General features: G+C 37.7%; 2 protein-coding genes across 2 annotated transcripts; one reads left to right on the top strand and one right to left on the bottom strand.

The window, feature by feature from the left end:
• The first annotated feature begins 26791 nt into the window (after positions 1–26791).
• On the top strand, positions 26792–67467 carry klf7a (Kruppel like factor 7a). Its single transcript, XM_084390469.1, has 4 exons — positions 26792–27171; positions 50822–51434; positions 56776–56899; positions 61344–67467. The coding sequence occupies exons 1-4, from the start codon at positions 26983–26985 to the stop codon at positions 61393–61395; spliced, it is 978 nt and encodes a 325-aa protein (XP_084246595.1). The 5' UTR covers positions 26792–26982; the 3' UTR covers positions 61396–67467.
• A 14175-nt stretch (positions 67468–81642) lies between these two features.
• On the bottom strand, positions 81643–143868 carry hecw2b (HECT, C2 and WW domain containing E3 ubiquitin protein ligase 2b). The gene is made up of 30 exons (XM_084393511.1): positions 143366–143868; positions 119034–120822; positions 112594–112701; positions 110505–110599; positions 107219–107294; positions 106197–106366; positions 105728–105870; positions 105349–105449; positions 104241–104926; positions 103285–103582; positions 102400–102501; positions 102083–102233; positions 99661–99761; positions 99388–99512; positions 97574–97759; positions 95479–95613; positions 93087–93186; positions 92825–92921; positions 92660–92743; positions 91554–91663; positions 90102–90222; positions 89911–90024; positions 89540–89692; positions 89268–89366; positions 88484–88613; positions 88247–88393; positions 85907–86021; positions 85590–85675; positions 85401–85513; positions 81643–84475 (listed from the first exon to the last, which is right to left on the bottom strand). The coding sequence occupies exons 2-30, from the start codon at positions 119365–119367 to the stop codon at positions 84364–84366; spliced, it is 4392 nt and encodes a 1463-aa protein (XP_084249637.1). The 5' UTR covers positions 119368–120822; positions 143366–143868; the 3' UTR covers positions 81643–84363.
• Positions 143869–144179: the final 311 nt, after the last annotated feature.

Here is a 144179-nt window from a genome sequence, read left to right as displayed (position 1 = left end):
AGGCACAAATCAGCAGACTTGTCTTTAACATGGACAGCAGACTCAAGTCTCGCCAGATTGCCTCACCGCTCTCATTAAACATTCTGGGAAATCCAGGATAAGTAAGAAAAAAAAAAAAAACTAGACGCTCACAAACCCAGATTAGACGGGCTGCTTTTACATATCCTGCAGCTAACAGGAAGTACACCAAGCCAGCATGTACTGTCTGAATATAAAGAGCTTTAGCCTAATTGTCAAATGCTTGATTATTAACATTTCACATAGGCCTATTTAGTGCTGCTATGGGCCATTGTTCATGCTCAGGGTTAGGGGTTTGTTCAAATCTATTTCCCCTAAGTATTACAATTTTTGCAAGCAATGTGAATACAAATGGTTAAACTGTGCAGCTTGTTGAGGAGAGGTGTCCTGTTATTTTTATATGATAAAACAGATGAAAATCCCATGGAATTAAAGGAGGGACTCGTTAAGTAACATGTACCAGTACTGCAAAGCAATTAAACACAAGTCTAATTTAAAAAAAACTAACTAAGTGCCTGATGTTCACATAGTTTGTTTCAGACCTTTGATTTATAGCTGGGAGTTTAGCACAAACAAGCATCACTCAACATTTGCTTCAGAAAATATGAAAACCTATAATTTCCTTGAGCTGACTGGGGAAATAATAATCGACCAGGGCAGATCCTGTGGGCTTCGACTGGCTCAACATTCTTCCTTACGATTTTTAGGTAACTTTTTTAGGCTATTGCCCCAAACAACGCCCCCTGAGAATATTAAAGGCATTGCTAAACCTTACACCACACACAGAAAGTCTTTTAGAAGGCTTAAAGTATTTTGTTGCCATCTGAAAGGTTACAGGTCTATGGCTCCGTCGAGGCCGGTCTACAACATCTCGTAAAATAATTTCAGTGTTTAGAAGGGTAAACAAAACACACAAACCTTTTCCTTATTCAGACAAGCCGGAGAACACAAGGTGAACGCAGGTTCAGCGGTTCTACTGACACAATGTAATACCTTTCACATGCTGTTTACTTAAGCGGAGATTGCTGTCTGACTGTGGTAAGATCAGTCTCTATTAAAGGCACATCAGATGCGATCAGGTTATTGCAGTGCATGCTGAATGAGAAAGAGAATTCTGAGGAAAGAAGGATAATATGGTGAATCTGTTAGAGATGTCAGGTCAGTTCTATTGAGATTTTAAAAAACACAAGCTGGCTTTATTTAATTAGCAGAATTGCTTGCTTTGAGTCCTGTGCCATGGGCCAGATTTTGTGCAGGTATAAAGCAGGTGTTAACTTGATTACTAGTCATTAATCAGGTTTTTATGAGGATGTCACAACAGCAAACATGCTCTGATCCAGACACCTGTTTGTTATGACATGACCCTATCTCTCTCTATCTATCTATCTATCTATCTGTATTTTTGTTTTGTTTTTGAGTTAAAAATTCACACTATATATCTGCATTTATTTTCTTGTAAAATATCTGAATGTCCTTATTTTATTTTTATTTTTATTTTTTCTTGCTTTAACCAATTTTAGTAAGGGTTTAGTCTATGAATTAGTGTTTGCAGCGTCTCTAAATATCTATTCGTCTATCCAAGAAAGATCGATCTACCAATCCATACATCTAAGAAGTGATTGTTTACCATGGTTACATATCGACATGGTGATATTCACAAGCTGACCGTATAACAGATTTAAGACAGCTCTCTAAAACCGTTCGGACAGGGTGGCTCAGGCAAAGCAAGCCACCTGCATGTACATCTCTAATTCATGCCGAACAAACACTAAGCGTTATTAAAATAAGCCAGCACCTTCTTTAGAAGCAGATATTGAGTGAGCGGCTCTCACATGTGGCCCAAACTGAGCCATCTGTGAGGAGGCAGATTGGCCGGAGAGCATGACTGAGATGCCGCATCATCAATTAGAACTGCTGGGGTTGAGAGGGACATCACATACAATCCGGTGACAAGCACACATGAGCACACACATCTCTCTCTCAGCTTGTTTTCTAAAACCAAGTCATTTCATTATAAGTGTTAAGCTTGCTAAAACACAATACAGCAACAGCTATGATGCGAAATACCTAATCTAGCTATGAAGAATACATAATGAAGTATGAAGAAGCCTTTCAAGTCTTTTTATCCAAATATTCTGTAGTTACGCAATATGTCACGACTCTTAAAGGGGTGGTAAAATGCCCTTTTCACAAGATGTAAAATAAATATCTGATGTTCCCAGAGTGTGTATGTGAAGTTTTAGCTCAAAATACTCCATAAATATTTTTTATATAGCATGTTAAAGTTGTCACTTTTTGAGGGTGAGCAAAAAACGCACCGTTTTTGTGCCTGTTCCTTTTTTTAAATGCAAATGAGCTCCTGCTCCCGGCACAGGGGGCGGAGCTTCAAGAGCTCGTGTCCTTTTACCTCACACAACATTTCTGAATGGTTAGTAGATGAATTTATGTAGCTTATGCGTAGTATCTTCCAGTCATTGATTAGCATATTCTTTCTTGATAATCTATAAATCGTGTTCCAGGGGCGGGGTTTATGTAAATTATAGGGTTAGTGATGTCACTAACCCGGGAGGAAGCTCGTGTAGTCCCTGCCAGCCGTTTGTTGTAGTCCTTAAAAAGTAATTTCTTTAAAGGTGCATTGCGCAACTTTTCATGTTAAAAATACCCGTTTTCTAACCCATACATGCTTAAACAATTGCCTGATGGGCTGAATGAGCCCTTCTCTGATCACTGCGATTGCCTCTATAATCCTGTACAGTAAAATAAATAAGAGGGATTCGGGTCGGAATCTGAGACTGGGCGTGACGTCATGCGCGTTCACGGCACGCTCATATGTCTGGCAGGTTTGTGTATGCGCCGACGCCGCCATTCTCCGTAGAAAATGGATTCTAAGAGACCGGCTTGTAGTTCATTTCAAACACCAACGCAAACTCCACGTCAGATAAAAAAAAGAGAACGTTTGTCTAGTGCAACCAAAAGGTCCAAATTGGAGTCAGACAGGCGTCGGGGTAAGACGAGAGTAAACATAGGGAAGGCTTTCAACAAATGGAGAGATCTCCGGTCTGCTCTAGGGCTCAAACGGGATCCTCAGTTGGCTTTTTTCTTGATAAAAAGGTAAGATATATCCCATTCTCTAATGTCTGATACGGCCAATAATGACAATAAATGACGATCCATAAAATGTGTAATGCTTTAGCGTAAGCTAGATAAATGTACAATCGGAATAGGTTTTACTAACTTACCATTGTCAGTGATCAGGTTCAGAATGATTGTGATATAAAATGCTGATATATAAGTTAGATACTTAGACACAAATTTTGAGCAAATTACTGCTTAATTACGATGTATTGCTATTGGAATATGCTACTTAGCTGATCAATAAAACAGGCTAAACCCCCGCAAATCTTCGGCGGATTAAGTTAGCCTATTTGGCTTTTATGGTAACGTCATAGTGCCACTTGATTGTTTATTACCTTGAGACATTTGGGTGTACTTTGTTGACCGACTGTGTATGGTATGGTATCATGATTACTATTTTGAGCTTTTACAAAGTAATAACTTATATTGTTCATGAACGTGTTTCCATAATAATAGTCATAAGTGGATACAGTAAACACATAACACAGTTCAACATGGAGATAGATGGGAATAAAAAACGAAGTTTTCTACTACCCCCATTTTTTCCCTCACACATAAGTGTGTTATTTACTCAATTGCCTTTCCTTTCACATATTTTAAATTACTTGCAGATTTAAAACTTTATTACCTCTGAAGACATTATGATTGTAAACAAAAAATTTGTGCGGCTGATGCTCCTTGGGTTATGACCAGCTCGTGCTCGTGCAAGCGTGCGTGTGCGTGTGGTCCGTGAGCGTGCACACCTCTGGTTGCAGTTTCGCTTGCCGCCAGAGGGGGCGTAGTTCTGCGAAAACTCAGACTTTTGCGCAATGCACCTTTAAAAGCAAATATCTCCGTTTACACACTAACTAAAGTTAGAAAAGTGAAATCATATTCAACCACCCCTTTAAAAAAAATATGAAAAAGGTTTTGAACTATTTTCATGAAAAAAATAGCACATAGCTACAAAACTTGACAGAACAACGGTAAGAATAACACAGTCCATGCAGATCGATGAAATGAAGTAATCATTGTTCATACAGTCATTAGTGCTGTCCAGAAGCAGCGATGATGAAGGTATACCGGGCGGGATAGGGTGGGAGTCAATACTTCCTCATTGAAGTCTATCAGCCAGTCCTCATTTTCCGTACTCGCTACTCCCTCGTCCGCTGATGTAACGGGCTCACACTCCTGGTCAAACTCACGATGGAGGTCCACTTCCGGGTTGAGAGATTCTCCTCTGGCTCTGGCTGACACGTTGCTGCGGGTGGTATAGCTCTCTGTCTGCAGGTGGGGGGGCTCCGCAGCTCTGAGTCTGGCTGTGCTTTGGACCGGGGCAAGACACTCTCCAGAAACCTAATGACGGCATCTCTCCAGTTCAGATCAGTGGTGTCTGGGAGGTCAAAGCGATGGTCATAGTTTGACCCGATCCAGAACAATGACTTCAGGGTTCTCGTCGTCGAAGAGGCAGGTGATGGCGAGATATCAAAAAATTAAAAAATATATCAAAAAATCTTTTGAGCCACAACAGCATAATCCATTTAGAGGTCGGTTGTTCTGTAGCGCTAAACTCCATGCAAGACGAAGATGATTATAACATAACATAAGATTTATTAAAAACTCAGAATGTCAAGCCAACATGCAAGACAGCGTGTAAACACGAACAACAACCGTCAATGAACATTATGATATAAAGGATGCAAACAATACAAACAGGTAATTAATCCCTCAAAATAACTCATAATAAGGGTGACCATGGTAACAAAGGAGGAGCGGGAAAATGAACAAAGGAAAACAGGAACTGATTAAATACAAACTAAAAGTCCGCAAACTGAACATAATTGTGACAAACACCATAGAACTGTGTGGTATAATGATTTTTTTATATGTATATATATAATTAAGATATGCAGTTTATGGAAGAATAATAGATGGTAAAATGCTGCCAGAATCATTACATTTATCACAAACCTCAAGTGTAAAGGGTTTGTTTTAATATTACTATTATTATTACGCTTTTGTGTTTCAGAATTATTAAACAACTAGCCTACAATCACCTCTCGATCTCCCACTGGCTCATCTGATCATTCACTCATTTTCCTTCTTCCTCTGTTCCTCCTCGGTTTCCCTTTATCTCTCTTATTTTCTGTCTTCCTCCCTCCTTCTGTTTGATCATGTGGAGGGATTAATATCTGAGCTGAGGTGTTTTGGAGCTTATTTGAGTAAACAGAGTCCGCTGCTGAACGACAGTACCGGAAGAAAACAGATTGTGAGACTGATTAGATCAGCGCGGTTAGCCTGGCTAGTCATATTGCTGTTATTGTTTTGCTGGAAAAACATCATCACACAGTCATCTCTGCATCACGATGAGCTAAAGCCAAATCAACATTTAATAGTGACAAGTGATGAGTCTATCCTTTCAAAGCTGGGTTTGATTAAAAAGAGGGAGGATATTAAAAAAAGACCAAAACTAAGCATGACGTTGGAGACTTTTTAAAAAAGCATTTAAAGGTATGGTTAACCCAAAAATAAAGTGTGTGTCATAATTTATTAACCCTCATGTCATTCAAAACCTGCGTGACTTTCTTTCTTCTGTGAAATCAAAACTGTTCAAATCACCCTTTGCCATACATTTGCAATTGCACTAAAGAACTGAAGATTTCAAGCTTAATAAAGAAGAAGAAGAAAAGCACATAAAAGCATCATACGTGGTCCAGGTGCTGTATTTCAAGTCTGTTGTTGGATTATAGGTTTGTGTGAGAAACAGGCTAAGACAAGCCATTACTCACGGATAATCTTCCCCTTCAGTTGTGAAAAGATCATTGAATTAGTGAGTCAGGATCAGTCCAATTCGTTAACAAATCATTGTGGGAAACAAATCAACTGATTCATTGGAAAGATCAAACTCAAAAGAATCGGTGACATGAATCCATCTAATTTGTGAGCAAATAATTTTGTGAATCAAATCAACAGATCCAACTCAAAAGATTCAGTCAGTTGAACCTGAGCATTGAATCCAACAAATTATTGTGGGAATCAAATCAATGGATTCATCGGAAGGATCAACTCAAAAGATTCAGTCAGTTGAACCTGAGCATTGAATCCAACAAATTATTGTGGGAATCAAATCAATGGATTCATTGGAAAGATCAACTCAAAAGATTCAGTCAGCTGAACCTGAATGTTGAATCCATCCAATTTGTGAACAAATAATTTTGTGAATCAAATCAACTGAAAATCACTGAAAAAAATACCCACCCACCTCTAAAGAATGATTCGTTCACAAATTGGGCATTACTTCTTCTCTAATGATCAGATATCAAGATTTTCAGTGAATAATGCTTTCAATTTCAGTTTGTTTCTCACACAAAGTTATTGAATGGCTACAGAAGACTTGGAATATTCAATATTCGAACACTTTTATGATACTTTATGATGCTTTTGCATTCTCTTGAAAGTTGAGTTCTGCGGAAGATGGAAAGTCATACAGGTTTAGAATAAGTAAATAATGACAATATTTTCTTTTTTGGGTGAAATCTTCCTTTAACACAAACCTTTGACACCAGCCAGCGCTGCCCTCTGATGTTTAATATAATTCCGCAGACTGACTATAGCCCCTTATAAAATCTTGTTTCTGGTCAGGGAAGGTTTATTCAGCATCGGCTTTCCTTCAGTGTCATATTGCAGCTTGTATGTGTCTCTGACATGCTCTGCCTGGTTCACCACCAGAAGTGTCTTTTCATCCTTCAGTGCCTTCCAATTAAGTACACACACGCCGTGATTGGGCTGGCTGAGAAGAGCTGAGTGATAGAAAGTTTGTTGGTATGCGGCACCTCTAGCCGTGGCAACATCCCAATTTGCATATTATTCATCCTAAATAGTATGTGAGATTAGGATTAGTGTGTCTCAAATCATAGTATGATGAAAAGAGTATGCCAAAGGTGCCTCGATGGTATACAATTTCCAATGGATTTGTAGAGAGTGCATCCATGCATGATTTTGGGCTAATATTGCCTACAAATCACTGCGCTACAGAAGTTTGAGACAGTTCTCTTCCAACTTTTTTTTAGCTGTACAACAACCAGAAATGTGAGCTCAACACGGTTTTCTTTGTAATTATTTGTGAAATGTATTTTTCTGAGTAAAATCGTTTCGAAATGAATCCTACACCAATTCTTTTTCAAACTGGAATGAAGCTTTGTATATTTATTCAAGTTTTGTAGCATTGCATAATGTTGCGTGGAGCATTTATGGAATCTACACTGTGACCGATGCAACAAAATTGAATTGCTAATGATAAACATGACATGTGTAGACAACTTTGATGATGTTTGTCATGCCATGCAACATCATTAGCTTGCGGTTTAGATGGGACATTAGCATCTTAGTACTCCGGTGTTTGGTTCTATGCTAAACAAGGCAAGTTGTGTGTCGCAGAAAACGCACAGTCCACTCAAAGTGAATGCTGAGTAAAAAGAAGCTAAAGGAATTAGCAAGGTACACATTCTTGGCCCAAAATTGAAATCGACAAAGCAGAGTAGACACACTTGCATGTGTGTTGTCTTTCCACGCATTAGTGTAGCACGTTCCCACAGGCAAAGACAGTACCCTCATACTTTTGATTTCTCCAAGCACAGGCACTGAGCGCCAAAATACAGGCTTGAAAAGACAGATATTAATTACTCTAGCTCTTCACCTGCTCCCCATTGGTCCAAGCAGAAATAATCACCCTATTGCCGACACTACTTTCCCCGTAGCCATCAGGATCCGATGCAATCATAAGACAATCATGAGATCCCAGTCTAGCCATGCTAGAGGGAATAGCCACACATGACAGCTGTTGGTACATTTGAGATTTCCAATTTAACGTGTTCAGCAACAACGATAGCTCAGGTAGGACTGGGAGTAACTTACATTTTGTTCTCTAATTTTGTCAAACCTGATAGCTATTCAACTGCAGCAACTACAAATTTTATTGTATCCTGACAAAAAGCAATGACACCTCTTCTAGATCATTAAAAAGGAAACTGTATTGTGGGTTGTCTTTTGACATTTGTAAAAACTCTTGCTGACTTAATCTCATGCTGTCATATAGTTTGGATCTGAGTTGACATTTATGCAATGACTCAAATGAACAATGTTGTTGCAATGGCATCAAAGACAAGGTGGGTGCATAATGGTAATTAACCTATTTCTAAATTTTGATGCACTCATTTGAATTCTACCAAAATATGATACAAAGAAAGCATTAACATAAAAACATCTGTTCAAGTGTTAGAGCACAATATTACTGTAGATGGCTATATTAATATAAAAGTTGACACAAAATAATTTGTTCTCCCTCATGTTGCTTCATTCAAACCTGTATGACTTTCTTCCATGGAATAGAATGTTCACACTGTTTTCTTCTACACATAGACAGCATACAGAGACCAGGGGCTCTAAAAGGATTTAAAAAAAGATAAAACAAAGTATAGTTTCAGCCGTTTGAGAATATTCAGTATATATCATGATATTAAAGGGGGATTTTTCATTCATTTCAACCAGCCCTCATAGCCAATCATATTTAAAATATTAAGTGCACTTAATAAAACAACAAGGCACATTTTCTATAAGGTTTATCACTAAAAGAACACAATAAGATATATTTAATCAATTTCATGACAATAAAAATAAATAATACATAATAATAATAATAATAAATATTGTAGAACGTAACGTAGATTAAAAAAAAAAAAAACATTTTTCACAATATTCAAAATTTTGCTTCATTTCATATTTTGCCAACCAAATCCTCAAAAATGTGTGAATGTTTGCTTATTATTAATGTATGCTTATTAGAGTATCGCTATGTAAAAAATAAACACGGAAAATGTTCTGGTAATTTTCTACCATTATCCAGTAATTTTGTGGAAATTTTCGTTAACCCCAAAACAATACAGTGCAATGCATAATTCAAAATATAGGTAAGAAAACTGAAAAAAAATATATTTCAGTACAAATTTTTTTTTTTTTTTTTTGATATTTGTATTCCTCTCACATTTTGAGAATCAAAATGAATAGAATAGAATAGAATAGAATAGAATAGAATAGAATAGAATAGAATAGAATAGAATAGAATAGAATAGAATAGAATAGAAATTGAGTTTCCCATGCACTCTGTGCTAATAGCATTGATGTGCAGAGGAGTTTGAGCATTTTAATTCAGACACTTGAGTTTCCAGGATGCTGCCTTGGATCAGTTGACCATGTAGGCAGTATACAGTGAGGCAGCACACTGTATTTGGGAACAAAGCTTATATATTACTGTGGAAGATTCTGGGGAAACCTTGAAATTGCCTTCATGGGACACAGAGTTAAAGTGTCACATTGGGTGCGGCACACAGAGCAGAACAGCATTGATATTTTGTGACACTTTCATATCACATTGTTTTCTTTGTTGTTATGTTTTACTTGGTGTAGTTAATGTATTTTGGTTTTGTGCAGCATGGGGCTTGAGTATATTTTGTACCCTCATTCTAATGTCTAGAAACAGAACAAAATATCAAAGTAGTAAACCATATGACCTCAAGCTGTATCTATACACTACAGCTGTTTTGAGTATAGGGTTTAAATGGACAAAGGGGACAGTGTTGCCACAGTGGTTGTGGGTGTTTGAACAGGGTCAGAGGTCCTGACTGAGATTATCGGTCTTTGATGGTGCATTTTGTAAAGGGATTTTCCAGGAGAACATGTGTATGTTGGATCTAACCTACTTTAAGATCTTCCTATATCAGTAAAGCAATCTGGCTCTGGCCAGCAAGTGAACACACACACACACACACACACACACACATACACACGCACAGCAGTCCTTGGCAAAGTGCAATATTACCCTCTTCCCTAACTGCCTGCTTTGCTGCTCGGCTGTGATGTTACCGTTGGGGCCCATTGCTGCGTGATCAAAGCAAGGTTTTTGACAGCCTCCTCGGCATGTTAGTGCACACCCATGGAGTGCAACAGAGAGTAATGCATGAAACATTTGCATCGACTAAACGAGCTACTTGCACTACTCGGTCTCAGCTGGTCCCTCGGCGATCAACAGAAGTCCATTTGAGACCCGTGTTTATTAATTGTCCAAGCCCTCTTCCATTTGCCGCGTTTGCCTCCATGCATCAGATCAACACATTTGCGTGGGTCTTCGTGCCCCGTTGGTCTATCGAAACCATTACGCTCTGTCCTAAGCAACAGCTGCAGTGCATTTGTTATTCAACGCCATTGACACTTTGATGATGTGGCTTCACTTGACTGATTGAGGCCAATTGTTTGCTCTGCTAGGGCTTTTCTTTTCATTTATGAATATATTATTGTCATTTAGTCCTCTTTAATGAGTTTTAATTGCATTTTGTCTTTCAAAAGTCTTTTGGATGATGAAGATGGATTAAAAGTTTTTTTGGGGGGATGTGATTTATTGCCGTTTTTTCCGCAATATTATAGTATTTTAGGATTTCTGAATAGAATATGATTTTTGAATATATATATATATTTCCCTTACCTGCCAAAATCATAAGTCCGAATATTGTTCAAAAGTTTGGGGGTCATACATAAATAAATAAATAAATACTTTTATTCATCAAGGACGCATTAAATTGATCAAAAGTGACAGTAAAGACATTTAAATTGTTAAATTCTGTTTCATATAAATGCTGTTCTTTTGAACTTTGTATTTATCAAATAATCCTGACCCAATTTTATCACGGTTTCCACAAAAATATTAAGCAGGGCTTTCAAAATGTATATTTATAAGAAATGTCACAGCATATGAGAATGATTTCTGAAGGATCATGTGACACTGAAGACTAATGATGCTGAAAATTCAGCTTTGCATCACAGGAAAAAAATACATCTAAAAACATTTATTTTAATATTTCACAATATTACTGTTTGTATTGCTGTCTCGGTGAGCTTAAGAGACTTCTTTCAAAAACATTAAAAAACCTTACAGACCCAAACCTTTTGAAAACTTGTGTATAAATTTCATTTTTATACATTTTATTGAAAAGGGAGCTAACGTTTCCAGATAATATTGACTTGACACCATAAGCAACCATCCAGAACACCCTAGAAACTACCAAGAAGACCCTATTACCAACATGTTAACAATGGCAATTAATTTACACAGAACCCATATATAATCCCTAAACCTAACGCTACTTCTTTTCTGTCATTAATGCACTGGAATTTTCTTCTTCAGAAGTGCAAGCCTAGTCGTGAGTTTGTCACACATGTGCGTTAACTTTCATTATTGTTGGCGGTAAAATGAATTATAGTATATCTAGGGAAGGACAGTTGGGCCATATAAAGCATTTATGTCACATTCATGTCATGTATGATATTTGTTTATCTACTGCCCTCAAAGCACATTTTTGGAAGAGCAGCGCCGTCGCCTCTGTCAGGATGGGGCATAAATAAATAAATAAGCCCCCAGCTGTATGGAGAGCTGTGAGCAATCAGCCAGCTTCAAAAGCTCTAATAAAGAAAGTGGTGTCCCACGCCTTTTGCCTATTAATGGAATCTCTCCACCCCCAAGGCCAGCTCAATAGCACGCACACACACAGTACGCCCCGTCATTAGCCTCTATGGCCTAAGATAAACAGCACGCTTCGCCTCGGCCCATTACTCCCCGTCTAGTGCGGTGTCAGGCCCTAATGAACTCTGTCTCATGGGCCCCCTGATGCACATACAGCCAAGAAAGGTTATGAGCCCACCCAGCCAAAATTGGCCTTATGAAGGGACGTAATTACAGTGTCCCCGTAAAGCACTACTGCTCCATCAATACTGCATGAGCTCCACCGTGGGGGAAGGTACGGGCCCCGTGACAGAGATGATATGGGCCCTGAGGCAGAGAGAACTACCGCCCCCGTCGTTGAAGAAGGTATGATACCAAACGAGGGCACAGTGCAACTCGTATAGAGTATGAAACGCTGCATTTGACAGCTACCCGGAGAGCTTCCTGCGGTCCAGACAGGTGGAGGAGGATGTCGATGTCTAGATGATTCGGTGAGAGACGATCCCTGATGAACTATCTCAGGATGGGTCTAATTACTGCAAATGAGAACAGCGACGACTTCCTAGAGTGATTCCTGGTGAGCGGAGTGGCTGAGATATGATTTGACTAATTTCTTCCTCGTCTGCATTAAAATGAGCGACATAGGCCACGACCAATTAAAAACTTACTTAAGCTAGAACAATGACGTTATTCTAGAGCTGCTGTACAGCCAAAACAATCCGTGTTGCATTCATTTCCTATTGTCACTGTAAATCTGCTTTGGAACAATGTGTATTGTAAAAAGCGCTATATAAATGAAGGTGACTTGACTTGATATGCTCTGGAACGATAGTGGTCTCGCGGTTTGGGATCTGACACAAACACTGCAGGCTAGAAGAACACTGAGGGGCCGCTATGAACCATTTCCTGCCCAATCACCGTTTTGCCCTTCGGTAGGGCACTTACTGTCGGTTATCTCAGTAGGTCACATCTGCAATTGCACAGCAAACTTTTGTTAATCGACAGATAGAATGTTCAATGGAATGTTACCAGTCCAATACTTTTCTCATCTTTTACTCACATATCAAACTCGTGTGACTTTCTTTCTTCTGTGGAACGCAAACAATAGATATTTTCATAAATATTGGGGTTCAAACAACAATAGACCCCACTGACCCAACACAGACAATCACCCGTCATTCACTTCTATATTGTCGCATTCAAGTGCTTTGTTGTCTGAAAGAATATAGGAGAACACCAGGTTTATTCTTCCTATGTCTTGAGGAGATCTTATAGTCACAGTTTATATTAGGTGTCTTTAACTACTATGTACTGGCATCAAAAAATAAGTACAATGTGCTTTATATTGTGTTCATATTGTATTGCAAAACACTTTTGCTGCTATTGAGGTGTGATTGAAGGTTAGGGACAGGCTTGGTGGTATGGGAATGTTTAAGGGTGGGTTAAAGTGCAATGGAAGGGTCAACAGTGTAAATATGCAATAACAGAAATTAATTAATAAGCTGTAATAAAATGCAGGAATTTTGTTTAATATAAGTACAATCTAAAAGCATGTCTGTACACAATAAGTGCATTGTATCAAATGATTCATTTAAATGTTAGTACATAGTAGTTAAAGGAACACTCCACCGTTTTTTCATATTAAACTGTTATTCCCTTAACTAAGACGAGTTGATACATACCTCTCTCGTCTCTGGCGCGCGGCGACGCTTTGATAGCACTTAGCTTAGCCCAGTTCATTCATTAGGGACCAAACAGAGATGAAGCTAGAAGCTTCAGAGGATTTTTCAGGCGTGACTTTTTACTGCGCCGAGTCGAAGTGCTCCCAAGTGCTATTCCGCCATACATTATAGTTATCCTTTTTACCCGCTTAAGAAAAGCGCCACGTTTAATTTTGTGTCACCATACTTGGTCGTGTAACTACTCGTGTAACTGTATTTAAATAGGGAAAACGTGGAGGTGTTTGGTCGCTTCTAACTTCATCTCTGTTTGGTCCCTAATGAATGAACTGGGCTAAGCTAAGTGCTATCAAAGTGTCACCGCGCGCCAGAGCGATTGAGTGCACGCACTGAGACGAGAGAGATACTGTATGTATCAACTCGTCTTAGTTAAGGGAATAACATAGTTTAATATGAAAAAACGGTGGAGTGTTCCTTTAAAGATACCTAATATAAAGTGGGACCAAAGCCAAAATGTATTGAAGATAGTTAATTTTGAATAAAATGTAACTAATAAAATGCTAACGATTCTGTAATTTCGGTCAAATACAGGCTATTTTCGATGTGTATAAAACATATAATATGCTTCAAATGGATATTCAAATATGTAAATATGTACTACCTTAATAACAAGACAAGGTGGTGTAGCTGTTCTGGAAAAAATAATAATGAATAGCAGTCGCAGCTGCAATCGTTTCTCCTCGCCATGTTTATGGTCCGCCCAACTCAGAAATTTGGGTATTAAAATTATTTCTGACTAGGAAACTCGTATTTACAATAATTCAAATAGCACCATAATAACTGAGGGTAAATCATAAAATACAGCAAAACATAGAATAATCAGAGTTAACAGTGGCCCTGGGTAAACAATTTCAATCTGAAAAGCCCCAAAACTCTTTGCTTTGAGTTAAATTTTTGGTAACTTGTGGTTGTGGATAAAAAAGAAATAAAGTTTATCGAGGTGGGCTTAATAACTACTTGCAAATCCATATGGATGCACTAAAAGAAAGTACTGTATACCTTGATGACTCGTTCAAACAAAACCTTGCCATCAGCAGAACCTTTAAACCACACATACCCTATAAAAATATTCCCAGACTAATATTAAGCTTTTAAAGGAATCAATATAGGTAGCCTTTTTTTTTTGACCAGCGCAAGCAGAAAGTTTATATGAGGGGCGGAATTACAGACATTTCCTCCACATACTTGCACTGTCATCTACTACAACTGCTATGATTGCCTGCCTGGTTAAACCTATAGACTGTATATTCACATGTGTACCGCAGTTTCAATCCACAAGAGTCCTGAATTGTCTATGACAAATAGCCATCTATCCTTCTCTCTCATTTCTGGAGGTCATGGATTCTGAGGCTCTTCACTGTCCCAGAAGAATTTCATCCATATTCACCATCACAATTCTCCCTAATCTGAAATCTTAATAGAATTCCATGGCTGAGACACTCAAGGAACAGAGGTTATCTGGCTAACTGGAGGGTATACTTGAGAGATTTAGCCAAAAACACAGAAAGATCCGAAAAGCAAAACCCGAAGTCGAACATTACAGGCATTTAGGGTAAAAATATAAAGCAAATTATTTAAAAAAAAACATACATTTTTAACAGATAATTACTTGATGTAATAATTAGAAATGGAACGTTGGTTATTTCCATAATCTTAATTGAAAGTAGATAAATTATGAATTTGTTTATCACTATGCATATGCAATGAAATGCTATAATGAAAAATAACGAAAGCTAAAATTAAAAGTCCAGACTGCAGAAAGTAATTTAAAAGGGTAAAAGAATAGTTTTGCTAAAATACTGCAAGAGCGGGCATGCTATGACAAAAATGTTGTACCTATAAAAAAAAATGTATAATGTTTGAGAGCATATAAATAACATTTGCAGATGATCTGCATGAATGAGTGTGTATCGCATATCACATGACATGACACTAACAGATGCATGGTGGGGGGACAGCAGATGTTATTAAACGTTTAGCCGAAAAGACCTCACATTGTGCTGTTACAGTCATCTTCTGCATGATTCTTGGAATGTGTTTGGCTGAAGCCACATGAAGGTCAGGAGACCGGGATCAGACACGGAACATGTGATCTCGACGTTACTCCAGTCAACAACCAACTGACAGCAAGACTATTCTTACCCATCTTTTACTTCATTTTATTATTTAGATGAATAGCTAAAATTATATGTATAATTATATAAATATAAATATATACATATGCACTGTTTATGGTATAAACAAATTAATGAATAAATTATTTTTTTTACTATTATGTTATGTTATATTATGTTGCATTGTACTATTTTTTTTTTTTATCTTTATAAAAAGTTGCAATAGGCCTACCTATTGTTAAATGCCTGTCTGGTACCTGTAGACCTTGACACAAGTTTAATGGCCCCATCTACTTGTGGACAAGTGTAGCTTTTGGATTCTCTGGCTTTGTTGACCTCTGAGTGGACAAGTTATGATTTCCACCGGAGCCTGGGGGTAAAGACATAATTAAAAAAGAAGTTATTTCACAGAATCATAGCGCTGATGAAAACAGTGCCTGAGATGGTCTGCAGGGGCATGTTGTGTATTGATCGGAGAAACCTGTTATCAGTAGCTTCGCATGAACTGAGGGAGCTGAACGCTCACGATAAAGACTGTCTAGAGTCAGAGCAGATGTGTGTGCATGGCCTGAGCTGCTGGATAAAAGGATGAACAGACAATCTTTTTCCTCTTGGCTGGAGTGTAGCCTGTGTCGGAAAACCTTACTGCTCAGTCAATCAGTGAACACACAACATTTTTGTTTGACGGTACCTCATCAGGAAACTGCCTTCAGACTGACTTACAAGCTGCACTCTTAGAAAAACCGGTTGACTTGTGTTCTATATAGAATTGACTCAATTTTAAAAAAAAACTTTATGTCAAAAAAAAAATACTTATACTTAAAATAAGGATTACTACTTAATACTTGGATGTTTAACTTGTTTTTTTATAGCGAAAAAGTATAGAATTAAAAATGACAAATTTATTAATTAAAACTAGATCTATAAGATGATCCTATGATGGGAAGCCCTATAGGTTTCTTCTAATAGTGTACGATGATTCTGATCTAGAAAAACATTAGACGTACAATAAAGCGAATATCTTCTAAATAGCAATGCAACCAATTTTATGTTTTCTCATCAGCTCTATCAGATGCAATGTTTTTTTTTATTAATTTTTTTATGGGATATCACAGGCAGCGAAGCAGCCATTAAAAACACCGGATTTGGACGGACCTTGATGTCTTCTTGCCTCAATAGATTTCCTTGAGGAAGTTTCTGTACACTTTAGTCAGCATAAACAGTATTGAAGGTTCTAGGCCAAGTCTAACTTTCAAGATACGTTTTTATTCACTAAATTTATTCACTAAATCAGTGTTTCAACAGCTCAACAATCTGCAGTACAGCATCCTGAGCTGACAGTATGTCCACCCCTCACAGCCTCATTTTCATTTGCATCCAATTAAATAGCATCCATGCTGACTAAAGTCTCAAGGCTCTCTTCAAACCACACATATTCGATAATGCATGTTTGAGTGGCGGCTGGTGCTAAAAAATTTTGGGGGGGCACAACAAACTGAATTTTTAATTCAGGACTGAATGTAGGCTTATTGTTAAATAACAATTTAACAGTGATAATAATGTAGCTATCATTAGCCTAAAGTTTAGCTAAAACTTCAGCCGGTAGGGTTGGGAAATAGCCAATTGCCAAATAAATCTGAATTTAGGGGCTAAATGGCGATGTATAGTATAATCTGAGTATTTAATTATTATTTTTCTATTCGAATAAAAAAAAACTGTATTTAATTTTTTTTTTAAATATTTAATATCCTGATCGATATTGTCCTACAAACAATGTTTATATTGAAGGTTATAAAAACAAGTGTAACCTTGCTGTCTATCTGCAGTCTATCCAAAAAAGGGGTCAAATCACATTACATTCTAACAATGCAACATTACAATCTAAAAACAAAATAATGTTTTTTAAAGAAGTAGTTAAATTTACTAAACCAAAAAAAAAAGAAAAAAAAAAAGAAAAAGCTAATATCATAAAAATACACATGTAGGTTTGAAATTCTCTAGCACATTTATGTTCACCAACAACAACAAATATTCAACAACAAATGTTTTAGCTAAATATATTTATAACTTAGTGCTAATGTATATTTTAGTCAGAATAATTGCGCTCCTATTCTATTGCGCTCCGTCTGTTCGGCGCGCATGCACGCGGGGGCGCTCGTTCACGGAAGTATAGCTTGCCGAAAGCTCGCCCACTCATGACAGCAAACTGGACTTTCTAACATTTACAGATGGAGAATATGTCCGTGAAATGTAAGTTATGCACTGAGGAAATTATTGGATGTCACTTCAGCTTATGGCTAAATACTAATAGAGGTACATTTGTTTCCACCAATCGCTGCACAAGTTAAGGTTACGTATGATGACGAAAGCACGTTAGTGCGAGCCCTCCCGGAACCCATAGAGAATGCATTGCAGTGCCTGCAGTTCGAAAAAAAAAATCTTTGAATGTAAGTCTATGGGAAGACTCTGGGCGATTCTCAGCTAGAGTGAAATCGCCCAAAAAGAGGCGGTACTCCACAGAACGTGACTCGGCGCTGATTGGACTATATCCAGAGGCAGAACAACAGTGAGTGACTGCTAGCGTAACTCTGTGGTTGAATGAGATAGTGATTGAAAGTCCCTTTTACACTTTGGTGGTGCGTCGCCCGATCGCCCTAATGAAGAAACCGCCGCTGTATGATTCTTAAATTAAATCGAAATACAAAAGAGTATTTCATATATGAATATATATGAATATGCACTTAAAATAATAACTATTTTAGTTTTTACTTTTAGTTACTTCATTTTCATCCCCCTTTACAATGGTAATCATTTCAATAAACGCGTCCCTATACTATTAGTTTTGCTACTTTGGAATTCAAACGATGCAAATGGCTTTCATAATCTGTAGTTTTTATTTATTGTAGCGACAGCGGTTGCAAAAACCAAACAACTAATTGTATTACAGTAACAATAACTGTAGTAGATATGGTATTTTAGTGAAAACGTAATGTGATGCATATGGTGCTTGGTATACAGTAATGGTTTGGTACTTAAAGAGGCATATGTCACTCTCAGTTGATGAATGATTTGTGTAAAGACACCACCCTCCCCCTCTACACAAAGATACACACCAGTCAGTGAATGTCATTACCTGACAGCTGCTACACTGTGACCGTTGCCATGGTTTCCTGGTGAATGGCTCAAATCTGTGACCTCTGACTTCTCTTTTGTGCTCAGTCACTATGCAAACACCAACAATCAAACTCAGTCCACACACACACACACACACACACACACACAAACTGTTCATTGCTCATCTGAATTAATCTCTGCATTATGTCAGCATTACACAAAGCGGAGTTATAATTGCCTTCCTTCATTTCACATATCCAGCTCAAAAAGAGCTACAGTGGGTTCTGATCAATGCAGATTTGTCTTTATGTAGACTCCCACTAAGCAGTTTTTGATTCCTCTAAAGACTCCTTTTAGATGCTTGTTAAAGCTATTTAGCAAAAACTGACAACATACAGATCTAAAGGGAGCTTGATCAATGAAAATTATGCTCTTTCAAATGGCTTTTGACTTTATGCAGATGACTTATTTAAATATATTGACTTGCATACATTATCACAGAACTGGTGAGCGAATTGATCGCAACAACTGGGTGTCTGTTTGCATATTCGTTTGTTCCCAAAGTAAAGTTTCACTGCTGAGGTTTAGTATAGAGCAACAAATCAAACGTGGATTGCTAAGATTATTTGACTTGGGAAGAATTTGATTAAACTTTATTTTAAAAAGTTTACTTTGATTAAACTTTAATTTAACGTTAATTTTGACTTTAGTCTGGAGGCTTAGGTATCTTGGCATACCTGAGCGCAGTTTGGGACATTGTTAATGTGAGATTACTGGGGTATTTTTTCTTAAGAGGGAAAAACCTGAGAAGCAGGACGCTTAAAAGTCTTCATCTGCCACCTAGGAGAAACAATTAAGATATTGGGGAGATCTAATTTGTGATATTCCTTTTCTACGCATGCAATTATCATGTAAACCTTCAAAAAAAATCACTCTAATTACCTGAACTGCATTCATGAAATGACATCTAAAAAGTCCAGTCTCTCCTGAGCCCATTACAAAAACCACACAGACCAACAAAAGGCAAGCGTGATTATCAATATTCTCCACAGAGGCCACATTTGCATCCCTGTAACCTTTCAGAGGAAGGCAGGGAGGTCAGAGGAAATTTCCTGTCTGTGTGCCATTCTCTCTCATTTAATTGGCTTGAGAGGCTCTGCCCTTTGTGGTCCTGTCTGCATTTTCTCTTGTCTGCTTTCTGCTGTTTATTCCTCTCGCTTGGCATGAGAAGCACCAGCGCAGCATTAACTGCGAGAGCGAGCTGAGAGGGCGTTTTGTAGCATTCTGTTCTCTCCTCTTGAGCAACCGGAGCCGAGTCGACAGTAACGATATTTCCATTACTTGTTCTTCAAGATGAGTACCAGATTGAATATAATGATCAGAATCAAGCCTCAAAGGCTTAATATGCAAAAATAAAGGCCAAAGTGAAAATTATATCTGTGTCTATTCAACATTCAATACACGGCTAAAATACTCCAATAACCGTCCTTAAAACAAGCTAAATTCCCTTGAGAAGGCCAGAAACAATTAATGTCTGAGTCACTGAAAAGAATGAAAACGACAAATTCAACCAAGCCTCAAAGTATTATGACAAGCCAATAGAAAATGTTTGGTATTTGTCCCTCATATAATTTCTTACTTCAAAAAAGTCCTTTTTATATAGTTTTACTTAACACTTTTACTTACTTAAGATACTACATGTCTCAGTCGTATAGACACACATCAACCTCAACACTTAACACACAAACCTCAATAGTGATGAACTACAAACATTGTTATACACTCATGACGCAACAAAATGCTAAAAATTTACGAACACAATCAGCAACAACATAAAGACGAAACAAAAAGTCTAGAGGAAAAACAATAATCCTATAAACCATTCATGCCATCAATCAACAACATTGTTCAATATGAAGCAGTTTGCCCAGACGAATCGGGCACAACTTTTGGTGGAACATTGTTGATCTAATATGTTATGTAGATTCAAAATGTCTTTGTTCGTGGCTCAAAAAGTCCAGTATGAAATGTAAAAGCCTTTTTTTTTTTTTTTTTTTGCAATGTAAACATAGGATTTTTACCATGTATTCTCAAAAATTAAGAGCTACTGTATTCTGCAGCAAAGCATGCACCAAATTATGTTTTAAATAAAAATTATTATTTTTATCTTTAGTCATGTTCCATCATTAGCAGTTGATAAATTTAATTTCATGCACATAAATTCTTTTTGATTCTTGTGTCTTGTGCTGTGGCATTACATGAAACATGAAAAACTCCAAATATGCAGTTTGCTGCCATTAGCCTTTTCATGATGGTGTGGTGGATGGCATCTTTTCCATTATTAATGCCGTAATACCACTAACTGTCAGTAAATAGCTATGTCAGCAGTGAAACGAAATGGAGGAGAGTGGAGATTAATGTATTCGTCAGTGCCTCTGTGTGGTTACGGACATATTACGGCATTTGCCATAAAATCAGGGCAATATGACTGGACTTATTGTAGAGATAAGTCAGATGACAGGTTTTCTGAAGCAATGCGGTGACGGTAATTGGCTCTTCGGTTCAGATATCCTTTAAAGTCAGTGCAACTGCTTTAATATTAATGCAAAATCAACAGCGTGTTTTGGAAAAGAAAAGAGAACACTTTCAAAGATGTGCGGTGCACAGAAGGGTAAAAGCAGAATTTGTGTGAGGGCAATACAAGTTCACTTCTCGTTACTTTGGCGTAAGACACAAATCAAGTCAGATTGCAATTTAAAAACAAAAATTTTACATTTTCTGAAGAAAATATGAGTGCTACTTGACTGTGAAAAAGTTACCAACTTAATGCTAGTGTATAATGGATGTCAGGAGCCACAAGGTTTTTTTTTTTTTTGGAATAACATGTGCAATGAGACCAAAGTGCAATAAGAAAGAAAATCAGGTGCAAAGGGGCAACTTTAAAGGCATTGTTCACCCAAAAATTATAATTATGTCATCATTTACTCATTCTCATGTCGTTCCAAACCTGAATGACCATATGCACACAAAAGAAGATATTTAGAGAAATGGGGTCAAAACAACATTGGACCCCGGATTAAAGATATTTTAAAATGTCTTCTCTTGTGTTCTGCAGTCATATGTTTGGATCGACATGAATAAATGATGACATACTTTTTTTATTTTTTGATGAACTATACATTTAACCAGTGTTCCCCAACCCTGTTGCTAGAGGCACACCAAAGCTTCGTTCGAAATCGAATACTTCCTTACTATGCGTAAAAACAGAACGTCAACAGATTAGAATGGGGGGGGGACGCCGCTGGCAAAACCAGCAATGCAAGTTTGAGAGGTGGCGTCCCGACAAATCTTGCGAGAATCACGACTTGCTTTACGGCACGACATCACATACATCAACAAAATATGAAGCAGCCTTTATGGAAGACACAAGCACGCATTTCAGACGTGAATCATGGCAGAGTCGACGAAGAAAACAAAGAAAGCGCGGTCGGAAGAGTGCAGAGACGGCTCTGCGTGAGTGGTATTTACAGAGGTGTCAAGTAACGAAGTACTTCGTTACCTTACTTAAGTAGAAATTTGGGGTATCTATACTTTACTGGAGTAATTATTTTTCAGACGACTTTTTACTTCTACTCCTTACATTTTTACGCAATTATCTGTACTTTCTACTCCTTACATTTTAAAAATAGCCTCGTTACTCCTATTTAATTTCGGCTTGTTTTTTATTCCGGCTTGTCGTCGTTAAAAAAAAATAATAATTGGCCAATTACACAAAGGTTTAGATCTGAGTCCCGCCTCCTGAATACACATCGCTAAACTGATTGGCGTTGTGGTGTCTTTCTAACTTGTGAGAGGCTGTAGTCACATTTGGTTGTGCGAAGCGCCAAAACTCCTCCGAAGGAAACCTAGATGCGGTAGCGAAGGAGAAATCGGGGCAAATCACATCACATATTGATTCACACAGAGAGAGAGAGAGAGAGAGAGAGAATTAATTGCATTTTTTTCCCTTACATTACTTTTACTTTTATACTTTAAGTAGTTTTGAAACAAGTACTTTTATACTTTTACTTGAGTAAAAAGCTTGAGTTGATACTTCAACTTCTACAGAAGTCTTTTTAAACCCTAGTATCTATACTTCTACCTGAGTAATGAATGTGAATACTTTTGACACCTCTGGGTATTTACGACAGTAACGTTACATACAAGTACTCCACAGTGACTCTAGGGGTCGCTGTTTGAGAAAAACGGAACCTACATAGTGTGCCTTTAAAAAAACAGTAGGTGAAAATTACGTGGATGACCTTCTACTTCCGTCGTGATTCTGAAGTACACTACGATAGACACTTTACCAGTGAAGCGGAGCAACTGACACTGCAGGTCACATGACAGTAACAACATGGCGGATGTAGTACTTCAGAATTTCATTCATACTATCCAAATTTATACAATACAGAACGGTCATGAATAAAATTCAAATTCAAATGTAGTACCTACTCATTACGTGATTTCGGACAGCAACACAACACATTTTCAAACTCTTTCTAATCAAACACACCTGATCGAACTCATCAGCTCATTAATAGAGACTCCAAGATCAGAAATATATGGATCAGATAATGCCAGGTACACACTGCACGATTTTAGCCACGAATTTCACTCGCCGACAGTTTTGTGGAAAGAGCAGACAAATCGGCGCTCTTTCCCGTGAATGACAATCCCGTAGTGTGTATGATCAAAGACGCGATCTGTGAGAAGCGCTGATGTGTCGCCGATGCCACGGAAACATTTAGCATGCTAAATATCTGGGACCTGTCTGTAACTCAGAGTCATGCAGTGTGAAATGTGTTTTGACTGGAAATTACATTGGCGATGACAACAGCCAATGAGAGAGCAAGATACATAGTCATAAACCTGCAACAGAACATCAGTAAGCATGGCTTCTGCAAGCAACCATTCTCTGCCTCATTTATGTATTTATTTGTTCGCTGCAAACAGACAACTTTGATCACAAGCTTCTTCTCATTTTAACAAGAAGAAATCCTGTCTCATCTTACGGTATTTCCTGTATCAATTCTCGTGTTTTTGGTTGTGAAAACGTCATTTGCAGACCATACAGAGTTGTTGACGATTCTTCCTATTGAAATGTAATGTGTGACCCACTGTCGCGTAATGTGACACAACAGCAACTAAAGGGAACCCCAGACAGGGGGTTGTGAGAGAAGTCATGTTGTGAGAGAAGAACAGTGATCCGACAACTTTTAAAACCGTGCAGTGTTTACCCAGTAAGAAGGGAGACATCTAAAATGTGCACTGTTGGTTGGGAAACACTGCATTTAACTCTTAGGGTTAGTTTCTTGAAATCCCTAATGCCAATATAGCTGTATTATAGGTGGAATGGAAAACACATTTGGTGTTTGTTTGTGTGTATAAGTTAGAGATAGAAAGAGAGAAAGAGAGAGAGAGAGAGAGAGAGAGAGAGGCTAACGTGTCAAATGGATAAATGTCAGTGGGCGCTTCATCGACAGCATGGCCCTCCCCTCCCTGTTGAAATGCCATGTGTAAATCGTAGTTCCAGGGCCGACAGCCAGTCTCCCAGAGCAGAATAATGAGATTACAGCACTCGCTGCCACTGTGGACGCACAGGGGTGGGCTGGGGAGGCACACATAAACCTGGCTTACACAAAGAGAGCAAATCAGCTACATTTCACACACGCTGGAAGAAAAGCTTTACACTGAGGCAGATTACAATTACCTCACTTTCTCACTTTCCAGCTGTCTTTCACTCTTCAAGTCTTATCTCTACAGTCTCTCACTCAAATTAAACAAACTGTCTCCAAAACACTAATTTCCACCTATTTGCATAACATGCAGTTAACATGCACAGCTGATTTAGCAGGGACAGACTGTGCTTATTAGTTAACACACACTCTTATGTACTAATGAAAGGGGTCAATATGTCATCACTCTCTCATTTGCTAACAAAAATACATTAAAAACACAATTTATTCAAAAATGATGAAAACATCTCTTCAAAGATGATGACTAGTTACTGAATTAATTTTTATTCATTTGTGTATTTATACAGTAGCTGGTGTAACTTGCTTGAGAACATAAAAGAGTATGATTAAAAGACTGAAGAAAAAAGCACATTTAAAAGTTTTTTTTTTTTTTTAAACATGCAGGAAGCAATTTCTTTATGTTGAAAAAATGATGCTGTGTCAAAGTCTCTTAAAAGTATCAGATTAATTGACCATTTTATGATATTTACGGTTCAGGTTGCCAAATGTCAAAGGGTACAACCCCAAGACAACTTCAAAAATGCATAATATTTGTAAAAAATGTATGTTCAGGAAATAAATTAAAATAATTACTTAATGGTTACTTGACACTGTTATAGCTATTTATTCTTAATACAACTTTTGTTGAAAATTTTATTAAACACGAAGAAAAAAAAAATTTGTTACATGCATTTTTAGCTAAGTTTTTCCCCATTCTTATTTGTCAGCATCCCTTGCAGTCTTATATTCTTAAGATGTTTTAAAATTATTTAATTCATTAGAAAAGCAACTCTGTGAAGCACCAAAACACTGATCTGAACAACCTATCAAGAAACATCTTTTATAATCTCCAAAGAACCATTCGCCAATTCACCTCCATGTAGGTCAGTCACATCCATAAGTGAGAGGACGTTCATGACTGCTAAAACCTCAAGACTTCACTTTTGATGGAACAATCCCCCTATCCTCCAGCCTTCTGTTCTAATAACACAGAGGAAAATCCCAGCGTCTCAGACCATCTTGGATGAAAACTGCTATAGAGGAGAGAAACAGATTCGTTCTTTATACCTCCTCTGTCTCCAGAGTGTTTTTTAAGGTCACTCGTAAGATTCACCGGTGAAGTCATGAATTCATTCATACCTCATTCCACAGAGCAGGTACCAGATGAAAGAAATAACACATGCTCACCAAGAGCCAAAGCATCATCTGGTGAAGAATATGAATAATTCAAATCAAATGAGCCATAACAACTAAAGCCTATTGCATGATTTTCCCCCCGCTTTTCTTTCCAGCTGAAGTGAAAGAGCGAACAGATTTGGTCAAGATTTTCCTTTCAGAGCCTCTCATAGTTTATAGGTTCCACTTATCTAATTACATGCATGACACAAGGTCAGGGATGTTGTGAGATGGCTGTGAAGTACTTATAGTTCAAAGAGGTACTCAAGCTTATATGCCATCTGATTTCCATGTAAATAACACGCGAGTTAAGCTGCACATAGCAAATCAAAAGTCAGGGTTACAGAGTGCGATAGATAGATAGATAGATAGATAGATAGATAGATAGATAGATAGATAGATAGATAGATAGATAGATAGATAGATAGATAGATAGATAGATAAAAGACAGACAGCACTTACAAAAAAGTATAATAGCTATTCTTTAAAGTACCTACTGTACGAGCAACATGTAAATATAAATAGGTAGGAATAAAAAGTGTCATGTAAAGGCTTTACCTGGAGAGATTTTTAAAAGCAAATGAGTTCATATTGAGCTATTTATCTATCTGGCAGAACTCTGAGTCTGCAGCCGCTTTAACTCTTATTGTAGGCTACCTTATTGTAGGTGTAGGCTACTTGTGTCCAATTGTGCGCTTCATTTCATTTTGATTCAAGTAAATCATATTAAATATCACGGATCTCAAAACAACTTCTTTTACTGAGACAGCAACAGTGACGACCGTTTTTAACTGTGCGATTGCTCTCACTGTTTATGTTAGCATAATCTTTGTTTTAACGTCTGGAGCGTCAAGTGTTTTTAAATGTGTATTTTTTTCACCACTTCAGTGTGTTGAACAGACCTGAATCGCTACGTTGATGCTCTCTGGAAGCTCTTGCTTCGAATGAGGCTCGAACGCTGATTCGTATGTTATATAGCGTTCTAAATATAGCTCGTCTTTCAAAGGCATGTATGTTGTGAGTGGCAATTCGGAAAACGAATCAGAGGTCCAGAACAGCATCGAACTCCTCCCACTGTCCGAGTTTAGCTCCGCCTTTCTGAATCGCCACCAAAGTTTTCGTCCCTTTTTTCCTTATATGGTTACGCACGAAGTTGATTGACAGATAAGCACGCCCCCCTGATTCGCGGCCATCCGCAGACGGTACGGTGGCTCCCCACACTGACTGACACAGTAACCTGTGAGCTACTGTGCTCCTGCAGCTCACATTCCAGAAACATTGTGAGGAAAGCAAACAAACCTGGATGGATGGATCCTTTACTATTAAATATATTTTAGTGTCCATAGTGAACTGAAACGTTTCGGATTTCGTGACTGATCTGAATGTTTCAGTCGCTCGCGCTGAAGCGAACGCGGATTCCTCGCGCTGAGAATCAAAGTCTCTCAAACGCACCGTTTAGCTGCACAAACATGGATGTTCTGGCCAATTACAGTATTTTTCAAGAACTTCAACTTGTTCATGACACTGGCTACTTCTCCGCGATGCCGTCTCTGGAGGAAAACTGGCAGCAGGTGAATTGCTTTTATCTCTGTCTTTGCAATTTATCCAACTTTTTGCGCTTGTCAGTGCGCTCTTGCGTGCACGCGCAACTTATACATACGCGACAAACAGTATTTATTGCATTTTGCATAATTGCAACTCTGCGTAAGGTGTCTTTAGTATTGCATATGCATTTTAAAATACCACGTGGTTGAAATAATTTGATGCTTTCATGCAACACAGCTTACTTCTTGCGACCTAGTGCAATGTAGCAAAACATGCTGGGAAATTAAGATCTGAATAATACAAACAGAGACTCTTTGAATAATAGATCTACATCTGTCCTATCAGTGTTTTTTCAGTTCCCTTGGCACTGCACAGACTCTCGACTCTACTGCATTATATATAAATGCATGCGCGTGATTGACTCATAATGTGTCTGGCTGTTAAACGTGCATGACAGACGTATATAGTGCGCATATCTATGAAACTGTGTAGAATCTTATGTAGAATCTACTCATTTTCATGCAAATGCCACTTTTTCCCATTCACGAGGACGGAGCCATGCGGCGCGTGGACAAAGCACACTGGCATCCACATGGACGTTGGTTTATTCACTCGTGCATTCACAACGATTTGAGATTTATGAAATCCATTTAGGGAACAGAATTGGTTTGCACCGTGCACATGTGAGTAATGACTGTGGCGCGTCGCGAGCGCATGGATGGAGGCATGCTTTGCGCAGAGTTGAGCTCTCCGCAGTGCTGAAGGGGCAAAGCATGGTCCATCCATTGATGCCGGTGCATTGCTTTCTCAACGTGCATTGATTTTTAGATTGCTCGGCCATTTTTATTAACCTTTGGGTTGTGATTGCATTTTTCTCAATATGATGCATCTAATGCTGGCTGCTTTGGCACCATTGTTTATCGGTTGGTTTATTTGGTCATTATGCCTCTAACCTTGAGTTTTGATAGATGGTCATGCAGTATTGGTCATTTTAAAAATGGATCACACTACATGCTTATATGCAGGTTTGCATACAATTTCATGTAGTGACAATTCACATGCAAATGCATGTAGTTAAATATAAGTGAACTACAGAGAAGCTAATGGGGATAAAATCGTAGAATGGTAACCAGTTACAGAAACTACAATATATGCACTTTATGTAAATTTGAACCTAAAATCTTGATGTTGAAGAAGAAAAGTTCATAGATATGAATAGAGTGGTAGTAGGACTAGTAAGTATGCATGTAGGAGTTGGGGAGCCAGTGTTTGTCTTTGCTATTGACTTTCAATGGTTTATATGAATAAGAAATGCTCAAAGACTGACATTTGACCTCAATATAGCTCCTGTGCCCTTGGTGCTCTGTAGTGCTAAGTGATCCTAAAGGCCAGACTTCCTCCAAAGCAGCGAATATTGCTCACAAACCATGTAATCCCTAGTAAGTGGAAAGAAATAGGCCAGAACAGTAGAGACCTTCTTCCAAGCTTTGATAGGCCTACAAGACTACTTATTCTCTAGACGTTGCAGCTTTTCACCTCAGGTTATTCTTCTGGTTGTGCTTAAAATTGATTAAATGTGGATGGCGATGATGTGCGTTGTCTTTAGAAAGACTGTGTAAAAACACCCTGACTTTAGTTGAGCAAAATGTCAGTCAGCATATTGACACGTTGCACTCAAAGACCTCAGAGGCCATTTCAGGTCATAAATATGATATTACAAGAAAAATACAATTCAATTTTTAATACGCGTCTCAAGTATCCTGCTATGTCAGGGGAGGACCTATTGAAAAGTGATAAGGAGGGATTGTGTAGTTGCAAAATTCAATATAGAACAAAAGATCCTTGCCTGAAGCTCCTCCATCAACCATCACATGCCCTATAGCCATGACAGAGGATATCCAAAATACCTCACCTTGAAGAGACTCTCAGTGTGACTCACCTACTCCTGTGGAGAAGGGTATCTGCAAAATTGGAACAGGGAATGGTATGGCGTCTGTCCCCGTCGAAACTGAATGACCATTCTGGAACTCATGGGATACATTGGCACATCAGACTATTCTGGAGTGCTTTTGTCTCATGGCATCTATTTTGGGACTTAGGGGAACTTGAAATGTCTTTTATCCTCTTCGCTTTCATTTCAACTGTCTGATATTTTTAGGCTTGGTTTTCAAATCTTTGCTTGCAGCTGCAATAACATGTTGTGGTGGGGACCAAGGAAAAGCATGCCTTTATGAGATGTTTCCCTCTATTTAACCACAATAATAAGTATTAGAGATGGATGATATGACCAGAGTCTTGTATTACAATATCAGTGATTTTTCATCATTTATACTATCTGTTTTAAAATATTAGTTTCACTGTTTTGAGTCGTTTACTTTTAACTTTTTGTACTGGTGATATGCTGTATCACATGAGCAAGAGTGCGGTTGTTTCCACAAAAACAGCATTTTGCAAGTGTAATATTGCTTTTATACAACAGTTCAATAAATTAGAATTTAATCATGAGGAATTTTTTCTTTTTTTTTTGCTCTGCCAATGAAAAGTCACTGCAGAAACGTTGCAAGGCACAGTAGTGGCATTACTGAATGATTCACTGTTTTTGAACAAATCTGTTAAGTGACTCATTCATGAAGACGATCACTTGTTTTGCTCCTGAATGAATCAGAGTTTTTAAACAAATCAGAAGTATGATTTAAAGACTTGTTTCACTCCTGAGTGAAACTAAGTTTTTTTACAGATTGGTTGAATGAAAGATTCCTTGACTCACTCATAGTCACTTGTCGTCATGTCACCAACTGGCGAATTGACGTAACCTACATAAAGAGTCACTGAAAAATCCCACGATTAATACAAAAATGAATACGACAGCTAATGCAATTACTTTTTATTCTTTTTTTATTTATTTATTTTACCAGTGAACTATTGAATTAAACACTTCACAAATGAACGGTACATTTAATTGTATTGTTTTCTTTTTGTTTGGAAACCGATGAATGCAAACCAAAAGATTATGCTTTTTTTATGAATAATTTTTGGCATCAGTGCAAAAAATGAAAAACAGCTCATTCAAAACAGTGAGTATTAATTGCTCCATTTTGTCCCACTTTGTATTTTACTAATCATGTAATGTTATAAAATTATGGCACTTGACTCAGATCTAATAAGTAGCATTTGCTTTATGAGATTAAGAAAAAATCTTAATTGATGTAGATGTCAAAAATAGCACTTTTCCCACAGCATGAGGTTTCAGTCATTTAATGGTGCTATAGTTAATAGTGCTTCCCTGCTGTTCTTACATGGTTTGTCATATGGCAAGCATGGGAACTAGCATTAGAATTATGACTGACAAGCACAAAAAGAAAACTGCACTTGTAGATCTTTGAAACGTTTTTACTACATTTAATTTGCATGCTAATACCATACAGTGAGGATGTTTGATCCCTTCTTTATAAGAGATTCTTAATCAGGATGTGGTTAAGGAAATGTTTTTGTACTTTTGCATCTTTGCGCGCTCGGATCCACCAGACGTTTTTTCTCTTGCAGCCTCAGGCCAGGGCAAACTCTGTAACTGATACTGTAATGACTCTCCAAAGAGCCTAATGCACTGTGCTAAGGCAGCACATTGTGTGTTTCACAGTGTCAACTACTTACAGGAACGCTCCTCTAAAGTCATTACGTTGCTTTCTTGACTAAATGCCCCAAGGAAAAGTCTAAGAATAAACCAACCCTTTTTAACCCACACCTCCCATCTCGCCAAACCTCGATGCAAAGCCACGAAGATAAACAACCCAAAAAAAAAACATGCCACATTTCACGTTCCCCCTTTGAAATCTATCCTATGTCACAGCCCCATGTCCCGAGCTGCAGAACGGCTCCTGTAGTCGCATGCTTATGAGGATTGACAGGAGGCATTGAGCAAAAGTGCCAAGCGTGCATATTCCGTGCTGCAGTCTCTGCCACTCCGAAACCCCGGCTGCTCAGAAGCCGAAAGAAATAGATACCCAAAAAAGACCAAATCTACTCTTCCATTCTTGGGTGCTTTGAAACTCAGTTTTGCACTCCATAGAAGCGTCTTCAACCAAAGCTTGGGCCAGTCCAGGCAGAGACCTCGAGCTCTCGCTTATCCACCGCCTTGTTTAGGCCCGTGGATCCGAGCGGATTCCCATTACCGTAGGCGATGACTGCTGAAATGTGTGTTATGTAATTCTCTCAGCGCCACAGCTGCCTTCTTACAGCGTGCAAGTCGGGCCGCCGGAGAGAGCCAAACCCAGCCACATCACTGTGAAATCTTAAAGAGGTTTCCGGATCACACGGCTCCGCGGGCCACGTCTTCATGCTGGGAGACAGACCATATGGATCATTTAGTAAAATACACAGAGTTTTTCCTCTTAAGAATAATTTATGGACTCGTTGTTTAGTGCTCGCCTCAAGTGAGAATTATAAGAAAATGAGACGGGCTGTCCTGGCTGACTAAAACGTTACACAAAAAGGACTTTTTAGAGTGCATGCACATCCACCGTATGTTATTGAGACGCCATTAGCCATCATAACCGCTTATTTCAAACCAATATGCATCAGTAAATGAGTCCATTCGCACCCTTTAGTGATTCCATTCACACTTTTTCGCTTGATTGCAATGCCATGAGATTGAGTCCTCTACATTATCAGATGTGCTGGCTCATATTAACTACATCACAGTCCTCATTTATCATCGAAACCAGCGACAGATTTTTGGATAACACGCCGTGTAATGGAGCTGAAATGATCTGGTTGCTTGAGATAACATCAGTGCACTGATCCCATTGCTACTGACAAGCATCAGTAATTGAAAATGACAAAGCGATAGTGCTCTCCATCGCATGAGTCAATTCTGGGAGTTATTGCAATATAGTTGTCATGCATGGCGCATGGCTACTGCTCTGAGACACTCGACTCGAGCGAGAAACGGGCCTTATGATAGGTGAAGCATCTTTAAATATGCAGAGATATCATTAGCGGCTCTGCCGAGATCCCTCGCTGTACCTCTGACAGGTTCACTTCTGCGGGTGGATTTCAGGTGTAAAAAAACAGAGCCTTGTTTCATCAGTAGTCTTGGCTCCCACAAAGCAGACATATGGCGCTTTCTCAAGATTACTTATGAATGTGGTTGCATTCGGCTCTTGCATGACACGCTCGCCAGTTTCTAATAATTCACTGATTATGCAGCGCTTGTCATAAATAGTACTCGGTAGGCGGTTTTGCAAGCTTGTGACGTCAATATTGTTTTAACATTTACATTTAACTTTGTTTTTGAGGCAGGACCCCAAAAAAAAACTACAGGAATGCAAGGGTGTCAACATGACCCGAATTGGGTTCAGTGGTTTTCATCAAAGTGAGTGCATGCTGTTTTTAAACTTATTTTCAGAAATTAAATAATTTAATTTTGATTATACCCAGATTTGATTATACCCAAATTTATTTTTATTACTAACATGTAAAAAAAATATTATTATTATTAATCGATTTTTTTTATATTTTTTATATACTTTTATACTTTTTATGAGCCTATTGCCAACTAACATTCAGAAGTTTGAATTCATTTGATCCAAAATACAGTAAAATCAGCAATATTGTGAAATATTATTGCAATTTAAAATAACTTTTCTCCATTTGAATAGATTTTAAAATGTAATTTATTCTTGTGATGCAAAGCTGAATTTTCAGCAGTCACTACTCCAGTCTTCATGCTCCCCTTTATGCATTGTAGGGTGATGGGGCAGTTGAATTGGGCTGGATTCAGACTCTCATTGCATCACGACTCGAGTGTTGTCCTGTAACCCGTAGGCCACGGCTCCACCATCACCAGTGACATTTGTGTCAGAGCATCTAATACTTTCCCCCTTCATTTGCGTCACAAACCCACATTCGCTTGTTTATGTTGTCGCATATGACTCTTAACTCTTAACAATGACACTGCCGAGCTCAAGTGCAACTGTCAGGGTCACACTGTAACAATACTCAAGCTGACCCCTAGCAATCCAATTAGACTCCTGCACTACAGCAGTGAGTAGGCAACCCACTCTAGGCACTGAGATCATTAATCTGACTGGGGCCAGATGATTGCCCATGATGGCTGCCACATTGAAGGGTGATGAAAAGGTTAGCGTCTGATGAAAGAGGAGACGGGAGATGGTGCACTCATTTGTCGAAGGCCTCTGGAGTAAGTGTCAGCACCCAGAGCTGCGGAGCGAGGGAAAAGGAGTGAAGTGGAGCATCTTTATGTATGAGTCCCCGATCCTAGCGCAGACGTGAGACACAGCGATGGCACTCAAGGCTTTGATTAACAGGCCGAGTAGAACTGAGCTCTTTTTTCACTCTTGCGCACAGCTTGACAGCGATTTTCCCTTCATTTAAGATAGAATGTAAAACTTTTACAAGGCGGTGCAGGGCAGGGAATGAACTGGCAATAACGTGCATAAGAAATGCAAATAGTCTCACTTTCATGTGGAAAGTTTCAGGAAGATTGGTCTTTTCATGGCATCAAATGGAATCAAATTTACCTATTTACTATACACTATGGTTCAAATGTTTGGGGTCATTACTACATAATGTAAATAATGTATCACGGTTTTTAACACTGATAACAAGAAAAATGTTTCTCGAGCATCAAATCAGCATATTGGAATGATTTCTGAAGGATCATGTGACACTGAAGACTGGAGTAATGATGCTGAAAATTCAGCTTTGCGTGTTTTAAAATATACTAAGATTAAAAAGTTATTTTATATATTTCACAATATTACTGTTTTACTGTATTTTTGTTCAAATAAATGCAGCCTTGGTGAGCTTTTATGCAAAAAAAAAAAAAATATATATATATATATATACTTCTTTCAAAAATATAAAAATCTTACCGGTCCCAAACTTTTGAACGGTATAGTGTGCATTCTTGCAAGTGCTTGTCTTAAATCTTGAAGAACTTGGTTGGAATTTCATTCATTGCAGAATTAAAATGGGTTGTGAACAATTTTTGTTGGCCTTAAAGAAATGTGTACATTTTAAATAAGTCAAAATGTGTCAGTGTTATTAAAGGGATAGTTCACTCTGATGTCATTTTTTTTCCTACAGAACTCAAGATATTGTTGTTATTTTTTCCCCAACGTTCTTTAAAATATCCTATTTTGAAAAAAAAAATGGTGTTTCACAAAAGAAAGTCATACAGGTTTTGAATGACATAAGGGTGAGCAAATGACTACCAGAATTTACTTCCTTTTTTTTTTTTTTTTGGTGAACTGTCACTTTAAATAACACATTTTGCGTAACTACATCCTGAAAAGAACTCAAATTTCAGAGTGATATCATGACCTCTTGCTCTGTCCCAGCTAAAACAGTCACTCATTTTTAATTATGTTATGTTTGCCATTGACAGCAGGATTATTAAAGAACGTGTTGCTAAGGAACCACGGTTTGTTACAGCTATTGCACTTGTTTGTTTTGGCGTCGTCCTCCTCATCGGTCATTGTATGCATGGAATCTCACAGCCAGCGTCTCCTGCGATACCTCCAGAGAAAGTCTTCCAACAGACCTTGAGAGATACAATGAAGGACAATGTTCTCTCTGTAAACATCCCATCGCTTTTCTTCTCTTTTTTCATCTGAAGCCATCAATCACCGCCAGCAACATTTCAGCCTCAAAATGGGTCATGAAACTTAAAGCGACAAGAGGCGTTGTTTATCAAGGTTTATGCAAGCTTCAATCAATCACCCCGTCTATTGCTGCGTGGAGTTGAGCGCAATTCTGCAGAGGAGAGAAATTCAGCTTTTTGTATCTAATGGATTGATTCATTGAATCATTTATGCAACAAAAAAAACATGCATTGTGCAATCAATAGAATAATGAGACATTTGCACATTATAAAGTGCAGTTTTGTGATGCTTTTTTGGAAAAGCATGTTTGAAAGCCCCATCATGCTGTATGCATGCACCACGCACGTGTGAATTTGTGCATGCGTGTGAGTGTCAGATGTGGGATTTCTCCATGAAACATTGCTGAGCTCAGCACTTCTATTGCCTCAGTGTCTGTGCGTGTGCATATGTGACTTACTCAGCCGTGGCATATATGCAAAGCCAGCTGTATTTCCATATGCTCCAAGTTACCGTTGTCTGAGGTCCACATGACCTGGCTTGGCTCCAGTACTGGCCTGCGTTGTAACACCTGGATACAGCAATACCCAGTTCTCACCACCCCATCCCTTCTGCTGAAGCAGGCAAACACATTCTTTCTTTCTGACTGCTTTGCAGTTGCTGCTCACTGGAGGAAGTGAAAGGAGGGCTGGCAAAGCACTGTCCAAATTTGGATGTACATCAGTTAAGCTGAATTGGTTTGTGTCAAGATTGCACAACATAGCAGTGTGTTTTGTATCTTTGTTATACGCCTTCAAAAGAAACCTTCAAGAGGCAATGGTTATTAATATTTCAAGCCAAGTAAATCAATAATGTTTGTAGCCTGTTTTGTTGTCTGCTAGCTGAAAATCCTTAGTTTGATCACTTTTTAGTGTAAAAAAAAAACAATGCCTGTCAATAGAATAAAATAATCCTGATTATCTCAAGTCAATATAAAGCAGAATATATATATATATATAAAATTTAAGTAATTGATGTTTTAATATAATGTTTATTTTGGCAACTCTAAAAATTTTGTTCTTTTTGTTCTGTTTTTTTTTTATTTTTATTTTTTTATTGATATTAGTTTCATTTTTATATTTGCTTTCTAAAAGGTTTGACTTTTTTCTAAAAGGAGGATATTCTCTACACAACTGTTTTGAAACAATTAAACTTATTTTTAATGCACTTTATAAATGGAAAAAAAGAATTGAACTTAACATCTGTGCACTAGTATATTTTCATACAGCACCTTTCCAAAACACAGGTTACATACACTGAATTAATCAATCAAAAACTAATCTAGATTAGTATTTATCCAGCATTGGCATTCTTCACAAATTATGTTTTATAAACTCTTTTAAATTCTTTTTCATAGAAGAAGCAGAGAGCATCAAATCCCCTAATTCTTCTTTAGTACAGCCTGTACACACTTACCAGTTCTCGTGGCATAAGGAGGTTTGTCTTTGTTTTAGCATGGGAGAGCTATTTGGGTCGGAAGTTATTTTGGGATGCATTGCTAGAAATACCTGTGGGAGTGAGTAATAGTTGAAATGAGACCATCTTTAAGTTGGTTTGTGTAGTCATTTACATATGTTTAGAGCCTGTGCCATGTTCATTTGAAATCAAACGTTGTTGTTGTTGTTGTTATTCTTTCATTTATTTCTGTGTTTGAACATGCAGATATCTTTAAAAGCGTTATACGTCAAAACACACAGTATCTATTTCTCCTGCTCTCTTTAAAGGCTTTTGTGCTCAGGGCTTTTTGGTATTTAATTATCTACTTCTAATTAATCCAATTATGAGTCATTTGAATCACAGCAGATGTGGGTCCGCAAACTCAAGCAGGTGTGAAAAGATCGTCCTCCCCGACTCAAATCCCAAGGTTTCGCTTTCACTCTTGGCTCGGACTCTCATATTCATTCCGTGGAGGTTGAAACAGTACCCACGTGCCTCGAGAACAATAGGCTAGAGTTGCCATCCGAAAGCATGACTCACTGTCCTCTATTAACTGGCATGTTAATCGCATACAGGAACAGAGAACGGTCAGCATGAGTAAACGGGTCCAAGAGTGGGAGTTTCGAAATGTCTGGAATCCATCTTGCATCCTCAGTCCACTCTGAAGACAATGCAAAACTTGGCTGTAAATTATTTGCGATAACTCAAAATGGCCACAGTAAGTAGGCTATAGCGGCTCTGCCTTAATGGACTGAACTCAATGAACTCACCATGGAAAGGAAGGCGGGGGCTGTCGCACTTCCCTGAGATGGAGGGAATATGAAAACGGCAGCTCTGCGCTTCCTTGAGGTGTGCGTCCGCTTGCGGTTGGCTCAGCGGATTTGTTTTTTTTATGCCATTGCATGTGCGTGTGTGTGTGTGTCAACGGTAGTGAGTTTAACTACGACAACACTTCCACCCTGTAGGCGGTGTGTGATAGATCAAAATAATGTTATACTGAGGATAAAGGTGGTAAGGTATATAAGTATGAAGATGCTCTCATTGATGCTTTGAAAACAGAAAACGTTTTAATGTCAAGGATGTCAGTAGATTTAGACATTTGATAGATTTGTGTTAATCAGCTGATCTCAGATTGCCCTAAATATGGCGAGTTTCACTAGAAATTACACATCTGGATCACTGCACGCAGGATTATGCCTAAGTTCAATTAGGATATTTAAGTAGCTTTTATAAATGTGCCTTAGAGTAAAACTTTACTGGTGTGCATCTTGAGACAAAACAATGACACTGACATATTTTAAGATATGTCAGTGCAAGTTGCTTACAGTTAAAACAGCTCAAACATGCATTTTAGTCTGGGACTAGCTTAAGACTTGTAGATACCGTGGTATTAAGAACATGTTCAAATCCCACAAGGCCAGTTGTAGAGTCTAGCGTAAGAAAATGGTTGGGAATGTCAGACACAAAGTGCAATATTACATACAATTTACATATCAATATAAAACATTTGCCATGTTCACACGTTAAATACTGTTAGCCTAATTTAATTTTAAAAAAGGCATGTGGATGTGTGAAATCACCTATTCAATGTTTATAACTTGCATGCAAGCACACCACCAAAGAATTTTGCGCAATCACCACATTACACCCCAAAAATCCTGTGTCTTTTGGTCAGAAACTGGCCAAAACTAAAAGCTGCATCGGATTCATCCGAGCCGCACTGGGAATTTCCCCACACCAGGCCTGTTGCACTGTGTCGAATGTGCGCTGCATAACAACACAATGGCTCGCTGTAGAGGGATGTTCACTGCCAGCTTACCCAACCTGAGCCCTTTGATCCTGCCCTTTGTAATGCAAATCAAAAGGAGGAGAGAGTAGGACACCAGGGAGAATCTTCATGATGGTACCATGGTTCATGCTGATGTGTGCAGTTGTCAATTTCTCACTTGAAATTTGGACTACACAGTTAATACGAATGGGTTTGAGAAGCGTACTGACTTGCAGGTAAGATATGTAGATCTCTGGTGTACAATCATTTATTTATTTTTACGGGTATTTTGCCTTTATGGGACAAGTGTTAGAAATGATACGATCAGAAAATGACTAGTGGTTGACCAATTTGACCATATTTAATGAGAAGGCGGCCTAGAAGCCGTACGATGCTGATAAAACGCAACTTGATGTCAAATGAGAGAAAATGACTTGAGTCAAATCAAATACTTTTTTTGTACTCTGAAAAAAATTGGTGTAGGGTTTATTACTCTGAAACAATTTTCACTCAGAAATTGCAAGGAAATTTCACAAATAAATGCAAGAAACACTTAATTAAGTAGAAAGACTCATATATTCTTGTGAAACATACTTTTTTTATTGACAACCCCGAAAAATATTTTTTTACAGTGTATTAAAAGCATGAAAAAGTATTATTACCTTCTTTTTTTTTCCTTTTTTTTTCCGTAATACTTTATAAAAAATAATGACATTTTGTTTGGCCACCTCTCCATAGACGTTAAAAAGTGTGTACATGTTTTTCGAGAATAATTTTTTTATTTATATTTAATGTATTTATTGAAATTATTTCATTTGGTAGTGAAATTGCATTGATGGAACCATTAAGGAACCAGAATTATTAGGAGAAATTTGAATTTTTCTTAATATTTCCCATCCCTAATAATAACCACATGCAAAACGCACTGCACTACATGCCGTCTCCGATCATAGAATGCAGTTCAAGAAAATTGGGTGGAAACGTGATGTTGTTTACATTGTTAAAGCGGAGACTTGTGGTCATAGATCGACACATCAAGTATTCTGAAAAATATTTCCATTTAGCTCATTAAGCAATGTCGTTGTATGTGTTTTTTTTATTTTTTTTACCCATTATCCCTATTTTCCTCCATGCTTTAATGCTTTTGTCTTTGTGGCTCTCATTATGAGGATTAGGCCCGCTGCCTCGTGCCACAACAGGTCGCCCCATCCTCAGGGCAGACACCCGCCCCTTGTATGGTAACAAGCTGTTAACCCTCAGTTAAAATGAGCAACACCCCCTTCACTCCCCCACTATCAATGGATTCACGCTGGGACTTAATGCTCTATGAGTGCTTTAATGAAAATTGGTGGATCTTGAAAAGATTAGCTAGCATTGCCAGACTGCGGCCCGTAAGCAACCCGTAAACACATAAACAACCAAATCCTGTTAAAGCTAGATAGTGGATCCCGTACCGCGCTCTGGCATTGTCGCTCGGATTATCTCTGGCACCCCGTCCTTTATTTTCCTTTAAGAAGCATCGCTGCATGGTTCAAGCATTCAAATCAATGAAAAATATATTGGATTGACTTTTCGAGGCACCACCGCTAATGTTTGTCCTTTTGTAAATCCTGATTTAGCCCTCGCACAATTTTTGTGGATTAATACGACGTGCTGATATCAAGGCGCCTACTCCCTTTTAGCTTCCACTCAAATCGTTGCAAGGGAAAATGTCAACACTAATTCATATTCAAATGAACTCCCTCTGACAATTAGAGTAACAAAGGCCTTGACGCATAGAGCGAATGTGGAGAGAACAGTGGCGAGGTGCTAGGTTGCGGAGCGCACAAAGCGCTATTGCACGCCTGACATAGTTTTGCTGATGAAGCGTCTGACTGGGGCTCTGTACCCATGCAGTGACCTCTAACCTGGGGGTTTTAACAAGCACTATTGGCACTATTACTGTATTGTGCTGAACTGCCTGAAACAATGGAAAGTCGCTAACTCTGACTTGGTATCATAGAAATCAGCTGATCTTGCAGTCAGAGTTATCAACAGCTCATTGCACAAAGTGGACCACGACTAAACAGAGACTTCACAAACAAGTGACTCTTATGAACCGATTCCCAAATCACAGAGGCTGCATACGAAAACTTGACTTGTCGCCTCGCTGCCTTATCGGGCAGTGATTTTGTAGGCAGTGTTTGAGCACAAAGGCGCCTCTGAGGCAGATTTCTGAGGCAGTGCAACGGTTTAATGATCTACAGCAAAACAGAGTGAGCTTTGGTGATAACTAATCAAGTATTTAATTACTACAATAGTCATTTCTCGCTAGAAATTACATCAGAAGTGGAAACCTTTGGTCAAATACGTACATTTACACACAATCAGACCACCATCTGCAACTTTCAGACACCATCTTTATTTTTTAACTCAACTGTCACCGAATGGAAAGCACAGGATTGTGGGATATCAAAGACAGCGAAGGATACATCTATGCTGCCTTCAAAAATCCATCGGATGAAGGTATCTCAGGAGACGGGAAGGGAAAAAGCATTGGATTCGGACGTGCCTTGATTCCTTCCTGCCTTGGAGTGCATCCTCCGAAGGCAGCATCTTTAAAATGTTGGACGCAGCCCAAGTCACAGTCTCAAATGACTCGGAGCGGGTTCTTAGTAGTGAATCAGAAACATGTGACCAATGTAGTCTGATTCATGAACAAGTGATTCTTATGAGCCAGTTCTTTTTAGTGAATCAGAAACACAGCACTACCAGTGTAGTCTGATTCTTGGACAAAACGCATCCATTAGAACATCAAAATGAACATTTATACATTTATATTCATATTTTTATGTGGTATTCGTATATAAGTTATGTTAGATGTGAAATTATAAATATTATTATATTATTAAAGTTTAATTATTTACAAGTGTGTGTATGTATATATATATATATATATATATATAGTATTTGTACAGTGTATTAGAACTATATTTATATTTATATATATATATATATATATAATTTAAATTTTTATTATTTATATTTTTAAAAAGTATATGCTGTTGGAAAAACAACACGCTGTAGTAAACACTGGTTTAGCTTGCAGTAGTCACATTATACACAGGACAGGGCACATTCTTTGCAAGTGCTTCCTTCCTCCCACAGTAAAACTAGCTTTAAATGGTCTAGTGCTGATTGATCCACACACATCAGAAGGCTGGTTTATTGCTAATTACATTGCCTTTCCCCCTTAAGTGCGAGCATAAGATTAGCGCTACAGCTCAGGAGGGACAGGAACACTCGGAGCGCTTCATTTGCCTCCGGCTTGTAAAAATGTGCCAGCATGCTTTGTGTGAGAGTGTGATTTCTTAATTGGCGTTATGTCATATCTGCTATATTGCCGGCGACCGGTTTATCAGGCCCAAAATGCACGCTACTCTGTACCTTTAGCACCTTTAAACGAGCTGCGGCAAGCATCTCTACTAAAACTTGGAACTGAAAATATTCTGTTTGCGAAGGTACCTTGATAAGCACTTGCATAATTAAGCCATTATCTTCCTGCTCCTGTTATATGTGATGGCGCCGTTTGCTATGTTTGGAAAAGGACAGGTCCATATATCAACAAGGAGATGACAAACCATTACATCTTTAGTGGAGGCCATTGTTTTGTTCCTCACTGCACACGCTCCTATTAATGCTTATGTCAACAGGGCTCTTCAGGATCCATTTCACGAGTGCCAGCTTTGCCTTTATGGTTACTTAAAGGTGTCAGGAGGCATTAGCCTACATTCAGCTAACGGCCGCACTCCGATAATGTGTCGCACACTTTAGATCAATGTCATTTCTTTGAAAATGTCAGCTAGGATGCTTAGAAACTACTCTGGGTAATATATATATGTTTCTTGTTAATTTGAGGTTTACATTGACAAGCAAGACAAGAAACATACTCGAGTACACAAATGCAGAGCCTTGGCTAACACATCTGCACCCAGTTTACCAGACAAGGTTTAAGCCTAGTCCCAGACTAAAAAGCTTTTTTTAACTGAAAACAACTTGCACTGGCATATCTTAAAAAAAAACAGCTGCCATTGTTTTGTACTCAACCAGTAACGTGTACACCACTAAGGCATGTTTATAAAAGCTACTGAAATGTCCTAATTGAACTAAGGCCTAATCCCGACTCAATCTAAGCCCTGTCTGTGAAACCAGGCCTAAAAGTGCCGAGTCTTATCTTGCATGCATTAGTGGTGGTATAGCTATAGCAATTTCTGTTTCAAAGTTGCTGTAAATGGTGTTACTGCACACATGACCCTCTCTTCTACAATCAACAACCTAAATACTTTGATTTAATGGAAAAGAAAATAATGGAGAGTGCCGCCGTGGATCAATTGGATTGAGATCTGGGGAATTTGGAGGCCAGAACAAAAACTTGAACTCTTCATCATGTTCCTCAAGCCATTCCTGAACAATGTGTGCAGTTTGGCAGGGTGCATTATTCTGCTGAAAGAGGCCACTAGGGAACACCATTGTCATGAAGGGGTGTACCTGCTCTGGTCGGTGGCACGTGTCAAATTTGCATCCACATGAATGGCCAGGCTTAGGGTTTCCCAAAAGACCATTGCTCAGAGCGTCACACTTCCTCCACTAGCTTGTCATTGTCCCACAGTGCATTCTGATGCGATTACTTCCCTAGGTAAATGGCGCACAACGTCTGTTGGCTCGGACCAGACGGGATAGCCTTCATTGCCCTCGTGCATCGATTATCCTTGGGCGCCCAACACCCTGTCGCCGGTTTGTGCTTTGTCCCTCCTCGAACCACTGTTGGTAAATTCTCACCACTGCTGACCGGGAACAACCCACAAACCTTGCCGTTTCAGAGATACTCTGACCCAGTCACCTTGCCATAACAATTTTACCCTTGTCAAAGTCGGTCAGATCTTTATTCCTGCCTATTTCTCCTGCATCCAACACATTGATTATGAGAACTGGTTGTTTGCTTACTGTCTAATCTACTTAGACTTTAATATGTGGCATTGTTTGGAGATGATCAACGATATTCACTTCACCTCTGACCGGTCATAATGTTTTAGCTCATCAATGTGTATTATATTCTTCCTCAAACAGAGCAACGGCAAGGTCATGGGTTCAATTCTCAGGGAATGCAAGGACTGATAGAAATGTGTACTTTGAATTCAATGTAAGTTGCTTTGGATAAAAAAGACTTGCTAAAATGCATCCATGAAAAATATTATAAAAACACAATAACAATGAATTTGAGATTGTTTCAGGCCTGAATCTGTTTACGTTTAGTATCATGGTCATGTAAATGCTTTTAACCCACTATAAAGTCTTCTTAGCAGTTTGAGCCCAAGTCGTCTGGGTCTTGCATCTCGCCGGTCGTGTATGCCCGAGACGGTGTGAACGTGTGTGTCTGCAAGCTTCCTGCAGATGAGATGTAGGTTATTTTTAGGCTCTGCCTGGCGAGGCTGTAAATGGAAGGCAGGGCAAGTTTTGAGGGCCACTGTTGATGAGATCACACATGGCCCCATCATTCCCCCCGTCCTATCGATCGACCGCGGCCTGAAGGGGGATTGTGTCTCAGGGTGCCGCCAGCTGGCCAGTCCCTTCCTGAATCAAAGCACTGGCAGGTGGTCATTTGTGGTCCCCTCTCCCCTTAGCCCAAGCATTACATTACAGATCAATGACTGATCAGAGAACAGGCTGGATGAGTTTCACTTCTAAGCCCATCCGTCAGGGGGGTGTCATTGGCGTAAGTGGATAGCTGCAGTCGGTGTATATCTAACAGTGCCTGGTCTTTAAAAAGCCTTTTGGAAGGGTTTCTTTGTTATGTCAGATGGCTAATCAGCTTGCATGTGTTTTGCCAGCAGTACATCAGACAGTTGGTATGGTCAGAATGGCAAGAAATACTATTTGCATTAATCATTTTTTAGCATTTGCAGTGAGGAATGACGTATGCCTTTGGAATATTTGTATTCTTTTGAAAAAAAGTCTCTTCTGTTCACCAAGGCTGCATTTTTATTTGATGAAAAAATGCAGTAATAATATTGCGAAATATTTATTACGATTTAAAATAACTTTCTATTGTAATATATTTTAAAATATAATGGCAAAGGCGGAATTTTCAGCATCATTACTCCAGTCTTTAGTGTCACATGATCCTTCAGAAATCATTCTTTTAAATTCTAAATTCTGGAAAAAAATTGGTGGAAACCATGCTACCATTCAAAAGTTTGGGTTAAGGGGTAAAAAAAAAAAAAACGGTTCATGTTTATTCAGCTAGGCTCTTTAAATTATTCAAAGGTGAGAGTAAAGAAATTCATAATGTTACGTTTCAAATAAATGCTGCAACTTTATTAATCAAATAATCCTGAAAATATATATATATAAAAAAATATCAAGCGGCGAAGAACACTATAAAAATATCACGCGGCAAAGAACACATTAATGATAAATAATTTCAGTGTTACAGTTTTTACTGTGTTTTTGATCAAATAAATGCAGCCTTATTAAATACAATTTTGATCAAATAAAAGACAGTCACTGTATTTTTGAATGTTTTTGAATTAATAGTTTGAGGAAATGACTCGATTTAATCTTAAACAGTAATGTGTCGCCACCTACTGGTTTAACCTTTAGAAATCTATAAGTGAATAGAATGGTGCAGGTTTGACGTCAGAACCCGGAAGTCTAATTTGGCCTGTGGTAAACATAACTTGACTGTACTTTGACGATTTGTTCTACACAACGTAAATTACACACACCCATAGTGAAAAGCGACAATTATGAAGCAGTTATGTTATTTTGAAGTAAAGTATCGTCAAGTTATGTTTACCACAGGCTTTATTTTACTCATAAACCCCATTATAAATCCCCATAGGAAAATCTTGAAGGAACCAGCGGCAAAGTCATACCTGCACCACTTCAATACTGTATCCCATACAGAAGTGAATTGACCAGTATCAAGTGCTTTTTTCTTTTCATCAGACTGCCAAACACAGTTCATGAGACAATGTCACATTCTGCAGTCTGAAATGTCGCTCTTTGTCTTTTTAGAGTGTTAGTTCACCCAACGGAGGTCAATATGGAAACATCACGTATCCCGAGCAGCAAAACGATCCTTCTTTTCTTGAAATTGAAAATGCAGTTATCCAGCCGCTGAGAAACAATTATTTTCTGCAAGCACATTTTCCCTTTTCAGACCTTTTGACAAATGTAATAGGACAGCATTCAACAACCTGACCTGACAAATAACCCCAGTTCCCCTGTTTTCGGAGAGCCGGTTGCCTCTCCGCCGCCGCCGGCCTTTAGCTGGGGACAGCTGATGCTAAATCATCTCCCAAAAATTAATAGAGCATTTCTCTGTCAACTTGCTTAACAGCTGTTTGCATTTGGTCTGGATATCGTAGTGCTTCTCTTCCACGGGCTCCTCATTCATTTTTATAACCAGCTTGTTTTATTAGCTCTGTCTGCTTGAGGGAGGCAGTGCTTGGATGTTAATTGGCGCGCCGCATGGCGGTGTCCCCGCTGAGCGTCATGGTGCGAGGGGAAGATTGTATGAGGGTATCTCCGACTCCTTTCTCAAATCAGATTATCCTATATTAAACTTAATATAGTGCAAGCGATAGCCGGTCTTATATTGCGCTCACCCGTTGCTCGGCTTATGCCAGATATATGGTGGCGTTGTGATGGTTTCGATGGCTAGAGGGTGTGCTGAGATGCAAGAGGAAGTGACATGTTGTCACAGGTGCACAGATGCAGAAAAGATAATTGCACAGCGGGTTGGACTATGAGAGACAGACGTGTCAACATCGCTGCCATAACACCCGATCGCGAGCCAGGTTCGTCATTTTACAGATGATAGATCGCCGCCAAACCCGCGGCGAGGAACGGGTCACAAATCGGCTCCGATGGACAGGCTTCCAAAAAAAGGCACCTACGTGACTGACAGCGAAGGGCCTTGTGTTTCTCGCTCTCGCATCCTCAGCTGCGCTCGCTGCGGGGCACGTCACCGATGACTCACTTTATCAGTTCCAACCTCTCGATGTTTGACAGTCGCTCATTCCACGACGTGGTGCGAGATGCCGGCAGGAGGGCTTCACTCGCTCGGTTTCTGCACCCAGTGACATTTTGTGTACTATTTTTGTATACTAATATCCTAACTAGGCACAGCAAGTTGTGCGTTGTAAAGCAAACGCTGAAACAAATCACAGGCGATCAAAAGGTATTTGGAGCAATCAGGTTTCTTAGGAAGAAAGGGTTTCTTTGGGTTTAGATGGTGTGTGTGTATGTGTGTTTATGTGGTGATGTTTTTGTCATTAGTAGTGGTTGTCACTAGGGATGTTCATTCTGACTGCTTAAATACTCAAAATCAATCAGCTGAGGGTAGAACGATAGAGTTTTGCCTGAGCTATTTTTAAATTGCCTGTCAATGTACATATGCATCAGAACAACGTTTTTTTACCATTGCATCACATCTTGCCATTTTTATAAGCATCTTGTGCTTTCAATGTAGCATTTTTAAGACAGCATGTCAAGTGGAAATGGAACTCAGGCGTCTGAGACATGTTTATGGCTGTCTAGTGTTTTGTTGCTTGTTTTCTTTTTTTTACCGAAGAATGTGTGGAGCAATTCTAACCAACTGGGCCAACAAATTAAAATTTAGTTGTGAGAAAGAATAGAATTACTCAAGGCTGTGAGTTATTGACTCATGTGACAGAACTAAATCTTATCTGATTCTCAAATGTTTTTAATAGAGAACTTGTACACTTTTCTTTTGCATTTTTCCCCTCCAATATTCCCCAAATGTTTTAATTTATTATAAAAACATCCCCTTATTATTATTATTATTATTATTATTGTTATTATATTGTTAATAATCATAAAAATATTAATATTTATAATTGTTGTTTTTGTTATTTTGTTATTTTATCAATTATGTTATTTATTTTAATTATTATTATAATTATAATTATTATTATTATTATTAATTATATGAATTATATAGGCTACTACTAACATGTTATTAATACTATTCATAATAATATTAATATTTACAATAATAATAATAATTATTATTATTATATGAATGTACTACTACTACTAATAATAATAATAATATTATTATTATTATTATTATTATTATATTCATAATATTCATATTTATAATTTTTGTTATTATATTGATGTTATTATTATTATTATTATTAATAATAATAATAATAATTTGTGATTAATAATATTTATAATAACAATAATCATCAAAAAATGTATCCAAGTAATAACTGTTGACTGTATAAAATGACCAGGTTGTGTGTATCTGCTATTGCACAACTGCTTTGAATGAATCTCATCCAATTTGGACAAAACATTGTTTTTAGGAAGTTTATGTGATGGTGTTTTATCGAATTGTTTTGTGCAGATGAAAACTATGGCTGGCACTCTATCAGTGCATACTAATTCACACACATCAGCCTGATGAATATCAAATAGCTTGGCATTCTGACTGCAATGAAACGCCAGGAAGTCGACGACTGACCTTGACTTGGGACTTGAGGTTTGTTTTATGTCACAGTCTCTCACAGATCAAATGTGACCCACACAGGGACTACAACACGAAATTCAAGCCATCTGTTATCCAACTGAGCGACGCTCTGCCTTTTTATTGCCTATTTTATGGCAAAACTGGGGCGTCGAGTTGCGATCAGTTTTGATTAAACATCCAAATTGTCTGAGATTCGCAAATCCGCCGAGTTGCTTTTACGGCGTCGGTTGGCATCCAGTCTGCCGCACCACTAAATCACACGGCCCAAAGCGACCCAGGCGGCACTGGACGCATTGAATTTGCTGCCATTTTAAGTAACAATATCCCCTGAATGTCACTTCCTCAGGGCCTGCGGGAGGAGGGGCGAGGAGGAAAGTGGCGAGACGGAGAAAAGCCAAAGAGCGATAAGAAAAAAAAAACATGCTCTCCTCGACTCCCAAACGCCTCACCTTCAAAATGTTCCTGGCTCTTTTTCCCCGACACACACATGCACACGTCTGCCCTTTCTCAGGCGAACTCCCCTCGAACCCAGCGTGCCCGTGTTCCTGTCATACGTGTGACGGTTCGACAGCATGCAGGCATGACACGCCAGACCACCAGAGCCCTACAGCACGTTAGAAAATCAATCCCTCCCGTGTCGGCGTGCTTCCAAAGGGCCCGTACAGAGCGGACCGCTGCCGGCCTGCTGAGTTCAGGCTTTTAAATGTCATTGGTTGATCTTGGAAACATGCACAGAGATGCACGCACCCATCAGCGCTTTCACTGAACGGAGACGGTATCTTTACTGCTTCATTTAAGTGACTAATTACCCATCAGTTCAGGGCGCAGCGAGAAACCCTGTGTGTTTTCGGCGAAGAGAAAACAGCAGATTTTTTGAGATGCAAATATTTGTTTTGAGTGAAATGATTCCTTTTAGCAGATTGCTCTGAGATGGTTCTGTGAAGATCTGTATCTTCTAGCTATAGCGGTTTCTGTCCTGTTTAGATATTCCGGGTGACGTCTCGGTCTCGGGTAATATCAGTTCAGCTATGCTCTGTTTACCTGACTTCTGAAACCCTGGAGTTCAGCGCAGACATTAAAATGCTTTTAACGCTGAGGGGAAGAAAAAAAAAAACGGCAGACGCTCCTTTCGTAAAATGACAAGCAAACAATATCGCCTAGCAACAGAGGCTGCGCTGAGCCACCGTCATGTTTGATGCCAGAGATTCAAGCGAGACATTTATAGCTGGAGGCCAGTTTGTCTGAGATGATAGGTTACTGTTCTTTATCATTTTGTAAAAGGTTTGGGTCATGTTATGAGAAACATTTCAGAAAATAAAAGCTTGACACTATTGCTCCCGCTCAAATAGCTCGCTGTGCAAAAAAAAAATATTTTAAAGGAGAAATATTATACTCTTTGCAGCATTTTATTATTTCCAATATTCAAAGAAATTTGTTTTATTTATTTACAAATTATGATTATTATTGTAACTTAGAATTGCATCACTATTTCCCAGACTCCAACTTTATTTCTAATATTCACAATTAATTTATTCATTTGTTTGGAATTATTAGTAAGGTTTTTTTTTTTTTTTTTTTTTTTTTACAAAACTATTTCATTATATTCAAAAAATATGAATGTTTTAATTTTTTGTTTGATTGTTTGTTGGAATTAAATCATTAGTAAGATTTGTTTTTAAATTAAGTATTGCAAGGCCATTTACAAACCTCTGAATTTTTGTCAAATAAAACTATTAATTGATTTATTTACAAATTAGTATTATTATTGTAACTTATTATTATTGTAACTTAGTATTCTATCACCATTTCCCAGCCTCCAACTTTATTATTTCTAATATTCACAATTTTTTATTATTTTTTTTTATTTAATTATTAGTTTAAAGTTTAATTATTATTTTTTATTTTTTTTTGTATTGCATGACAATTTTCCTGCTTCCAACTTTATTATTTCTAATATTCACGAAAAAAAAATATATATATATGTGTATATATATATATATATATATATTAATTTACTTATTATTTTTGTTGGTTGGTTGGTTGGTCGGATTTAAATAATTAGTTTTATTTTTAAGTATTTTATGACCATTTTCTAGATTCCAACTGTTTTTGCTACGACACCTTTAAAACATACATAAATGTAATGCTGAAATGCTAAAAATATATCATACGGTCATAAAAGACTGCATGTTAGTTGATGATGCACAGTCTGACGTGGGCTTTACCCGATTGTCATATCATATTTGTGTTATTTAATCTCAAAACATAGTAAAAACTGTTGTCCGTTATATGGCCGCTTGAAACATCTTAAGGGAGTTGTAGTGGCTTACGAGTTACCTTTGAATCATATTGTGTTGACGTTGATTTTTTGCGCACAATTCTTTAGTCTGAAGTATAAAACCCTTCCAAAATGAAAGAATCCAAGTCTGATGGCTCTTTCTATCGCTCTCTCTTTCTCTCTCCTTCTGTTTGAAGAGCCATTTTGCTCCACATAAAGCGCTCTAACAAGCAATTCAGGCCAGGTCTGTTTCTTCAGCTCCAGTCTAGCCTGTGTAATCAATCACAGTGTAACCATCTATTCCTGAAGACCTGCTGAAGCAAATGATATGCAGTAGCAGTCTCAGTACCCAGTTAACGGTCCAGAAAGGGGTTAGTCTGAGTCTGAAAGAAAAAGAGAAAATCACATTACTGTACATGCAGCGCTAATGAGGTAGATTAACCTGAATGATTTTATCTTTCATTTACTTGCTTAAGGTGATTAATTGGTACAAACAAAGCGTAAAAAAAAGAATTGGCCTATCTGGTGTCATGTAGCAATTGCATTTTAATGTATCTCAGGAAGATCAAGATAAAATGCTTTCAGTATTAAAGACATATTACTAGTGTCCTAAAGCATGACTATGATGAAGAGGCCTAATTGGCACACATTCTTATGTAATCTAAAGCTTTTACAAATGATTTATGTAAACAAATGTTGCTTTTTTTTATGTTTTTTACAGAAAAGTGGACAATTTATGCAAGAGTATAGTTGATCCCATTGTGTGCATTTTTATAATTTCTTATTTTAGGAATAGTTATTTAGTATAAACTCTAACAGTTTACATCTAAACAGTGTCCACTCGTACGTTATGGAGGAATCTACATCCTAACTAAAGCACATGCTGATTTCACGCTATATCATGATGTGTGGGTGTGATTCTGTGTACAAGAAAGGAAAATCATTTAAAGTGTTCAGGTCGATAAAATGCCTAAATCTCTTTCCACAGACATGCTTGGAGTTGGAGCGCTATCTGCAGACAGAACCCAAACGGCTGTCTGACCTTTTCGACGAAGAACTGGATGGCCTCCTCACCCCCTCCTTCATGAAGGAAGACGGTGATGAAGACCTGTTAGACCCCCTCCTTCCCAGCCTTAACAACCCGCCTAGTCCTCCTCCTCCTCACCTCACTCCACGCAAAGAAACCATCTCCACCACTTCCTCTCCTGTGACCTCTCCAGACATCACCTTAGGGGTCAACGCAGCCCAGCTGAACGCTGTAACCTCCCTAACACCTCCCTCATCCCCAGAACTGGGCCGTCACTTAGTCAAACCCACCCACACACTTAGTGCCTCGCCCGACGGGACTCTCACGCTCAAGCTGGTGGCCCGAAAGGTGGGCTTGAGCTCCGCCAAGCTGGTGACGGCTCACCCGGTGCCGCTTTCTCCCCAGCATGGCAGCAGTGGCGCACAGAGCGACGGGGAACAGGGCGGCACCTTCACCATGGGAGCTGGCGAGATGGCAGAGAACAAGAAGAGGGTCCATCGCTGCCAGTTCAACGGGTGTCGGAAAGTCTACACCAAGAGTTCACATCTGAAGGCACATCAGAGGACACATACAGGTAAGCGTGTATATTTGTGTATTTATATGTATGATTTATTCTGTTGATATTTTCCCATTTTTCAGTGACTCTTTCTACAGAAGTTGGTCTTTGAACGAGTCAATGAATCATTCACTCAACTGACTCGTTCAAAAACACTGATTCATTCATGAATGATACAAGTTTCTGTATATATCGAGGGTCGGCATGCTATGGCACGTGTGCCAACATTAGCACGCGGAGGGATAATCGCTGTCACATGACAATAGCTAAAAAGGTGTGTATATAAATGTTTCAGAACTTGCATATGGACGCACATTTTGAGGCAATCTTTCCTCAGTCACAGCCTGTTTTGTTAAGTTAGGTGCTATAAATACTATAAGTGTGATATTTTAGTTATTTTGATGATTTAAATTATTGTGATATTTTAATCCAACAATCCATTCATCTGACCTGAGGTGCACGCTTCTGTGATTATACCTCCCTCGTTTCCGACCACTTGTGTATATGAGTGAGTCATTGAATCATTCATTAAACCGATTTGTTCAGAAACACTGTTTTTATGAGTGAGTCATTGAATCATTCATTAAACCGATTTGTTCAGAAACACTGTATTTATGAGTGAGTCATTGAATCATTCATTAAACCGATTTTTCCAGAAACACTGTATTTATGAGTGAGTCATTGAATCATTCATTACACCGATTTGTTCAGAAACACTGTATTTATGAGTGAGTCATTGAATCATTCATTCAACTGATTTGTTCAGAAACACTGTATTTATGAGTGAGTCATTGAATCATTCATTAAACCGATTTTTTCAGAAACACTGTATTTATGAGTGAGTCATTGAATCATTCATTAAACCGATTTTTTTCAGAAACACTGTATTTATGAGTGAGTCATTGAATCATTCATTAAACCGATTTTTTCAGAAACACTGTATTTATGAGTGAGTCATTGAATCATTCATTCAACTGATTTGTTCAGAAACAATGTATTTATGAGTGAGTCATTGAATCATTCATTAAACCGATTTGTTCAGAAACACTGTATTTATGAGTGAGTCATTGAATCATTCATTAAACCGATTTTTTCAGAAACACTGTATTTATGAGCGAGTCATTGGAATCATCATTGTTTGAACTGATTTGTTTTGAAACACAGATTCATTCAGGGACAATACAAGTGACTGTATTTAAGAGTCATTAAATCATTCATTCTACCAATAATATATTTCTATAGTATTTTCAACTACAAAGTCCTTAAAATAATAATAGTAATTTATATTATAATTATGATGAATAATGTTGTATTATAATTATAGTTATGTTAATGAGGTAGACTTAAGGCAGGGACCCAAGACACATCATACCATAGCAACCACATAGCAACAGCCTGGCATCATGGCAGTGTCATGGCATCATTTGTATCATATAGTGGTTAATTTAAATAAGTGTTAAGTTTATTTACAGTTTTAAATAAACACTTAGCCTGCTCTTACAGCAGTGGCATGCTATATATTTAGAAATATTCAGTCAGTTCCACCACATTTATCATTAATTTTCATATTTTGCGCTATCAATCTTATTTTACACAATAAGCGACAAGCTGATGTAATTAATGGTGCTTCGTCGTCGCCATGGCAGCGTGCCTGTCCAGCCCCCTCGGCTGCAAATATTTTCTCAAGGTTGCGACAGTACTTCCTCAGCAGATTCGAATGGTGCAGGAAACGGCCATAATTCTCTGTCTCTTCGATCTCAATCCAAAAGCACTCAGACTGCTGTCCCAAAGCTGTCCGCAGAGTGAATAACTGCCTCATGATGGATGGACCGGGTGGAATGAGACGTACTCGCCTGTATATTTCCCTACGTCTGCTGCGCGCCTGTTAACACACCAGGGCAAATCCCTAAGTCTTGAAACCAGAACATGCCACATGTTAATGGCTCCCTTCTGATGTATTAGAAAGTATTTCAGACGTACACATTATGGCATGAGGATTGAGAGTAAAGAATGCACAAGAATACCAGGACGCCTTGTCCGGGACCAAAAAGGACAAAAAAAGCACTATAAAAGTATTTCATATGACGTGTGAACTTTTCAAGTTTCTGAAGTCATAAAGTAGCTTTAAGCAACTATTCTCTGAAAATCTTGCCCTTCACTGTAGCTCTTAAAGGGATAGTTCAGCCAAAAATGAAAATTCTGTCATTAATTACTCGTTTCAAACTTTTGTTCGTCTTCAGAATACAAATGAAGATCTTTTTTATAAAATGTTTCTGTCCCTCCATTGACAGCTACGCAACTACCACTTTGACGCTTCAAAAGATCATCAAAAGATCGTAAAGCTAATCCATATGAATTGAGCGGTTTAGTCCAAATTTTCTGAAGAGACTCAATCACTTTATATGATGAACAGATTTAATTTGGATTAAACCGCTCAATTCATATGGATTAGTTTTACGATCTCTTTATGAACTTTTTGAAGCGCCAAAGTGGTAGTTGCGTAGGCTGTCAATGGAGGGACAGAAAGCTCTCAGATTTCATCGAAAATATCTTCATTTGTTTTCCGAAGATGAACAAAAGTCTTACGGGTTTGGAACGACATGAGGGTGAGTAATTAATGACAGAATTAAAACATTTTGGGTGAACTATCCCTTTAAAAGTAATTTGTTCATGGTCAAACTTGTTTGTCTCATAACCAAAAGCAACATACTGTAAATATGCTGGAACACAAATAATATTTAAGAGCTATGGCAGAGAGGGACATTTTATCAAATCTGCTGATGGAAAAAGAATATATAATATAATATAATATTGGTGTGTAGACGCTTTTATTTAAAAACAGGACAAAGATACTGATATATATATACCGTTTTCATTCCAAGCAATTTTTGTATTGCATTTGTCTAGAAAAAAAAGGAAAAAAAAAGATGTCAAATCTGATTTTTTCTTATTTTGGCAGAGAAGTCAGTGTTTAAACTGTCCTGTTAATTGCTTATCGCAACAATGCAAATTTGAATTAGTCTTTTACTAAAATTGCATTATTCATTAGCTGTAATCTTTCTGAGCACTTTCTGCATTGCATTTGTCCAACAAATACAATGAAGTGTATGAGCTGTGTTAAAATCTGATGCCAAAACAAATCGTCAACTCCTTTGCAATTAGCGAAATCCTATTTTGGAGGCGTTATTACTTGGACAATTTCTGTGATTGAGATTTGTAGAGAAGCGAAGGCGGCGTGAATTGAAATGACATTGCCCTCTGGAGCGTTTTATAAAAGGCGTTTGGAAGCTAGATAAGACCGGCTTTTCAGGGAGACACAGAGAGGTGAAGAGAGGAAAGTGGCAGCACTCGTTTCCACTTTGTCTCTGCGTTCCATTATAACAAAGTCGGAAAAAAGTTGGAAGAGCATTGAAAATGGCTTTGTGCTTGCTGCCAAAGTGAACTCCACAGATCATAATGAGTCTTTCTGTCTCCAGTTTAACTTGGAAAATGTAATTAAGCTAGACTCCGGCACCTGTAAGGGTGCTCAGAGAGAGAAAAAGTGTGTGTGTGTGAGAGAGGAAAGGTTGTGTGATGGGGGTGGGGAGTTGCCAGGCAACTGGTGTGTCTCTGAACGGGACTCTATAATTGGGAACGATTCTCGGGTCTCGGCGCTGGTTTCAGCTTACACCGCTAGCCTCGTCCGTGCACTTCTATTCCCACGAGGATGCGTGCACGCGCTCACTCGCACATACGCACCTATATCCTCGTCTACATACATGTATCATGTAACACTCCGGTTGCCAGGCAACTGCTTCCTCCCCTGCCAGTATGAGCCGTAATTGGCTGGTGGCACAGAGGGACAGACGATGCCAGATCGAGCCGGCTCCACTGCTGCCTCCTACGTTACGCTCCTGACCGGTTGCTAGGCGACAAACTCCAGCATCCATGCCTCCCTGACTTCTAATTGGCTGGTGCTGCGGTCGTAGCGGGCGCAGGTCTAAACCTGTCCTGCTTAATGTGGCTAGCTCGTGATTGTGTGTGAAAGGGTTTTCAATTTAGTGCTCAAATTCCGATCTAAATATAACTTGTTGTTTTTACAGCTCAGAATGAAAGTGTGACCGTCATGGAAGGAAGTCGAAATGGCATTCAGAGCCTATTTTACTTGCATGTATTGGGATCTATTTCAGAGTAACACAGTTTGTTAAATGAAAATAATGTTGGGTGGAAAAAATATTGTCATCCATGTGAAAATTGGACAGTCAATACCAGAACTTTCTCAAATTAGGTAGTTGCTTGCAAAAAAATTGCTTGCAAATTAAAATAGATTTGAAAATAAATAAATAAATTAGCTTAAAAATATATATATATATAAATTTTAAAATAGATTTTGTCATTTTAATAATAATAAATAATAATAAACGTTTAAAATATATAAATAGGCTTTTTAAAATAAATAAATAAATAGGTTTGAAAAATAAATATAAATAAAATATACAGTTAACATTACTAAATTTAATAATAAAAACACATGTGCACACACCAAATAAATAAACTTTGAAAATAAACAAATGGGCTTTTAAAATAATAAATAAATTGGCTTTTTAAAAATAAATGAATGAATTTTTAAAATGCATAAATATTTTTTAAATAAATAGAAATTGAAAGATGTTTGCTTTTTTACTTCATTTCAGTTTTCTATTAAGATAGTAAGCAGAATCTATTTAGATTTAATGTTTTAGTTAATGCTGATCTAATGACTAGTTAAATTTATGAGCTCTCTTCGCATGGAAATCTGACTTATTTCCTCGTCAAGCCATTGATATGAATCCACAGTCTTGTTTCAGAAGATTTGTGGATATGGCAAACAGTGGAGACAGGGCCAGCTGGTTGACAGTAAATATGAGGTTCCTCCCCATTACCCATCATTACTACTCCAATTAACACCTCTCCCAGAGATCCAAATAAACTCTGCCTGCCCCCCATTTCATACGTTACGTTCAGCAGCGCTAATGAACAAGCTTCGAGACACCATACGAACCGCAGCACTCCTGCAAGGCGGCTGCCATCCACAACGGAAAACATACAACATCAAAAATGGGAACGCAGTCTCTCACATCTGTTAAACGCAGCAAAGATCCCATTGGAAACTCATCGAGTGCGAGTTCATTTGCCCCGACAGCTGTGCGCCCTAATGACGATCATGTATTTCATAAACTCCAATTGTGTCAACACTCTTTCGATAGGCTAATCAACTTAAAACAAATGAATTAGACGGCTGGCTGGACCGAGTCGTTGAATTCAAGGCCCCTTGAGGAAGAAAGTGCATTTTTAATCAGGTGTGTGTGTGTGTGTGCATCTGTTTGTGTGTCCGTACCAGGGGAGAAGCCGTACAAGTGCTCATGGGAAGGCTGTGAATGGCGGTTCGCGAGAAGCGACGAGTTGACGAGGCACTACCGCAAACACACTGGCGCCAAGCCTTTCAAGTGCAATCACTGCGACAGGTGAGACGTGTGTGATACCTACACATACTAGCTACGTGTCACAGTGTTAGTTGACATGTCAAGCAGTAATACACTCCATATTATTTTCATCATTTCTATTTTAAACCTTTTTCATTCTTGTATTGTTTTCATATCTGCAATTTCATTAATACTGTCTAAAATGTACACTGTAAGACAATTTAATGGTAACCAGCACCTAAAATATAGTTTCCCCATATATATATTAATGCAAATTATTAAATAAAAGAAAAAAAATACTATTTTGTAATTGTATTAATAAAAACACATTAAGAATTATATATTAATTTAAAAAAATCAATTTTTAATTTTCATGAAATACACACAAAAAAATAAATACATAAATTATAAAAGACTATTTTGTCATTTTAACAATAAAAAGAATTAGCCTCATTTAATTCTTTCAAAGCCTCATTTAGTTCTAGCACCTTGTATTCATTTTGGGAATTCTTGGTCAGCATTTTTTATAACCTGGTATGTTTTTTTTTTTCAACATTTTTTTAATGGCAAAATCTAACACAGGTGTCCTGGGTATACAAATGTGATGAATAGTCTGAAATATTTTCATTTTCAAATATCTATCTAGAGATGCTCCACCTGTCACCTGTGCTGGTAGATGCAGCTTTATGATTAAAAACATCTGCTGTTCAGACAATGGTTTCTCTATGTTCACCAGATCTCAGAAATAAGCTTTCAAATTGAACATAGTGAGTGACAAACAGAGTTCCCCAACTACATTTACTCACAGAAGCTACTTCAAAACTGGTACTGTAACTGACAAGCTACAAGCTAAACACTCTCCTAAAATGTTTTCTATCTTTATTTATTATGTAGCATTGGGAAGTCCAATTCATTCTATTAAAGGCAGGGTAGGAGATTTGTTCCAGAAACATTCTTGTTATACTGGTTGAAAGTCACCCTGATAGAAATCCCATAGTTAAGTGGTCCAAATGTATTTACATGTGTGTGTGTGTGAGTATATATACTGTATATATATATCGTATGTGGAAGGCGTAGGGCCATAAAATGTTCATTCAATCATAGCATTCGGTCTGAATGCAATGATACAATATTTTACCTGCCTTTCAACATATGTATTTCCATACCTCCGCACACCTGCTCGCGCAGACATCACACGTCATCAGTGTGTTTCATGCAGAGTTAGACAGACGTCAGTCACAGAGCACCGCAAACGAAACAGCAGCCGCCTTTAACAGTTCCTCCTGATCCAAAACAACCAGCTTATGCTGCGTTCACGCCATAACTACTGTAAATTGGAAGAGATGAAAACCCGTGACGTTATACTCGGAGCGGTTCGCGACTCGAATTTATGCATTTCAATGGCAGCACTATCAACACCGAAATGAATCTGCAGCAATCAGGTGGTACAGGTCAGTGCTCTATGTTCATTATTATTGTAATGTTATGTGCTTTGAGACATGAGGTAGTTTAACGCCGTCTCTCGTCTACAAATAAAATGAAGTTAAAGTTATTATATTATCAGTATTATAAAATCTTTAGTCGTAAATGTAGCCATGAACAGCAATATTTCAATATTTTGCGACAAAAATGATTCGGGATATTTCCCACAAAAGCTGCAATCCATGCAAATGCATGGTGGTACACTATAAATGTTCCAACATAATTTACATGGAAGGACATTTAGTTTGTAAAACATCAAGTATGCATTTCCATTTGAGTACAAAGCTAAGCACGTAGTTCTGTGCTTTCTTTCAGAACATTTTCAATTTGGGCGCAGTGCCTGCGAGACATTTGCCTCCTGGTATTGACCAAGAGCTTCCACCTCTGAAGTGAATCTTAACTCATCTTCGCTTTGATGTATAAATAGGTTCTTCATGCTTGTTAGACTTGCGTATCTCACTTTGAGCTCAGCTCCGCCCTCTCTTGTCATCCTGGCTGCTCGTACACCTTGGGGAATCCATTCTGCTGTTGTCAAGGGAGCCCCGGATTACCATTATAAAGATGGAGTTGACGGGAACAGTGGAGAACAGCATGTGGAGGAGCTCCCTGTCTCGTCTGAACAGTAAATACAGTATAGCGAGACGCTAGACCTGTAGCCGTGGCCCTCGGGCCTCTTCTTAATCCGTCCCGACTGTGTCCGGACCCCCTGTCAGGACAGTGGGGTGGGGGTGTGAGAGGGAGAGGGTAGAGGTACACCAGCTGGTTTGGTGCCTCCTGGCAGTGGCTTGATCTGCCATCTGTCCGACCCTGCCAAAAACACACCCATTGATTTCCCAATTCGTGTTCCTCCCCTTGCTTGTTCCAGGACAGGTGAGACTTAGCATGAAAGCATATGTCTTAGGGATGGGTCAAGATGCTCCAACAATCAACTAGTCAAATTTATCTAGATTCACCTTTGCATATAGCAATTGCCTAACAACACTGAAATCAACTTAACAGCGTCCTAGAAACAACCCAAAACACCCTGGCAACTGCCTACACTACAAAAAATTAAAAACATTAAGTATTTGTTTGTTTTTTTAATCTGCGTGCAAAAACTTGCAAAAGAAAAATGAAGTAAATTTCTCATATGGAATTAAGTCAAATCTACTTAACTAAGTTAAGTAAAATTAACAAAGAAAAGAAGTAACTGTAACTTGGCCAGTTGAAGATACTTTGCAATATACTCTGTTTTAAGTACATTTTACGTAAACAATATAGCACTGAATTAAGCCATGCTTAGAACATCTACAGTAAGTAAATAATATAGTAGATGTAGACAACATTTCTACATAATAGAAATAATATGGTGCCTACCCGAACATAGAGACCTCAATTGGTAACACAATACACATATTTATTGTGTATGAATGTGTCATTTTGAGAACAAAATTAACACAAAACAGCAAGTTACTAAACCTAACAACAAAAGCAATGATAAAACAGTGGAAATACAGCTGGAAAACAATGAAAAATGCAACCTTGTTCATTATTAATGACCCAGTGCATGATGGAAACACCAGTATCAGAAAGTTGAGTAGGTTTTACTTAATTTTTATAAAGTTGATGTTTAATTTCTACAAGCTTAAATTTAGTACTAATATAGAACTTACTTTTTTTTTGTTTTTTTATTATTCTTGCCTGAACTAACCTATTCAGATAGAAATTACATTAGTTTTTTCTATAGTATTTACTAGTGATGGGGACGAGACCGCCTATGCCGAGTCCGAGTCAAGACCGAGTCTTTGAAGGGTCGAGTCCGAGTCGAGACCGAGTCCGTTGGTTTTCAAATTCAGTCGAGTCCGAGTCAAGACCGAGTCTTTGAAGGGTCGAGTCCGAGTCGAGACCGAGTCTTTGAAGGGTCGAGTCCGAGTCGAGACCGAGTCCGTTGGTTAACATGGGAGGATTTGAACTTGAAACACGGAGTGTACTGACGCCTTTCCGTGGTTAAAACAACATTGCTTCTTATGTTTGTTCATGTTTATTTGAGGCTATAAATTAACTAGAAGGAAGAGATGATCGGTTCACGAGCAGCTTTAACTGATTCTCTACAGCGATCTGTCACTACACATTTAAGAGCCACAAAACGGTATTTATTGTTTAAATTTCTTTTAAAAAATGACCAAGTTTGAAAGGCGAGACTTTGTTTAATATGTTTAATATCAAAAGTAACCGAAAAGTAACCTGGTCTGTCCTGTCTGTCAGCGTGTTGTCAGTCTCCTCTCTGCCCCGCAATGTATTTTTCACTGCGTGAGAACATGGTGTGGCGTGAGTCAGAACGGTGTAGCTTGTCGGACATAGCGACAGTAACTAAGGGGGGCGGGTCTTTGCGAACAGTCAATTAAAATTTTCTAGTGGTATGTATTCTAGTGGACTAGTGATGGGACGAGACCGCCTATGCCGAGTCCGAGTCAAGACCGAGTCTTTGAAGGGTCGAGTCCGAGTCAAGACCGAGTCTTTGTAAGAACAAGTCCGAGTCGAGTCCGAGAAAGCAGAAATCGGTCTCGAGACCGGACTCGAGTCCGAGACCGGACTCGAGTACTACATCACTAGTATTTACTTCACCACATAATCATTTTTATCAGTTTTGCCACAACACGCACCACTCTTGTACACAAAATGTACATGTCTAGTTATTATTATTTATACATTTAATTAGACATTAGGCATACGTATAGGCATACTTATTCATACAGTGTTATACAGAATTATTCACAAGAATATTGAGGTAAAATTATTTTAACACATTTAGTATTGGAACAACCACAAAAAGTTCTTACTTTTCTCACCCATCTGTTTTATATCTGCCAGCAGATAATATTGAGACGGCGCCAATACAATCAAACCCACATTGTGTTTCAGGCCAAATGGAATATTGATAGAAGATCCAAGAAGATCAGATTTCAGGTCACACGGGTTTCCTAATAGTTTTTTTTTTTCTTTCTTTCTTTCTTTTCTCCTTTAGGTGTTTCTCTCGATCCGATCACTTGGCACTGCACATGAAGAGGCACATCTGAGGAGGAGGAGGAAGAGGCGGAGGTGGCAAAATGGCGAGGTGAAGGAAGAGACAGAGAGAAGGTAGAGGGAGAGAAAGAGAGGGATTATGGGCAGGAGCCAGATACCACTCAAGCCGTTCGCTCATCCCACCAGACAGAGGGACCCCCGTGAGGGACTGATAGAGGGCCACGATCGATCGATTAGACCAGCTCTTGAGCTTTGGTCGGCGAGATGCGATTCACTTCTGAAAAGTCAGAGGTCTACAGATCTGAGAAGGTGGTACGACAGCTTATGTCACTCAAAGACAATGTGCTTAAGTAGGTATTTGCGAAATAATCAGAACATCAATGACTCGATTTAGTTACTACTATTATTGCGTTCCTTCGTCTCCGAGATCCGTTTAATGTTTTAGTCAATGTTATTCAAAGTATGTCTAACGCATATTGTCACAAACTGACGAAAGCTACCAATGCACCTGATTTGATTTACTGCACCGTGCGGGACGTGTCCTGAATGCTTCTCCTGGAGAACCTTTGGAGAATATCATAGTGATAGGACGTCAATCCAAGGAGATGGATTTTTTTTTTTTTTTTCATTTTGAGCAAGGATTATCTTTCTGCTTTGATCCCGCCAAGCCACAGCCAAGATCTAAAGTGGAACGTCCATCCGGAGAAATCTGGATTTCAAAGGTGAGAGGCGACCAAGTGGAATCAGCCATCACTCAAATGTGAATCTGACTGAGGGCAGTGGAGGAAACTCTCTTACCTTCTTCATAGACAGACAAATCTCTCTCTTTCACGTCCCTTCCTGCCAACCAACAGCTGCGCAGCGACACTTTGAGACTTTTTATAAAAGAAAAAAAAAAATTAAGGAAGAGATCTTTTTGAATGATGACTATGTTATATAATTCAGAAGACTTCTTTTTTTTTTTTGCTTTTCTCCTGTGGATGTGTACAAAATATAAAAATAAAAATAAATAAAAATGGACCAAAAAAACTGCCATATGCACAAGAATAGTGGATTCTGCACTGGCACAGACCCCATCTGAGGTGGACTTGATTTCTATAGAAAACAAACTTTTAGTGGCGAAAAAAGAAGAGCAATGTTGTTGTTGCACACGTTTTGAGCATTCCTCAACATTATTTATGACCCATGAAACATTATCCCATAAACTCGGGTTCCTTTGGGATTTCTAGGACTAGCATGAAATGAGAAAAGCACCATGGTTTATCTGCGGACTTCACAACATAATAATGACTTCCATCATTCAAGGCGGAGATTTGCGATCACAAAGTTTCGGTTTTTTGTAAATGCATCACAGTAACTGGACAGACATTTCCAACCAATTATTTTAGTTCGGACAGATGGAAGCATCATAAGAAACATGCATGTTGTGTGTTTCGCTGGTCCTGCAGGTGACATCTTCATGTTTAAACTTTGTTTTTTTCTAACATTACATATCTGTCTGCCTTGCGTTCCTGGTAAAAAAAAAAAAAAAAAAAATGTCTGTACAGTGTGAAAACCGTATAGTTAAAGTGAGGTTTAAATTACAACGTACAATCAAGTGTGGGATGGAAAGTGTTCCTGAATGTAAAGCTGTTTGATTGTGGACGGCCCTGCACTTATGCAATCATTCAGACCACTGAAAGGCCTGATCTGCTGAAGATAGATCCCACTGTGGCTCATGCATAAAGGCTTGTTGATGAGGGAATAACTCGCATAAAGTGAAAAATCTATCATTTACTCACCCTCATGTCTTTCCAAACCTGTATGGCTTTCTTTCTTCAAGGGAACGGAAAAGAAGAATGTCCATAGCGCTCCTTTTTTTCTTTTCTTTTTTTCTACAATAAAAAACAGGAATGGGGAGCTGTCAAGCTAAAACAACAACAACACAAAGCACCATAAAAATGGTCAATGTGACTATATTTCAAGACTTCAATGTCTAAAACAGAGCAAAATTTAACCCGTTATTCACAACAATCTTCCTTTCTGCAGTAGCTCTTGAATCTCATCCTCACTTCCAGATATTCAAACAGTTACAAGACATGCGAAAACCATTGACTTCAAAACTGTTACAACGTATCTTCATGCATACATTTTGCATGAAAATCTTTCAAAGCTATAATAGCATATGTAATATTTCAGATTTTCTTGGAATATAAATCATATGGTACAGAGCCCCGCACATCACATGGACATATATATATATATATATATATTCTGGTTTTATTCAATCATGGCCACAATTTACTAATTCGTTCATTTGTTTTAGTTAAATCGTGGCCATGAATTAAGAATTCGTTCTCACAATTTAATTTGTTCCCTCGTTTTCGTAAATTGTGGCCACGTTGAACTAATTCGTTCACTCGTTTTGATGTAACTAAAACAAGGGAACTAATTATTACAATGTGGACACGATTTAGTAAAACGAGGAAACAAATTATTATATTGTGTGCACAATTTACTTAAAACAAGGGAGCGAATTAGTAATACGTGCTGACGCATTAGTAAATTGTGGGATTGAATAGCTCATTCGTGGCCACATTATTACCTAGTTCTGGCATGAAACTCTAGATGGCGCAGGCTGATAGGTCTAACTCATTTGGTAGAGTTCAAGTCATCATCTACATAGCGCAGCTGATTGGTTGTTGTTGCATCAGCGGCCAATGAGCTGCAGCTCAACATTCAAAAGTGTTGCTGTTATCAGTCTGGAGCGTGCTTTCAGAAACCCTCCACCTGTATAGATCTGCTATGGGGGTTAATTCATGTATGTACATGTGCAGCAGCAGAAGTATGTCTTACATGCTCACAGCAATGTCTGTGAGTGCATTGGCAGAAGCAAGTATCGGTACTTGCTCTGCAGAAGCAGCGGCGTAGCAGATCTATTCCCCCAAGACCAAATACATTAACTTTGCCATATCCGTTACCATGCCAATCTCTATTACCATACCAATCTCCCGAGAGTTGTCATGACAGCATAAGTTTTTTCCTGCATGCCATGTGCAGGGCTCCGTTACTGACTTCCTTTGGTCTTTTTTTGTTTGTTTTTTGGAGCAGCATAATTGACATTAATAATTAATATTTAACATTCTGCTAAAAGAAAGTCATACAGGTTTGGACCCGACATGAGGTTGAGTGAATGATTTTTCATTCGAATTTTTGTGCGAACTATCCCTTTTCCCCCAAATCCTGTCATAGTGGTTCTGTGCGCATTGTGGTGTAAACAACATGTGTATGATCAGACTCAGAGGCCCAGATGTGAAGATGTATAAAATGAGCGCAACAAACCTAGATTTATTTTTAACTATTGCATACTGTATATAAACATCAAGATGCTCATATTGATGCTTTGGCTTGGTCAAAGATTTCTAAACCCTGAACAGAATCAATTGAATTTTAAAGAGATAAACATTTGCATAGTCTTTTTTTTTATTGCTTAAGACAAGTTTTAACCATATTTATAGATAAAAAAAGAAACTAAAAAAACATCTGGTTCATTTCACCCCAAAATAGGTGATGGACAAGGATATTCATGTCTTGTTCGAGCCGTCTGGTCACCTGTCAGTTCTTTCCTCTCACTCACTTGTCTAACACAGACCAACAGGGAGGCACGTGTGACAGAACGGCAGTATGGGTAATGAGAGGGGAATTGGGCTCTCCCAGCACTGGCTGCCCCCTCAATGGGGCGGAACGGAGTAGGACCGCACTGGGGGTCACACGCCACACTTGTGCTGACCGGGAGATCTTATCGCAGCCGCCCGACACAGTCAATTTCACCATGTAGCCGGGTGTCAGCTTACCTCCCTCCCTGGCCACATTAGCTCCATGAAAAATAACAAAGACACAAGGTCACTGGATTCCAGAGCTGAGCCGCTCGCATCCAGTGCCCTCAAGAGACCATCGCACACGACGGGTTCTGACTAAAATCTAGTGCAAGACACTTGCGTTTCAGAGAGGGTTTAAGACCACAATCTGAAATGTTACAATTTATCTTCTAAATTTGTATTTCAGAAAATTCACGAGTATGGGCTATGCAAAAATTGTTTTGATACATTTTTCGAAGGGAGTTTTTGGCGAGAAGGATAAACGCATATGAGAAAGTGAATATCACAAAACCTGTCAAAAACATGCTTGGATCATATTTCACCTCAAAAACCAAAATAAATAAGAAATCATATTTGTGATACAGAATCACTCCATTGTGATACATTACCGGACAAAAGTTCGGATTTTTTTAAACGATCATATTTTTATTATAAAAAAAAAACGATATCTCAATCAACAAAAAAACAACAACCTATGTTATATTTTAAATGTAATTTATTCCTGTAATGGCAAAGCTGCATTTTTAGCATCATTACTCCAGTCCTCAGTGTCACGTGACCTTCAGAAATCATTCTAATATGAAAACTTTTAATAATTTGACAACTTTAAATTGTAATAATATTTCACAATATTACTATTTTAGAGTATTTTTGTTCAAATAAAATGCAGCCTTGGTGACACTTCTTTCTTAATCCTGACTTTTTTCCAATTTATTTCCCCTAAATAATATTAGTTATCCGTCATGTTACTGTGCAGTATGTTGTACTGCTGTCATGATGATTTTTATGTTTTTTTTAAATCATTTTGTTCATGGGAAGTTGGATATAAAATGTGTTTAATTATCATGAAAATGTCACAAATCTTAATTTGAGGGTGTAATATGACCTGGGCGTTTCTTTTCGGGTTTTGTGAGGATTCACAAGCGTACCTTAATACCTGCTAATGGATACAAACAGTGTTCTGTCACAAGTCTTGTGCTAAACTTCGCATTGAGCTTGTCCAGTTATTGACATATGATGTTTACTAGTAGTTTTCCTTGTGGACTTCTGACCATTTGTTCACTTTAAGTGCACCTTTCCCTTAAAATCCTTCTTTAACACCCTCCAGCAGGACCAATTAGGGATGTTACCTTGGCAAAAGCTAACTAATGAGTTTGTCTAAATGGCCCCGAGAAGCCCCACAGAGAAGCTTGTTGTGTGCTTTTTTGGGGCTTGTTTCATGTGCACCGTCTTTTCTCGAGTGTGTATAAACCTTGTATGTTACCCACTTAAACAGCTTTTAAATCGCACAGACAACTTACTGACCTTTTTGCTGTGGGATAATGCAATTATTTGTAATTACCGATGCACACTTACAGGTACATTTTTACATTCTTCAATGTAAAACTTACATCTTAAAGTTCTGGCACGAGACACTACTACACATGCAGGGAACACTAAATTAGGAGTTTGAATGCATTTCATATCTCGTGAAACTATGATTAGTCTGTTTTAGAGGTCTGTACATTGTTTTTGGATTGTCTGTACATTCATGTTAGCAGCTGATCTCCATTCGCTCATTGTCTTTTTCTTTTCCGTACCCTTCTATTGCTCAAAACGCTGTGCTAAAAGCTTCCAAATGGATGGTATGAAGCTGATAGAGTGATTTCCAATGTTTGTTGCACTCGTAGTGTAGTTTTCCGGTTAAAGGCTTTTTTTCCACACTTCCTGCTGTAAATGAAATCCGTTCCGATCCCTCTGCTTTTTGCAGGCATTTCATGCTTTCCTCTTCGCTTCTATTTATGCCGTTTTTTATTTTTATTTTTTGTTTTATTTGCTGTAAAAAGTGTTTGCATATATTATTTGTATTATATGATGTTAGTATGACAATGTTCTTTATTAAGGAAAAAGGAAAAGAGTTTATTTTTGTTACTGGTTTGTTTCATAATTCTTTTTTAAATTGGTATTGTAATATATCTATGCAAGAACTGTTAAGTGAAGCATTTTTATTTAAGAATGTCATTATGTGTAATAAATGGTAGAATCTTATTGATATTGTAGTCTGCTTTTTTTTTTTTTTTTTTTTTTTGCCTTTTCTAAATGTCCCAAAGTTAAAGTTAGAAGGTCTTGGTTCTATAGAACACCCAGTCTATTTCATAAAGGAATGTAAAGTGTATTGCTGATGGAATTTCTATCCTAATTTAAACCACAAATACTAAAACAAACCTCTAACAATCCACTAAGAATCAAATCAAATACTGCTGGCTGCATATTTTCAGGTCCAGAATTTCACTTTATCCAATAGAAATTAGGATTGGTTCGTAATGTTGGATTTACAACTTGGAAGCTTACATGGAAATCCACATAGACGCACCTGACTATAGTCTCAACTGAGATTAATGTACACAATTAATGATAAATCTTCACTTTTAAACAATACAATGGCATCATTGATGAGTTTACTGAGAATTATGGTGATTAACTTGTTTAGCAAAAGTTGGATGTGCATGTAAAATGCAGTACATTACCTTGATGATATTCATACACCTGCAAATCAAATGCTAGCATTGTTTCTTCGACACAATGAAACACGATATGGTCAGCAGTGGATAGACATCAAGCATGAATATCCTGCATAAACCCTAATGCTCAAAATAATTAACTGGTTTGAGTGGTGTAAACTTAAATGAGTTCAATCAAATTAACTTGTATGAGTATTTAGAACTTTCTTTTTCTTTTGAGTTCACAAAACTGACACATTTTAAGTGATCAGAATTGTTCAATTGAACTGAAACTGAGCTGGGATTTCTATTTCCCAGCATGCTTTGCCATCACACCTGAAAGGAAAAGTAAATGCTCAAATCAAGTGTTATATGATGTGTTTTTTTTGGCAAGATTAATGGTGTTAGTTAATTAGTGGTGCGTAATGTTTTGCTATATGCTAATTTAGAAGAGTTTCTGTTATGTTGGGTTTTTGGGGTGTTTCTATCATGGTGACGAGTGGGGCATGAGCTTGGTTTGAGAACAGGTATATGCTGAATGTTCTATATTGCTGTGCTCATTCAGCAATAACTATGCTATGCTAACGCTATCACAGTTACCAATTAGCTAGTTAAATCAAATATTTTAAGTTAATTGCAATTAAAATGCATGAGTACAAAATAAATAAACTGCCAGTTCTGCATACTTAAAAAAACAAAAACAAACTTATCCGGGTTTACAGTGCAACTTTTGTACACACACACACACACACACATATATGCAGTGGATCGAACTTGTTGGTCCTGCACATCCCACAGTTCAACTGGATAATTAAGATGTGGGGAATTTGGGGGCCAGGGCAACACCTTGAACTCTTCATCATATTCCTCAAGCCATTCCTGATTCTCCTGTTGAAAGAGGCCACTTCCACCAGGGAACACCATTGTCATGAATCATGTTCTGCAACAACGTTGCAACACAGTGCATCTTGGTGCCATCACTCCCCCAGGTAAATGGCACACACGTACACGGCCATCCACGTGATGCAAAAGAAAATGAGACCCTTCTTCCACTGCTCCAAGATCCAGGTCAGACACTCGCGTGCCCATTGTAGACCTTAATATGTGGCCTTGTTTGGAGATGATCAACGATGTTCACTTCACCTGACTGGTCATAATGTTTTGATTCATATACATATATATAAGAGAATATATATGAGAATGAGATTGTTTTGCTGTGGTTTAAAATGAGCTTAGTGAATATAATGCTCCTATCCAATGGTTTTGGATTCTGGACTTGGATTTCGACTCAATCCACAATTCACACTACATTAGAAATGATCAAAACATTCATAGTTGGAATCATTTGCAAAATCATTTCCCAGATTGTTGTGCATCGGCAGAGAGAAAGAAAAGCAAAAATCTTTTGAGTTACTTGCGCAGTCTCTTGCACTTACTAAACTAATGGCTTCCTTGTAGCTATTTGATTCTTAATTACAACCCGAAGATGCTCATGAATATATGTATGTCTCTTTTTCTCTGTCTCTCCATCTATGCCTCACTATCTCTCCCCATCTGTCTCCATCTGTTTCTGCTACTGTAGTGTAGCCTCTCTCCATCTCTCTCTCTCTCTCTGTATTTCCCCTCACTCTCTGTGTTGCAAATTTGGAGCGTTGATAACCAAGTTGATGATTTCGCTTCCATTTATTAAGCCTTTGCCCATGACAAACAGATAAAGGGGTAATTCAATAACTAATGGATAATTAGGGTGCAATTACGTACAAGAAAATGGCCTTGCACAGTGTATTAATTCTGCAAATGTATTCGGTATGGGTTATTCCCAAAAGGTTCCTCATCTATAACTAATGTACATAATTGAAACGGGCACCCTCATCTTACGATTCATTCGCTTGTATCTGTCTGACTTATTGCCTATCATTTTACAATTATACTGACATGATGGTTCATGTCTAGAGTGCTTTGGGGACTGGGAATCCATTTGCAATACAGAAAAATCTCTGAATATGACATTCCTTTCACTTAAAGGGTGAATCACGCGAAGATTACGTCCAGGTCATATTTCACCCCAAAATCAAGAGAAAGAGAATAATAAATCATATTTTGCTTTGTGAAAATTAAGACTATGTTAGGAGGACCATTACAGCATTCGATTCATTAAGCACATTTTAAATCCCAGTTCTCATTACCATAGTGCAAAACAATCTCATTCTCATTACTATAAGAAATAAACTGGAAAGAAAAGATTTAAAGGCGGCATGAAACGGAGGTTGTGATAGTCTTTTCTTCTCTATTGTGATTCATATCCGATTGAAACGGCTTCTCAGACAAGAAAATAAAATGAAGACTTGATTTTGTCTATTGGGAATTCATTGGATGGTTGTGGTTTGCTATTGGTCGATCTCATTTGAGTGACAGGTTGTCCCGCCCACACGCCAGTAAACACATCATCAGAGAAAAGAAGAGATGTCGCTGCATGTTGCATACAATATATAATAATTCATGGTAATGAGAATTTGCTTTATTTTCATGAAGATCATGCCACAAAATTGCATATAAAATATATGTTTATGTATAACCAGGGCAAAATAGCAACAGGTCGGATGTAAAAGATTTACTCAGCACTGCCTTGGCTTAGTCAGCTCCCGGCCTCAGAACCAGGAGCAGAGCGTGTATATGAATGGAAGCGCTCACATTCTGCTTTTGGCTTGGATTCTGCCTATTTGCTTTAAACAAAGACAGTCCCAGGAGAAATATTTCCTAGAAGCAGGGGGAGAGGGGGTTGGAGGATGTGTAAGGGGAGAAAATGACAGAGGAGAGCAGCTCTGGGGCTTTACTGGGGGATGCGCTGGTAAAAGACAGTGACTGGAGAGATAACATGAGACAACCCTGTCGAGGAGTTTGCTTTTAATGTAATCTGAAGATGTTTGATTTGAGACGCTTGGGCTCTGTTTAATTCATTCATGTCTTGTAATATGCACTTAAAAATGTTGGTGCTTTAAAAAAAACAGTTTATCACTTTATTTACAAAATATGAATCTCAAATGCGCATTCACTCAACAATATCTGCTCTCACACCAACACAACACACATGCGGGCGTGGTGCTCTCGTGACATGAGATTAATATCATGTAAATAAAGTAGTAAAAAATAAGATTTGTGCAAACAAAGCACTTTACTACCTTCCTGGGGCTTGAAAGTGGTAGTTGCGTAGGCTGTCAATGGAGCATTCAGATTTCATGAAAAAGATCTTCATTTGTGGTCTGAAGATGAACGAAAGTCTTACAGGTTTGGAACGACATGAGGGTGGGTGAGTAATTAATGACAGAATTTTCATTTTTGGGGGAACTATCCCTTTAATCCCACGGTAGTTATTTCTTACCGAATGCTCACAATATGCTGGCTGAGAGGGGGTAGGGATTCATAACCACTGCTTTGATCATCACACATACATAAAAACATACCCCACGCTGACTGCATAGACTAAACACACAGCCCTTCAACCCCAAGGTCTTCTGAGGACTGCTCTGTGATTCAGTGCGCTCCTGCACATAGCCTACATATAAAGTACCAATACCTCCCACCGCTGTCTTCATGAACTGCCCTAGACTGTCACTACCCCTTGATCCTGCTTTAAAATTCATCACGATCAAATGTCAGCACTCACACACTCACAGAGAAATACACACATTGCCCTATATCTGCACTGACCTGTTCTCCGATTTCACTTCTCATCATATCACACATATACAGGGGTGGTGTAATGCTTTTAGCATAGAGGAAATCTGACCTCACGATGAAACAAGCATCCATGAATGCATTACTACATGTTTCGGGCACCAACCTATATGACAAAAAGGGTTCGTTCACCCAAAAATGACTGTCATTAATTACCCACCCTCATGTCGTTCCAAACCCGCAAGACCTTCGTTCAAATGAAGGTATTTTTCATGAAATCTGAGAGCTTTCTGTCCCTCCATTGACAGCTACCCAACCACCACTTTCAAGCCCCAGAAAGGTAGTGAAGACTTTGTTTAAAATAGTCCATGTGACTACAGTGGTTCAACGTTAATGTTATAAAGTGTCGAGAATACTTTTTGTGCGCAAACCCCCAGAAAAGGTATTGGAAACAAGTGCACAAAAAAGTATTCCCGTCGCTTCATAACATTAAGGTTGAACCACTGAAGTCACATGGAATATTTTAATGATGTCTTTACTACCTTTCATGGGTCTTGAAAGTGGTAGTTGTGTTGCTGTCTGTGGAGCGACAGAAAGCTCTCGGATTTCATCAAATATACCTTAATTTGTGGTCCAAAGATGAACGAAGGTCTTACGGGTTTGGAACGACATGAGGGTGAGTATTTAATGATTTTTTTTTTTTTTTTGGGTGAACAACGAACACAGCGTGAGCCGTGATGTGCGATCCATGACCAAATGACTCATATGGAGCTTTTAACGAGTCAGTTACCAGATTCACGAAACGCACACTTGAGTTGGCCATTATATGCTTGTTCACGCCATGTCCTAACTACCGTGGTCTCGGTATGACAACACGTGACTTTCTATTTGGAGCTGTTCATATTCTTTAGACATGCGTTTTTAAGGCAACACTATTTAGGCAACGCCTTATGAATCTGCAGCGGTCATGTAGTACAAGTGGGAGCTCTCCGAAAATTTCCATCTTAGGAGCTGTAATTACGATTCTCGTAATCTCGCACTACGGTAGGCTAATTACATATGGCGTGAACGCATCTAAATTCAGCGTAGACAGTAAAAGAAATGGACACAGCGACCCCATTGGATTCAATGGAGAAAAGTGAAGTCAATTAGAAGCACTCACTTCCTGATGGCTGAGCGTACTGCGCAGAAACTGAGCTTGACGACGTAGATGTGACGTGAGCAACCCGTCTGTCTTCTAGTAGCTGTGCCGAGAGAAATCTGAATCATTCCCTTCCGAAACTTGCAGAGACAGAGAGTGTGATTAGGAGGTGTCCATGAGCTAGGAGCAGGAGCAACTTAATAACTAAGTATTCTGATGAATTATTTTGTCATTTTGCCTCCACGTCCCCCCGATTGCCAGCGAGCTTCTCCTCCTGTCCATACGGTAATTCTCTACTGTGCGACAGAGAGTCGCGTGGTTATGACGCAATCGTTAGCCTATTTTTACAAAAACTGCTTCTACGGGGCCATAACGTAAGATACAAGGTAATGGAGCCTTTTATACATTTCCGTGTTTCTTTAGAAATAAATAATGGACAAATGGAGTCTTTAAACGCCTCAGATGTAAAGTTATTCGCTGTCAAAGTGACGCCAAAATGAATGGGAGTCAATGGAATGCTAACAGCAGGTGGGGGTCCGCTAATCAATGGCGGCCCCCAGGGAAGCTTCAGTTTTTTCTGAAAGATTACCCCCTTTCCCTCACTGAACCACGAGTCATTTGTGGGTTACTTTTGATTCGAGGTGAACCGGAAGCAGGATTGTGACATCTAAGGCTACGTTTACACAACATCGATGTACTAAAAATGGAAAAGTCGTCCTTTGTGTTTTTCACATACAGACGACAATGTTGTCAAAACGGTCCTCGTTCACACGGATCCACGTAAACGACTAAAAACGCTGTATTACACTGTAGCCTATATGTCTTCATGGAGACGATAACGGTATAGTTTTCAAAAACTATAAACAAAAACGAACAATTTTCAAACGTTTTCAAAAGTTTGCATTTTCAGGCCCCAAAAACTCAGTTTCTGTGTAAATGAACGGTATAAAAAGTTTTCTGTTTTTAGTTAAAATCAGTGTCATGTAAATCTGTAATCTTTGTCATCTGTATTCTCAAGAATCAAGTATTCTTAAAATTTCTCAAATATTTGATTCATTATATTTTAAGTAATTTTAAGTAAATCCAATTGTCCAATACACATGCCACAATCAGGATCATTTGAGCAACAGCAGCATCAACTTGGAACTATTTTATTCAAAATACAACTAGAAAAAAAATCTATGTAGGCATATATCGGCCTACAGGTAATAATATAGGTAGGCCTGTCTAATAAAAAATACTATAAAATGTCCCTTCATCACAGCACATGCTCACTGCAACAGTGACTGTTGTTATAAAGGAAACAAGTTTTCCCTGAAGAGCTTTGCAACAACCAGTTTATCAAGCAATTTGTGGACTAAAAAAGGCTTCTAAATGCTTCATTTTAGCAGCCAATTGTTTCTTTTCAGAGTCTGCAGACCTTGAAATTAATTGAAGTAGTTAAATTTGTCATACAGTAACTCCTCATCACAATGTGTTTTCAACATTTGCCATGGGTTTTATAATCTATATTGGGTTTTTAGTATCATATTTTATAATCTATAGTATATTGTGCTAACAGTCTCCAAAATGTATTTTCAGTTTTTTTTTGTTTGCCATTTTACTCAAATTTAGGGTGTGTTTACAACTGGCATGTTTGGTTTGATTAAAACGAACCCTGGTGCGATTGCTCTAAGTGTGAACGCTGGCATCCGAACCCTGGTGCCACCAAACAAGTGGACCGAGACGCTGAAAAAGTGGGTCTCAGTCCGCTTCCAAACGAACTCTGGTGCGGTTTGAATGAAATATGAACCAAAGACATGTAAACAAACCAAAAACGGGACATTATATGTCACAAGATGTGACTCTAAAAAGAACAGAATGCTTTTTTTCTCGTCATAGTCGTGATGTTTCCCATCACAGTTCGGTACAGGCATCAGAACCGCATCTCCTCGCTGCAGATCTTTGTTTGTGTGTGTGATGGAGGGATTCCTGACGCTGTTTTGACTCCTTTACGCATTTTATAAGCTCTTCAAGAGTTCTCATCTGGTCAAAATACCATCATATGTAGCTTCGCACATACAACAAGAGCATTTAGCCCAGAACACAGCATCGTTTCAGGTGTTCGGTAAGTTCCGTCACCAGATATACGCAATAAAAGCCGACCAATCAGGTTGTGAACATATCCCTATGCCTTAAGGTTCAGTATATTTCGGTTCGGTGTTAAAATGCCAATGTGAACGCTAAGCGATCCAGGACTAAATGTTTTGTGGGGGGGTTTCCCGTCCGGACCAAACCAAGCGAACCGAACTACAAGTGCGAACACACCCTTAGATCTAACCTCAAAATGATTTGAGGTAGGAAAATTTGTCATACACTCCTCAACTCTCTCAGCGTTTCATATTTTGAAAGCTGCGTGAAAAGAAGCGAGGTGATGTGGGATGAAAGAGTGCCATCAATCAAACAGTAGAGTGAAGTCTCTCTCTCTCTCATGTAAAAACCCGACATGTTTGACCTTCACTTTCGCTGGCTGTGTTTGCCGCACGCTGACAGCATATAATCAGTGGAGCGTTTTGTCCTGGCAGTCGTATGAGTACAGTCAATGTTTAATTTATACCAACAGCCTGAATAACGTTGGCACTAGTAGCTTTGTGCCATAGCTCTCAGCTCTTTTTCCCTCTCTTTTTTTGTCAGATTGTTGTTTTCTAATGGGGTCTGACAGTCCGTATCAAGTCTGTTTAAACCTTAATTCACCCAGGCACCAAGACAAAGGGGTGAATTCTTCTCCAGCCTAATTGAATTAGTCCTTTAACTGAGAAACTCAGTGTGATTGGAATAAAATATAGGCCTATTCTTCATATACACCACATTTTTCAGGTGTCAACTACTTGTCCGACCAAGCATACATATAGAATTTGACTGTTTGGTTTCCCATTCTTTCTTTGACGTGGATATTCACGATTATGAAGCATCAAACTCTGAGAAACTTCACCACGTGTAAACGCTGTGAGATTTAGCTCCTGCCTCTTGGTAATACCAAAACAAGCTCCTTTGGAAATGCTTGGATGTCTTCAGTCGAGCGTTAAGGGTGCGTTTTCAAAGCGGGAGAAGAATCTGGAAGCTTCAGAGGTCTTAATGCAGCGGGACAGCCCTTACAAACCCTATTGGCAGAGAAACAGCAGAATCATTGAGAGCTGTCAGGTATCTGGCAGGCAGCTGGCAGTGGTTACGGGACATTATTGTCACATTTGGCAGTGTTTATAAGCCTGCCAAGTTAGAAATAGAGTTCAGCGTCTCCGCTTATCTTGCTCCTCGCTACAGCTTTATTATAAACAAGCCTGGCGTGGTTGAGAGGGTTTACTACGGTACTCGAATTTACCGCCCTCAGTGAATTCATACCTCATTCATTCGATTCTCTTACACAAGAGCACAATTCAGTCGTGTTGTTTCATTACTGTCACATGAATACTAAAGGAACACTTTGACTGTAACTAAAGTATTAGATTTGTGTTTTTTGCATGGTGACCATGATTTAACTGTATTTGTACTGGATAAAAACAGAGATTACCATGGTTAGCTAGTTTTTTTTTTTTTTTTTTTTTACTTGTTATAAAAAACACTATTAATATTCAGACATTTAGAAATAACTAAACCATGGTAGTACTATGGTACAATGATGGTATCATATTTGATAATGCACCATACATTTTTACCATTTCCATGTGCCACATTGTATTTACATTGCACAGTAAATTTGTATACAAAGAAAATGCTCTTGAAACCAAATGTCAGATTTTAATTTATCGTGACAAAGGTTATCTTATTAGTTATTGCTATAGTTAACCATTAAATAACATTAATTCATTACTTGAAATAAAATAAACATTAACTGAAAAAAAATAGATACATATTTTTTCAGTTAATGTTTATTTTCATGAATCATGAATGAATATTTCTGTAATGTTAATAAAATACCTTTAGGTATATAAAACTGTATAAAAAACAAACTTTTTTTTTTTTTTCAGAAGTTTTTGGGCGTTCATTTACACGACAACGGTATTGGGACCCTGAAAACGCAACCTTTTGAAAACGGGTTTCAAAGTGCACGTTTTTCGTCTCCGTGTAAACCACAAAAACGCAAATTTGTGAAAAATGGTGACTTCATGCGCATGACGTGTTCAGTCTATAGACCGTATGCGCCTGAGAATCAAGCACGCAGCCATCTAATTTTGTGATCGAACTTTGTATATTTCTATGGCATCGCTGTCGAAGAGTAATTAGCTGGTGAAGTGGATTTACTCACTGTAGAGTTAGCAAAAGTTATCATGAGCATTGTAATGTTTGAAGCAGATGTCATAACAAATGCCAGGAAGATTTCAAAACGAGCGGTTCGTTCATAAATCCGTAAAGACCGGAAGACTGAACACAACAAACGAAGCGCTGAAAAATGGCCAGGGCTACACAAGGTCTATATGGACATGAAACATACATAAATAAAGTCTAAAGTAAGCAATAATGTGACACTGTGAGACAGAGTTGTTTTACTTCGAGGTGGAAAACGCGAGGCTGAGGCTTCCATAGATATAAGTTGAGTTGATGTATTGAACACGAGCTGTGAAAACAGAAAAAAAAAAAACATTTTGACAGTGTTTTCGACTCGATCTCAGCTGGTCGATGAAGCTTTTCGGCTCTTTCTCTAAATTCTCAATAGTCCTTGAAAGAGACGCCAGAAAGTCAAGAGTGTCAGCGGCGAGCTAAATAGACATCTCATTAGACACACTAATGCATTCTTTTGTGTTGTGCTGCAAATCAAAAAGCCCCCAAAATATTTCCAATTATTGGAAATGTGTCAAGCTGACCTGTTGTAATTAACACTTAATCATCATGGCTGGATTCAGAAAAAAGCTCCTCATTAGTCAACACCTGTCTCCAGAGATCCAAACCCGCCGCTTTGCTCACGAGAGACGCACTTCACACTGAGCTTTCATTCAAATCAGCCTCCATTTGACTAAACAAAAGATGCATTACTTTTATCATGGTGTCACATGGTGTTTTAAATTCCCTGAACTTCTCTGTACATGCAAAGAATTTTGTCGTGGTTTATTATTGGCACTGACTAAAATTTTGCATGAACAAAATCACAATAAAACTGTTCAATTATTAATAATAATGTTTGTCCATGCAATTGCACATGTAATATTTGTACTGTGTTTGTTTCTCAGCTACTATAGTACAGATCATAAAATGCACATTTACATACATGCACACTAACTATAAAAGCATTCATTTGTCTGTGGTCCCACTAGAGGAAGTGCTGTTTTCTTTCTGTCCTCTGCTCCTCTCTTTCTCTCGGGCCATGCATAATGCAAGATAGTCTTTCCATTCCACTTCCTCCTGCCATGCCTGTAAAAATAGACCCATGGAGGACCACGCTGTTCCTGCTTCACTATTTTATCATGCATACTCCTGTCCTCCACAAGCAACCAATCACATCAGAGCTATACGTCAACTTCACGACAGATGTGTTTTGTAAATGTGTGATGATAAGGTGTCTGGTGAGCTGTGGCTGCTAAATTGTCACGTGGAGAAATTGATGTCCGTCTGTTTCCACGGTTCACATTTAGTGGGTATTTTTCAGAGAAACGTTTATCCATGTCAAGATAAATCTCATGATTGAATAGATATGTAAGCATGCAACATCTATTTGGGAAGGAGTGACAAGGAATATTCAAGATTCAAGGCGTTTATCGTCACCACTGTGAAAAGTGATATTGGCAAGGAGAACGATTCGAGATGTTTTGTTGGTTCTGGAGCACCACATTAAAGGGATGAAAATTCTGTCATCATTTACTCACCTTTATGTTGTTCCCAACCTCCAGACAGTTGACGGTAGCCATAGACTTCCATTGTTAAATAGAGTAGAAAATACTAAGTCAATGGCTACCGTCAACTGTCTGGTTACCAACATTCTTCAAAATATCTTTTGTGTATGGTTAGGATTTGGAACAACATGAAGGTGAGTAAATCATTTAAGGTGCACTGTCCCTTTAAACAACCACAAGCATGAGCTACTATTAAAACGGAAAGGAATGATCATGTTATTGAAGCACTAAGATAAACCATAACTATAATCCTAATCCTAAAATCTAACTGGTTAATAAAATGTTATTAGACCAATAAAGTTGTTGATACAAGATCACGTTCTACGTCTTCCACACTGTAGCCTACTATTGCATTTACATACTTCAAACAGTGGCATTACCATGGCAACTGTAAAAACAAACATGGTATTCCCCTTACAAACCCTCAAAAGGTATCATGGTAGCCTACAGTGATGGTGTCATGGTAATACTGTGCTACTTTGTCTAGGCATGGTACTAAAATAATGTTTAACAATAGTAGTCTACATATCCAAAATGCTATGGAACTTCTTGGTAGGCTGCTTTTTTTTTGTAATGTATTGGTTACCACATTTAATACTATGGTATTTGATACTTGTACTAGGTACAAGATACCTACAGCTAAACAATGTAAGGCCCTCTAGTGGTTAAAACAAATAAGAGCTACTTTTCTCTGTTCGGTAATGACGTGACACATGGCAGAATGCCATGATGCATTTTACCGCGAAATCCGTCCCGAAGCTATAAATAGAAATCATTATTATAGGTTTATAAAAGTATATCTGGGTAAGGCAAAGAGAATAGTTTAGATGATGTTCTTTGCACTCTCATTAGTAAGGTTGCTATTTTTTTTATTTATTTTTTTATGTTATAGGCCTCCTTGTCCAGAGTATTACATTGTCACTCGTATACTACTGTACGATGGTACTACCACAGTTTTTTTTAACATGTACCACAGTATACCACCATGTAGGCTATTCTTTGGAGAAAATACTCATAGTACATAGAATTTTAGTGCCATAGTATTACAGTAGGCTTTAGTAACAGTATAGTATTTGATACTGCCATTGTACTCATTTGCAAGGCATCCATAAATATAGTAATACCACAGTACCTTCTGGTCGTTTAATGTTAATACATTGTGCAAGTATGACAAGATCTAGTTTGACTTTAACCACCATAGGCATTTAAAAATAAATTTTCACTTTGAGCTGAAGTTGAACAATTTAGGTTTTTCAATGGCTGATTTTTTTTTTTAAATATACATTTGATCCTCTTCAATATCTTGATTTTCAATAACTCGATTTCTCATTTCCTCAACCCAGGGGAAGATGCCATATGCACATTCTTCTCGTGACCAAAATGATTCGCAGGGAATCTTTCAAAGGCACTATGAGCTTTTTTTACTCCCTCAAGGTCAATAACTCAATATGTCCGTGTGTCCGTGCATGTGCATCTGTATGTGCACATTTGTGAGATATTGAAGTGCGCGGAATGACAAGTCAAAAAAAAAAAGCCATTATTGTGAATTGTTGCTCACACATCTGATGCATCAATACCAGTGATTGCATTTACTATTTTGCATTTAGTATTTTGTAAAAATTTGTAAAAAAGGAAAGAAAAGAGTAACCTTCCTGATTTATTATTATATATCGGATGAGTTTATCACATCCCATGGGAGCGTACACACCAGCTGTTACAGCAGGGTCACCCCCACTCACTTTACACACACACACACACACACACACACACAGACACACAAACACGTTGTTTTTTCATGTTTTATGGGGACTAGACCATTTTTATACTGTACAAACTGTATATTCTGTCTCCTTGCACTAACCCTACCCATCATAGAAAACTTTCTGCATTTTTACATTTTACATCAAAAAACATAACTTAGTATGATTTATAAGCTGTTTTCCTCATGGGGACCAAAAAATGTCCCAAAAGGACAAGGATTTCAGATATCGCCATCTTTGTGGGGATATTTTGGCCCCATAATGTAGGGTTTACCAGGCCACACACACACACACACACACACACACACACACAAACAGTGCATGGTCCATGTCACACTAAAAGCACAAGGGTTTATGGGTAGTGTCAGCAAAGCACTACTGAACAGATAAAACAGCTGAAATAGGTTTCTAAGGGACCCTGAAAATACTGCCTCATTGAACAGAGGCGGTGGTGGGCCTGGAGTTCACACAACCGGCAATCAAGGCCTGTGTGATTTCTTTCTTGCACCCCGCATCAACACACTCGTTCATGCAGCAAAGACGCGCATCTCTCCCAGATGTGGATGTGTGCGCTTTACAGTGGAAGGTGATAATTAGCATCTATTTTCATTCTTCTAACTGACTGCCATATTGTCAGACTGACTGAAATCTGACATTATTGTGCATCTTTTGTGCCGTGTATTATGACACGGTTCTGAGGTCTCTCCGTAAGATTCAGAGGTTAATAAACATATCAGATTAGATGGACATTTGACAGTCTCTAATGATGTTTTGGTGGGAGAGCCTCTGAAAGTAAACCTTAAATGTGGTCTGCCATCTGCTGTTCACAAATAGACATGCATGCATTATGTTGAGAGATGTGTTATGAATTTATAGATCTGAAAGAATAAGGTTCATGCTGCATTTACTTTTAAAATTGTTAAAAGTTGTTTTGTTTTCATGAATATTTTAGCATGGCTGCTGTATGCGTTTAATTCCAGTTTGCCTTTCTGCAAGAAAAACTCTATAAATGGAAACAAGTTACAATTATTTATCATAGACCATAAGGCAGATGCAAGAACCATATTCAGTGCATTTAATATTTAAATGGTTCATGTTCAAACATGTCAGTGGTCACAACTGTGGGAAAACAAAAAAAATGCCTTGCGTTGATTTGTTTGATTAATTAGCTGATTCAAAAACTTAGATAACAAAACTTTGAAATTCTCCTTTTCTCACAATTGCCTGTTATTATATTTTTAAGACCAACTGAGCCATTTTTCCCACACTGTTGTTTTACCTTACATATAAATGTCATCTTAGCTAGGAAAAGGCTGACAGAATTTTCCAAATGAATAAATAAAATAAAATGCATGTAAATAAAAGGCATAACATTTTTATATGGTTTATACTTTGGTTTCAGTTCGACTAAAATAATCGCATTTGACTGAAAACATTACTGTATATGCTATCAAAAACTCAAAATGCAAAACGACACAAACAGAAATACCCCACCGAAATATGAAATGAAGACTCTGAGTCATTTTCCGTGAGACAAACAGCTTTATACAATCATCTTTGCTGAAACAAAACAGAAAAACCCATGTGGAGCTCTGAAAGCTGTTATCCAATCAACAGTCACCCATTTCAGAGCACGTGAACGGTGCAAAATTGAAGTTGTACAGAAAGTCAAAAGCAGCAGCAGCTTTCTTGTAATGAACACCAGCAGATCTCGGTCTGACGCCTCTGGTCTTCAGAAAGGCAGGGGAGCGTTCACACTTGGCAGAATCGGTTGGATTAAAACAAACTCTGGTGCGATTGCTCAGTTAATGCGATTCAGTTGTATAAATGTGTGAACACTGCCATCCGAACCTTGGTGCGGACCAAAGACATGCAACCCTAAAAAGGACAGAATGCTCGAGGATACCCGTTTTTTTTTCTCCTCATATGATCTATGTTGCCCATCACAGTTCGGTACAGGCATCAGAACCGTGTCTCCTCACAGCAGATATTTGTGTGTGGAGTTCCTGGCACCGTTTTGACCACTAAAATACCACTATGACACATTCAACGAACGCATTATCCCAGCACACAGCATCGCTTTGGATGTTTGGTAAGTTTCGTCACAAAATATAGGCTACATCATAAAAGCTGTGACGTTATCCTTACGCCTTTCGTTTTGAACCTTTAGGTTCAGTGTTAAAACGACAGTGAAGCGAACCAGGACTAAATGTAAAATTTAGTTTTTTGGTTCGGACCAAAACAAACCAATAGAACCGAACTACAAGTGTGAACACCCTTAAGGGAACAGTTCGCCGAAAAATCATTCACTCACCCTCAAGTCTTAACCCACATGATGTTCGCTGGACTTTTCTACACTCCCAGGCTTCAATAACGTTCACTCTATGGAGAATAGCGGCCTGGACAATCTGCAAAATCAAAATTCCGCAAAAATAAAAAGACATACAGGTTTGGAAAGACATGAGGGTGAATAAAAGACAGAAATTACATTTTTGGCTGAACTATTCCTTTAAATCGCCTGATAAACCAAACATATTAGACGTACTGCATCCGCATCAGCAATGCATTTTCATCTTCTTGTTTATGAAGATAAAGCAAAAAGCATAAAGCAAAAAGCATAAATGTGGACACATTTTATAACTCTTTTATATTTAGGTTTTAAACAGCCAGTGTAAAACAGCATTGTGAAAAAACTACTCTATCTAAAAAGTTAAATTGGGAGGAAAAATTGGGTGATTAAAAAGATATGCCTTTTAATATTTTTTTAAATACATTTTCTCTTTTTTTTTTTAAATGGACAAAAGAATGGTTGGGACAGTCTACGGCAGCCCTAAACCTTTGGTACATTCAGCACAAATATCAGCACGGCACTGCAAAAGCCTTAATACAAAAAACAAAGATCTATCTGGTTTGTATTAATGACCTAGCCAGCCAAAATAGAGTCGACAAAGAGGATATGCTTGTATTTTTCTTCTGTTGCTATTCCAAAATTTGATGGACCTCATAAAGCCCCATGGCAGTTTCAACTACACTAGTTTTCCCTGGAAGCGATATTAATTTCTTGCACAAAATTCAGGTTATACAAAACATTCAGAACTAGAGTACAATCCAGCGTTCCTCAGCCACGGCAGTGTTTCATAAAAGGCTGGGTTGAGTTAACGCGAACGGAAAGGTCTGGAATGTATTGATATGTTTTTTTTTTTTTTGTGGGCTTGATAATCCAGTTTCAAATCATACAAGAAAACACAGTCAGACTTGAGAACAGAGTAAAAAAAAAAAATGGAAAAGGGGGAAAAAAACACATTAAGAAAGCTGCGTTCACATCAGCAAACATTCAAGTCCTCTATATGAGGGTGTGAAAATAATAATAAATAAGCCATTTTGAAATAGTTTGGATCATAACGCAAATAGGGTCCGTTTTAATTTCACGTTGACTTATTTAGTGGGTATATGTGACCATTTTCTTTCAAAAGGTCATCAGAAATAAATCTGAGGACAACAGAAAGGCCAGGGTTGGATTATAAGGTCATAAAATCATCTATTGTTCGTTTTTTTATCATTTGCACTTAGTGCTCACATTCATGATGATGATGATGTGCGTCTGATAGTGCACTTTAGTGTAACATGCCCTTTGAAAACGTCGCGTGTAAAAGTATATGCACAACCAGATTCGTTCAAAAGTGTCACAAATCTGCTGGACAGAAAACATAATGAGACGGACTCGTGTGTAAATGTGACGAAAAGAAGAGAGAACACGCATTTCGATTGAATATACAAGGCGGCGCTGTCGTGCGTGATAGTGCTTGAGGCGATCTGAGACGTCTGAAAAAGCTCACAACACAACATTTGTTCATTTACGCTGCATTGTGATGCTTCGTAAAAAGTCTTTTTACAGATAAAAAGAGTGAGAATATCAAAGTCCTTTGGGTTTGTTTTGTTCCTCATTTTAATCCGCCAGGAAGTAACTCAGCTTTGCATTTTGGCTGGTCACGTCGTCCTCCTCCTCAATGCATCCAGGGCCAACAGACGAAAATAATCACGTTTGCGTCTGAGAAACATTCAGAGAACACGTGATTGGTTGTTTTCTGGTCTGTTCGGCTCATTTCCGAGGAAGTAAGTTTAAGTGATGCGGTGTACAAAATATACGTCTAAGTGCTTCTGGTGTCTGTTTAAACGGTTACTTCCTTTGCTCTTCTAGACGTGTTGAGGAAATGTATCTGATCAGCTCAAAGTGCAAAGGTCAACATTCACTCCAAACCGAAAGTGCTGGTCTCCTCCACTGCCGTCAGCATCTTCTCGTACAGCATGGAGAAGGAGGGATACGGGGGCAGATCCAGACGATTGAAACATGTGTGAGCCCTGCAAAGACAAATAAAGAGTCACCTTTCATTTTCTGACCATATATACATTTCCATCCACACAATTTTTATGTGACTGTATTATGAATTGCCAGATTGTGCCATCTTGTGGATCACATTAGCAATGACATCTGTGGCAAAAAAAAAAACATCTGGGTAGATTGTTGTAAATTGTAAACTCTAAAACAATTCTAACCTAAATTTTTGCTTTGAATTGGCAATTAATGTTAGATGGATTTAACAAAATATTTAATTCTAGTAGAAGCTTAATAATTTGTTTTGAGTTTCATATTTAAACATTGGACACATCAGGCTTTTATTTATTGTTTTTCTGAAATACGTCAAAGATTTTGTTCAGTGATCAGCATATGAGAATGATTTCTGAAGGATCATGTGACACTGAAGACTGGAGTAATTTCAGCTTTAATCACAGGAATAAATTAAATTTTAAGATATAGAAAACAGTTATTTTAAATCATAATAATATTTTACAATATTACTGTTTTTACTGTATTTTTGATTAAATAAATGCTGCCTTGGTTTAGCATAAGAGACTTCTTTCAAAAATATTAAATATCTTACTGATCCCAAACCATATTTATTGGTTATATTTTATTTTACATATTTACCATGTATATAACACTATATATTTATAAAAAAGACCACTAAATGTATTTTAGTAAAATGCATATATTAATTTGATTTAATTATTGCATTTCATTTTTTTTTTATAGTGGGCATAATACATAATGAAATGCATTACGATGATGACTGAAGTTAAACAAATTAATTTAGCAGAGTTTATAGACGGCCTTTAAACTGACAGACGGACTAGATATGATTTCATGGGGTCTTAAAGGCTTCTGAAATGCATCTCAAACGTTCATATACAGGATCTTGCGTCGAGAGGCAGAAAGAGTCATCACCTGGGCAGAGACGTGATTTTCCCCCATTTCTCTACACAGAAGCGGCGAGGTCCGTTGCTGCCCCTGAGGGAGGCAAAGCCTTCGTACGGGATACTGGACGTCCCGGTCACGAACTGAGACAACAGAGACATTTCAGACAATTGTACACCGTCTTATAAAAAGAGCTCACATTTCTCTTCCAACACTCACCTGGAGCAATCTGAGTCTCTGCTCATTGTTGAATCGCTCCACTGCCGCCCAGAACCAGCGAATCACGATGTGGTTGTCATGGTAACCTGGAGGAAAAACCAATAAACTTGTTCCAATAAACTCAAAATGTGACCTGTGTGGATGACAAACACTGTGAAAGCCCACAGTCTACCATGCGGATAAAATTTCACCCATAAATCAGAAACTTCACACATCTTGATAGCACGATCTTCCTATGTTTTCCCACAGTTTTGGACACATCATCAACTCAGTCATCATTTATTACTGCTGTAGTGAACCTGTCAGCGTGTTGTTACCTCCTCTGTACTCTGTGTTGTTCCTCCAGTCTCCCAGATCAATCTCTGCGGTTCCTGCGATCACCAGCTCCAGCTCGCGCGCATCGAACACCGACACCAGCCGCGCGTCCACAACCTGCATCAGTCACATCAGTCATACAGATCACGAAACATCTGCTGCACATCTGCTTTATCAAATATGACGGGAAGTTCAAGATCTGCTGAAACACTGGCATTGGGTAAAGGCCTGTTCGCACAAAGGACGATAGCTATAAAAATATAGCTCTAAAAATCCTTCTAAATATAAAAGAATAGCAGAATCTATAACCATAACTATAGAACTATAATGATAACAGTACAGTGAAGCAATATCGCTTGATTCACTTTCAGAATGATTTTTTTCCAGCTGATAAATGATAAAAATGTTGACAGCCAATCAGAATCCATCCTGCTTTAAAGAGCTTGAGCATTATGAGTAAACTCAGAATAAACAGGATGATATCTGATGTGGACGCTAATATAGTTACTGTTATAGTTATCATTCTTGGCGTGATGGGGCATTAAGACTAGAGTAAATGGGTCATTGTACAGTTGCACCTGAAGATTCAGAGATGAAACTCATCAATCATACATTAAACCTACTGAGCTATATTAATTAATTCATCATTTCTCATTTCATTCAAGGACACACTAAATAATTTAGGATTTTAAAAATAAATCTTCATTCCTCATTGGCCGACTTGTTCTAATTTAAGGTAACAAAAACATTAACAGCAGAACTGATGAATTTTAGAATTAAGAGAGAAAAATCTATATAAGAAGAGTTTTTTTTTTTATACGAAAATTACTTTTTCATATATTTTCATATATTTTGAAATATATTTCTGTACCTGCTCTTTTAAGTTGATTTTCATAATGGGAGGAGGCATTATAATCATATAATGACTAGGCTAACTGAAGAAATGAATGAAAAGCTAACATAATTTGACTAACAACACTGACATTTAAAATTTGACCATTTAAAAATCACGAGGTTTTTAATATTATATTAATATTATGACATAATATGTGGATATGATGTGGTCATGACTATAAGCTTTAGCATCAAGATTTAATGTAGTCGTAACGCTTATATTAAAGACCGCGTGAACCGGAAGTTGCAAACGACTTTTCTCCAGTGCTGTGACGTATTTCCCAGTGAAAAGGAATATTGAACAGAGGGCAGGGTTTTCCTCTAGCGCTCCTCCTCTCCATCTCTCACTCATAGCAGACTAACGGTTTGAGGGGAGTGGTTAAGCGTTTCCCAAACCAAGCCGTCAAACCTACGTCATCAGCCATTCCAGACCGGAAGTAACTTTTCAGACTTTGATTAAAGATTACGACGGCAAACAATTTTTTCCTGTGTATTAACTTGCACGGATTAATTGTTCACCACAAGACTAGTAATATGCGCTCACAAAGTAAATAGGGTCAATTTTGATTTTATGCCGACTTTAAAATAGTATATAATAGTTTATTTAATATTAATTATCATTTTTAAATGTAGCATTATTAAATAATATTAACTAACAATATTTAATACATTTAACTTTTTAACATATTGCCAAATTTTATATTATTAAATTATATTAACTAACAATATTTAATCAATTTATCTCTTAACATATTGCCAGTTATGTTAAAGAAAGAGGGACATAATATGTGATTTTATGAAATATGTTTTATTAATGTTTTTTAACTAAGGCTTTTATGCTCACCAAAGCTGCATTTATTTGGTTAATAATACAGTAAAACCAGTAATATTGTGAAATAACATGTAATAATTTCTATTTTAATATATCTTAAAATGTCATTTCTTCCATTATCATTCCTCCACTCTTCAGTGTCACATGATCCTTCAGGATTCATTGCAATATGCTGATATGCTGCTCAAGAAGCATTTTCTATTATAACGTTAAATGCAGATATATTTTTGAGGAAACCTTGATTTAAAAAAAAATCAGGATTTTTTGATGAATAGAAAATTCAAAACAACAATTTGAACTTTTTGTAACAATTTAAGTCTTGATCAAATTAATGCTGAATAAAAGCATTCATTTATTTAAACTAAATATTTTTTTACTGACCCCAAACTACTGAACGGTAATGTACTAGCAAGACTTCTTGCTATATTTAAGTGAGCGCAAGCATTTGCAACCGAAATTGTACAATGACCCATTTCTATGAAACAGAAATTCAATAAAAGCGCATTCTGGAAAATCTCAGGGCAACTCTACATGGCAGGAGTGGCATGTTTATGTCATGTTCTTAAATAACGATCAGTGAGGGAAAGCATCCGGAGTGTTGATTCGATTTCAGTACCTCATAAAATCCTCGCACGAGACTCTCCGTCTGTTGGACGACACCACGCTCTATACGCCACTTCACCATGCGCTCGATGTACTCCTTCTTATTCTTCTCTGACACAGGGATATTGGCACCGCCAGTCTTCAGCTCACGCTCTGTGATCTAACACACACACACACACACACACATGCTTCTGTGAGACAATGGCAAGAGGTTGTGCACACAAACAACATTTTATAGTCACACTCTGACCTGTCCGAACACCTCCTCGTTGACGGTGAAGGTCAGGTCCAGCATGTCCTCTATGTCATTGTCCTTCATCCACTGAAGACTCTGATGAAACTCCTCATCAAGATACTCCAGATCACTCAGGTCACACGGACTGCATACACCGATATCAACAAACATGAACTCATGGTCGTGATTTATGTAATCACACACAAGTAATCATAAGGCTAGTTCAAGCACAAGTACATTTATTAAAAAAATTTCAAATTTATGTTCAAATTTGAATCCTGAATCCTGTTATTACTATATATATATATATACATATACACACACATACAAATATATATAACAACATTAATTACTAATAAAAATTAAATATATATATTGATAAAAAATATTTGAATACAAGTAGTTTTATGGCAAAACTTGATGCGAAATGTATAATAGGAAATGATTATAAAGTATATTTTTTAAATTAATACACACATACATATATACATATACATACATACACATATATATATATATATATATATATATATATACATATATACATATATACATACATTTATATTTATATATATATATATATATATATATATATATATTTGTGAAGAGCCATTTTTTATATTTTTATTTTTGTGTTAGTACTTTTTAAATTTACAAATACTCATGAGATCACATTCAAATAACATGTTATTTATAGGAAAAAAATAGACGTTTTTATTACATTTTAACCAGATTTTGGGGGATTTTTACCCTAAAATATTTACCAAAAAACATATCAGAAATGTGCTTTGCCACTCACATTCGCAGTAGGCCTTTGTAGAAGGGTCGTGTGAAGAAGGCATCCAGCAGGTACTGATGGATAAGAGCGAGACCCAGAATACGCCCACTAAACCGAAACCTGACAACAGAACGTGTTTAAAATACATCGGGATATATTTCTGTTAGTTTGGTCTATTAAAAGTCATCTTGTAGGCACAGAACGAGCCAAGTACATTCTAAAAATTGTTTTTTTAATATTGGATGTGCACTGAAGCTTCACGTGTGCCATGAAACTGTCAAATGTGCACTCACCACTCATGATGGTTGTCGACGAAGGCAGACATGGGGCTGATCTGGACGGTGTAGGTGTCATTGGCTGAATACTCAAACAGGCCGTAGTATGGGTTAAAAAGCTCCCGTGACACCAGAAAGAAAAACTCTCGTGATGGGCCACTGTAGTCCAGTCTGAACGGGAGCAAAACAAACAAATGTGTTGAGAATCAATGAAAAAATCTATATATGTGTGTATACAACAACAGACTTTAACTTCTGCTTCAATAAATCATACTGTGGTATATTGGATTATTTGGTCAAATAGATTTTTAAAATGACAATGATATATATTAATACATGTCATGTAGTGTAAAGTCTGGTTATCTTTAAAACAAAGTGGTAACACTGACCCCTCTTCTCCAACAAAGCTGACGTAGAGTTTACTTCTCTGTAGATCTTTGCGCGAGTAACACATGATCTGATTGAAGGCGTCCTCCAGTAGATGATCTCTGCGGATTATCAACCTAAAACAAGCACAGGTTAGCATGAGTGTGAGAATGTGTTATAAAGCAAGACCTCAGCGTACCCTACAGATGCTCACTTGACTTTGCCTGGACCCTGTCCGTAGCCTTTAGTCTCCAGTTTGCGATAGAAATTCCGAAGTTTGGCTTCAAAGTCCCGTTTGTACGGCGCAGGGGCCCGAGCGTTGGCTCGTTGTGTACCTGAGAGGAAGAGATCATAGTTACAAGAGAGTTTGCTGAGAAAAGTGACTTTTATCAAACATAGATAAATGTGCATAAAATGTATAGATTATGTGGAACAATTCAGACTTTATTAGTCAAATTTGATGGCTCTTTACAATTGAGACTTCATTTATATATCTATATATCTATATCTGTATATGTATATATATATATATATATATATATATATATATATATAGATAGATAGATAGATAGATAGATAGATAGATAGATATAGATATAGATATAGAGATAGATATAGATATATATAGATAAAGATATATAGATATAGATATTCAATATCACAAAAATAAGTTGTTCAAACAGCAATAGCAACGCTTTGCGAGTGAATCATATTTCTTGAAAGAGATCCCATTTTTTATTAATTATTCAATATACTCAACATATTCAACAACATATTTATTATCATTTCTCCTAGAGTCAGAAAATTTGAACGTTACATAAATAAAATATAACTGAGATCTCCATTATATCTCCTGAAATAAAAAAGAGAAATCTCTGAGCAATAAAACTTCCACTGTCAATAAATAAATAAATAGTAGCAGTTGTACATAAGGGATATGGTGCAAAATTACTCTATTCTCCTAGACAATTTAAATTAAAGATAAAATAAATGACACATAACTGAGATCTCCATTATATCACTTTAGATATAAATGAACAACCGATGGATGGATGGATGGATGGATGGATGGATGGATGGATGGTCAGACAGACAGACTGGATGGATGGATGGATGAATAGATAGATAGACAGAGAGGATGGATGGATGGATGGATGGATATTTTAAAGGGTAAAAGTAATCAGAATGGTTTGCAAGCGAGCAAAAAAAGCACTATAGAACCTCTATTACAGAACCTGTAACCAGCGGACAGTGTAATCCCTGAGCGTCAGCGGTGACTAAAGTCAGATCAGGGTTTGTTAGAGCATGATTCCCTCTGGCACCGTGATGTCCGCCACACTCCAAACAGAGTTTTGAAAATCAGAGTGTCAGTATCACGGTTTAAAAGCAGCCTGCAGGGATTATCCAAAAACCCTAGACTCCAAACACACACCAAATCCCAAATAGCGGATCTGATGGATTTGGCAGCCAACTCAAAATATACCCAGGAAATCTGGCCGACTAAAGTCAAGCTCTACAACCAAACCAAAGCAATGCTGTGGAAGGATGGGTAGGACCAGGAACACAAATTTGCAATTATCAAATGAAAGAATTGTTTTAAATATCGTAATAGTATTAATAATAAATGTTTCTTGAAGTTTTGTAGATGAGACCGTGAGGAACAGACCAGGGGAGTTCTGAGGGGAGGAGACCGGAGACCCTCGAGGTGATTGACAGTAGCTGGGGTGCAGTAAGGCATGAGGTGGCACATACGACATCACTTCCTCTTCAAACAAGCTGCAGCGAGAAAAAGAGACAAAGATTGTTTGTGTTTGGAGGCAAACTCAAGATTTCTAAGATTCATTTCCCTGAGAAGCCAAATTGCATTAGATATCAATTACTCATTTAATAATTTTGTTTTTTCAAAGAATGTATTGTGAATTGCAGTTTTGTTTTGAGCTTAACACTGACATATGATATAATAGAACAGTTTATTGAACATTTAGTCCAAATCTAAAAAAATCTGCACATGTGTTTTTTTGAATGGTATGATATTTGATACATCAGGGTTTTATGGCTCATTTAGTATATGATATAGGAGAATATGGAGCTTTATGTGAATATTTTGAGGGGGAACGTTTTATTCAGAGGCACAAACTGAGAAAGATATGAAATTTGGTGCAGTTGTTGATATTTAAAAAGCCAAAAAGATAAAATGCTGATGGCCTGTAATGTAAATAAATCAATGAGATTTGACATAAAAATAAGTTTATATCTCCCAGTAATATGACTTAGTAAAATTATGTTTAAATGCTTAGTTTTATGATCAAAGCTCAAAACATATAATGTAATGCAATATAATAATGATGTAAGCATATGTATATAACTATAATACTGTAAATATAAGAGATTAACAAATAAACATTCATCAAAAGCCTGATGGATCATATTTGATACTCACATTTTAACTTGATTTTTCTATCAAATAAAAAAAAGTATGGATAAACTAAACTAAGTAACTAAAAGAACATAAAAAGTTGAGCCACCGTGCCGCCTCGTTTTTACAATTAGACAAAATTATTATATGTGCTAAACAGTATAATCTACCAATCAGATGACAAAACACATGTAGTCGATTGTGTAGAACAGGTTTCTTGGCGAAGTTTTGATTATGTTGATAAGGCCTTAGAAATTTGCATATCAAATATGATACAGTAGGCTTTATAAGGTTAAACTTTTTTTTCTTGCATCCATTTTTGCAGGGTAAATTCACATTAATCACTGCAAGAGTACCTGAGCAAAATCACCAAGTCTGCATCGCTGGAGAGGCGAGCTAAACCCGAAGCTCCCTCATTACGGATAAACTGCACCTTCTCCCTGTGGATTAGAAACGTCAACATTTTCATAACCAATAGCTCAGAACTGAGGTTTGATTTGTAATATTTCTCTGAGCCTCACCTGAGTGAGTGATTCCTAATGAGCTCAGGCTGCCTCTCCTGAAGGATCTCATATACGTTCGGCTGCCGCAAAAATGCCACTATTTTATCATTGTAGGCTATAAAGAGAGGAGCAAAGCAATTGGTGAAATGTCAAATGAAGATGCTTCAAAAGTTATAACTCCACATTTTGATAAAACTATGCTTTATGAAGGATTTAACAAGTGAACAAATCTAGTTCTGTCTAAACACTTCCTGATGAAGCTTGGCTTGAACCGGCTCACCAACAGGAACTACATCTGGACACTGGTTGCGATTGGCTGAGAAGGTGTTGGAGGGGCGTGGCAGTACAGCGGGTCCAGCATGCCGAGGGTCATCGCCCACCTGCAGCACAGACAAAATAGAAAGTGACCACTATGTCCTCACATCCACAGGACGTCCCACAAGACAACATTAGTTTACTGCAGAAATACTGTATGTGAATATTGTGAATAATGTTTATTATATAATACATGTGTGTGTACATATGTATACCTGTGTGTGTATATATATATATATATATATATATATATATATATATATATATATATATATATATATATATATATACACACACATACACACACACACTGTATGTGAATATTGTAGCATCTAACATAAAAGTTTGTGTTTATTATATAATATATGTGTGTGTACATATGTATACCTGTGTATATATATATATATATATATATATATATATACATACATACATACATACATACACACACACACACACACACATATACACATATATATATATACATATATATACACATATATATATATATATATACATATATATACACACACACGTGACTTGACAATGTGTGTGTGTGTGTGTGTGTGTGTGTATATATTATACATATACACATTTAAATGTACAGTATATATATATATATATATACACACATACACACACACACACACACATATACACATATATACATATATATATACATATATACATATATATATATATATATACACACACACACGTGACTTGACAATGTGTGTGTGTGTATATATTATACATATACACATTTAAATGTACAGTATATATATATATATATATATATACATACACACACACACACACACACACACACACACACACACAGTATGTGTGCATTTGTTTATACACACACATGTATGCACATATATATATATACTGTACATTTAAATGTGTATATGTATAATATATATACATACACACACACACACACACACAGTCAAGTCAATTGTATTTGTACAACGCTTTTCAACATATATATAAAATAATAGGATTCAGTTGCTTGTGCATAATTCACCGGATATGTGCTCCCTAGTGAGTGTTCTTTAAAGATGAAAGCTTCATTAAGGGCCCTGTGACTAAAGATCTGACAGCTCTTTTGCTAAAGCCGAGTGGATTGTAAAACTTTCCCTGGCCTTTATTCCCCAGGTGTTTATATAAGCAGAGGGACTTTTTAATTAAGTGAGATCATTTGCATTTTATCTTATGAAGACACAGAGGATTTAACGATTAGTGGAATAATATTTAGACACAATATGTTTACATGCATACACATATGGTCCACTGACAAACGCACTCACACGAGGGATTGTGGGTGGACTGATGTGAAAATGACACGGTGCATGCTGGGACACAGCGGAGGCCGATGCTGTGAAATTAATAAGCATATCTAAAGAGGCCTGAGAGGGCGATCTGTTCTCCACACGCCCCGACGTGACAGAACATCCGATTCCCTAATGAGAAACCTGCTGAGAGTGTTTTATCATGTAAAACTAAAGATATTTTCATTAGAATATCTGATCACTGTCACGTGCATGTTAAGCATTTTATTATTGGTTAAATAAAGGCTTGTGTCATGATCCACTACCATTCAAAAGTTATTATGCTTATGCTCACCAAGACTGCATTTATTTGATCAAACATTCAGTAAAAACTGTAATATTATGAAATGATTTTACAATTTCAAATAATTGTAATGTATTTTTAAAATGTATTTATTATGTGATGGTAAAGCTGAATTTTCAGCATCATTACTCCAAGTCTTTATTGTCACATGATCCTTCAGAAATCGTTATAATATGCTGATTTGCTGCTCAAGAAACATTTCTTCTTATTATTAATGTTGAAAACAGTTGTGCTGCTAAATATTTTTTGTGGAAACTGAGATATATTAAATTTTTTTGGATTATTTGATGACTAGAAAGCTTAAAGAACAACATTTATTTGAAATAGAAATCTGTACTTTTACTACTCACTTTTGATCAAACTCCTAGCTAAAAAAAATATTTGTATAAATCTTACCCTAAACTTTTGAACAGTAGTGTAATTTAGTGTCAATGATGAATTCATATGAAATCAAATTATTTTAAATCAATTTAATGCATTAAATCCTTCAAAAACAAATAAGCTTACTGACCCCAAATCTTTGAACAGTAGTGTATATGAACTACATCTGTACATGTTTGCAGAAATCGGCTAGTGTGTTGTGTGTAGTTGCCCCAATCAAAAGTCTCAAAGTTTAATTTAATTAATGAATGAAGTCAGAGGTTTGCAATGATGCTTGGTGCAAGCCACATGGGCGGAGCTTGCACTGTGTAGCGTGCAGCGTGTGATTGGAGGCTCACCTCCCCTGCGCTGTGGCTGCGCTGGCGGCTGAGGTGCTGGCGGTGGGCCAGGAGGATGCTGGGTCGAGCGCTCTGCAGTGGCAGGCGTGGGTCTATGAAGGTGGTGGCCCTGCAGTTATGGTCCACGAAGAAAGGCTGAGGGAAAAACACAATCATGTCAAGCTTTGCCAGCAGCAAGTAGGCCGAAGGGTTTAAAAGCACAAACGTGAAGCTCATATTTATGTTAAAGCACTTTAGATTAATGCGCCAGTAAAAACACTAACACATGAAATATTTACAGTAAGTGTTACGGTTGTACTTTCAAAGTATATTTTAAGCATTCATTTGCAGTACTACCTGCTTTCCTGCTAAGCTTCCATTATAAGCATATTACTGTAAAGCTCTTCCTGATACATCAGGAATCATGTGGTAATTGACAACAAGCCACTGATGAATCAAATATGAATTCACTTATGGTACATATTAGTAAATATGCTGAAAATAATTCAAAATATATCTATCTATAATTTTTGAATGTAAAAATATAAGGGACTAAATGTAAAAATAATCAAATATAGAAGAGAAAGATGGACAGTGAATGATACATACATATATATATATATATATATATATACACACACACACACACATTACATATATACACACACACATGCTGTTCTTTTGAACTTTCGATTCATCAAAGTATTCAGGGGAAAAAAGCACAACTATTTTCAACATTGATTATAACAAGAAATGTTTCTTGAGCATCAAATCAGCATATTAGAATGATTTTGACACTGTGACACTGAAGACTGGAGTAATGATGCTTACATATATAATATTTTAATATTATAATTATAATTTAATTCAATAGATATAATATTTCAAAATATTACTGTTTCTTCTGTATTTTTTAATCAAATACATTCAACCTGGTGAGCATTTGCTATCAGCAACCTTAAAAAATCTTAATTATTCCAAACTTTGAATGGTATATATATATATATATATATATATATATATATATATATATATATATATATATATATATATATATATATATATATATATATATATATATATATACATACATACAGGTGCTGGTCATAAAATTAGAATATCATCAAAAAGTTGATTTATTTCAAGAATTCAACTTAACAGGTGAAACTAATATATTATATAGACTCATTACATGCAAAGTGAGATATTTCAAGCCTTTATTTGTAATAATTTTGATGATTATGGCTTACAGCTTATGAAACCCACGAAAGCAAAATTACATGAAATCACACAGTAATTACACAGTGATACCATGGTCATTGAACCAGGTTTTGGTTCTTTTGGCAGTGTGGGCAGGTGCAAATCCTGCTGGAAAATGAAGTCAACATCTCCATAAAGCTTGTCTGCTGAAGGAAGCATGAAGTGCTCTGAAAATGTCCTGGCAGACGGCTGCGTTGAGTGGACAGCACAGTGACACCAGCCGATGACCAACACAGACTGTGGAAACTTCACACTGGACTTCAAGCATCTTGGATTGTGTGCCTCTCCATTCTTCCTCCAGACTCTGGGACCTTGGTTTCCAAATCAGATGCAAAATTTGCTCTCATCAGAAAAGAGGACTTTGGTCCACTGTGCTTTATTAAATCCAGAGTCCACGCAGCCGTCTACCAGGACATTTTCAGAGCACTTCATGCTTCCTTCATTTTCCAGCAGGATTTGCACCTGCCCACACTGCCAAAAGAACCAAAACCTGGTTCAATGACCATGGTATCACTGTGTAATTACTGTGTGATTTCATGTAATATTCAAATTTCCATGGGTTTCATAAGCTGTTAGCCATAATCATCAAAATTATAACAAATAAAGGCTTGAAATATCTCACTTTGCATGTAATGAGTCTATAATATATTAGTTTCACCTGTTAAGTTGAATTCTTGAAATAAATAAACTTTTTGATGATATTCTAATTTTATGACCAGCACCTGTATGTATATATATATGATTATAATAAATTAGTTTTTTGGCCATATTTTATTTTATTTAGAAATTCAAAGTTAAAAGCAGGGGGTAGATATCCAGAATGTGAACAAAGAACACAGAAGAGATGTTTCCAGACCTTTCCCGTGTGGTCGTGTTTCATTTCCCAGCCTCGCGGAAGATCCAGCTGTTTGTTGGCGAACATGTTGAGGAAGGCAACCAGGTCTCGATTGTGCTGGTAGCGCTCAAAGTGGTGCGTGTCCCGGCGCACTTTGCTGATCATGTGTTTTAGACATGTGTTACTTGTAAACATGCGGTAGGCACTCTGAGAAAGGAAAGGCAAACCGTCAAGGGTGTTTCATACCGTGTTAAAGCAATGCTAAATATGTAACAAAATTACTTTTACAACAACACAGCATTTCCCCAAAATTAGAGACAGAACCAGATGACTGGTTAGTAAAACACACTTGTTTTTATGGCATGATTGACCATAAATTCCCTTCAAGGGACTGGGCTTGTGGGTAGGCTTGCTGGGGTAGTCGGTGTTACACGATGTTCGGCTTTACATCGATTACATTACTTGGCCACTGCGGGACTGCACCCACAATCTTTTTTTTATATAGAAATAAAAACTATTTAGTTGAATTGAACAACGAACACTAAAACTACAGTGTAATATCATACAAGTATAAATTCCTTTTTAAAGGAGAACTCCGGTCAATTTTAACATTGAGCTCATTTTTTTGTACATTTGGAGTGCTGTCAGTACAGAGAACAACGACAAAAATCGGTGTTGCCTACACCATGTTATCCTCTTTTTAAAATTTGCACCCTGTTGACTTCAATGGGGCAAGTTTTAAACCTGCTTTTAGCCTCTTAACATCCTTGATGTGTCATTACAAGTGCCCAGCCATGTGAGTGATTCCTTCAGAGTGATCACGGGTGAATCTGACTGCAGTAGATGTGAAAGAAATATATAAAAAATGATGTTTATTCAGCCAGCGCACATACCTGTATTTACATCCTGTTTTCGGTCGAAGTCCACAGTAATCGATTGTCGAGTTCACGCGCATAGGTTTAGTACCTTTGATCACGCACGTGAACTCGACAATCGACTACTGTGGACTTCGACCGAAAACAGGATGTAAATACAGGTATGTGCGCTGGCTGAATAAACATCATTTTTATTCATATCTTTCACATCTACTGCAGTCAGATTCAGCCGCGTTCACCCCGAAGGAATCACTCACATGACCTGTGCACTTGTAATGACACATCAAGGATGTTAAGAGGCTAAAAGCAGGTTTAAAACTTGCCCCATTGAAGTCAACAGGGTGCAAATTTTAAAAAGAGGATAACACGGTGTAGGCAACACCGATTTTTTTCGTTGTTCTCTGTACTGACAGCACTCCAAATTTACAAAAAAATGAGCTCAATGTTAAAATTGACCGGAGTTCTCCTTTAATTGATAATTACATTGTTTAATTAAGGGTTGTACATGGTTTCCATGACGGAGTTTAAGATAAGTGTTTTCATTACTACTGGAGCTGCCAGTTTGCTAAGATTCAAATGACAGCAACCACAAACTATGCAAAAGCGACAGTCCTTCCAGTGCACTCAGTGTCCGAATTCACTCATTCACTCCCTCAAGTGGAGTATATTAATGGACTAATGTAGGGAATAGTGAATGAGGGTATAGGGAGCGATTCCGAACAAGATTGCACTAATTACGTGACGAGAATAAGGAGAAATGACTGACAAGATGATGGTGGAGGATTTGGTGCGCAATAGATCCTGAGCGTCATTGACAAATATCTTGTCTTGTAAATTCAAAAGCAATGGTTTTTTTACCGGTTTAAGCAAGTTTATATACCGGTGTGAACATTTTCTCACCATGACATCCGTACCTGTGGGTAAAAAAAGTGTGAATAATTAATGTGTTTGGAGACTAACAGGGTTGGAATGCAGTACGGTGAAGAAATCTGGGCTGGTGAGAAACTTGGCGCTGGGGGACTGAAGCAGCAGAGACAACCGGGAGCGAGAGCTAGTGGGCCCAACCACACCGTCCCGACGGTACTCTGAAACAGAGGACAGCTTATAGTGTGGTGTGTCTGTTGGGTTAAAACAAAAGATCTTTTTTTTCTCCCTCTATTCTATTTTTCCTTGTACCAAAATAACGAGACTCATATACTGTACAAGCAGTGCATTTCTATTGTGAGAGAGTACCAGGTATGGAGTGATGCAGAAGGTCAGCGTCGTCTGTGGGCATCTCTGCAGCCTGTTCGTCTGTCCTCTCATTGGTTATTGTCCTACGAATACTCTGATACCTGAACAAATATGGCATATTTTGCATTAATAATTTTGTACAAGGATAATTATACTTTATCCTTCATAAATATAATAAAATAATATTTTTTACAAATATTATTGTTAAATTAGTTGGTTATATATTAGCTTACTCTGCCCAGTTTTAAATAAATAAAAATGCAAAATAATAATTAATATTAAAGCTGGGGTAGGTAAGAATGGTCTAAAAAACTTATTTTTCAAATTTGTTTAAACTTTATGTATATATCAATACATAATTAAAATGTAAGTATTCTGAAAAAGAAAGTATAAAAATCGAGTGTATGTAGACCTCTAACGACTGTTTTAAAGACAGCTCATTATTTCCATTCAGTCCACCCTCTCCCTTCTGGGGTCCTTCCAAAGCCACGCCCCCAAAACACATGAACGCGCGACTCCGACAGCTGAGCTGGAAGACGCATTATTTACCTGAGACGAGCGGAGAGGAAGGAGCGCAGTGCATGTAGCATCATGTCAGAATCACATGTAATAAAAAAATCTAACTTTATCATTATGAATATAAACAAATAAGATATATTTTAGTAGCCTACTCACTATCAAGCTATCATATCGATATTGGTAAAGTTTAAAATATATATTTTTTGATTCGCTAACGAGCTAGTTATAACTATAAGGCAAAGCTAAAAACAGGTTGCATTGATACACGTTTTTCCATTTCCATTAGTTGCACTGTGATGAAGATGAATTTCGTGTAAGATTCATAACATATAACGTTAGGCCTACTAGCTGTTAAACATGTATTTTGTTATGTAAAGTTCCCCCCACAGCGGAGCCTGCCGTGAACGCGCAGGCTAGTAAACATGCAGGGTCACCGATGACGACGGATAAGGTCGCTAGATATAAGGTTAGCAGGTTTCAATTGTTGCTTTGCACAGTGCGTGACATTTTATCTGTATGTTATGCGGCTAGAGTTTTAACACTGAGTCAATGGGCTCCGACGGGCTTGTTTATCGTCATCAGTCTTTTTCCGTTTACCTGTCTTTGTTGTATGAGCAGGTTCCACTCGAGAAATTGGCAGTTTTGGTTGTTTGTCCGCCATTAGCACAGCTGCTCGGCACACCGGCAATCTTGATTTTGAATGACGGTACGCGCTGTGCAAGAGAGGGGCGATCAGCGTGTACGCGAACTTGATTGACACTGCTAAGACACTCCTCCTGGCTCTGAAGGCATCTGATTGGTTCTTTACATTCGCACCGAATGGCAGTGATTGGTCAGAGTTTTTACTGTCCTGCAGCTGCTACAGAGGTCTGATTGTTTTCATTCCTTTTTCTGAACACATAATGTATTGACTACTCTCAGGATGGAAGGACCATTTCACCCAGTATAAAAAAAAGTGTTTCTGAACAGGATTACCTACTATAGCTTTAAGTAATCATAATTGTAATTTTACATTTTATTTTTAATAAATTATACATATAATTTAATTGCATGTTTACTTAATAATACATATTAAGTAATCATAAATGTTATTTTTAATTTAATTTCTAATATATATACTTTTTTTTCAACATAATATTAAAATATTAAGCAGCACAACTGAAACAACACTGTTTCTTGAGCACAAAAATCTGCATATTAGATTATTAATTTAATTTAATTCAAATGGTGTAAACAAATCAAATGAATGATGCCGCATTAAATTAAATTAAATTAAATTATTAATCATTTATTTTACTTAGTAATATTATTTGTTTATTTGATTTGCACTTACTACTTTGCTTTATATTTGTGCCATACCTGTGAATTAGGAAAATGTGTATGCCACAAATACTTATTGCAAGCCATAAAAGTGTATTTTGTATTATTTTTAGTAATGAAGGGAATATTCCACATATGTGATGATGGCATATAGAGTTCAACAGGCAAAAAATAACAACTTTAGGAGTAAAAAAGCATCATAAATAAACTTGACTATCGTTTTTACTGACATTTTGTGCTTGACGATCTTTTAGTTTTAGATGCTGCGCACATCTATGGCACAAATGCTTTTGCAATTAAAATGCATGCCAATAAACCAATAAAGGAAATCACGCCGAGGGAGAGAAAGCACGAGAGATGTTTTGATAGAGCATGATAATGGCAGAACAGATTAGGCTGCTGTGGTGACATTTTTAAAGAGCATACGAGTGAGGATTAATAAATGGCATTTCGGACTCGGATAAATCCCAAGATATTAGAACTTAAGGTCACTGTGTGCACAGAACACTCTATCAGAACTCACTCTAATCACAGCTGAGGGACATGCCATCTTGTGTGAGTATAGCGTGCACGTGTGACTGACCTTCGGTTAAGCTGCTCCATCTGTTGAATGGAGTTGGATCTCTGTAGGATCTGAGGTGCAGCTGGAGCAGTGGGCCGCTGCCAGGTGGTGGTTCTGTTCACGTGATCCACATAGAAAATCCTGCCGTGGCTGTCAATACGGGCTTCCCAGTCTACAACATACATGTTATAATGACCATGGGCAATTATAATGTTAGTCAAAGGCTGTTTTCATTGTCTGCGTGGACTGAAAAGAGCTTTGTGTTATGCTCATTATAGTATGACTACATAGGACAGTGGTTGGGTGAATCTCACACAAAGACAAAAATGCTCTCTCACTTGGCGGAAGAGGCTCGTCCACTCTCTGATAGCGGCTGATGTCATGACGCGCTGAGTGAAGGGAACGCATTGGCTGGAGGCCGTTCACTTGAGCACTGGCTCCTTCAAAAGGGCAAAATGAGTTTAAAGTTGCATTGTGAATATAATAAAATCAATGTAAACATCAATATACTATACACAGATCATTCATAAAGTCCTCTATTACTCCGGTAGATTTATTCTGTAAAGCCAGACAGGAAATTAATTAATTATATTTTATATAAAACATATAATAATTCAAAAATATATTGAATTGTTATTTTTAATTGATGCAATACATTTCTTTTTCGTTTTATATTTTTATAATTGTTGTGTTATACTATTTTATATTTTAATATTATCAATTTTATTTTAAGATTATTATTAAAATAATGTTTTTAAATATTTATATAATACATTTTATTTTAGTAATAACAACGAATAATGATTTTATTTATTGTAATATAATTATTTTTATATTATCAACAACAAATGAAAATCAGATAAAGTATGTTATATTTTTTATATAATAAAATATTATTTGCAATATTATTCATGCTCTTAATATTTATATATTATACTTTAATACTTTTAAATCTATTTTTATTACTATTATCATTCCTATCAACAAATGTGATATACTATTTAATATTAAAATAGTATTTATTATAATAAAATATTATTGTTATTATTATTCATGTTCTTAACAGTTAATATTTAAATGCATTCAATCATAATTTCCATTTTTTTATTAATGTGCAGAAAAGTTAAAACTGATGGGAAACCTGAAGTTTGATCTCAGCTCTCTCATAAAAGTTTCCCGATGCTGATTTACTTCGTAAATAACATGTATGGTCACACAGTTACCTGTCTCTCCATCTGTTACCGTGGCAGCCTGTGCTGCATCAGCTGGAATCCTCTCTTCATTGGTTAATTCCGTCCCTTCAGCCTGTGATGCGTTCCCTGATGCTTGCAGACTCCGCCTCCTCTGCCAGATTTCAGCGTCTTCTTCCTCCTCATTGGCTGCCTCACTGGAGTTCCCCTGCTCTGCTGTGGCTCCGCCCCCTTCACCAGCTTCATCACTGCCAGAAGCCTGTGAGGGCTCTGTGACAGCAGCAGCCTCTGTTGATCCTTCATCCGCCTTCAATGCAACTCCTTCCTCATCCTGTGAGAAATGTTTTAGGCAAAATGATACAAAGGAAGGACTACATAACAAAACAAATTTGTGCAAATTATTAATATTAATTCATTACTATCATTATTATTTTTGTTATTATGCATAAAATTATGAGTATATCAAGTTTAATGTTTACAATAAATGTAAAAAATGCCATAATAAATGTCTTTGTTACACATTATGTGTAGTTATTACTATGGTAATTAATTACTATAAATTGTGCTTAATTAAATGTAACTAACCCTAAACCTAACCCTATAGTAAGTACATGTAGTTAATTAATATTACTCAGTACTTAAATGTATAATTGAAGAGTTCAGATGCAAAAGCCTCTAAGTGCCATCTGAAATTTTCTTCTAGAATGATAATTTTCATCAAGCTCGTATATTTGAGTTTTTCACTTAAATGGCAATGAAAACTACCTATTAATTGTCATTTAAGTGAAATTACTGAACTCTTTCAATTACACTGTAACACGGACACCTTATAAATAAAGTGTAACCAATTTATTAAAGTTTATATTAAATGTAACTACATAACTATAAAACTGTACTGCTAACTACTTAAAACCTGCATGCAAACTGTGGTAATACAACATATTTCCATAACAGGTAAAAACAAACAAAAGACGGCAAACCCTTCAGACCTGTATTTTGAAAGCTGGCTGGTGAGAGCTTCCCGTGCCTTGTGTTGAGTCTCCAGAGGCAGAAGCTTCTTCTTGGCCACCATCGGCACCTCCATTTTGGCTCTTTATGGTGCCACTGCTTGACCCTGACGCTGTGGCTTCAGTATCTGTGGCGCTGCTCGCAGCTTCCGACTCGAGCCTCTCCCTGGCTTTCACGGGACCCTTCCCTTTGTCCTGTGCAGAGGAGGTGTGTCCATCAGACCGAGGAGCGCCATTGGTCAATGCCGTATCCCGGGAGGCGTGTCCCTCCTCGTCTTCATCAGAGTCTATATGTAACATAGCATTGAGCCGCGTGTCAGTGGGGAAACTAGAGCGTAGTTTAGGTGAGGGAGCCCCAAGCAGTCTGTCTCCGGGGCCCTTCGGGGCCTCAATGGCATCCAGGTAGTCGTTAAGCGAGGCCTGGCGATGAGTATGGGCCGGGGTTACTTCGGCCATATCTGGGGCTCCTTCTCTCAAGAGCAGATCCTCATCAGGGTCCATCATGCACTCGTCAGTCCTAAAGGCGTCACCGTGCAGGGACCCTTCGGAGCCAGTGGGCGAGGGGCCCCGGGCCATGCGGGAGGCAGGATGCAAGACGTCCTCGTCGTCTGATGGGCTCCCAGGATCTCCGTTCATAGAGGAGGCTCCCAACAGAGAGCCCATTGCATCTACAAAATCACATGACACTGCATATTAAAAACAATAAGCCACAAGTGATTTAACCACGATTAATGGATCTTGCAAGGCATGGCAAAACAAACTAAAATGCCCAAAAAAACCACTAAAACGAAATGTTATAAGAAATGTTTCTTGAGCAGCAAATCAGCATATGAGAATGATTTCTGAAGGATCATGTGACACTGAAGACTGGAGTAATGATGCTGAAAATTCAGCTTTGAATCACAGGAATAAATTACATTTTAAAATATATTCAAATAGAAAACAAATTCTTATAAATTGTAATAATTTTTCACAATATGACTGTTTTTACTGTGAGCAAAAGAGACTTGGTGAGCATAAGAAACCTTTAAAAATCTGAATGGCTTTTGAACGGTAGTGTATGTACTGATAAAGATCCTGTAATTGTTACCTTCATGTCCGTTGGAGGTGATCTCCACCCTGAAGAGAAGCTGTCCGCTCACATGGTCTGTCGGTAGACGCCGGCAAAGCGTGTAGCTCACATGTAGATCACTTTTTTCCAAAAACAGTCATACAGAAAACAGTAAGTTTAAAGCGAGCAAGTTAAAAAATAATAATTTGTAATATCATTTCTAATTTATCTAATAATTTTTTTTCCCCATTTTATTTTATTCTTACGATAGTAGTTCTGAATTATTGCACAACTTATGTTTCCATAAATGTCAGAGGACAGAAATGAACTGAAAAGTTCCTGGAGGAAATGACTCTGTTGTTAATGGAAGCTCATGTATAATAGATCCTCTCAGGCATATTTAATAGTGAATACTGACCCCGCTGTATGTCTCTCCAGCAGTCTCTGCACCGGCATCGTCAGCTGACCTAAAAAGCGTTTGATGATCGGGCGACTTTTTGCAAATTTGTCCTTGACCTCAATTTCCAAAACGTCCGTCATCAGTGCAACAAAAGTGTACTTCTGCAGGGGGAAACGAATAGAAGTATTAAAATTCTGACTTTACTCTTATTTACTTACCATGCCACTGTAATATCATGACGTTCTTTGAAATACAGTGTGTTGAAGTACCATGTAAATACACTGATATGGCTTATCATTTATATAATTCACTAGGTTATTTAAAATTAAGAAAAATATTTACGTTTGAGAAATCTTACCAACTTCTAGTTCAGTAGTTTCTTGGAAAATCTGAGGTTCAAGCCTTGCTCAAGGACACAAAGCACTCACTGAAAACTAGTTTGAAACTGGTCACCACTAATGAATGACCCAGTCCGAATATGATTTACCTCTCCGTGCCACACAGGGTTAGTGGTGTTGGATATGATGGAGCTTCGTCTCTCTTGGCCGTGGTGGGTGAACGTAGGGAAGCCGTGTCTCTTGCCTGGTTGGATACTCATCTTCAGATAGGGGTCCGGATTAAAAAACATGCCCTTCTTCAGACCCTGAGCCCTGATATCTGCAATATACACATATATATTACTATCCCAGTGTGAGCTAGCAGCATTAAAAAAAATCTATCTATCTATCTATCTATCTATCTATCTATCTATCTATCTATCTATCTATCTATCTATCTATCTATCTATCTATCTGCACTAGCAGCTCATTACCACAAGAGGGCAGATATACAGCAGTTTTACTTAAGAAAGCAACACAACAATTTATTTGTGAGATTGTATATCCGGGATAGGATGAGATATTTGAAATCATTGTAAATTATTCAGCAATGTCAAATTCATTAAACAGATTGTTCACCTTAAAATAAAAAATCCGTCATCATTTACTCACCCTCGTGTCGATCCAAACCTGTATGACTTTCTTCTCTGGAACTTAAAAGAAGATATGTTGGTAATCAAACAGTTTCGGTTCCCATTGACTTCCACTGTATGGACAAAAAATACAATGGAAATCAATGGGAACCAAAACTGCTTGGTTATCAACATTCTTCAAAATATCTTCTTTAATGTTCCACACACACACAAAAAAAAAAGTCATAAACGTTTAGAACAACACGAGGATGAGTAAATGATGACAGAATTGTTATTTTTGGATGGACTATACATTTAAGCCAAATTAACTACAGTATATTATTTTGTGCACAAATTGTATATTGTGGCTATTGTTAAATTCTTCTTTTTTTTTTTACTATTTACTGAACATTGCCGTTTTTCAGAACAATCCATTGTTTTACTATAGTTTTATTATCTGGTTAAGGAAGGTTTGGGTGTATGGCCTCTCATACAGCTTCTGACATTATATAGAAATCAGTTTCATAATGAAATATTTGGTAAATATCCACTATTCTTACCTGATAGAGTAAAGCTGACCAATTTCCTGCAGTGTTCTGTGACAGACTGTCCATCCACCTGTCCCTCTGTCCCGACCTGCAGAGGACACCATAACACACAATTACACATTATGATATAGAGATATAGACGCCCTAGCAGCCTGCATAATTAATATCCCTACACAAACATAACAAGCACGATTGAATGCCTGAGCTGAAGCAATGGACAGAGAACCAAAAACATTTTCATTTAGAAACTGATTGGTGATAGGATAAGCTCTGTTCAAATATACCAATAGCCAATATACACAAACATCAAATTATATATTCATTTATAAACTGCAGGCAGGTAATTTCTTTTAATGTATATATCATATAGTATACTAATACTAGTATACTATATATATATTCAATATCACAGAAATAAGTTGTTCAAACAGCAATAGCGACGCTATGCGAGTGAATCATATTTCTTGAATGAGATCCCATTTTTTATTAATTATTCAATATTCTCAACATATTTATTAAATATTTATGCCATATATTTATTCAATTTAATATATTTTACAGCAGTATTTTGGTAAAACTAGGGTGGTTATAATGACTTTAGCAGAAGAGATGTTCAGACAGGAGTTTTCATTCAGGATCAGGATCATGGTTATGAATAATTTAATCACATTATAATGTTCCTGCTCATTAATGTGGCAGCGTGATTTATGATTATAGACACTTGTTCAGTGGCAGAGCCCCAAAATGATGGCTTTTGAATGACGGTGAGATGTAATAGGCCTATATAATATAATATACATTTCCATATGTCAAACCGATGCACATTTAACTCACATTTTGGTCAAATTTTTGGTGTGTATTCGCTCAAAACATGTCCTGCATCAATCTAAACCATATAAAATAGCAAGAGGAAACAGTAATTATATCAAAACATCAATTTTATAAAAAGTTCAGTTCAGATTGAATCCAGAAAATATTCCATAAGCTTTAAGTATGCAGACCTCAGACCTTAGATCACAGTCACATGATCAGATGTATTAAAGGGGTGATATAATGCCCTTTTCACAAGATGTAAAATAAGTCTCTGATGTCCCCAGAGTGTGAATGTGAAGTTTAAGCTCAAAATACCCCAGATATATTTTTATATAGCATGTTAAAGTTGTCACTTTTTGAGGGTGAATGAAAACGCACCGTTTTTGTGTCTATTCCTTTAAATGCAAATGAGCTGCTGCTCCCGGCACAGAGGGCGGAGCTTCAACAGCTTGTAAAACCGAAGTCAGAAAGATGGAGAGACTCAAGAAGAAGTGACAACATGTAGACAACATTTCTGAATGGTTAGTTGGTGAATTTATGTAGTTTATGTGTAGTTGTCTTCTAGTCATTGATTAGCATATTCTGTCTTGATAATCTATAAATCACGTTCCTGGGGGCGGGGTTTATGTAAATTTTAGGGTTGGTGATGTCACTAACCCGGGAGGAATGTCGTGTAGTCCCTACCAGCCGTTTAGTCCTTAAAAAGCTATTTCTTTAAAAGAAAATTTCTCCCTTTGCTTTGAACTTTGAGCGTCGTAACTTTGCAGATGTTGTTTATGCTCAAACAGCAACATTACACACTAAATAAAGTTAGAAAAGTGAAATCATATTCAACCACCCCTTTAATTAATTTCCATAGCACAAAAATAAGTTCAAACAGTTGTTCAAACAGCAATAGCGACGCAGTGCGCGTGAATCAATCCGTTAACTATGGGTTCAAGTTCAAGCTCATGTCACAGAGGGTGGAGTGTGCCCTTTAGACTAGTTCTGTGGCGTCGTGTCGGCAGCCAGGCGCTAAGCATATCAAAGAGCGCTCTCTACTTCCTGTGCATTCCCTGCATGCCTGTGAACATGATACGTCTCTGTGGAGCTCAGGCAAACTCCAGCGCCTCGTAATGGAGCCTGCAGATACACAGGCAGAGAAAGACCAAGAAACACATGCAGGCAGAGACGATGTGAAGCCGATCGATCACACATGCTTTTGCTGCTTTTGTGCATAAGGATGAGCTTCGTTCGAATTTACAAATAGCAAATATACACAAAAATCTAATTCGTTTCATATTAATGCAATTAATGCATTGCTTGAGATTGAGAACCATAACAGACTTAAATTTGGCTAGTGAAATATATTACTTGGAATTAAATTACCATTCAAAAGATTGGGGTCAGTAAGAATTTGTTTTTTTTTAACGTAATTAATGTTAAATTAATGACATTCATAATACAGTTCTGTTTCAAATAAATACTGTTCTTTTAAACTTTCTATTCATCAAAGAATTCTGAAAACATGTATCATGTTTTACACATAAATATTAAGCAGCACAACTGTTTTCAACATTGATAATAATAAGAAATGTTTGCAAATCATCATATTAGAATGATTGCTGAAGGATCATGTGAGTAATGACTGGAGTAAACAATGGATCAAGATCAATGGATCAATGGATCAAGTAATGACTGGATCAAGACTGGAGTAATGATGCTGAAAATTCAGCTTAACCATCACAGGAATAGATTATATTTTAAAACATTCAAATAGAAAACAGTTCTTTTAAATGCTAATAATGTTTCACAAGTTACATTTTTTTACTGTATTTTTTATTTTCTTTAAAAGGCAGCCTCTGTGAACATTACAAAATCAATTCAATAATTGAATATTCAATATTCAATATCCTTTTGAATATAAATGCCTCAGTGTAAACACTTTAAAAGTGCTGTTTAAATATTGCATTTAAAATGATTTATCAATGTACATTTAACTATATTTTTAAATACGGAAAAAAATGGTTTTAAACATTCTATTTTATTTGTCAATATGAAAAGTGAATTATTTAAAAATTTTCTTTTATTAATTAATAAATTGATATTTCTAATAGAAACCCAAAGTCCTCTACAACTCCAATTCCATTTTCGTGACGTGACAATAATGGAAATATGATAGGCATCAATTGAACCTGCGCTTCCCAAATAAGCTCCACAGCTCACTGTGTTGGAGTATATGCATTAATCTCTAGTCTAGGCTATGGCTCTGACATATAATATTGACCTAAACTAACTATTGACCTGACCTACTATTATGAAAATGTAACGTTATGCCATTTTGATGAGAGATGCTTTCAGATGTTTCTCTGAAGTTCACGTGTGACAATCACTTTATGAGTGAAAATACTCTTTTCAACCACAATTCAAAGATTTACACAGGGACCCATCTGATGCCAGCAACTCGATGTTTTAAATCCAACACTCAACAGAGTCAGACACTTACTGTAACTCCAGGGTTCTTGACAGTGATGCAGGAGGTTGTGGCCCTCAACGCTCCACTCACTCCATGGTAATATTTGAAACAGATTTTGGTCTCAGCTGAGAAATATAAACACAGGGTCATGTTACTGACAGATCAAATTTTTTAAATACAAACAGCACATATGGTATCTCCATTATTATTCTCATATTTGATTATTGTTTCAGCCTAAGGCAGGACGCTCACAGACCATCTGACCCATAATGCACACAAAAATGGAAAGAGCTTTCCCAAAAGTGCAAGCTGTAATCTGATTGGCTGCTACACTAAGCGTTTCATAGAAGAAATCTTGCCAAAGTTTGCGAGATTCATTGCATCTAATATTACTAAGATATTGAAGAGTTTTGTAAGAGACATTGGGCCCTATTTTAACGATCTGAAACGCAAGTATCAAACGCGAAACGCAAGTAACTCTGTGGGCGGATCTCAGGCGCTGTTGCTATTATACCGGCGGGATAAATGACTCTTGAGCTCGACGCAAATCTAAAATGGGTTGGTCTAAAGTAGCTACATTACTCATAGGTGTGATTTGGGCGTAACGTGAAATAAACCAATCAGAGCATCATCTCACATTCCCTTTATGAGCAGGTGCGCTTGTTCCATGGCAGATTGGTATTATAACAGCAGATTTGCCAGGCGCGCGCCAGGAGCGGTTCACAGCCGAGGAGACCGACGTTCTCGTCAGGGCCGTAAAACACAGAGAAGTGACATTGTAAGGGGATGGGAGAAACCCACTTAAATTAGCTTCGGTTAAACAGGCGTATAATAATTTGGGTAAATGTGTAAGCTAGATTTATGCCTATTTTTCACATCTTCATGGACACCATAATTATTTCCCTCGTGTGGTAATATTTTTCCTTGTAATTATGTATGGTTTGCAAAAATGTCAACTGCTGCGTCTGTGTAGATTAGAGAAGCAAAGTGTATGCGCGTTGTGCACACGCTACATTATGGCCAAGCATGCGCCCTTAAAATAGCATCTGAATAACACGCCACTGACTTTAGACTAGGTTTTTCCTGGTCTGTGGCGGATTTGTTTTCTGGAACTGCAAAATAGCACCAGGGAACGTTTGAGTCGCAACACGCCTCCTCTTTGCGCTGAACCGCCCCCGGGGTCGCAAGTTCATTCCCTAATTTACCGACGTGCGTCTGTGGAGGGAAAAGTCCGCTGTGCGCAGATGCAAAATAGGAATGATACATGCGTCGATGTACAAAGTCAATTGCGCTGGGTGCAAGATAGGGTCCATTAAGTAGTAAGTGAGCCAGATATCTGTATATTTATTTAGCTTGTCTCTCAAATTTACATCTCATTTCAGCTTTACTTGGTCCTAAACATCCCAAAAATTCAACACGATAAATCTAGAAATATACATTATACAGGACATGTCTGACCAACATGTAAAGCGCTCAAACATTGTTTGTTTTGTTTTTACATACTGAATAGGAGCAGATTTATCGCAAGTTAATAATAACAGGCATAAATGAAAAATTTGTATTTGACAGAATATGCACTTTTGTTCTCTTATATCTAGTTAGTTTGCTACTAAACTTGCTGCACAGGTAACTAAGTTTCTACACTACCGTTCAAAAGTTCTAAAAATCAGTAATATATTTTTGTGTTTTTGAACGAAGTCTCTTATGTCCACCAAGGCTTCATTTATTTTATCAAATATACAGTAAAACCAGTAAAATTGTGAAATATTATTACAATTTAAAATGACTGTTTCCATTTGAATACATTTTAAAATGTCATTTATTCCTGTGATGCAAAGCTGAATTTTCAGCATCATTACTCCAGTCTTCAGTCACATGATCCAACAGAAATCATTATAATATGCTGATTTGCTGCTCAAGAAAATTATATGTGATATTATAATACTATATACTGACCCCAAACTTTTGAACGGTAGTATGCCAAACATTAGATGCCATTTAACTTGTAAACTTTACCAGATCCATTGATTAATTAATGCTTTCACAGTACTGTAGCACAATTATTAAATAAAAAAATAAATAAAAAAGGCGCATATGATTTTTCAACACTCTCACTTACGCTCCATGAAGTAAGGTCCGGCCTCAAGCCTCCAGACGATCTGCCCTCTCTGAGTGCCGTTCACCCCGCGGTTCTTCGAATCCCAAACGTTAGCGGGACACGTCTCATCTGTGTCGGCACAAAAACGTGTAAATATTTGCCTTATGCATAAATAAATGACTAAGATGAAGGGCCTCCACCAGGAGTCAACATCTCTTATTTTCAACACATGGCTGTGAAACAACAGGATTGGCTGATCGATCGTGCCATGAAGCCGCCACACCTCAGTCACATTCTCTCAAGAGCTTAAAGTCTTTTCTAAGGCTCTGTGTCTGTCCTGAAGGTAAGGAACCATGTTCTTAGTTGGTGTTTCCTGTTCTTTAACTCCTCAGCTCAACATGGCCTTGATCAAACAAACCTCCAGCCAGCTCCATCTGTTTGCCTCTCTCATAGATCTCACTCCATGCAGAGAGCCGTAATACAGCTTACTGCCCTATCATGCACGCATAATACAGTAAATACAGCATACTCAAGGATATATATATATATAGAGAGAGAGAGAGAGGGAGAGAAAGAGAGAGAGAGAGAGAGAGAGAGAAAGAGAGAGAGTGTGAGAGAGAGTGAGAGAGAGAGAGTGTGTGTGAGAGAGAGAGAGAGAGAGATTATTCATTATGTATTTATATTTACTGAGTAATATATAAATCTATCTTTAAAATGTTAATTATTTAAAAAAGAAATTTAATTTTGAAATTATTTTTAAAAAGATTAAATTTAAATATTCTAATAATTTCTTTTATTTATTTATTATTATTATATATGTGTGTGATATATATATATATACTGTGTGTATATACAGTATATATGTGTGTGTGTGTGTGCTATCTCTAGATAATTATATAATAGCTTTATTTTATTTTAATACAGAAAATTATTTGAAAATATAATGTAGAATAATGTATATATAATGTAGAATGTAGAATAATGAATCTTCATTTCAGGTGTCAGAGTAAGAAGAGTGCAGTAATGAAGTGATTCAGAGCTACAGGATTCAGAGCGCTGTGGGTGAACCCATGAGCCCATGAGCACATTAGCTTCAGTTTCCAGTCTGAGCTTGTCTAATCAATACAGCCACATAAACCAGAGACCCAATGACCCACTGATTATCTCTCTGTGACACAATCTTCTTCTCCTTTCTGCCCTCTGATTCAGGACAACCCGTCTCTGAACAAAAGAGAGAATAACCTCTAATGACAAATCTCCCAATTAAGCAATCAGTCTGAATTAGGTGGAATTAGGTCTTATTAAGACGCGAATGTGTGATGTGTCAAATCTGTCCAGTTGCCGGAAAAAAATAAAAATATCAAAAATCAGATTTTAAGCAGACTTGTTCTGACCACTTTTGTATGCAATTTGAAAATATAAAATAAGCTGTTTGGAAAAGATTTGATTTCAAGTTATTAATTCGGGATGCAGCATACATTTAACGTCAGACGTACTGGAAAAAAATACACTTTCCGGATCCCATTTCAGCACTTGCTAAATGACAGTCCAGACAGTAAATCTAAAGATTGGATTTGACAAGCAAATCAGCATTGGATGCAGTGTGACCTAATATAAAGATACAAAATCAATTTGACATAAGTAATACTTTTTTAAATAAATCAAATTATTTTCTCTATTATTACAAGAATAAAAGTGCTTGTGAAACTTTATTTGTACATTTCTAGCTGCAAGTGCAAGCTATATATTTCATGCAGTCAGTGTAAAATACAGGTTAAAGAAAGATTTTAGCATGATCCATCTATGCATTCAGAAAAACTAACAAGCAGCACAATATGATCCAGAATCCATTTGCACAAATGTCCACAGTAGAGTCAGAATATGAAGTCACAATCTCCTGAGCTATGAAAGAGAAACCTTTGAGCAAGACAATTGAAAACTAATTGAGTGTACATCAGAGAATGGACCTGCCGGTATGCATTTCCAAACAATCATAAAATGAATCATGAAGAAGAAAGGGACATTCAGAAGTGAGATTCCTCTGAAGAAAGGATTACAGCTCGTGTTTGTCTCTCGGTGTGATAGCGGCTTGTGATCAGTAATTTCGAGAGGCTCTTTATTCAGTCAGACCCTCAGTGAATAGACCAGCCTTGTCTACTGTGATCTACAGCAGCTCATCTGAAACTATATCACAGCGCTGACACTGGGCCTCTGTTCCTGAACGTCTACAAAACCCCACAATTCACCCCGCGTGTCACATGACTCACGTAAAAATCGATCATCTCTGACTCCAGCAGTGCCTTGCATCATCCAGTTTCCCAGAAAAAAACAGCTAAATGCTTTACTGTAAAATCAGGACATATTCTGAGCACATCATCAACAATAAGACCAGTGAATAATGCAATATTTAATGTGTTAAATGTAACACAGTTAACACGCTTAACTAATGCGACAGTAAAAATAACAGAAAATTTGCAGCTGTCTTTGAATCTTGTTTATCTGAAAGTGTTGAAAGCCAATTTATTTATAGGTACCTAAATATATGCATATATACATTTATATACATAAAATTAGAGATGCACGATATATCGGTATCGGCCGATATATGCTAATTTTTTAGGTTATTGTTATCGGCCCGATAAGAAAATTTGTCCGATATATTAAAGCCAATAAATAATGCATTATTCCCTTCAGCTGAGACACTTCAGATGCGCACTGTTCACCATGATGGCTTTAAATTGCTTGAAATATGATTGGAATCACTTCAAATAAGGAAAATTCAGTTTTGTGCTGTGATATCGGCTTCATAAAATTGTGTTTTGGGACATGGCTTTTAATGGTGAAACTTTTGTTTTTGTAATCAGGCTCTCAAAAAGTATATACAAATTTGGATTTCGATATATCGGCCAATATATCGGTTATCGGCTTTCAAATATAAAGAATTATCGGTTATCGGTATCGGCCAAAATGTTCATATCGGTGCATCCCTACATAAAATAATATGTTTCAGGAAGAAAATAAAATGTTGTAACACCATTATGATTCTTTTCCATTATTTCAGGACATTTTCATGACAATTAAGCACATTTTGCCCTCAAATGATCATTAACGTGATTCAGACTTTTTACGTCGTTTTTGCCTAGACGTTTTACGAAGGAAGTTTTTTGTAATCCCCATTATTCTCAATTACGAAGAAAAAAATTAACAAATGTTCCTTTTAGTTATTTAAACCAGCATAAAAAGGCAGTAGAACAATTAATATCATATTTATGTACAGTATAAAGAGATTTACTTTGTATTGACATTTACTTGACCTCTTTTTAGTTTTGTCCAATTAAGTAAAAGTGAGGAAAATGAGCTTAATTTGCCACGAATGTTGTCATAATGCAAAAAAAAATAAAAAAATAATAATAATAATAATATAATAATATATATATATATATATATATATATATATATATATATATATATATATATATATATATATATTTTTTTTTTTTTTTTTTTTTTTTATTACTTTGGGCTGAGATTTGACCAAGTGTGTTGTTGGTATAGATTTTGTGATGGACATATTTTTAACAAAAAAGACTGAATGCATATAAAACTCATGAGATAAATATTTTTAATATTGTTTTATAAAATCAGCCAAATCAAACTTTTGGTCATTGTTTGGTCATATAAAACACGTCATATTAAGGCAGTTGTTCTGTTAGTGTGTAGCACAGGTCATAAATCAGGCCTTGGTCAGTCCCATGGGGAACATAAGACTATGAATGAAACTCCAGAGGATCTGAGTGGATCGATGACGCGCACAATCCCTGAGCGGAGGCCTTTCTCTGGGACAGGCCACAGAGGAATTCCCCCGGCCTGATCGATGGCCCCATGAAGCCGGCTGTAGTAGAGATCGGCTTTCACTGACCATGACTGTCAAACAGACCTGTGCTCACACCACATAACAGATTACTTACACTTGTATATAATAATATACATCTATCTTTAAGAATAAGCTAAGTTTTTATGTCAACTAAATCATGAAATCTCATATAAACAATATTTGTACTATTTCTAAATAATCCACGAGTAATGATTGCATGCTTTTGTGGGTGCTTGAGGGGTTTTATGATATCAATATTCGATCCCTAGATAACCCGTCCCCCTCCAAGTTACTTTTTGGCTGTTAACCATTTGCAAAGCAAAAGACAAATCACAGAAAAGTAACAGCACACGAGCTGCACAATTCAAGGTATCATTACTGTAACTTGCACCACTAAATCCCCACTTCCAAGAAGCCAAATCTATAGAGATAGTATTACTGAAGCGGTTTTGATCCATTTGATTCAAGCTAATGCTTTTCTTTAGCTGAGAAAATTTTATGAAGTATAGTTTTCACTAGTTTACATTACAAACGTAACTTAAAAAGCATTAGACCCAGAAAGACAGATCCAAATATTTCAAAATTTACAGCACTTTCTGATAATTTAGTCACTGGTGTTATTTAAGAATATGATGCCAAATGGATTTGCCTCTCACACAATATTTAATTTAATTTAATTTCTATGGTTAGCTAATTAATTTTAAATAGCTAACAATCAATACACTACACAGTGGAAAAGGGAAATCAAATGTGTCCACTTTACCTGCAATTATCCAAAATGATAAAATAATAATGTCTCCAAACGTAACAAATGTGTGTATAGTTCATTGCAAGTCAGTGAATGGTTAATTGTATTGCAGTTGCTCAGCTAGTCTGTATCTAGGGATACTGGTGGGTTGAGCTTTTTCATGGTTGGTTGGCATCTCATCATTCTCATGGGACGCTAATCCTCCCACTTCTCCTCTACAAATCAAAACTACGGCGGTTATGGGCTCTCAAAAGCATCTACAATAATGCTGAGTAATTAGATTCAACCATCAGTGCAAGTGCGGAGGAGAAGACGAGATAAAATGTAGCTGATGACAAGGTGCAATTAAGCCAGTGTATAACAGAGTCAGCAGTTTATATATTTTCATTTGCTCATTCGCTTGCAGTCTTTATGACAGATTTTACCATGCAATGGTAGAGATGTCTGGTTTCTGCTATATTACTTATGATGTGATACACAGCTTTGTTGATTATAATGGGAGTAGCGATGCTCATAAATAAATAAATAAATACTAATTTAAGGTCATACAGATAAGAGTAAGACAGATAAGAGTTAAATAAATAAAGTCCAAATAAAGCAAAAAAAGTAAATCAAATGATATGAAGAAGCATTCATATGTTTAATATTTAAATTTACTTGATTACATATAAAAATACATATAAATATTCATAGAAATTGGGGTTTAAATCTTGCAATATACTATACCGTTACTATTATATAAAATTACTCATATGACACAATAAGAGTTTGGTCATACCGCCCACCTCTGTGTTACAGCCTGTCCAGCTCAATGGAGCGGCAACAGAGAGAATAATCTTTTTCCATCATTCATCCATCTTTTCAGGCCAGATATGGTTTTCTCTCACTCAGCTATTTCCAAACCCTAATCATGTATCTGTCAAAACAGGATTTAATCACAGACAAATCTGACCTTTAACCCGATCAAAATGAACCCCTGATGGAAAAACTTAGAAGCAAATATCTTAAATGAAGACATAAGATTATCTAGAGAATATTCAAAGCAAATTATGGGGATAACGCATTACAAATTATGTAATGTGACTTTAAATCAAAATTAGCACAATTGTGCTTGGTTTTAGTCAGAAATACTTCTGATTATGGAAGTAAAATGTGTTGCAAACAACATTTCATGCTGACTTCAAAATGTACTGTACACTATTATGTAGTCATGTTGGCCTAAACAGTGTGCATGACATCTAGTCCACACAAATGAGCGGTGCAATGTGTCAAACTAAGGTCTCTTTTGACACAAAACTGTCTAAACTGCAATCACAATGTCTACAGGCTACATTCTCTGCATGAAAAATTAGGCCTGCTATTTTGAGGAGACAAAGCCTTCTCCACATCACTTCACTTCAAGCTGCAATTCTGCAATTTCTGCACTTCTACTGGCAACAAATGGAACTGCAATCTGCTTGTTTGAGCGTCACAACATTATCTCAACCAGTGCCGTTAGTTTTGACCGGAACTACCTGTTTGTCTAAAATGATGGAATGAGGGAAGTAACGGTAAGTAAATATAAGTTTACCTTCCTTAAAGGAACACTCCACCGTTTTTTCATATTAAACTATGTTATACTTGGTCCCTAATGAATGAACTGGGCTAAGCTAAGTGCTATCAAAGTGTCACCGCGCGCCAGAGCGATTGAGTGCACGCACTGAGACGAGAGAGGTATGTATCAACTCGTCTTAGGGAATAACATAGTTTAATATGAAAAAAACGGTGGAGTGCTCCTTTAAAAGTAATATAATTAAATACTTTCAATAGAGAGTTTCCCCACACCCCAAAACATCTTACCAATTTGGTACAGCCCAATCCAGTCAGTGGCATCCACCTCCTCCTTGATGTCCCAAGAGATGACCAGGTTTTGCCCTCGCCCAAGTGTGAACTGGTACGTAGAGGCAGTTAAAGAGGAACGACTATCCGACGTCACCAGGTCGGTGTCACTGTTGGCCCGCTGCAGGCCCATCGGTTCAGGTGCTCCTCCTCTAGAGCTCGCCCCATTGGCAGAGCCACCATGCGACGAAAGGCTGCGGAGGTTTTCCGGGCTCAGCGTGTAGCGCATGTGAGGGGTGCGCCTCCGCACCACTAGGAGATGTTCACGGGCGGTGGTGGTAGTGCCGGTTGCCATGGTGACTTGGGTGGAGGGGTGGGGAGTGTGGTGTGGGGAAGAGGTTGGGTGATGGGGAGTGTGGTGTGGTGAAGAGGTTGGGTGATGGGGAGTGTGGTGTGGTGAAGAGGTTTGGTGATGGGGAGTGTGGTGTGGGGAAGAGGTCGGGTGATGGGGAGGGGGATGGTGGGGGCGGGAACGGGGAGGGAGGACTGCCGTGGCCAGCGAGGGGCGAATGGTGGAGGTCGGGATGAGATGGAGGTAAGAAATAGGAGCCAAATGGCCAAAAAGGGGGGAAAGGGGGTGGGATTGGGTTTGGGCTCAAGATGTGCCAACAAGCCCTAGTTGGTGGAAGCTTTCTCCTTCCTTAAGTTCTCTGGAAGTGGTGGTGGCATCTAATATGAAGTAAAGACACAGAATTTAACTTAAGATATTCATAACAAACTTGGGTTACGACCTCAAGGTATTTTAAGCACATCTAATCCAAAAAGATTGAGGGTTTGCTGGGCCTCAAACTCAACTCAAAGAGCATCTAATGCCAGTCAGATCTCTCAAGAGTTCATTTTCGAAGTCTTTGAGGAATGGTGGAGGTCATACGGATTTAATTTCTGGCTGGAAAATGGCCTTAAAACAAGGATAGATTTGGGTTAGGCCCAAGAAACACCAACAAGCCCTAGTCAGCGCAAGTTCTCTTCTGTCTTAAATTCTCTAGAAGCGGCTGTAACAACTAAAATGAGGACTATATAAATTTGATTTCCGAAATTCATAACAATCTTGGGTTTGCAACCTTAAGATATCTTAAACGCATCCAATCCAGAGAATTGAGGATTTGCTGGGCCTCCAAATCTCAACTCAAAGAGTCCATAATCAATGAACGGTGGAGATCATGCAGAGATCGTTTCTGGGTGCCAAATGGCCTTAAAAAAAAAGCTGAGGTTTGGGTTTAGGCCCAAACGGGCCGACAAACCCACTCACAGCACTAGCTGATGATGTTTTCTCCTTCTTCAAGTTCTCTGGGGTTTGGCATCTAAAAAGGCGATTACATAACCCACTTCTAAAATACCCAACAGCCTTGAGTTTACGCCGTTGAGGTATCAAATAAGCATCCAAACCAGAAAAGAAAAGCTGCCGGATACCAGTCAGGAATCTCAGAGGTCCATATTTAGAGTCTCAGAGGGATTAAAGCATTGAAAAAAAAAATGAACTGAATATAACATATTTCTCAGTATCATAGCAGTTTCCATCCAGATCATCTGCTATGGGCATTACTACTTCCTTTCGTTTAATGCAGGGTGGATTTTTCCTGTCCATTTGTAGTAGCCAAAATGGTAGTAAGAACTGGATTTGTGATGTAAGGAATCTGATCTCCGCTTTGCCTTCAGGTCCAGGAGATGGATTGAGACAGGGTTCGAGTCCACGCTGGGGTTTGGTTAATGGGACATACGCCAGCGGCCGTCAATGGAGGACAAATGATCCCTAAAAGAAAAGGGAAAAAAGCAAGAGGGGTAAATATGTAGAAAAACAGACTGTGTTTATAAATTATACATTTATCACAACGAAGTTGAGGACAATGATTCATCAGTTTAACATAAGCAAAAAATTTGTTGCATGATCTATCACCAAATTGTAACAACTTGCTGTTGCCAAACCCGCTCTTTTTTCACATATAGACCACTTTTCACAATCCGATCAATTTATGATGGACAAAAGACAGGTGCATTTGTATTCATAACGAATCTGCTTTCTTAAAATCAGCATCAAAAAACCTACACTACCATTCAAAATGTTGGGATCAGAAATTGATTAGTAAAGATTTCTATTTCAAATGAATGCGGTTATTTTAAACTTTCTTTTCATCAAAGAATCCACAAAAAAATATAAAGCAAGCAGCACAACTGTTTTCAACACTGATAATGATAAGAAATGTTTCCTGAGCAGAAAACCTGCATATTAGAATGATTTCTGAAGGATCATGTGACACTGAAGACTGGAGTAATGATGCTGAAAACTTTGCTCTACCATAAGAAGAATAAACTGCTTTTTTAAATAGAAATTGTAATAATATTTCACAATAGTACGGTTTTAATTGTATTTCTGGTCAAAAAATACAGTCTTGTTGTGCATAAGATAACTTCCAAAAACAAAAATCATACAGACCCCAAGTTTTTGAACATTAGTGTATATTGAATCTGCCAACAATAAATATATTTTAATTTGGTAAAATTTCAAAATCAATGGTAACAGCAGAAAGATTCATATTGAAAAAAATCTAAATACTGCCCATCCACTGTGTAATCATACAGTAAGAAAGAGGTTTACAGTAGATCACCATTCTTCTCCCATTTTCCCTCACATCATCTCTCTCACAGTCAGCCCTTCCTTTCAAGCTTAGATAAGCGTGCAGCTCCTAAATTAGCTCTTTCTGCTTGAGTTGTCTGTGCAGGTTTCCATAAGGGTGTGAAACAGCGAGCGATGTGGCATGCCCAGCTTTCCTCAGCACGTCCTGGCCACCGACCAAACACAAGAGCTTTCTATACTACTGCCAAAATCATCCCGTACACAGCCACAAGCTGTCTCGCTGTGTCTGTAGGGCAGTCAATAGACACTGACCCATCACAATACCACGTTTTTAAGTAAATACCATAGTACATAAATGTGGTAATCAATCAGTCTCATGTTATACACTACATATCAATGTACTATGCCATTGCATCTAATGCCATTGTACACCACTGTATTTTCATTAACATTAACAGTAGATGTTGCATATAAAAAAAGATCACTTAGTTCGAACTCTTGAAAAATGAAAATAAATTTACATTTTATGCTTTCAATTTCACCACAAGTGGTTTGCTTTTGACAGAGTAAAGCCATTGTGTTAAATTGCTGTGCGGTGGTTTAATATGGATCCAATTATCAGATACAGAGAATGGAGAGAAACGAAGACAGATGGAGAAATTAAGAAACAGAAGAGAAAGCGATGAAACTCGGGAGATAAAATATGATCGAGATCAGACGGTACAGTGGAACTTGCATAACTACAGCGCAGACAGACAGCGAGAGAGAGACAGAGAGAGAGAGAGAGAAGACAAATGAAAACCATATATCAGATACGGCATATGAACACAAGGCATTAGATCATAAACATCACATTTTAATGACATCTGTAGAGAAATATTGTTAACACGGCTAGGTTTAGAATTGATTGGTGTAGAGTCTTAAAGAATATTTCCCCAAAAAATTGCATCAGTTACTCATCATGCTATTTCAAACCCGTATGACTATCTTTCTTCTGTGGATTTTAGAACATTTAGGATATTATCAAAGCGCATGAGGACTGGTGCTGTCAAGCTCCGAAATGAGAACCATAAAAGTATGACACTCTAACAGTGTCATAAAGGGTGGTGTGATATATAAGAATTTGCTATATTCTAAGTCCCAAGTCTTACAATAGCTTTGTGTGCGAAACAGAGCAAAATAGTCATTATTCACTGGAAATTTTGACGCCCGGGTGTGCTCTCCTTGGTGCACTCATGATCGTTCAAGAAAGATGTAGTAATTCGTGAACAAATCATTCTTTTGAAAGTTCTTTTCTTTCTAAGAATGATTGCAGAGGTTAAAAGCTCACTGTAAGGAAAGATTGTCAGTGAAAAATGTCTTAAATTGACAGCAGAAGACTTGAAATATAGCACTTGTGATAGGATACTTGTAGGATACGTCTATGGTGCTTTTCTGTCTATTTTGAAGCTTGAAAGCTCCAGTCCCATTATACTGTAATAGTACGGCAAACAGCAAAGAATACATTCTTTAGGGGAAAAAAAAAGGATAGTCATATGGGTTTTGTAAAAGTGCACAGCCATACTAAATACTCTGGAGAGAAACGTTAAAGCTCAGTGATACTGCAGCAATGCTACAAATAGTCACATTTCAGATGCTGTAAACTAAAATATCTCCTGATCTTTATTTCGCCTTACTCTGACGTGTGGTTATGCTAACACTTTTTTATTTATTTTTTGATAGTCCACTTTAGACATTCTACTAAGTAACTTTGCAACTACATGTCTACTAACTCTCATTAGAGTATTAGTAGACTGTCTGCTTAATATCTGCTAACACTTTATTCTGATGCTCCTCAACAAACATTCTACTGACTACAAGTAACTTTGCAACAACATATCAATTAACCTTAACCTAACGGTCTAATAATACTCTGAGAGTTAGTTGACATGTAGTCTCAGCCTCAGACGTCCACGGACCGTTGGCTGAACGTCTGATGCATATGGCACACTTTTCTGGAAACACTTCAGGCGTTTCGAAGTCGAGATCTGATTGATTGAATTCTGCAGGATATCAGGGAGACGTTTGTGTCGCGTTCTTTATCGGTCCGCCCGGAAACAAATGCTGTGATGCCTAAACCCCTAGTGGAAGAAGAAAGCCGTTGTGTTTACAACTGTGACAATGAGCGCTTACCAGAATCAACTAAATGCTGGATTTTTAGAAGTATGTGAAGTTCGTGGCTCTATTGCTACTCGACCTCAGTGCTGCATTTGACACTGTCGATCATAACATACTTCTTGACAGGCTGGAAAACTGGGTCGGGCTTTCTGGGATAGTCCTAAAATGGTTCAGGTCATACTTAGATGGGAGAGGTTATTATGTGAGTATAGGAGACCATAAGTCTGAGTGGACATCCATGACATGCGGAGTCCCTCAAGGCTCAATTCTTGCACCACTCCTGTTCAACCTGTATATGCTCCCAATGAGCCAAATAATGAGAAAGAACCAGATCTCTTACCACAGCTATGCAGACGACACACAGATTTACTTAGCCCTATCGCCTAACGACTACAGCCCCATTGACTCCCTGTGCCAATGCATTGATGAAGTAAACAGTTGGATGTGTCAAAACTTTCTTCAGTTAAACAAAGACAAAACTGAAGTCAATGCGTTTGGAAACAAAGATGAAGTTCTCAAGGTGAACGCATACCTTCACTCTAGGGGTCAAACAACTAAACATCAAGTCAGGAATCTTGGTGTGACACTAGAGTCAGACCTTAGTTTCAGTAGTCATGTCAAAGCTATAACTAAATCAGCATACTATCATCTGAAAAATATTGCAAGAATTAGATGCTTTGTTTCCAGACAAGACCTAGAGAAACTTGTTCATGCTTTCATCACCAGCAGGATGGATTATTGTAATGGACTCCTCACTGGCCTTCCCAGAAAGACCATAAGACAGTTGCAGCTCATACAGAACGCTGCCGCCAGGATTCTGAGCAGAACCAGAAAATATGAACATATCACACCAGTCCTCAGGTCTTTACACTGGCTCCCAGTTAAATTTACAGTAGGATTGATTTTAAAGTATTATTACTGGTATATAAATCATTCAATGGCCTAGGACCTCAATATATTGCAGATATGCTCACTGAATATAAACCCAACAGATCACTCAGATCATTAGGATCATATCAGCTAGAAATACCAAGGGTTCACTCTAAGCATGGCGAATCTGCTTTTAGCTATTATGCTGGAACCAGCTTCCAGAAGAGATCAGACGTGCTCCTACAGTAATCACATTCAAATCCAGACTCAAAACACATCTGTTTAGCTATGCATTTACTGAATGAGCACTGTGCCACTGTTCGTCCGACTGTTTGTACTGTACTGTATTTTATTTTTCTAAACTGTTTTAATTATTTCTTTTATTATTTTAATTTCTTCTATGTAAAGCACTTTGAATTGCCATTGTGTATGAAATGTGCTATATAAATAAACTTGCCTTGCCTTGCCTATTGTTGCAGTAAACTTGCACAAAGTTCTTGAATGAATAATTTATTAGAAGCACACCGATCTGCTATTGTAGGGACATCCACATTATATCGTCGTTCCCCTAAACATGACACAGAACAATACGAACTGTGATTGGTTACATGTGACGTTACATGTCAGTCAAATCTTTACTGTTTCAAATAAACGCGGTTTCAAAGAATCCTGAATAAAAAAAAGTAAAAAAATATGAAGCAGCACAACTGTTTTCAAATTTGATAATAATAAGAAATGTGTCTTGAGCAGCAAATCAGCATATCAGAAAGATTTCTGAAGGATCATGTGACACTGAAGACTGGAGTAATGATGCTGAAAATCCAGCTTTGCCATAACAATGTGCAAATTATATTTTAAAATACATTCAAAAATAGAAAACAGTTATTTTAAATTGTAATAATATTTCACAATATTACTATTTTTACTGTTTTCTGATCAAATAAATGCAGCCTTGATGAGCATCAGAGACTTAAAATCGTACCGACCCCAAACTTTTGAACGGTAGTGTGCTAATATTTCTGATACCAGTTTAGTTTACCATGTGAATACGCTGCTGAATAAGTGTGAGTGATAAAAAAAGGACAAGTGTGTGTGTCTGTTGAGCAGGAGTTGAGAAGGTCCCACTGGGCGGTCTGGTGCTTATGTAACCGCCATGCTGTTCACTCGCTCTCTCCCACACATTTCTGCTGCATTGTTTAAAAGTGTGACAGCAAGGAACTTTCCTGGGAAATGTCACTATCAATAAAAACAGGAAGAAGGGAGGTTGAGGGGTGACATGTGAAGTATGTCTACCTTTCCGTGAAGCATAACTGTTTGTAGTCTTACTCTGAAGGGATCGTTCATGCTATGGTTACAGTCCACAAATACTCCACTCTTTTATTTAAAGCTTTTCTCACCTATTAATTAGTCAATAATGATTCACAGTGATTCATTTCTTAAGTATATTCTACACTTCCATATACAAAAAAAAGCCAGTTTAGTTGTAAAAAGCATTTTCCACTCTCTCTGATATACAGATTACGTTCACCATGGTTTTTCACACATCATGCCAACTGGTTGTGCTCATGACACCATCAGATAATTCATTTTTTTCTGTCCTCACCTTTTCTTACTGCTAAAATTAGCCCTCATCACAGTTGCACAAAGCTTCCGATGAAACTTCTCATCATTACTTCAACGGCTCGTCTGTATGCCGCTGTCAGAGCAAATCCTCAGAGGACCGACTGCTCCATTTTACAACAGCAGACAGTGAGAAGCGTCGTAACACGCTGAGACGAGTGGGCTTTTATACCTGAGAAAATGATCTGGAGACAGTCAGTTTGGAAACCCAGTGTTATACCTCCATGGTTCTGGAGAGCTCATCTAAAAACAGCATTTTAGGAGAACATTCAGCAATTCTCTAGTCTTGCAGAGCCAGATGTTTGAGCGTGACTGGTCCACATTTGCACCTAATCTGACCAAGAACTGCCCAATTAGGATGTGTTCACACTTGTAGTTTGGTTCACTTGGTTCGTTTGGTCTGGACCAAAAACCTTATTCGTCACATTGCCATTTTAACATTGAACCTAAAGGCATAGGGATGTGTTCACAACCTGAATGGTCGGCTTTTATCATGTATATTTCGTGACAGAACTTACCGAACATCCAAAACAATGCTGTGTTCCCTTTAACAACAACAAAGGTATTCTCGTCACTTGATAAACTTAAGGTTGAGCCACTGTAGTCACTTGGACTATTTTAACAATGTCTTTACTAACTTTTCTGGGATGGCAGATATCGATTACCTAGCAGCCTATGGAGGAGTGAGCCGGCCCGGCTCTCAGATTTCATCAAAAATATCTTAATTTGTGTTCCGAAGATGAACGAAAGTCTTACGGGGTTGGAACAATATGAGGGTGAGTAATTACTGACTAGGGTTGGGTACCGAAACCTGGTTCCAATAGGGAACCGGTTCCGACGTAAACGGTAGTAACGAGACCGAATAAGAACGAAACTTTCGGTGCCTGGCTTTTTTTACCGCCCCCTATAAAACATCTCGCGGTACGAATGTTCCAATAATAAAACATCTCCAGTTAACCAGCAGAGCATTCATTTTGTTCATTCGTTTGTTAAATAAGAGACGATCTAGCGCTGAAATGTGTTTTTTAAATCAAGTGATCAAAGTGCTCGTTGCTGCTGCGATCAGTGGCGCTGATACAGTGTTTTCTTTTGTGGCTCGCGCACACCGCACTGTCTTCACTCGGACGCGCGCTTCAATACATTGCGGAGACTCTCTATTGGTTCCGGTGAAATCACAAAATATAATGCACACAAACGTGTCCCTGCTTGATATACAACCACTGATGAGCATAATCAGTTAAAAAAAAAAAAAAAACTGTACGAATGCGGATTAGAACCCTAAACCTCAGACACGCTTGCCGAAAGTTCAAGCTCAGCTGCCAGTGTCGTGGTGGACATTGTAAGTCTAGTATTTTAATGCCAACTGCAAATCTTGCATATCAAGTATGAAGTATATCAAGTATATTTATATGAGGCTATACTGTGTGTGTTAAAGTCCCTGTAAAGGCAATTCTACAAAAAAATTCTAAACACATTATAAGTGCTAGAAATGTATTGCTAAAACATGTTACAAAGACTGAGAACTGTGAAGTACTAAATTGTGGAGTTAGACCGTTTAACAGTTTTTCACCCTTGCTGTGAGCCGGATTTTTTGGGCGGGGCTAAAACGGGGGCTCGATGACGCACTGCGACCCCCTGAGCTTGATTGGGCCCCTACTTGATGACGCACGGAGTCACTAAGCCTATCGCTCAATCGCGAGTTACTATCAGACAGCCTACAGTTTGCTAGCTACTATGCCCACGGCTCTGGCTATGCCTTCGTCATGTAAATGCGTATTCCCTGGATGCAATCACTTAGAAAACAGATCGGTGTCCTTATTTAAATTTCCGAAAAATGATCATATCAAGAAGAGGTGGATTTATCTTGTGAAGAGCTAACGTTACCTTGATGGAGAGCTGATGATCACCACCACACCCGCCTCTGTAGAGATCAGGATAGTTTACTTTCGTTGGAGACAACTGGAATTCACTGATAATCCGCTGTTACTGGTGAATGGGGCCGAACCGACTATCTCCCGCTGTCCGCTTCGGCCTTCATCCTCCCGTCGCGCCGACATGCACGAGCTGTGCGCGAGTCATATTTCCCGCGAGTGGGCGTGGTTTCAGCGCAGCCAGCGGACACGCCCCCAGCGTTTGAGAGCTGAGACTACTGCTCATTTTTTCGAGATTTTGATAGCTTATTTTATTTACTTGGCGGCTTTTTTAATCATTGAAATTGGGCTGGGTGGCTAATAACACATTTTTCGGTGGTATGACAAACTCAGAACACATACTTAATTTTGACTTTACAGGGACTTTAAATATTTCTGCTCAGTGTCAGATATTTCTCTGTTTTAAAGTAAAAGTCATAATATGAGAAGACAACTTTTTTTTTCCTTCTAATCAGAAATCAGAAAATCTTTAAAGATTTAAGTTAATATTGTGTCCAGTTTGGACACACACACACACACACACACACACACACACACACACACACACACACAGGTATTATATTTTTGATAAAGTGTGTGCGGTTTCGTTTTCTTAAGTACTGGTTCAAGAACCGTTTAAGCACCGGAACATTTTTAAAAAAATACAGAGTAGGTCCTGGTATCGGATAAAACCCAACCAATATCCAACCCTATTACTGACAGACTTTAAATTTTTTGGGTGAACTAACCCTTTAACAACACAAAAGCTCTTCTTTACAAATACAAACACTGACGAGGACTACGGAGGTAAAATGAAGAAATACATAGTGAACCTTCAAAAAATTCCACTCCAATTCCATCGACCCTCCCATTGTGCCTTTCATTTCCTCTTGAACTCACCAATTAGTCTCGGATTGCTCTGAGAGCATCACGGTAAGTGTTGGTCCTGGTAGCAGGTGAAACTAAATAAGATCAAGAGGAGATTCACACCACCAGTGTTAGATCTCTCATTTATTATTCTCCTCTGATGTGATGGTCAGCAGGAGATCTTTACACCAGTGCACTCCCTGCTAAGATTGCTGGGATGCCATCAGAAGGGTGAAGTTTTAAGAAAAACTAGGTCAGTCATTTTCCTGATGTCCCACAAATGCCATGAATACACAGAGCAGGACTTTGAATCTATTTAAAAGCAAGCTACATTTACACAGTTTCTGTTTTTTGGTTTAAACACGAGAGTCCACCAATGACAAACCAGCAGTGGAAGTGTGAAACTTAACACTACATATGCTACAATGTTAAAATTTCCCTACTATTTAATATAGTTTAACTTTGTACCCTTTTGTCGGCGTCAGGTACCCTCTCTCCCACCTCGCTTCCTGTCAACTCTATACTGTCCTCCTGTCACAATAATAGGCAAAAATCACCCAAAAAAAACAATATACCAAAAAAAAAAAAAAAAAAAAATTAGAGAACTGCTGGGTTTTTTTTAAACAAAATATTATATAATTGTTTATTATTATTTACAACATTTCCTATTTATAAAAATTATAAGTAGCTTCAGAATCTTGTAACGTAACTAGCTACTTTCATCTAAAGGATTGCATCAATCTTACCTCAGATTAGCTACTTTTTCTGTAGATTAGAAGCAAAGACAATTTCATAAGGTGGCCATCTTGTAGCAACACCAACATGTAGCAATAGAGATCAACAGTGCTCACACACTTTTTCAGCTTGTTTCCAGAAGTATTTTTCCAACAGGGATCTTAAAAAGTCTTAAAGACTTATAAGCCATGAACCAAACAAACCAGCAACAAGGTGAATTCCAACATTAGACGCAAAAAAAAAGTCTTAAACGAGCTGAAGCACGGCAGTCCATGAATATTCGCATATTTATAAAAACATTTAAGTAATTTGAGAGCGTAGGGAAACTGACTCTATGCCATTCGCAACGCTTCACTGTGAGCGGGAGGGCCAATAAGAGTTCTTTTGGCGCAATTTACTTGTCGTGATTCTCTGAATGATGTAGATTTTTTGCAGAATCATGGGTAATGCAGTTTCCCACCAGGAATACCACTGTTAAACATGATTATTTAAAAAAAAGTTAAAACAATGCAGGCAGATGGCTTCAACAAAAGCTTTTTCCATCAATTAACAACCACGTCGCTCACAGTAGGTCAGACAGACAGACAGACAGACAGATAGACAGACAGATAGATAGACAGATAGATAGACAGATAGATAGACAGATAGATAGACAGATAGATAGACAGATAGATAGACAGATAGATAGACAGATAGATAGATAGATAGATAGATAGATAGATAGATAGATAGATAGATAGATAGATAGATAGATAGATACTATACCTAAGTTTTTTCAGTAGGTCAGAAGGTCAGTCTCCCCAATCTTTTAATAAACAAATCAATGCTCAGCTCATTGGCAACATGTCTGCTTCCACATCCTACAGGCTAGCACGCTAACTGGCACACATACAGTAGGTGTGCGTCTGATCGCTGGGCGAGGATTAGAGGGTGAATGGGTGGATTTAGCGGTGACAGAATGCTTCTATTAATCCCTGTATTACCGCGCCGGTCTCATCTCATTTCTGTGGCCTGATTGCCCCTCCCTCTCTCTCTCTCTCTCTCTCTCTTCACAAACACAAACACAACTGCACAGGCTCCAGTCGCCAGCATCTCACATTTCATCTCTGCCTCCTCCACCTGTCCTGCTCATATTTTTCATTACACTGTAATTTCTTCCTGACATGTTTTTCCCAAACTACACAGCATATGTCTCTCTTTTCTTTTTGGATTACTGTCATGCACTTTATCCTTCTCAAATTAATAAACAGTTTGATCCTCTTTTGTATGCTTTATTTTGTACAAATTAATTATATTTTAGGATTATATGTCTAAAATATACCATATGTATCGAAATTGTGATTTGTAATAGCTGACGTTACCAAGCTAGAGACAGTGTTGTTATTGTTAACTAAAACGAAACTATTTTTCAATAATTTAAATAATGCTTAAAAATATATATATATATAAATATCAGATGAAAAACTAAACTTTAAAAAATGTAAATTAAAAAATTAAAAACGAAAGTTAAACTATAAAATTAAACCTGAAAATATATATGAAAATAAAAATATAATTTCAAATGAACTTTTATACTAATAAATCCAATAATGGCAAATAAATGATACTAAAATAACACTAAGAATATTCTGGGTGGTTGCTAGGTGGTTTCAGAAGAGTTTCTGGTATCGACAATATCCTGGTAACAACAAGATATGACCATATACATACATGGATTCCTCCATGTAAGTTTTGTCATCTGCAAGGTGAAAGTCTTTTGTATTGTGGTCTGTCTGTATCCCTGCTGAACTAATCCAGATTTGACTCAAAATCAAACCTCCAGTCACTCTCAATCGCTGAGAGTAGACAGATTAGTCAATAAGTTATTGGAATTATTGGAATGATGAACAGAACAGATTATTGTCTTTATAAACTCAGTATCAGTTAATGCTTTCAAAGAGTTATTGTTTTTATTTTTAATAATGATATAGTGTCAATACAGCTGGCAAAGTCACGCAAGTGACAGAGACTCTTGACAATGCAACAAAGTCTATTCCTATGGACTATGACTGCACAATATATAATAAAATCGATATCGAGATATGGCCTAGCGCTATAAGGCTTGATAAAATTATTGTTTACAAACAAGTTCACAAACACAGATGCAAATCCCTGCCAGACAATAAGTTGTACACTGATACACCTTGTGTTAATGTGTCCATCAATACACAAATGGGGCAACAAAGTTACCTCCAAATGTCTGAGAATCAAACCACAAATGCTACTAATTCAAGTAGCTATTAATAAACATGATAAAAGTTAACTTGCTCAACAAGATTCTTATCAAATTGTTGCTCCGTAGTTGACAGTAGTTGACCTGACAGAAAAATAAATACACGTTTTAGTTTAAGTAATTTTGCGAAGACATTGTATAAAGCAAGTTTGCTTTGCACTAGTACGAATTACGTTTGAATCATTTTCCGAATTCAACAACATGAACTCAAGCTTGAGCAGTGAATTATACATAAAGAATGTGCATTAGGTGTGTTATAGCTTTTTTATGTTTTTATTCAATTTATGCAGGTGCTGTAAATTTAATCATTACGGATTCTATTGTCATTAAAGGGGTGGTAAAATGCCCTTTTCACAAGATGTAAAATATATCTATGATGTCCCCAGAGTGTGTGTGTGAAGTTTTAGCGCAAAATACCCCACAGATATTTTCATATAGCAAGTTAAAGTTGTCACTTTTTGAGGGTTTGCAAAAACGCACCGTTTTGTGCCTGGCCCTTTAAATGCAAATGAGCTGCTGCAGAGGGCGGGGTTTCAAGAGCTTGTGTGTGTTAGCAGCTGCTATTACCTCATGCAGACACACTAAAATGACAGAAACTGTTCTGCCTTTAATGTTAAAACTGAGTCAGACAAAGATGGAGACTCAAGAAGAAGTGACAACATGTAGAATGCAACAGGACGTCTCTGAATGGTTAGTTGATGAATTTATGTTGCTGATGTGGAGTTAACTATCTTCAATCTTCAAAATCTATAAATCGCTCATATAGGAACTGTTGTGAGATGCACACAGAGTGACTTTCTATTGCATGTGAAAAGATGGATGCTAAAGTTTGAGCTGACTCACAAATGTACTCTTATACAACAACTTTTCCTCTTCTCAACATGGACTGCGTGTTCCCGGGGGCGGGGTTTATGTAAATTCTAGGGTTAGTGATGTCACTAACCCGGGAGGAATGTCGTGTAGTCCCAACCAGCCGTTTGTTGTAGTCCTTTTCTTTAAAAGCAAATATCTTCCTTTGCTTTGAACTTTGAGTATTGTAACTTTGCAGATGTTGTTTATGCTCAAACAGCAACATTACACACTAACTAAAGTTAGAAAAGTGAAATCATAATCAACCACCCCTTTAACAATACCATCATACTTTGTAACTTATTTTTTTTAAGCAACACTGCGTCCCCCATATTTCGTCCCCAAAGTTCAGAGTATCCCAATCGTAATTTTGGTGGCATTCTCCATGTTAAGAACCTTCCCTTCAGTGTATATATTTGTGGTACATTCGCATCAGTTGAAACATTCCTGTCCTTGTAAAGAAAATGGCAACTGTACGAATTTGAGGTATCATCATCAGTGGAACATCTCTGCTCAGTGAACGTGTTACATTGCACACATACCTCTAAGCAAAATATAGCCTAGCTCATCCCAGATCTCTGCTCAGCAACACATGTACAACATACTCTGACTCACAAAATACATTAGGAAATTATTAGGAAAATGAATAAAGAAAAATAATACAAAAAAATAACATTAAACAGTACATTTTTTAGTCTTCAGTTCAACTCGTAAATATGATTTTTCTGACATGACTTGAACGCACAACTGGAATTAATATTCTTCTGAAGAACATGTTTCGGGCCTACAAACCCACAATGCACTAGCCTGGATGCCAGCCGAACTTAGCCCCGCCCACAACATTTGAGGTCAGGAAGTTCAGTCTGGACTTGATCCGTTGTGGACACAGACAGTATAAGAAATGGACACAGCGACCCCATTGGATTCAATGAAGAAAAGTGAAGTCAATTAGAAGCTCTCACTTCCTGATGGCTGAGCGTACTGCGCAGACTCAAACTGAGCTTGACGACGTAGATGTGACGTGAGCAATCCGTCTGTCTTCTAGTAGCTGTGCCGAGAGAAATCTGAATCATTCCCTTCCGAATCTTGCAGAGACGGATATCGTGAGTAGGAGGTGTCCATGAGCTAGGAGCAGGAGAAACTTTTGCTAAGTATTCTGATTAATTATTTTGTCATTTTGCCTCCACGTCCCCCCGATTGCCCGCGAGCTTCTCCTCCTGTCCATACGGTAATCTCTCTACTGTGCGACAGAGAGTCGCGTGGTTATGACGCAATCGTTAGCCTATTTTTACAAAAACTGCTTCTACGGGGCCATAACGTAAGATACAAGGTAATGGAGCCTTTTATACATTTTCGTGTTTCTTTAGAAATAAATAATGGACAAATGGAGTCTTTAAACGCCTCAGATGTAAAGTTGAAGATTTCAGATGCAAAAGCCTCTAAGTGCCATCTGAAATTTTCTTCTAGAATGATCATTTTTATCAAGCTCGTATATTTAAGTTCGGTAATTTCACTTAAATGGCAATGAAAATGACCTATGAATTGTCATTTAAGTGAAATTACTGAACTTAAATATACAAGCTTGATAAAAATGATCATTCTAGTAGAAAATTTCAGATGGCACTTAGAGGTTTTTGCATCTGAACTCTACAGTTATTCGCTGTCAAAGTGACGTCAAAATGAATGGGAGTCAATGGAATGCTAACAGCAGGTGGGGGTCCGCTAATCAATGGCGGCGCCCGGGGAAGCTTCAGTTTTTTCTGAAAGATTACCCCCTTGCAACAATGCTCTAACCAGAACTGTTCAGACCAATCAAATTGTCAGGGCGGGCTTTATACGATGATGGACAGATGATCAACAGTAATGTAATTATCATCCACGTCACCAAAGAGCGCTTGGGTTGAATTCGTTTTCAACAAAGATGACCGCCACTGGAGAACTGAGATGTGTAGATTCCGCCATCGCGTCTGTTATAGAAGATATCGACAGCGCATTCATTTTAAAAGAGGAACAGAGAACCGCGATCAAAGATGAATGAAGAACATACGTCACTTACTCCGTTGCTCTGATTGGTTGTAGGTCTATCCAATTGAGTGCAGAGGCATTTTCTTTCCCGGTTCGGTTGAAACACGTCCCATAATCACAGCCCAATGGAGCAGTATCAGACTCATATTCTGACTAGGATTTACTTCAAATCTTAAAAGTTTTTTTTTCTTTTTTCTTTTTTTTAGATAATATAATATTAATGAAATAAAAGGCTACTTATAAGTACACTTTTAAAAAGTGCAAGTTTGTAATAAGGTGAAATAAAGTTTTTAAATCATTGTTTAAATGTTCTTTTGTCACGCTTTAAAAAAGTACACTTCAGGCTAACAATGCACAACATAATCAATCAAATGTAGAAATAAAACCTTTCAAAAGCCAAACAAGCACAGAAACAATTAAACACCCAACCATAAATCTTACCCCTCCATCTGTCTAGTTAGTACGGTCCACATAACTTCAACTGCTGGCAACTGGACCGCGCCAAAACGCCTAAAGTAATGGGGGAGGGCGATATGTGCTGTACACAGCGTTTAGCAGGTCTGTCTGTGGCGCTGACGCCTGTGGCTGTTACTCTGCTAGGAACGGTCAGAAGCTCACCTAAGATGCATTAGCTAATGATCTTATATCCTGTCCCCACCTCAAGGCACTTCCTCCCGATGACTGACTCAGCGCTCCCAAATCCTGTCTAATGCCTCCACTGAAAGACCTTACCTTTGAACCCTCAGAGCACTCAGGCTAAACGCCGGCCTGATGGGACGACACATGCATGACGCTAACTAGATTAGTTGGATAAATGGGAATATCTGAGGTAGAACCTTTCACCTTAACCTTGACAACATAGTATCTAAATGATCATCATTATGCAAGGCTTCGCTGTATGCATCCTTTCCTTCAACGAGATTATCTCTTGGCAGGAAAAGGAAATGACCATTTAAACCAATGTTGTGACTCATTCCAGAAGAATTGTCTGGGCTCTGCATAAACTAATGGCCACAAAAAAATTGACCATAGATTGTCCACCAAAATACCTTTAGTTACTTCAGTCATCATTATTACAATATAAATTAAATTGGTGGGAAAAAACATAAATTTAAAATTAAAATACATTTTCCAGGGAACATTACACGAGGATTGGTGAGTAATTGATGACAGAGTTTAAATTTGTGGGTGAATAACTGCAGGATCAATAAAACGTAAACGTTTTTCATCTGTTAAAATCATATTACAGGTGTAAACAGCAATGAGAGCACTCACTGTATAGTTATTAAACCGAATTCAGCAAAAAAAATATTCAGCAAAACCGCTACTGATGCTATATCTTCAGATTTTCTGCCTGTATTTACATTTCTCAGATCAAGAGTAAGTAAACTTGAGTTTTAGGGGCAAACACTCCCTCAAACTAGACTAGCCCCTGCATGCAACACCTCGTATCGCTTCACTGTTTATTTATACAGCGTTGAGGGTGACTATTTATAGATGAGCCAGCACATCCCGGCCACTCAGATGCCAAAACACTGACCCATATCTGAGGCGGGTTTGTGCATGCCAGCTGGCGTCCACAGCCAAACAATAGGCTAATGTAGCATGTTAACGTGCTTCCTAGCAATACATCGTATGTCCGTTTATTAACACATTCTGATGTTATGAGTCACGCTACTGCGCCTTTAGCATGACAGAATGGATTTAACTCGTTTGTAAGATTTGTAAAGATTTCTATGCTGCTGCTCTGACAAAATCTGACAATAACTGTGAAGTAGCAAAGGACAAAGAATGAGAATAGAGGGGAAAAAAACAAATGATATCTCTTAATATCTCCAAGAAAGCATGGAGAAAAATGTCAAAGGGTCTTTTGCTTCTCAGAAGAAAAATATGCTAATAATCTTACACATTTATCCACCAGTTTCAAAAACAATCTCAAAATCAATCAAATTGTGCTCATATTTGCCAAAATAAAGTCTGCAATCTAAAGTCAGAGATTACAATATTAACTATATATATATATATTTTTTTTTTTTTGCATATTCTCCAAAGACAATTATCTGCGAAATATTATTGACATTCATTTTTATAGCTCCATACTTCTACAGTATATCCACAGTTGTCTCATTTGTGTCTCCCACACAAGTTTATGCTTCACTGAAAGTTACAAAAAAGCAACTTTTGAGTAACAAAATTTCTCAAGACTGACTTATTGTGCAAAAGTCATCTGGTTGTTTTATCGTCTGTTGTAGAATAATCCCAAAGGCAATGTGACTAGGGTTCTGTATATTGTTTAAATTTGAGCAATTCTGATTCCAATTCTGGTTATCGATTCCAATATAAAAAAAAGCAAACATTTAGATATTAAACAAATTTATTCTGTCTTTTTGCAAAACATTCTGTTGCAGATGAATAGCATGGGGGGGAAATCAGCAGCCTAAAGAACTAACTAACAAATTAGACTAACAAATATAACTTTCAAACATTATTAAAGTATACAGTTAGTAATACAATGAGCAAATTAGCAATAGCACAATAAATACAAGTGTTCAGACATTGAAATCAAATAACACTGCATAGTTTTATTATAATAGATAACATATGGATCAATCCTTATTAAAGTTACAAAAGTTATTCAGTCAAGATTAGAGTGATTTTCTTTTCCTTTTGTTCTTTGATAAGTCAGCAGCAGGTTTATTAGGCTGCTGTCACTTTAAGACCTAATGCATGGATCCAATATACTGTTACACATGCATTTTCTTTCTCAACTGCTTACGTTCACAACACAGAAAGCAAAAATTCTTGCACTTGAATGGTTTAAAACCACATTAAAAATGCACACATGGGAATCGATAAGCGAAGTAGAAATTTTTATTTTATAACTAGTATCCGATTCCTGACCTTAAAGGAGCCGTATGTAAGATTGTGGCCTAAATTGGTACTGCAATCACTTTCAAATTACTGTAGAGCGGTGTGTCCCCTCCCCCTCCCCCCTGACTCGAGGTTGCCAGATAGGCTGCAGGATCCAGCAGAAACGTAGGCTGACACGTAGCTGTGGTAACTAGAGCAGAGCTGGCAACCCGGATGCCGAAACACTACTGACTTCGTGATTGGTAGATAGGTGGAGGGTGGGGCATCAGGCCAAAACACAAGATGACAACATCAACATCAGTTGAGGGCTGCAACTTCACTTTTTAAATGACGATATCCTGGCCGGACTACAGTTGTCAGTGATATAAGTATTTGAAATGAACATGATTTCTTAATGTCTAGTGACATATCAGGGCCATTTTATGATTAATTGAAATGCATTTCTTACATACAGCTCCTTTAAGTATCTGAGATTCCAGAATTGATTTTCGATTCCCAATCCCTAGTTGTGACTTTTGACTAATATTCAATAAATGTCATCTGGGTTTATCAAACACACATTTCAGCCTGTATTGACAAATAAGGCTGAAAAATGCCACATCAGTGTAACCGCACTGTTTGGATGAACAATAGGCCATGATGCATATTCTATTTTGGGTACAGAGTGATGTAAGTGTGTGTTTGCACATGCATTATGCTCAAGGAAACACCAGGAAAGAGCCTTGACTTCTTCCTGCGATTGCTGCGGAAACAGTCAAAGTTTAAGCTTACATTGTTACCACTATGACACAGGAACGGTGACATACGTTCTTCCCATGATTCACCCGCAAACCTGATCATTGTAAACATACCAATGCACAAAATTAGAAACAAACAAACAATGCATTTGACGCAAGAAATGTCTAACTCACACACACATTCACAGGGATGAAAACCAGACATCCAACCAGACGCACACAAACAGCATTTCACAGACCTGATCTCACAGGGAAACGCAACTATTTTATGAGGTTGCGATTTCATATGAATTTGTACTATGTGAATCGTACAAGTAAGCGGATTGTACAAACAAATACGACTGAGATCTTACAAATTCACACGAATTAGCCATCATAAATCAAAGTTACTCATAAATCAGTGCACACACTTCCATATATAGAAGATCTGGAATGTCTAAACTTGAGAGACAAATTGATGCGTCACCTGATGGTGTCCAAAAAAAGCCATCTTTGCAGAACAAACAGGATTAATAAAGTAATAACTAGTTTAAGGAAAGCAACCGAGACCAAAGCACTCTGTCATTAGCACACAATGTAAAATTATTTAAGAAAATGCCAAGTTATTCTGTAGTCTCAATATCCATGGCTAAAATGAGCAACAAGTTGTTAGCGGCAGCGTGTTTAATAAGGTTTATGGGTTAGTAACAGTGCAGTAGTGCGGTCCACAGCTTCAGGTCAAATAAACACCACTATATTTATAACACTTAAAGTCCAGAAGACCTCCAGCGATTAGAAGTAACATACTGCTCTAAAATAGGCTACTTATACTGCAATAAAAACTTTATGAACTTTATGTAATATGAAAACAATGTTAATTTATTCCACAAAGATTATGAATTGTACCTCTGTGTTGCATTTTCACTTAAATTGGATTTTTACAAATGCGTCATTTGTCGTGGCCTAATGGTTAGAGTGTCAGACTGGTAACCTGAAGGTTGCGGGTTTGAATCTCAATACCAGCAGGAAATAACTGAGGTTCCCTTGAGCGAGGCACCTAACCCCCAATCGCTCCCCGGGCGCCGCAGTGAATGGCTGCCCACTGCTCTGGGTGTGTGTGTCCACGGTTTGCAGTGTGTGTGTTCACTAACTTGGATGGGTTAAATGCTGAGGACAAATTCTGAGTATGGGTTCCCATACTTGGCCTTCACTTGCGAGTGAAAGTGACCACTTTTACAAAGGTACATAGTCAGAACGGCAGTAACGTAGCGTGACAAGGCAACACACTCTGCACGCAACCTATCATATGCACACTGGCTGCTTGTATGGATGCAGTCAGTTTTGACCGCAAAAGATGAGGTAATTTGACTGGATGTCTTGTGTTTGACCTTTTACGGCACGACCATTTTCCTGTTTTTAAACCAGAGGAACCATTTTGCCTGTTAGGAATGCATGTTCGGCTTTAATGTTATTTTAAGGTGGGGTAGAGTTAAATGAAGGGCAAAACACAGCATTTTGTTCTTGTAGTTTGGGAACCACTGCCCTAACCAAACATAACACCATCAACAAAACAATTTTACTCACAGAAAAACTACAGAACAAATGGGGACTAACATCATTAACTAAAGACCCTATTTAAGAGTTATACAACATTGATTTAAAAAATGTAATGAGACATTTAAATGTAATTAGAAACCTGTTGTTTGGCTTAAAGGAACTGTATAGTTAAAAGAACAACATTTGTTTGAAATATAATTTTTTAAACATTATAAATGTCTTTAATGTCACTTTTGATCAATTTAAAGCGTCCTTGCTTAATAAAAGTATCGTTTTCTTTAAAAAAAAAATCTTACCAACCCCAAACCTTTGGACGGTATAGGATCAGATTTACTAAACAGGGAAAATTAGCATGAGAGCACAATTCCAAAAAAGCGCTGATGGGAGTGGAAAGTTTTGCACGTGATCTACTGACGACGCACAAATGAAAGAACACATCCGGACGCAACCGGATCATTTCCATAATGATCAACACAAATTAGCATCTGGTTTAAGACATGCTTTTTTGGGGGCGGTAAATAATGGTGCAAATCCCAGTAAATTGACGAGCGTAAACCTTAGTAAATCATCTAGCATGATTCATTTAAATACTCTCCTCACATGCGTCTGAAAGGGAAAATCCTACAAATGCATATGCAATAATAAGGTCAGCCGCAAAAATAACCCTGTTCACGGCTTTTCAGCACTATAAATGTGTGACAGCATACCTGATGTGATGTCACACACTGATTCTGTAAGCTAATAAGGCCAGTTCAGGTCATGCTAATGAAACTAAGGCTGGCTTAGTGGGTGTCACCTTACATGACTTTGACAAAACACTTGGCATGCCAAACACTGCAGAACTGATAGGCAGAATGATGGAGTTATAATGATGGGAAGTTGCAATGCTTTCATCGCATTGTTTGATCAATCAGTCAGGCTTATTTCTGTTCTTCTAGGCCTTGTAATCTAATTAAAAAAATGTTTTATCAGTGCATGACATACCAAATAAATCTTTAATTAAAAATGTCCCACTCATTGTTGCCAAAAAGAAAAAATAAAGTCCGGATCTATATTTTATTGATATAATTATTCTTTTTTTTTTTTTTTTTTTACTTAAATTTATGTAAGTGAAATGGCTTGTGAATTACTTTACCCAAAGTTTTTCATTGAACATAACATTGAACATAAAATTCCTCATCAATGGATGTCAATCTCTTTGTGGAGCTATGCTAAATAAACAATGCAAAATGTGAATAACCATATTCGTGCCAACCTAGCCAGAAAAACAAACACATTATTATCAGTTAATTTGATCATTACCATCTGGACCACCAAAAGTCAATTTTACTATTGTGCGCAGCTAATTGTAACTGCTCATGCAATAAAAAAGTAAACATACCCAATTAACTATTTGTCATGCCAAAGTACAAGCCAAATGAATTCCTTCAGACCCTTATTTAAAGCTTTTATTGTCCGCTCATCTCTATAGCCCTCTCAAACCATATATCTCCACCACCCTTACTGCCCAATGATGTCAGACTCGATCTGTCTCCACCTAAAGCTTCTGCTATTATTCATCCGAGACCGTCTGATCCGATGTCCAATAACATCCGTTATCCACAGAGATGAATCAAAACTTAAATCAAGATGATTGGATCAGACTTTGCAAGGCCCAGACGGAATCTGCAGACTTTTCCGCATTAGATTTAACAGGAAAATCTGAAGAGTCTATAGCAATTTTATAAGTCCAAAAGAGCACTAAGGCATCTCAGAAATGGGCAGCTCTCAGAAATGAATCTGCATGGATATGTAAACAATTGAGCCTTGTAGAGAGGCAAATATTGGACTGAACGGGAACCAGGCCATCCTGAAATTGAGTCTGAGACGAGGCATTAATGACTGAGCCACCAGCTTTAACTGTGTCATTTAATCCACAGATCACATAGATGGTCTAAATAGTCCTGAAGTGGGATTTTGGAGCTGCTCTTCAAAGCAAAGCTTCATATGACCTCATTACTTGTGAGGAAAACTAGCCTAGTCTTGGAAACTTTCTGCTATAGGCGTGTCTGAATTACTTTTTGGGACATTTCAACACATAATATAAATTTAAAAAAGCATCTGATTCGAAAACAAAAACAATCAATATAGGAAACCAAGATCTCTCACATTCAGATCTATTAACCAAAAAGCGTTTTTACAGCCCAAAGAGAAACCATCTCAAGATAGAAGTTAATTTTCTCTAGAAATCCCCCCCATACTTGTGCTTTAAAGTATCAGGAACCTGATCTGGAATAAGGAACAATCAAAAACTGTTTTCATCTCCACAGAATCATATAGACTCACTCAACTCAAGAACCCTATATAGCAAATGTTGTTTTAGAACCTTTAAGAACAAGAACATTTATTTGCTCCTATTGTACAAATTACAGATGATTACAGCATCAATAAATAGTGTTACACATGTGCATGTTTTTAACCACTACAATGACCATGCCACACAGGCAATCGATTTTGGCAATAAAACCAAATAAAATACATGCATGCATACATACAGTCAAATAAATCTGATGATTATGTGAGGTGAGTCAGTAATTCACTTGACATTTGAATGCAAAATAACATTTCTACTTAACACAATATATATTTTCACTTATAAAATATAAATCTAAAATATAATATTCATTTTTTTTCCCATATGGATCAATAGTCTAAGGAGTGCTAATCACCGTTTTATCAAAACTATGGACATGCCACATTGGCAATCAATATTTCAGCAATAAATCCAAATCCACAAAGAGACAGATTAACATGTGCATGAAAAATCATCTAGTGTTACTGTATAGCTCATACACTCCATACATTTGGCGGTCTTTATGACAAATGCATGCACCAGGAAAACTTGTAGATTTACATAAGCTACCTTTTAGACAGTAAGAGCAACTTTAAATGTATGCCTAACTAGGATTGAATAAAATAAATTGGCCCTCAAATGCCACAGGTTCTGTGGATTTTGTGTTTTAAGGATATATAAAACAGAAACCTGTGGCATGTAGGGGACCGATTGTCTAAAATGCAATTTTAAAGCTTTAAGGTTGTGCATGTATAAATTGTTTAAGTAAATTAAACTTTAACATACAAATGCTGTTGTTTAGTTCCCATAAGAATCAACAGCCAGCAGTAATGCCTTTGCCAATACATTTATTTTAATGACTACAATATCAATTCAGCTCATTTAAAATGTTGCCAGTAAATCCAAATTAAATCCACATGCAGGTAAACATGTCACCTACCGTCAAATTAAGGTGATGATGAATTGAGAAAGCTCAAATAAGCACACAGGGATGCACGGAACAGCTGATGTGCGCAGCTGAGGGCCTCGGTTCGGCTCCAGCGCGCTTCCTCCTCCTCTTCTGCCTAAACCATCCGTCTCAGAGGAACCACAGCCCAGCCGAACCAGCCCGAACACAGCCCAGCTGATATTTACTGCGCAGTGTCGGTCTGCGTCCGTGCGCTCGGTGTGCCAGTCTGGTTCCAGCCGCGTTCATGTCTTATTCATTTACAAAGAGCCCCGTGTCCGCGCTATGCCACCTCATACCCACTGAAAACACTCGCACGCGAACAAAAACACGCGCCTGGCCGGGCGTACAGCTTCATCTGAACGCGCGAGAGATTCGTTGTGAGGAATGTTGCTTTGCATTAGTGTTGTTGTTGGATTAATTCCACGGGCTTTGCGTCTGCTTTTGTTTTGAGCACCAGCTCACGAGAGGTAGGCGTTCACTTCTCACACTGTTGTGATGTTCGATTCGCGAACGAGTCAACCTGCTGCTGAACCGGTTCTTTGATTCGTTCTAAACGACTCGAAAGGCGTATGTAGGTTCTGTTCACACAGAACAGATTCTAGACGCTTTTTGAATACTATGAATGTGTTACCTTAAAAGTAATTAAAAATGTAGGATATTTAAAAATGCAACACCCATGCTAAAAACAGCTATGCAGCTTCCGAAAAACCAAAGAAAATTGCGCAGACAGAATGCAACACATCCTGAGTAGGCTAAAGGGCCCCATCTTTAAAATAAGTTAAACAGCAGTATTTGAAATATATTT

Source organism: Rutilus rutilus (assembly GCF_951802725.1).
Source record: "Rutilus rutilus genome assembly, chromosome: 2".
NCBI lineage: Eukaryota > Metazoa > Chordata > Actinopteri > Cypriniformes > Leuciscidae > Rutilus > Rutilus rutilus.
This window is presented reverse-complemented; position numbering and strand designations above follow the sequence as displayed.

Excerpts from the sequence above, each read along its gene's own strand:
- klf7a (XM_084390469.1), top strand. The coding sequence starts at position 26,983 with ATGTTTCAGTCGCTCGCGCTGAAGCGAACGCGGATTCCTCGCGCTGAG. Across the intron at positions 27,172-50,821 it reads TGGAGGAAAACTGGCAGCAG|ACATGCTTGGAGTTGGAGCG; the intron begins GTGAATTGCTTT and ends CTCTTTCCACAG. Across the intron at positions 51,435-56,775 it reads ACATCAGAGGACACATACAG|GGGAGAAGCCGTACAAGTGC; the intron begins GTAAGCGTGTAT and ends TGTCCGTACCAG.
- hecw2b (XM_084393511.1), bottom strand. The coding sequence starts at position 119,367 with ATGGCAACCGGCACTACCACCACCGCCCGTGAACATCTCCTAGTGGTG. Across the intron at positions 99,513-99,660 it reads TCTGCATCACTCCATACCTG|AGTACCGTCGGGACGGTGTG; the intron begins GTACTCTCTCAC and ends CCTCTGTTTCAG. Across the intron at positions 95,614-97,573 it reads AACACGACCACACGGGAAAG|CCTTTCTTCGTGGACCATAA; the intron begins GTCTGGAAACAT and ends TTTTTCCCTCAG.